Source organism: Anomalospiza imberbis, chromosome 27, assembly GCF_031753505.1.
Source record: "Anomalospiza imberbis isolate Cuckoo-Finch-1a 21T00152 chromosome 27, ASM3175350v1, whole genome shotgun sequence".
In the NCBI taxonomy this organism is placed as follows: domain Eukaryota; kingdom Metazoa; phylum Chordata; class Aves; order Passeriformes; family Viduidae; genus Anomalospiza; species Anomalospiza imberbis.
This window is the reverse complement of record NC_089707.1, coordinates 3,773,111-3,891,663: the sequence shown is the minus strand read 5'-3', so window position 1 is coordinate 3,891,663 and position 118,553 is coordinate 3,773,111. Positions and strand designations below refer to the sequence as shown.

Sequence of the window (118,553 nt, the reverse complement as noted above, 5' to 3'; positions counted from 1 at the left end):
TCCAGAGAAGGAAAACAAATTGAAACCAAGGTGGTGGAACCCACCAGAACATTTTACACTTGTTTTGGTGATTTATTAACTGCAGAGTAGATCGGGGAAATTTATGGCATTGTGTCTTTGTGTTGTTGGAGCATCCTGTGTGCATAATTCGGGGTAAGATTAATTCCTGTGTGATAAAGGATTAAAAAAAACCACAGTGAAATCAGGCTTGTGCCCTGGAAATGGTTTCCAGTCTCTGCTAGAACACAGTGAAACAGGATAATGGGAAAAATAACGGGAAATGTGGTTTGCTGTGTAATCACTGGCCTCTGGAGATTTTTTTTTTTGGTGACTCAGCAGACACAGAAATGAAAACTTGAGGTATTTGGCCACTGCCAAGGTCGTGGTTGTTGCTCTTACAGCAGGATTTGAAGTTTCACAATAAATTTGGGGCAAAAAGAAAGAGAATTCCAAGGTGTTTCTGGCATCCTTGGCAGCTGCCTGCGCACAGGGACATGGGCCTGGAATGAGATTAGGGATGGGTAGAATTATTCCAAGTGTTTAATTTCTTTAAGGTGATTGTTTGACTCCGAGTCAGCTCTGCTCTGCTCGGCACTCCCAAAGAGGGGGATTAAAATAAACCAGGGACCTTTTTGGTGTTGTGAATGTTTGGGGTCCATCTCAGCTGTTGTGAGCTGTTGCCCCGATTTTTAAAAGTGTTAAGTGTTCTTTTATAGTTTTTTGAAAGCTTTAAAGTTCTCACAAAACTTCTTTAGCCTTTTGATAATATTTACATGTTTCTACTGGAGTTCTCACACACCGTCCATGTAAATAATGATTGTTTTGCATTCTTCTTTGTGGGAGGAGAGAATTGTTGGACTGTTGGTTTGACCTGTGTGGTTGGAGAGGTGGCAGTTTCACCCTCCAATCCATGGTCACATTTGGAATTCTGTATATTGCAAAATCAGAAATAAAACTGGCTCTTTTTCTCTCTTGAACGCACCAAAGCTCTGTGTGCTCATTTCGTGTCCAACAGCGACAGTGAGCTGAGGTGTGACAGCACCTTTGGCACAGCTCCCGCGTCCCCTGCCCTGGAAAGGCTCGGGGACCACCCAGGACAGAGCCAGAGGCACAGCCAGGGCTGCTGTGGCCACCAGGAGCCCCAGGAGGGGGGCAGCACTGCAGAGCTGCTTTAACCCCGCAGTGACAGCTCTGGGGCTCTGGGAGCCTCCCCTGGAGATGGCAGGGAGCTGAGGCTCTGCTCCATCCCTCCCTGGGGCACTGGGAGGGGAAGCCTGTTGTAGATGTTGGTGAACCCAGTGGGAAGAATGATGCTGTCTGACTTAGTTCAGAAGGCTGAATGATTTCTTTATTATAATTATGCTATGGTACATTAATATACTATATAAAAGAGGATACTAAAACATCTAACTATCATCTCTAACTCCCTCACAACTCGTGACCCTGTTCTCCAGAGCCCAGACACAGGTGGATCCGATTGGCATCAGGCTCAAACAATCCACCACGATCCAACCACGCGATCACCCCAGGTAAACAATTCTCCAAACACATTCCACAAGAGAAAAACAAGGAGCAGAAATAGAAATTGTTTTCTCTTTCACTTCTCTCTGTGCACCTTTATAAAAATTTTGAGAGAGAGAGAAATGTGCTTGCCACAGGCACCAGCCCGGGGCTTTACCAGGGACCCCCAGCTCTGCCTCCCTCCCCTGCAAGGAGCAGACAAAAGCCAAGATCTGATAACAGAGCCTGCTTGGAACAGCTGTCTGCTGACAAGTATAATAAACTGTATTAATGGTGTCATTATTATTCCCTAATTAAAAGCTAATAACTAAGAGTTAATTGCCTTTAAAAGATGAAGCAGCGCCGTGGCAGGGATTTATCTCTGTTTTTCTTTGCTCGCCTGGCTGTGCTGATATTTTCAGGCTAATTAATTGAATCAAATCTTACTGAAAACTAATAATCTCCCTGTGTCGATTCAGCCAATTGAATTAAAAGGTATTTGCTGTGTGCTGGGCTTAAACAACCCCTCACAAATTTATAAATAGATCTCTGTGTGTGTGTTGTCACCTCGGGTCGCGGGGTCAGCAGGACACTGGGCAGAGACCTCGGATGGGGAAATGGACCTCGGATGCCCCTTTCCCCAGCCCTGCTCTGCCCTCACAGGTGTTTTGTGTTTCACACACAGAGCCGGGTGTGAAACTCCCCAAAAAGTGACCCCTGTGCATCCCCCTGCAGCCCCTGACGCTCGTGTGGTGCCAGCTGAAAGGGACCAAATGTTCTCTTTGGAAGTTCACTTTATCGCTGTTAATCTTCCGTGTGGAGTAAATTTTATTAAAGTTCCCCAAAGAGCAAATTGTAAATTCATTAGGGCCCGTTTTGGACTGCACCTTCTCTCATTTTGGGTAAAAAGGAGATTAGAAGTCATCTGGGCTCCGTGATAATTAAAAAGAAGATGCTCAAACATAATTCTTAATTAAACAGCAATGAGATAAGAACTTGTGTAGTCTGCTTTTGGTGTGTTGGAAGGATGCAGAGGTTCCCATTGTAATTATGTGATTTATGATCTTCCACACAAAGATGTAATTAGTTTTTTCTCCCCCCTTTTTAAAATTTAAACATTACTTAGATAAAAAAAAATGTGCAGCAATTTGAATCTGCTTTTTCTGAAGGAACAGTAATTTGGTTTGATTTATCTTTAGGTTTCAACCTAAAAAAATTATTTGTAGCTAAAAGGGGATACCCTAAAATAAGACCCCTCCTGTAAGTCCAAGAGCTCTGAGGGAGGTGGGAAAGGGGGAGTGAAACATTTGAGAACAAGAAATTATGAAAACATTCCTTCCTGCTTCAAAAGGTCACATTTGTGTTTCCAGATGTCACCTGGGGGAAGTGTCCCCCTCTTGTGAGCTGGACCCGTGCAGGGTTTGCTCCTCTGTGCAGCCCTGGGAGCTGCAGGGGGGACCTGGGGGAGCTTTAAGGTCTCCTCCGGCCAAAGCTGGGATTCCACGGGGTTCATCTGTGACTTCAGGCACCCCCGGATTCCTCCCAGTGGCCCCCCAAGCTTCTTCTGCTTGCTGTTCTTCCTTGTTTCCTCCTCCCAGCCCTTTTCCCCTCCCTGCTCTCTGGCCCTCGGTGCAGAAGGGCTGGGCTTGGTTGGGGTGTGCCCCCCGAAATCCCCGGGGTGAGGCCCTGGGGCTGGGGCAGGAAACTCCCCCAGGGCACCCCCAGCATCTCCTCCCCAGCCTCGGAAAATACCAAAACCTGCAGGGCCCACGGTGGGCTTATTTTAGTAATTTGCTTTTTTAATTTTTTTTGGTGGTTTTTGTTGCATTTCTGGCTGAAAATACCAAAACCTTCCCTTCCCTTCCCTTCCCTTCCCTTCCCTTCCCTTCCCTTCCCTTCCCTTCCCTTCCCTTCCCTTCCCTTCCCTTCCCTTCCCTTCCCTTCCCTTCCCTTCCCTTCCCTTCCCTTCCCTTCCCTTCCCTTCCCTTCCCTTCCCTTCCCTTCCCTTCCCTTCCCTTCCCTTCCCTTCCCTTCCCTTCCCTTCCCTTCCCTTCCCTTCCCTTCCCTTCCCTTCCCTTCCCTTCCCTCCCTTCTCTTCTCTTCTCTTCCTAATTTTTTTTTGTGGTTTTTATTGCATTTCTGGCTGAAAATATCAAAACCTGCAGGCCCATGGTGGGTTTATTTTAGTAATTTGCTTTTTTTCCTTTTTTAAAATTTTTTGGTGGTTTTCATTGCATTTCTGGCTGTGTGACTGGGCTGCCACCCCTGGGGGAAGGGTTTGCCCCTCTCCCCCCGAGGCAGCTCCTCCCTGCTGTGTTCTGGAGTGGAGGTGGATGCATTTTGGACTGCCCCATCCTTCTCCTGAGCCTCAGCACACGGGCAGGCACCTCCCAGAATTCCAGAACGGTTTGAGAATTCACCTCCTAGAATTCCAGAATGGTTTGAGAATTCACCTCCTAGAATTCCAGAATGGTTTGAGAATTCACGTCCCAGAATTCCAGAACGGTTTGAGAATTCACCTCCCAGAATTCCAGAATGGTTTGGGTTTGAGAATTCACCTCCCAGAATTCCAGAACGGTTTGAGAATTCACCTCCCAGAATTCCAGAATGGTTTGGGTTTGAGAATTCACCTCCCAGAATTCCAGAATGGTTTGGGTTTGAGAATTCACCTCCCAGAATTCCAGAATGGTTTGGGTTTGAGAATTCACCTCCCAGAATTCCAGAATGGTTTGGGTTTGAGAATTCACCTCCCAGAATTCCAGAACAGTTTGGGTTTGAGAATTCACCTCCCAGAATTCCAGAACGGTTTGAGAATTCACCTCCCAGAATTCCAGAATGGTTTGGGTTTGAGAATTCACGTCCCACAATTCCAGAACGGTTTGAGAATTCACCTCCCAGAATTCCAGAATGGTTTGGGTTTGAGAATTCACGTCCCACAATTTCAGAACGGTTTGAGAATTCACCTGCCAGAATTCCAGAATGGTTTGGGTTTGAGAATTCACCTGCCAGAATTCCAGAATGGTTTGAGAATTCACCTCCCAGAATTCCAGAACAGTTTGGGTTGGAAAGAACCTTAAAGCTCATCTCATCCCAACTCCCTGCCACGGGCAGACACCTTCCACTAGCCCAGGATATTGGAGCCCCACCCAGGGTGAGCCTTTTTCAGAGTGCTTGCTGTCCCAAAAAATATAAAAATACATCCATGTGTTAATAGATGTATAAATTAAAAAAAAAAAAAACGAATATACTAAAAATACTAAATATAAAAATCCGTCTGTGGCATCCCCACCCTGCCATCCTGTTGGTTGTTCCCCTGGGAGAAGGAACCTGACTCGCTGGTGCTCAGCAATTTCCTGAACAACACCTTACATGGCTCAGGCAGAACATTATCTATTTAAATAAAAGAGATTTTTTTTTTTTTTAATCATTTGGACACATTTTTTTTTCCCCTGAGGGGTTTATTATCCTCAGTAAGCCCGGGATAAAGCCCTTGTGTAACCCTTTAATCTGAGGTTGCCATCTGCACTCTGCGTGTGCCCCATGTGGGCACGGCTGGGCACGGGCACACACTGAGCCAGCCCAAGCTCCTTCATCAGAATTTCTCCCTCTCACGGCTGGAAGGAGCTGGCCTTTGGTGTTTGAGGAGATAAAGGCACGGTGGGATTGGCACTTGGGGCTTTGATCCCTGTGCACATTGCAAATCCGTGGTGGATCAGCAGACAATGGCAAACCAGGGAGATTAAAGGTGGGCTGGACGCATCAAATGGTTGGAGAGAATGTGTGGTTATCACACCTTATCACACCTTATCACACCTTATCGCACCTTATCGCACCTTATCACACCTTATCGCACCTTATCACACCTTATCACACCTTATCACACCTTGTGGAAAATGCATATTTTATGATTGGCTTTTCGCAAATATTAAATTGAACACCATATGTATCACGTTCTATTGATTAGAAGTGCTGTATTAACATTTTAATAGTATGGTAAATGTAGTTTTGTAGTTAAAATAGAGCCTATGTATGTGGGTTTTTTTTTTACTAGCTCAAGCAAGAGATGAGATAATGAAGAAACTCTTCACACAGAGATGACAATGATGGGGGCCCATAAAGAATTACTGCCTCCTTATTGGAAAAGACAAACATTCTTCCACCTCTCCGTCTTTATGGAACCACCAGGATTAAGGGGAAGAAGTTGACAAAAACCAGAAAAGTTCTTAATTTGCAAGGAATTTATGCATCATGTATGAGATGTATGAATATGCAACAGGCTACTGCTTTTAAAGGTTATTCCTTTGTTCACAAGGCATGCTTATTGGGCTTAAGTGCCCGAGAGCATCCGGACGTCCGTAATTCTTTGCTTTTTATTGTCTTGTAATTGTCCTAACTCTAAATTTTTCCTACTCTAATTGTACTACTGTATTTATAACTATTTTATTATTATTAAACTTTTAAAATTAAAAAAAAACCCCAAGTGACTGGCGTTTTTCACAACGTTTTCACACAGCAGGGCAACACTGCTGCTCAGGTTTCAGCTACAGCCCCAGGGCACCCCAGGGACAGGGACAGGGACTGGGACTGGGACTGGAAATGGGACTGGGACAGGGACAGGGACTGGGACAGGGACAGGACAGGGACAGGGACAGGGACTGGGACTGGGACAGGACAGGGACAGGGACAGGGACAGGGAACGGGACTGGGACTGGAAATGGGACTGGGACAGGGACAGGGACTGGGACAGGGACAGGACAGGGACAGGGACAGGGACTGGGACAGGGACTGGGACAGGGAATGGGACTGGGACAGGGACAGGGACAGGGACTGGGACTGGGACAGGGAATGGGACTGGGACTGGGACAGGGACTGGGACTGGGACAGGGACAGGACAGGGACAGAGACAGGGACTGGGACAGGGACTGGGACTGGGACAGGGACAGGGACTGGGACTGGGACTGGGACAGGGACTGGGACTGGGACTGGGACTGGGACAGGGACAGGGACTGGGACTGGGACTGGGACAGGGACTGGGACTGGGACAGGGACAGGGACTGGGACTGGGACTGGGACAGGGACAGGGAACGGGACTGGGAATGGGACAGGGACAGGGATAGGGACAGGGACTGGGAATGGGACAGGGACAGGGACAGGGATAGGGACAGGGACAGGGACAGGGACACCTCCCACTGTCCCAAGCTGCTCCAAGCCCCATCCAGCCTGGCCTTGGACATTCCAGGGATCCAGACACAACCCCAGCTGCTCTGGGCACCCTGTGCCAGGGCCTGCCCACCCTCCCAGCCAGGAATTGTCACTTCTCCATCCCTGCTTACGCTGTGGCTTCTCGAGTGCCTGTGGTGATGCTGCAGTGGCAGTGACTGAACTTGTGGTTTCCTCCTTGGGAAATCTGGGAGCAGGCTCCCCGTATTCCCTTCCCAGAGGATGAACTTGTAGCAATAGTAAGACAATTTTCTCGGCACCTCTGAGGGTATTTTCTTTTTCCATTTCAGTTCTACATCTGTTCACTTGCCGACTTGGAATTTGCAACCATCTTATTTAGGAGAAGGAATTGATTTCTCAGTCTGTTACTGCTGTTCTTGGTATAATTAAAGCATATTGCAACGTGAGGAATTTCTCCTGGCCTGGGAACTGCTTTGCCACTTGGGTAATTCTGTAAACCAAGAAAAGCTTTTCCTTTTCCTCTGGAATGTAAATTACAGTTACAGCTACTCTAAAGCCTTTGTTCTGCTGCAGGAGGCTGGGGGCTCTTGGTTTAGGGCTGTGCAGGGGTCTGGGGGCTTTTGCAAATCAATCCCTCAGGGATTTGGCATCCAGGCTGCTGCAGATTCCAGCTGAGGCACAAACTGGTTTTGCCCAGTGTGAAAATAGGAACTGGGACGAGCCTGCTCCCTGCAAGCCCCTGGGAAGGGCTTTGCTGCTCTGAGCTTCATGGGCAGCACCGGGGTGGGGCTGTGGGGTCTGGGTGAGCCTTGGGCAGAGCCTGGGCTGACAGAGACGGATCAAACTGTGAGGAGAATCCCTTCAGGGGTCCCTGGAGATGGACAGGGCTGGGGGCAGCTCTGAATGCTGCCAGGAGTGTTCCTGCCTGGATCTGCTGCTTGGAGCAAGCACTGAGCCATGCCCTGGACACTCCATAAGGAAAACCCCAGCTGGAGGGATGGCTTGGGCTCTGCTCTCATCTCCAAGAAAAGAGGGCTCTGAGATCCCTGGTAAAACCTGCCCATGTCCTAACCCTGCTCCTCTGTGGGGAACTGGATCCACGTGGATCTGCAGCCCTTGGGACAGCCCTGTTCTGGGAAATATTCCCTGCAACGATTTTCTCCTTCCACCCCTGCTCACATCTCTAATAAGCTCGCTGTCAAAGCTGTCATTTGGAGCTCGTGTGAGAATGAAAAGAGAGAGAGAGGGGAAAAGCCCTGGGATCAATAAGGAACAAGAGCCCTCCCCCCTTCCCTGCTGCAAACGGGCATTAATGGGCCATCACTTAGAGTTTAATTAAAACCAAAGTCAGCCCCGTGCCAGGTTTCAGGCTGGCGCTGTCTGGCACAGCAAACCCAGAGAGACTGAGCTCAGAGCAAGAATTCCTGTTTCATTTGCTCTTTGCACTTGGGATGGGCACCAGGGTGCACGTGCACATCCCAGAGCCTGGAATCGTTTGTGTTATCATTTATTTTATCGTTTGTGTTATCATTTATTTTATCGTTTGTGTTATCATTTATTTTATCGTTTGTGTTATCATTTATTTTATCGTTTGTTTTATCATTTGTTAATGCCTACATCAGGCTGTCACATTCAAAATCTGTAACTGGGAGGTAATTCCAGCAGTTTCTCCTGGGACTGCTCTCTGTGAGCCTCACCCTTGCTGGGCATTGCCCAGGCTCCCCAGGGAATGGTCCCAGCCCTGAGGCTGCCAGAGCTCCAGGAGCTCTCAGGGATGCTCAGGGTGGGATTGTTGGGGGCTCTGTGCAGGGATAGGGGCTGCACTGGATGATCCCTGTGGGTCCCTTCCAATCCAAGATATTCCATGATTCTCTGAAAAGATTTCATCCTGTATTTGCTTCCCTAACTGGCTTCCTGTGGAGTCGGTTGGGATTTTTTGAAAGATTGACTTAGTTCCCAGCTGCTCTTCCAATTCTCTTTGCCACTCACCTTCCTGTGCTCCACGTGGAATTTATTTCAGTTCTGTGAGGGGTTTGCATTTCAACCTGGGGGATGGTCATGCCAGCTCAGAAAAGGATGGAAGCAAAATGAGAGCCTGGAGAGCAGTGATGGGGATGATTATCATCACAGAGAGACAGGAACAGCAGTGCTGGGAGTGCAGGGGAGCAGGGGAAGGCTGAGAAACAGAGCTCAGAAGAAGAGTCAGTTTTTCCTTTCTACTCTTCAATGATAACATAAAGCGAGCATCAAAAATCCCCTCCCTGATGTGAGGCTGGTGAGGTGCCTGTCCCGTGTCTCGTGGCTGAGCTGTGGAGCCACTCGTGCTACAAATTTCCTTTGAGTGCAGATTATGAAGTCAGAACTCGTTACTATTCCCAGACTGCCTGGAGGGACACAGGCACACGAGATGTGGTTATAAACCAGGAGATTTCTGGGTTTTATTCCTCTCTCTTTTTTCCTGTGCCATCAGGGTTGTTGCTGTTTGATGTGCGCTTGGCTCCCTCCCCGCTCCATCTCTCACATGGAGTAACAACATTTTGGAGGTGCTGTCATCCCCTGGGATCTCAGCTCACCTGATGCTCATCATGGCTGTGAACTTGCTAATTAATTTTTTGTTCTTCTCTCTAAGCTGGAGTCAAGCTGCTGCTGCTGGTGTCAGTGTAGGAGGGCGAGGGGGAGCTGTGGAAGGGAGGGAAGGATCCCACATCCCAGATCAACTCTCCCACCACTCTGCAAACCCCCTGTCCTCACCAGCCTCTCCCTGCCATGCTCCTGTCTGGACTAAGGTGGGTGAGATGAGAAGCTCAGGCTGGAGGAGCCAGGCTTGGGAAAGCCTTAGGCTTGGCTTAGGGTCTGGATCAGTGGGACAAGGGGTTTTCAGCAGCTCAGAGGACCCCAGAATGGCTTGGGCTGGAAGGACCTTAAAGCCCACCCAGTGCCACCCCTACCATGGCAGGGACGCCTTCCACTGTCCCAGGGTGCTCTGACTTGTCCTTGGGCACTGCCAGGGATCCAGGGGCAGCCACAGCCCCTTCCAGGCTGTGCCTGGGCTGGAGCTCAGCTTTGGCATCCCCCCATGTCTCTGCAGGTGACACCAGCGTGGCACCTGGGCCGTGGCTCTGCATCCTCATCCCTCCGGGCTCCACGGGAGCAGGGACAGGGGTCTGAGCCCTGTGCCACCCCAGGGACACAGGGGCAGGGGGCAGAACCTTCCTGGTGGATCCTGGCACTGCCTGAGCTCCCCCACTCCTCATCACTGGACCAGCACCAACCTCGTGCCTGTGCTGCTGCACTTTTGGGCCCAAAGCTCCCCAGATGAGCAGTTTCCTTCTTTGCAGCCACACTTTTGGCTGGTACAGGTGCCTATTTGAGCAGGAGCAGAGGGAGAGCAACTCTCCCCTAGCCCTGGGCAGCAGCAGGATGGATCTGGGAGGCCCTGCCCCTCCCACACACACAGGGCTGCAGCACGTTCAGACAATCTTCCTTTAATACAAAGTCAATATATCTACATACACCGTGGTATGAAAACCACTTACTGTTTCAGTTTGAAATAACAGTGTGAAAGCAACAGCACTTTGCTCTCATACAAAGAAAAAACCTCCCCCCTCCCCCCAACTTGTCCAGTAAGATTTTGCTGCAACATACTTAGAAATTTGGGCAACTTTCACACAAAGAAGTAAAATCTCGAAGAAGCCTTTCAGTCGGTTCTTTTTTTTTTTCTTTTTCTTTTTTTTTTTTTTTTCAGTTAAAGACAGGAAATGGGTTGTGTGGGGGGTTCTGGGCAGCACTTGATGGCCATGATTACCCCTTCTAGAAAAATAAAAAAAAGGAGAGGGCAGAGGTGAGCAGAATTTGGGGCAGGGTGGCTTTTCTCAGATATCCTGTGCTCTGTGCACGGCTGCAGGAAAACTCCTGGGCACTGGAGGCACAACCAGCACAGAGACAGGCCAGGCTGGTACCTGCAACACACCTGGGATGTTAAAAACACCTGATGGGTGTCAAGGCTCCAAAATCACATCTCTGTCTCCAGTCAGCAAAAGCCACTGGTGTTGTTGAATCTCCCGGTTCAGCCCTGGCCCTGTATGGCCACAGCTGAAGGGGAGGGAATTGGCACTGCCACCACCCCTCCACCTGCTGCTCCCCCACCCTTCCAGGGACGTGGGATATGTCTGTGATATAAAACAAGAGAACCCAAAAAAACAAAAAAACAAACAAACAAAAAAAAATCCAGAAAGGACATTTTGTTCTTACATGAGCAAGTTAAACCTTTTAAATGGTAGAAAAGCAATATGTAGAAGTAGCAATTTGCACTGCATTTTTATATATCACAGCCATTACACGTAACATTTCTACAGTGAAAAAATAGACTGTCTTTGAACATAATATGAACAAATAAGCAAATTTTTCTTTTAAATTCATTGACTGATATTCTTTGTCTTTAAAAAAAAAAAAAAGGAAAAAATACACTATTTAAAAAAAAGGTAATGTCACTTGTTACAGTTACATCGATACTTTAAAGAAAGCCACTCACAGTATTTGCCATTGGATGCACCTTCCTGGATCTTTCCCAGTTCTTTTACAGCTGGGGCATGTTGGGGACAGTGGGACGTGGGAGATGTGCAAGGAGTGCCGTGGTGCTGGGCCAGTCCTGAGAGGAGCTCTGAGAGCTGCTGAGTTCAGAGGCGAGGGGCTGGCACCAGGAACCAGCTGGGTTTTGGAAATCAATTTCTGCAGGTGTTTCTGGGGCTCCTGGCAGGGAGATGCTGCTGGCAGGAGCAGGGGGACGCAGCTGCTCACGGCAGCAGTGGGGTGTGGATGTGCAAAGAGCCTGGGGAAGGGGCTGCCTTTCTTCCCAGGGTGTCCCACCCTGCTCCAAGGAAAGCCTGATGTGCTGGGAAGGGGCCCAGACCCAGCAGTCAGAGACCCCAGCCCAAGCAAGGGGAGGGGCTACCCCCCACAGCCAGCTCTGGGGGTTGTAACTCTCGCTCTTTCTCTATCCTTTTAAATATCCTAAAAAATAAATTTTGGAATTAGAAGAAATGAGGAATGTTCCAAGTATTCAAAATGTGAGCTATAAAACCTCTGGCGTGGCAGGGGCATCCCGTGAATGCTGTTTGCAAGGTGCCTGCAAGCCCAGAATCATCCCAATGCTGATACTGAGGTTATTAAGACTCCAGCTAGAAGAACTCCTGACCCTAAGTTTGCCTAAGTGTTGAGATTTAGCTCCTTTTCTTTCACAGAACACCTTCAATTCTGCAAGTGACTTCCTTTAAAGACTGCCAACTACATTAGTAAATAAACTGAACTCTAATGATGTAACCAAAGTCGGTTTTTCCTTCCCTTCTCCAGCAGAAACAGTTCCCAAGGTGTGTTGTAGCTTTTGGATCAGTTTCCCCGCGTCCATCCGTCCTCCCCAGCGAACACCTCCTGAGGTTCCAGAGCAGTTCCGAGCAGCCCTCCCGAGCTGCCCCTGCCAGGGCCAGGTCACAACATGGAGATCCCCAAGGGGTGTTCCTTCCAATCCTCCCCCCTGCTCCCGATGCACTGTCCAGATGAAAAGGTTCTTCTTCTGAGTCAGTTTTGTAAGTTCAAGCGCTCCTCCTGGGTCAGAAGGGGCCTTCCAGGACTGAAGTGGTTGGTAGAGTCTGCACAACGATGGCTTTTTATGTTGCATAGTGATCAAAACTTCCCAGATACTCCAGAGCTGCCTGGTAACAGAACTGGTATTCATCCTGCCAACAGCAAAGAGAAGCAGCCTCAGAGGTGGGAACGGGCTCCTCAGGATCCCTGTCCTGCTTTCCAGAGAGCACAAAGCTGAGCAGGAACCTCTGTGATTCTCGAGGAGCTGAGAACTCCAGGGAGAGGGAAGTTCCAGCTCTCCCCTTTATGCCTGTGTCTCTCAGGTACTGAACATCCCTCCCTCTCCTGTCAGCCCCACAGCCAGATTCTTGTTTTTGGGTAAGAATCGAGGCTCCAGACTGGGATGGAATCTTTAAGAGACTTTCTAACAATAGGAATTTTTTTTTTTTAATTCATTTTGTATTTCTTAGGTGAAGTCAGCAGTGCAGCCCGGGCTTGCTGAGTGACCTCAGGTGAGGGTTTGGTAATGCCAGGGCTGGGAGCAACCTGGGCCAGTGAAGGGAGTGAAACAAGAGGGGCCTGAGGTCCCTCCCAACCCAACCCAACCCAACCCAACCCAACCCAACCCAACCCAACCCATTTTATGATTCCTGGGACAGGTGGGGGACCCCCCTCACCTCTGTTTGCACCATTGCAGGTCGTTGTGTTCGCAGCATCTTCACTGTCTGGAAAATATCTACAACCCCCTCGTAGCGCATCCGCTCCAGGACGATGCTCAGGGTGATGAACACTCCGGTCCTGCCCACGCCAGCACTGCAGGAAGGGGAGGAAATAATCAGGGAATTGTGTGCTACAATGTCCAAATGCTCCTGTAAATGCTGCTTGGGGTGGGGTTGAGCTGTGCCCTGTGAACACGTTGGAAGTGGAGAGCCTGGGTCATTCCTTCAGGAGAGATACCCAGAAATAACCCAAGTGCCAGAGTGTGACCCAAAAAATGTCTGAGAAAGGGAAATTGAAAAAGTTAAAAGCTTTGGGTAGTGGTAAACAGCGTTCAGTGGGAAAATTATTCCTACTCCTTCCTGAAAATGAATAATTTTAGTAAGAATGGATCATCCTGTCCTGTCTGTGGCTAAGGAGGTACAATTCTTGCTAGCAGCAAACACAGCCCAGCAGTGCTGGAGGTGTAAATTGGGCTGAGACTGGTAAAAAATATTTCTAATTCTGCAGGTCAAATATTATAGATATTCTACAGATAGGCTGTATGTGACACTGTGGCTCCCATCTCCTTCAGAAATATTTCATACCTCTCCTCTAAATATAAAGGGTCAAAAGCCTTGTGGGCAGTGGCAGGGCTGAAGGGAGATGATTTTGGCTGGCAGAGACAAGTGTTTGGCACCAACACCCCTGAGAAATCTCCCTGAAAATATGGTGTAGAAAGGGGGGATATCTGGATTTTAATTCCTTCTGCTCTCCCACATCCCATCTGGATGAGGTGTGTCCATGTGCCTACCTGCAGTGGACAGAGATGGGGCCATCCTGGCCAAACTGCTCCTTGGTCTTGTGCACCTGCCCAATGAAGTCGATGAATCCTTCTCCTGATTTTGGCACACCTTGTTCTGGCCAGTCAGTGAACTGGAACTGACGAACAGTTCGTGACTGACCATCCTGGGGGACAAAACAGGAATAGTTCAACACCTGTGTTTGTGACAACAAACTGAAAAGGCAAAAAACTCCCCTATTTTTGCTGCTAGTTTGTTAAAGGGCATGAAAAGTTGAGGCAGCTCAGTGCTGTAGTGAAGTGCACAGGTATTTATTATCCAGCCCCACCATGATGAAGCTGCTTGTGTTGCAGTTGACGTTCCTGGAGTCAGGCTGTCAGCACAGATCCATATCCTGGCAGGTGCTGAAAGCTCTGACCACTGCAGACAGCACAGATGGAGTCTTCAGCAAAGGAACGTTCAAGGTGAGGTGTTGGCCCCTCTAATCAATCTTCACAAAGAATTGCCACAGTGTCAGAATTACAGCTGACAGGAAGATAAATCTTGTTCTACGAGGACTGATGAGGCATCCTCCTCCTCAACCTTGCAAATTGAATTATCAGGTTCTGGAATACTTTGGCAACCTCAAAAGCTGTGCTGCGAGAGGGAGGGTTATGTTTGCTACAGAAATTTGAGAAGGTATTGAAATGTTCCTTTAGATGAGAAACCTGACATTGAATCGAAGATTATTGGAGTGAATTTGTCCCTTTGAACATGACTGACAGTGGCTCCTCTCCCAGCCATAGAAGTGCTCATTCTCTGAAGGGTGCAGAGAAACCTTTGCAAGATTTTTATCAGCTTTATTCTGCTTTCACCTCAAATAAGCTGCAGCTAAACCCCAAAGCCAGGCCCATCTCTAACAAAGCAACTCAAGGCAGTGAGAGAGGTTTGAAACGACTTTCAATTTGTAAGAATAAATATTCCAGTACAATCTCTGTGTGCGTGCTCTGTTCCTCATCCCAACTGAGCTCTTGGGCACATGGACTCCAAACCTCCCTGGTCAGCCCCTTCCACTACCTGACCACAATTTCCATGAAGAAATTCCTGCTGATGTCCAACCTGAACCTCCCCTGGCACAGCTCGAGGCTGTTTTGTCTTGTCCTGTGAGCAGAGCCTGACCCCCACCTTATTCTGTGCAGGGGCTGGACTCGATGATCCTTGTGGGTCCCTTCCTAGCAGGATATTCTACGAGCTCTCCTCCACTGATAACCCCAGAGAAAGTGTGGACACCTCAGCCAAGCCCCCCAAACCCTGTGCCTTCTGCCAGCCCCTTTCCTCCTGGTTTGAACTGCCCCATCCCAGCACCTACCCTGGCATCCGTGACCTTGAACTCCCTCAGGATGTACTGGGGCATGTTGTACTCAGCCATGGGGTCCACGACGAAGTACTGGTACCGTGCCGAGCGCTCCGCGGGCCAGTACTGATGGCACTTTTCCTGCCCAGGGCAAAGAGGTCCCGTTAGTCCCTGTCCCTGTCCTGCAGGATTCCCCTCCCAGCCCCTCCTCAGCCCCACTCACCCGCCCCATCTCGCGAAGCTTCGTCAGCATCACGACGATGGTGGAGTTGTTTTCCCAGAGCATCCTCCAGAAATCCTCGGTGGTCTCTGCCAGAGGCCCTTGCGTGGCTATGTAGGCTCTCTGCTGCCTGGGGAACCCAAAGCAAGGAGGGGTCAGGGGGGGAAGAACTGCGTGGGCAGCAGCTTTGGGAAAGGCATGGAAAGGCTGGAGAGTGGGAGAGCAAATGGAAATGCTGGGGAAGGACCAGAACTGCACAGGGTCTAAAGGGGTCAGGATGTCTTTGGTGCCAGTGGTCAAAAAAAAAAAAAAAGTGCCAGAGGTGAAGCTCTCCTTAAATATCACTTCCAAGGAGTAAATCCAGCCTCCAGGCACGGAGCTGCCCTAATCCCAGTGCCACAGCCGTGGCCAGCACTGCTGGTCCTGGGCAGGAGGAAAAGCTGCACATGGAATTGCTTTGTTCCCTCCAAACCCGCCCATGGAGGGCTGCAGCTCCCAGGTCTGGAGTTTCCTGGGGGAAGCTTTGGGGATTGCAATGCCCCCAAATCACAAAGGTAGTAAAAAGGCCAATCCATATTTAGAAACTTTCCAACAGCAAAATCCACCCCTGGCTGACCCTCCGTGTTCAGGACCCGCAGCTGAGGAAGGGCTGCACTGCTTTAGAGGATCATTGAATAATAATTTAATCTTTTAATAATTTAATCATCATAGAGGTAATTTAAGACCAGCAGGGGGGAAAAGCCTTCTCAGCAGGCTGGAGGTGGGTGTGGGGTGGGGTCTGGGAGGCGATGGGCCAGCACAGGCTGCCCGTGCAGAGCCAGGGGCCGTGCAGGGCCGTACCTGTAGCCGTCGATGAAGCTGGCGTTGATGTAGTCGGAGCCCTCGACGCCGCGGATGGGCTGCAGGCACACCCGGGTGGTCTCGTAGGGCATGATGTTCACCAGGCGGTTCTTGAACTTGTTGCAGGGCAGGTTGGCGCTGATGAAGCGCGAGGTGTGGGCCTTGGAGTTGGCGAGGCGCTGCGGGCAGGGGACAACTCAGCTGGAGGCTTCTCCTGACCCTGTGCCAGCCCCTTAACCTGTTGTGCCCCTCTGTGTGCCCTCCTGGGGCTTGTTTTTCGGGGTGGGGCACAGAGACCGAGGCCTTTCCCTAAGCAAAACTTTCAGAAAATAGTGCTACCACTAAAAAAGTTAAAAACCCCTTCAATTTAAGAGCAAATTCAGTCTGGATCTGGAATGACCAGACAAGCAGCTTGTGGTGCCAGGCAGGTCTCCCCTGGGAACCGCGTAACTCAGCAATGTAAGTACCCCCCACACAGAAGCAGCAAGGTCCCACCAGCCTGATGAAGGCTCTGTGTGACCACCAAACCCTGCCACGCCATCCCAGCGCCCAGCCTTACCTTGAACTCCAGCTCCATGCCCGTGACGTGCTCCCTGGCCTCGATCTGGGCCAGTTTCTGGATGTAGCTGTAGAGGTTCCGAGCCGGGACCTCGGTGTTGCCGCAGGCCACGGCCTCGAGCAAGGCATCGTGGATGAAGCTGTACTGGTCCTCTGTCTGCACCATGTAGTTGCGCTGGGACCTCATGAGGGTGACGTGCCCGTAAATGTCCACGGTCTTCTCGTGCTTGATTCTCTCCAGCATGGCGTCAATCACGATGAAGCAGCCGGTGCGTCCCACGCCCGCGCTGGGGACGAGGGGACAGGGGGGTGATGGACTGTCCTTCCACTGGGCAGGTGTCTACTGCCCCTCCACACTGCTCTGTCCCCGCTCTGCTCTGTCCTGTCCCCCCTTCACACTGCTCTGTCCCCCTCCACACTGCTCTGTCCTGTGTCCCCTCCACACTCCTCTGTCCACCCCCCACCACTCTGTCCCCCCTCCACACTGCTCTGTCACCCCTCCACACTGCTCTGTCCCCTCTCCACACCGCTCTGTCACCCCTCCACACTGCTCTGTCCCCCCTCCACACTGCTCTGTCCCCTCTCCACACTGCTCTGTCCCCTCTCCACACCACTCTGTCCCCCCTCCACACTGCTCTGTCCCCTCTCCACACTCCTCTGTCCCCCTCCACACTGCTCTGTCCCCTCTCCACACTGCTCTGTCCCCTCTCCACACTGCTCTGTCCCCCTCCACACTGCTCTGTCCCCTCTCCACACTGCTCTGTCCCCTCTCCACACTGCTCTGTCCCCCTCCACACTGCTCTGTCCCCTCTCCACACTGCTCTGTCCCCTCTCCACACTGCTCTGTCCCCTCTCCACACTGCTCTGTCCCCCTCCACACTCCTCTGTCCGCCTCCACACTGCTCTGTCCCCCTCCACACTGCTCTGTCCCCTCTCCACACTGCTCTGTCCCCTCTCCACACTGCTCTGTCCCCTCCACACTGCTCTGTCCCCCTCCACACTGCTCTGTTCCCTCTCCACACTGCTCTGTCCCCTCTCCACACTGCTCTGTCCCCCTCCACACTGCTCTGTCCCCTCTCCACACTGCTCTGTCCCCTCTCCACACCGCTCTGTCCCCTCTCCACACTCCTCTGTCCCTCTCCACACTGCTCTGTCCCCCTCCACACTGCTCTGTCCCCTGTCCACACTCCTCTGTCCCCTCCACACCACTCTGTCCCCCCTCCACACTGCTCTGTCCCCTCTCCACACTGCTCTGTCCCCCTCCACACTCCTCTGTCCCCTCCACACCGCTCTGTCCCCCTCCACACCACTCTGTCCCCTCTCCACACTGCTCTGTCCCCCCCCACACCGCTCTGTGGCTCCAACAAGGGGCTGGTAGGATCTGAAGGCTGAAAAAGCCTGTTTGATCTCTCAGATCCCAGCAGCTGCAAAACCGCTGATGTTGTAATGAGTAATGTGCGTCACCTCTCTCCCTCAATGTTTTTGTGCATCAGGTAACATCAGACCTGTGTGTAATGGCATTTGTGCCTCAGCAGGGCTCTGTGCTCTCTTGTGCCACTGCTAATAAAGGGTTTTCTTTACCATTCCAGTGCTGTTCCTTTTTTCCTCGAGCCCTCTTGATCTCTGTTAATTAGACTGCCTAACACCTGAACCAAGCAGGTGACTGCAGCTTTGGCAAGAATTTAGCAGCTGATCTGGGAGCTGGTTGTGAGCTGACAGCTCTTTATTCATTTTCTGAGGTGCACAATAATTGCCATCTGCAAGGGTAGTGATAAGTTGCCCACTCACAAAGACTGTTTAAATGGCATCCTCCAGCAGAGGCAGGATTAGCTTCCCCAGAAGCTTGTACAATTCAGATCTTCCCCCAGTGCCCAGGAACCCGCAGGCTCCTCCACACCCTCCTGAGGAACACAGGGATTTATCTGCATTGAGGCTTCAAGGATTCCTCACTGGGTCGTAAATTGAATTAGGGAATGTTACCTGCCTTCAGCCTGGCATTATCAGGAAGGCTGCAGCACTCAGAAACCCTCTGTCAATCACTGTCAGCTCTGCCTTGGGCAGCTGAGGCAGCTCTGCCTCCCAAACACCTCCAACACCCTCTGAGGTTGCACCTGATCCTCCTCCTTTCTCAGTGTGACCAGAGACAACCCCAACACACAGAACCAGACACTGGTACAGCACCAGGCACTTCCACTGCTTAACAAGATCACCAAATCCCAGAACGGCTTGGTTTCAAAGGGACCCTAAAGCTCTTCCTGTCCCACTCCCTGCCATGGGCAGGGACACCCTCCACTACAGCAGGTTGCTCCAAGCCCTCTCCAGCCTGGCCTGGAGCCCTCAATCCAAGTGATTTGGCACAAATTACATCCCTCATCATCTCAGGAAATGCTGTGGTCAATGGAATCCCCAGGTTTCCTTCTCAGATGCTGCCTGGGAATCCACCTCTGGCTAAGAGCTGTCCCTGTCCCCCAGGTAAATCCACACCCTCCTGAATTTCCTCTCTCACAGGCGGCCCCGTGCCAGGGGAAGGGAAGCTGTACCTGCAGTGCACCACGATGGGCCCAGCGTCCGGGGGGTTGCAGGTTTTGACCCGTCTCAGGAAGGCCAGGAAGGGGGTGGGGTACTCGGGCACGCCGTGGTCTGGCCATGCCGTGAACTGGAACTGCCGCACCTCGCGCTTCTCGCTGGAGCCGTTCTGCAGCACAGGAGCACGGGGGTCAGGGGACACCAGCACCCCAAACCTGCCTGTGCTGCGTGTGCAGCCCTGCATTTATTGCCCCACTGTATACAGGGAAGGGCAGGAGGTGCTTCAGAAGGATTCTGCTTGTTAATAATGTCCGTAATGCTTATTGTTATTTTAATTTTATTAAAGTCGAATCGCAGGGTGGTTTGTGTTGAAGGGGACATTAAAGCTCATCCAGTGCCACCCCTGCCATGCAGAGGGAATGTCAGCAGGGAAATACAGGGCTCTTGGGAGTGGGAATGAAGGTTTGGAACTGCCACGAGCCAAAGTGGTCACATCAAAGATCTTTTAGAATGTTGCAGCCTGAGACCCCTTTTTAACGAGCATGCAGGTGAAAATAGTTCAGGTCATGTGAGCCCTTCCATCCACTGTTCTGAGTTTTTCCCCTAAGAGAAATCCTTGAGTATTCCTGCAGTTCACCAGGAATGTTCCAGCCCATCTCCAGGGAAAACAGGAGCAGGAGCCAGCTCACCTTGTGAAGGGAGAACGTGCGGAGGCAGAACGTGGCCAGTTCAATGGTGTCCAGCAAGGTCACTTGGATCATTCCGTAGGTGTCTGTGCCTCGGCCTGGCCAGTACTGGTCACACTTTATCTGCAAGACAGGAGGGATGGCTCAGTGCTGGGACAAACCCTTCACTGGTGGGGATGCTCATTCCCAAACTGCCTCCCCAAACAGGGGAAGCTGGACCGGTGGCAAAGGCAAGGGGAGCTGCATGAAATGTCTTTGCAGAGCACCAGGACAGGGACAAACCCATCAGAAAAAGCTCCTACTGACTAAGCACAGACTTTGATGCTACATCAATCCCACACACAACAGACTGGAATGATCCTGAAGATTAGCGGGAATGCACTGGGGCTTGTTAAACAAGAGAACTGAATGTGAAACTTGCCACATGATTAACTCCAAGACAGACATGCAGTGGGATCCAGCAGCCTCTTCTCCTGAAGCTGCCAAGGAGGCTGCAGCTTTCCAGGGTGAATGGTTTGTGTTTTTAAAAGCAATGAATCACTGAACTTTCAGGGTGCTGGCAGAGCAGGCAGAAATCCCCCCCTGGCTGCACATCAAAGGGATTTGCTGTTCCCCCGACTCTCCCCTCCAATCCCCCTGGATTATGACTAACCAGTCATCCCTCTCATGCATCTTACCCGTGATTTCTCCTCCAGCTTAGTCATCATGACAATGGTGGCTGAGCGCTGCTCCCACACCATCCTCCAGAAGTCCCCAAAGGTCTCTGGCAGGGGCCCCTGTGTGGCAATGTAGGCGTTCTGCTTCCGGTACCCGTCGATGTAGTTGGCATTGATGTAATCACTGCCCACAATTCCTGTGTCAAATCAGCAAAAATCAGGGAACTGCACGGGACTTCACACAGCTGGAAGCAACGAGGAGATTTTTGCAGGGATGCTGTTAGAGAGAAGCCCCCTGCAGAAACACCAGAGCGTTCCTGGCTTGGTGGGTCAGGATGACCCAGGCTCTTGGCAAGGCTTTCCCAGCACAAGTTCCTGTACTGCAGAGAGACAGTAACTCCGTGCAAAAAGTATTAAAGAAACCAAATATCAGGCCTTGAATCTGTGGTGTTTTTACTCATGTGCTTAACAGAAGCAAAGTCCTGGTGCAGGGCTCCTGCTGCATCAGTGTCCATAAGACAAACCCGAGTCCTTTTCCCAGCCTGCCCCAAGCCCAGGCAGCAAATGCACCTGGTCAATGACTGTGTCTACAGTCTAATCCCAGGCATTGAGCTACAGCTGGACAGAGTAAAGAATAAAGCCAGGCTTGATTTAGCCAATGAAGGCTTTGAAATTACAGGCTTTGACTCGCTGCAAATTGCCCACTGTCATTTTTAAGAGTGGTTTTTTTCCCTACTCGTATGAGTTACAGGCTATTGAGTTCCAGCTGCTCGCCTGGGTCCCTGCTTGAGGGTTTGGGACGAGCAGGAGGCACTGCCAGAGTGAAGAGGTTGATTGGGACATGGCAGGAGAAAGCTGCTCTGAAGTTAAAATGCCCCTGGCAGGCAGCACTGCCCAGGTTCAGCTCCAGAGCCGGCTCCTGGCACGGAGCAGCCGCACTCCGGGCCGGTTTGGCTGCTCCCGAGCACAAACACCTGGCGAGGCTGGCAGGATCTGCAAACCCATGATTAACTCGGTGCAGAGCCCTTCACTCCTGTCTCCAGGGGAGCCAAGGCTGGGGAGCAGCACCAGTGGGGAGTTGGGCTGCAGCAATCGGGGCTGCTGCTGCTGCTTCTGCTGGCAAAGGGCGAGCCCAGAGCAGCCTGCCTGTCCTCAAGGGCACTCGGGAACTTCAGCTGCTGGGAAATGGCTTTTGATTAAATTTCTGGAGGGTTCCCTACCCTTGCTTCCTCCCAGTCTGAAATTTCAGGAGGGAGAGAAGGTGGCTGCCATGGCAGAAGCATGTTCAAGGAGCTTCCAGAATTAATCTCCTCTTCAGGCCCTGGGGTCTGCTCTGTCATTTGAAATGGTGGCCATGAGCTCCTGCAAGGTTTCGCTGTGTGACAGGCCCAGCTTCAGAGAAATCACAGAATTAAAGCCACTGCTTCTTCCTGACCAAGCAGGCAGTGACAGTCTGCATCCTTGACAAATCCAGATTTAAAACAAAGAGAATGCAACAAAACTAATTCCTCCAGCTCCTTTCATCTTCCAGCCTCGAGCATAAAACAGAGCCCGGTAGGAAGGAGCACACCAGCCAAGACACGTCAGAACCTCTCAGATACTTGAAAATTCAACCTTGGCCCATCATCCTTGCACTGTTGGTCCCTCACAGAGCCCTGGGCAGAGCTGGAACTGCTGCCTGCACCCAGCCCCAGATCCAAGACTGTCGCCCTGATTTCTTAGGATTTTCTAAAGCCTTCTGAGTTTACATTCTCGTAGAGAACTTTCTCATGCAACTTTCTGTAAACAACCTATTGTTTTGCATCCTTTCATAGAGGCAGAGAAATTTGATAGACTGGTAGTCTGTCCAGTGTCGTTGGAGAGGTGGCACGTTCACCCTCCAATCCACTGGCACCTTTTGAGAACTATAAATGATTGGAATCAGAAGAAATAAATTAGTCTCTTCATCGTGACCAAAGCTGTGATGCGTCGTTTTTCCTTGTGTCCTCTGGTGACACAAGACCAGCCCAAGTGTCCTTCATTCCCACACTTGTGCTCTTCTCCCCTCCCTTGAATGACAAAGCAACTTTTTAAAGCCTCTGCTTTCCTTGGCTCATACAATATTAATCTCGGAATTAAACCAAGGCAGAACACAGTCAGCTTCACAAGGAGAAACATTTAAAGTCCTCTAATAGCAGACCAGAGCAATCCAGATTTGTGCAGTTTTTTGGCAAATCACCGTGCTCTGATGCTGCCTCAGCTCTCCCCCTTCCCTGTGCCCCTCGGAGCTACCGTGGCACAGGGAGATTATTTTAGCAATTCCCTGGTCTCAAAGGCTTTGGAATTAACCTCTCCATTCACCAGGCAGTTACCAGGACATCCCACATCCTCTCTGCTCTGATGATCAGCTCTTGGCAACGCAAGACTGGCCTTGAACGCTTTATCCACCCAGCACAGCCACATCCCGAGCCCATGAAACTCCAACATTATCTCAGCAGCAGCAACCCAAGCAGGTGCCCTGTTCAACTCCATCTCAAGCCCCTCTTATCCTGGCGTGCACTGGAGCAGCTCTGTCAAGAGCCACAAGTTGTGAAATTTAATGTAAATTTTCAGCCTGAACCATCGCTCACATAAGCAGCTCAGGAAACAGTTTATGACCCGCCAGGCTCGCACTAAACCCTTCTTATCCCGAGCCTTTTAGGGGCCAGGGCTGCAGCAGGGGCTGCATATCAAGTGATCTTTGTGCCTGTACAACTCAGCAGCCAGATCTCTGCTGCTGCTGCCTCTCACATTTGTACAAAATCAGCCCTGGGCTTGCTTCCCACTCCTCCCTGAGCAGCCCCGCTCTGCGTTCCCGGCTGCCCTGTTCTGCTCCCTCTAAAGCACTATGTGGTCTGAATTCTTCCTGTTAGTCAGAGATGTATCAAAAAGGCATCTCCAAGCAAAGGGAAGGCAGTTTCTTGATAAACCAGCCCTTGATATGAGGAATTGCACCTCCAGAGGAATATGTCAGTCACCAGAATTTAACAAATGCCTGGTTTACGGAGGTATCTCCTGCTTGCCAAACTCCCAGGGAGACGTTTAGAGAAGAATACAACTAGAGATGAGAGAAGAGCGTGTGCAGTGTGTTCCCTGCAGGAACTCCATCCCAGCACTGCCTGGAGGAGTGGGGGTGCTCCCTACCTTCGATGGGCAGCAGGATGACCCGGGAGTGGTCGTAGGCGATGACATTCGCATAGCGGTTCTTGGGCTTGTTCACTTCCAGGTTGGAGTGCTCCCAGGTGAACTGCTGGCCAGGGTCGATGGACTGGAGGGATTGGGAAAGGAAACAGGAGAGTCAATGAGGAGAAAAGCAGCAAATGCAGTTCTGAGCACTGGTTCCACGAGCAGGTCTCGCTGAGCAGCGCAGCGATCACAGTTTGCAAGAACACAGCTTTGCTGTGGGAAAGCCCCAGCCCCATGGAACAGCTGATGTCCCATCTCCCTTGGCCCCAAGTGGAATACCCTATCTTAGGGTCATTCCCCCTCTGGACACAGCACCAAAGGTTTCCCAGTGCAATAGGGAGGAAGCCCCACAGGAACCTGGCAGGGACAAGAGTGCATCCCCCAGCACAAAACAGGGGTAAGGACCCTGGCCCTAGGACACTCAATCAACATGGATTTTTCCTAGAAGGGCTGAAGGAATAAACAATGAAATGCACTGGAGAGAAAAAATCCCCTCTGCCCGTCCTAGTGATTTATGCCAGGTTTGGTGGTCGGGTTTTTTTTCCCTCTCTAAAGTCCAGCTGTCCCAGATATGGAAATTAGGTTAATTACGTTTACCTCTAAATCCTCAGCCAGAGAATTAAATAAAACAAGGGCTTAATTCCTTCATCATTTTGCAGAGCCCTTGGGGTTTGCCTCAATTGGAGGCTTGGCAGGAATGTGCTGAGCTGTGTTTGCTGCTGCTTGCTCTGCCTCTGACTGCCACCCTTTAGGGACAGGGTCCCAGATCCCAGATCCACCCCTCTGAGCCAGCCCTTGCCCAGCCCTGCTGCCCTCCCTGCCCGTGCCCACCCCAGAGCTCCCGGGGCACAGCTGGTACAAAACCATCCACAGAACAGCTGGGAGCTCCAGCACTCTGGCTGCGGAGAATTCCTAACTAATGGGTATTTATACTATTGTAATGTGTCTGTTTGCTCTCCATCCCTCTAATCATGCCTCGCCTTCACTTCATTAGCGATGTTTGTTCAGCTCTGGCTCTCCCTCTGGAGGAGGTTGGGCTGGCTCAGAGCCAGGGCACTCGGGATGTGGCATTATGCAGATCAGCCTCTGGAATCTGGATGGAGCACAGAACGAGCTGCTGCTGCTCCCTCGACCCAGCGTGGGAGGACAGACCCAAGCAGAGCAAAATGTGCCTTTTCCAAGGTGTGACCCCTGCTCAGGGTGCCTGGTGATACCCAGGAGTCAGGGCAGGGAGAAAGCATCCCTTTGTTTGGAAGACATCCCCTCACTCCCTGCCTGCAAACAGACACAGGCAGTCTAGACTCGCTATTAGGCTAAAAATGTCAGGGAATTTGATGTCTTTCAACAACAAAACCAAGAGTGGAGAGAGGCTTTTTACAAGGGCATGGAATGATAGGACAAGGGGCTTTAAACTGACAGAGGTTTTAGGTTGGATATAAGGAAGAAATTCCTGCCTGTGAGGGTGGGCAGGCCCTGGCACAGGGTGCCCAGAGCAGCTGTGGCTGCCCCTGGATCCCTGGCAGTGCCCAAGGCCAGGCTGGATGGGGCTTGGGGCACCCTGGGCCTGTGGAAGGTCTCTGAGGATGGCAGGGTGGCACTGGATGGGCTTTAAGGTGCTTCCAACCCAGACCAGTCTGGGACTGGGTAACAAACACTACCAGGATAGGGAAAATGTGCACAAACCCCTCAGACATGACAAGGAAGCACAAATCACCCTGTTTTCCCATCTTTAGCTCCATGGCTGCTGATGGCATCTGCTGTGGAGCACTCCCTGCTCATCTCACCCAAGCTCAGCTGTAAAAACTGGGTGTCACAGCCTTGGTCTCCTCTGTGTCCAGCAGCAAGTCATGGGTACCCCAAGGTCAGGTTCCATCCCATCCAGCAGTCACCTTCCAGGACTGCACCCCTTCTCTGAGGGAGCTCAGCCTCTGCTGACCCAACAGGAGCAGCTCATGGACCAACCTCTTTCTTTTTATGAACTAGAATTGAACCCAGCAAAGCTCTCAGCAAGTACTTAATTTCCAATACATAAATAGCTTTTAAATTGCAGCTAACCAGGTCTTTAAAATGAAGCTGTTCATTTGGATGAAGTCCTGTCTGAATTCTCTAATTCCTGGCTCTGCAAACCCATGCACAGCACTCACTCTTGCTCATACCTCATACTCTTGGGATAATTTCAGGTTATCATTAGCTTTGAGATGCTCTGTGTGTTCAGCCAGCTCGGAAACGGGGATGGGTGGGTGGCTGAGCATACCTAAAAGACAAGACAGCAGGAAAAGGATTGCATTTAATAATAACTAAAATTCACAACCGTTGCGCATTTTATAAGAAAGAAGGAACAAGAAAAGAAAATAAATTACAATGTAAGATCTGCAATGAAAGTAGGGAGGTTAGAAGAGAAGAATTCAGGGCTCGAAATTGTGTCCTTGGAAGTAAAAAATAAAAATCAAGGAAAAAAAAAATAACAGTAAAATGAGAGTGTTCCCGTGATGGCCCCATTTTCAATGTGGAGATCAGAGCAAAACAAAAAGGAAAATCCGAAGAGCAGATGCGTGTTAGCGATTCCAAAGTGGACTTGGAATGAGCAAACGCTGCCAGAGGAACCTACGCAGCAAATGGCACAGCACCCGCCAGGATCAGGAACCAGCTCCAACAGAAAGGGAGGCAAGGGCAGGATCCAGCCAACCATGGAGATGTGGGCAGGAGATGGGAATATGCAGATGGGGGGAAGCAGGGGAGGCTTTTCAGGAACTGGACTTGATGATCTTTAAGGTCTTTTCCGACCTCAGGGATTCTCTGGGTTGTTTTTTGCACAACGTTGCCTCTGGAAGTTCTCGGTCTGCTCATGGACACTGAGCTCTGACCTCCACCACTCCCAGAGCGCAGCCAGGCCTGGAAGCACCCAACAGGCTCCTCTTCCCACTCCTGGCTGGTGGGTGATGTTCCTTCTGCAGCACAGCCCTCCCTCCCACCGCCGTGGGCCGGGCCGTACCGGCCCCATCCAGGCTCTGCTGGGAACGTTGGCACCTTTTGGGACAGGCAGGAGATCCTCCTCAGGCAGGGGGATTGTGGCTGATGCCCCTGAGCTGGTTCAGCTGCTGCCCCTGCAATCCCCCCCAGCATTTTGGTGTGCTGGTGTTGAGGCAGCCAGAGCTGCCAGGGAACTCACTGGAGCCATACTGGGACATCCCACGGGGTCGGACTGGTCCGACTGGGGCACATCTCAGCCACCACCGGGGTGAGCAGCCGTGGCTGACTCAGTTCTCAGCCTGGGATTTGCACATCCTGCTCTGAAAGGGGCAGCTGGAGCTCTGGGAAGAGCAGGGGCCCTTCCCTGCCCACAGTCCCTCAAAGGCTACGCTGCAAACCCAGGAGGAAAAGCGCTCCGTGCTTTGCTCATCTGCATCGGATTATGTTTTTCCAAAGGCTTCCCATGCTGTCTGCCAGCCTCTCCAGAGGCTTGGAGAGCAGCATTCTGAGAAGCCCTGGGCAGTGCCCCCGATGAGAAGGACAGGAGTGGAGAAGAGATGGAAGCCAGGGAGAATTTCGAGCCCCGTGGGTGTTTGGTGGGTGACAAAGCAGCGGTGTGGCAGCAGCATGGTCAGATACTCTGAAAACTCAGCACAGAGATGGCAAAGCAAGCATGACATCCTCAGTTTTACAGTGATTTGGGAGAGGTGCTGCTTCCCCCAGGCCTGGGCATGGGATGAGTCTGCCAACCCTGGACAGGTTTCTCCTAAGCTCACCACACATCTATTTTCAGCACAAGGAAATATGGCTGAAAATAGATGAAGAGGGGAAATATAGCAAAAAAAGCTCACAAAAATAACCCTGAAGTATCCTGGGGGCTGTGCTGGCTCCATTCCAGCCTGCTGGGATCAGGGCAGGAAACCTCTCTTGGTTTATGGAGGAAAAACTTCCATTTAGTCTCTTGTGGTCCTGTCCCATCACACCTGGAGGAGGGTTATTTCTCCACCTGGATGGAGGGGGGCTGCCATCCACCCCAGCACCAGAAGCAGACTGGGGTGTTGGGAGGAGCTGGTCCTCTCTCAGTGTGGGATGGGGAGGCCACCCTGGCTGAGATGTTCCAGATCAGACCAAACCAGTTTAACACCACCAACACTTGATGGACATGTAGGTTAAAAGGAGAAAATAAACAATCTGAAACCCTAGTGATACCAAGTAAGAAAAACCCCAGATCCTCCTTGGCTCAAAAGTCATGGAGCAACATGAGCAACAACCTCTGAGCCAGTGGGCTGCATGGGAAAAGCCCACTGTGACAATCTGGAATGAGGACTCACCTTGCCCTTGAAGGCATTTCACAAGTTTCCTTCATAACAGCTCCAGGAAAAACCCAGAGTGTGACCAGCAGCTGTGCCCTTTGCTGGGGGTCACCCTGCTTCCCCTCCAACCCTCCCTGCACAGAGCCTGGCTGGGAGCACATGGCAACTCGCCTTGTTCTGCTGCTGTTAAGGACAGGAACTCCTCATGGGATCATTTTCTAGGGCTCTTTGGAATAAAAGAACCTCTGCAGCAATAAACAGTCCCCTGGTCAAAATGCCAAGTGCATGGGGTTTCCAATAGGATCCAGGAGTTTGCTGTGAGACGAGGCAGAAGTGGCACTGCCCCGGCTCAGCTGCTCCTCTCTCCTTTAATTCAGGAACTCATTTGGGCTATGAAGGGCTGAGTTCAGCCAGGAAAATACCCACAACCCCTCTGTTACACTGAGGGGGTTGAGGGGACAATTGTGACATATTCCATACCAAAGAGACCAATATCTGGATTAAACTATTCAGGGAAATTTCCCAGCCCTTGCATCTCTGAGCACAGGCAGCATCTGTGACTCTTCATGTTTGTCAGCTGAAACCTCACATCCTTCCCTGCCCAGTATTAAAAAAAAAAAAAAAAAAATCCAAGCCCATACCACCCAGCAAGGCTGGGATCTTGGCTCCTAATGGGATGAAATCTTTTCGAGCCAGTCTCATCTAACATTTCAATCACTTGAATCTCTCTAATCTTATCACAAAAGACTTGATTCTCTGTGCACCAGCCAAGTCGCCAGAAACGTCACCCTAACATCTGCTCCGTGGGCCAGAGCCCACTTATCCTGCAAAATCACTGGGGCTGGAGGCACTCCTGTGAAATCTGGGGTGGCCCCTGGTCTTTGTGCTCCCGGAACAGCTGGGTGCCAAGGAGCAGGCACCTGCCACAGCTGGGAAATGGCCTTTTCCCCATCTGAATGAAAAGGTGCCTGTGTGGCTCTTTCAGAGGGGGTCAGCAGCTGCAGCTCCAGTTTCTCTTTCCCTGCATCACAAACACCAAAGCACAACCCACCAGTGACACCAGTGCACGAGAACAGGGGACACTGAGGACACTGAGCGATGGAACATCTTCCACAGGGGGGAAAGGCAGCCCTGGATCCTCCTGGGACAGCGAGGGGTGGACGGGAACCCAGCTGCTCCCCGGGCTCTGAGCTGCCCCCGTGTCCTCCACAGGGCTCTAACGGGAAACTGTAAAACTGGAAGCACAGTTCAGACACACAGATGGCACAGAAAAGGGATGAGATGGGCAAACACCGCAGGAACACGGAGAATTCGGCAGAAAATCAAAAAATAGTAACAGGAACGGAACAAGAATTGGAAAGGAAAGTGATAGAAGAGGAAAATAATAATGGGGGGAAAAATGAAACCAACAGGAACAAAAACACACAGGAACTAACTTTCCAAGTCAAACTCAGGGTCACTGAGAGGGCTGCTCAGACCAGAATCTGCAGAAAACAGTAAAAAATAAATAAATAAAAGATACACTTTTGTAAAAATTTCATGCTAATAAAAAAAACAAAAAACAACATAAATCTAAAGAGGAAAAGAAAGGTATTTTTGGTGCTGATTAGGACAGGATATCTAAGATGTGCTGTGCTTTCCCCTCTCTGAGCTGCACATTCCCATTCCCATGTCCCTCCTCTGTTTCACTGCTGGGGACACGATGGAGATTCTACTTGGGGTCACCTGTCTGGAGAGGAGCCTACAGGTCCCTTCTGAACCACAATATATTGAATTTAAATGCCTTTAACTCAGAGAGCACCTGTGGACTCTTCCCCTGCAAACGGCACCACAACCTCTCCATCACCACCAACACACTCCAAGCCCATTTTTCCATCCGTTTCCATTTTCACCCAATGTTTCCAAACTTCTGTGGGAGGCAGGTGATCAGCTCCCCCAAATACTTTAAAACCTTTTAGTGCTTAACAAATGATAGAGCAGAGTAACACCAGGTAGGTCAACTCCGGCCAGATAGATTTGGTAAAGAAAGCATCTGCTAAAGCCAGACTGGACACAGGCAGTGTCTTTTGGGATCTGCAGAGCCTTAATGCAGGTCTTGATGTCTCAGCTCCCCTTTCCAAACCTCCCAGAGCCAGAATTCAGAGGTACAGCATGATCAAAGCAGTGGGGTCAACAGAAGACTGACTCCACTGATCCCATTACCTGATGGAAGCACCCTCAGCTGACTCTGCTGTCCTGTGGGACACACAGAAAATCCCACTCAGGGAAACCCATGAACCAGCACATCCAGCTGCTTCTTGGCACCACGACCAAGCTGGAAGGCCACAACCTTTTATTTTTATCTCAGCACAGTCTTTTCATCTGAGGGAGTGCAGCTCCTTCTCCTGGGTCTCCCACCTCCCTCCACCTGGAGCACGCACAGAATGCTTCCAAAGGAAGCACCCAGACAAGGGCAAACTGCTGCTGAGCTGCAGCTGGGAGCACTCAAAAGATCTCCCACACCTTCAGACTCTCCTGCAAGAGCAGCACTAAGATTTAGGGACCTACCTGTGCTGTCCCTGGAGGAAACCTGCTGCCATCCCTCAGCTGAGCATTGTTCCTAAGCCTGGGCTGATCCCAACAGGTGCTTCCTACCTCATTTTGATAAGAGCCCCTCAGCTCAGCCCTGCCTTTGTGATTCCCCTGCTCTCTGTCCCTACTCCCAGCCCCACCCTAAGGAAACTTGACAGTGCTAAGGACAGGACTGGGATGGGAAGGGGAAACAGGAGCTACAGAAACATTACTAACGAGCACAAACAGCAAAAAAAAAAAAAAAAACCAAACCAAACAAACTGAAAACAACAGCCAGCCCCCAAAAAGCACAATAAATTCCCTTCCAAATCCTCAAGCACCAGGAACTTGGAGGCAGAGGTGTGGACAGGCACTGGGTCAGCATGGCCACGTGCCCATCTGTGTGAGGACGTGCCAGGTGTGTCGGTGGTGCTGCAGAGGTGCCATGCAGGCAGCTGGGACATGCATGGACACGGGGACAGGAGGGAGGTGTGTGCAGGAGGGAGGTGCACAGAGCCTCTGCCCAGCTGCTGGCCCAGCCCTGGCAGTGCCCAAGGCCAGGCTGGACAAAGCTTAGAGCAACCTGGGGTAGTGGAAGGTGCCCTGCCCATGGCAGGGGGTGGAACTGAGTGGGCTTTAAGGTGCTCCCAACCCAAACCAGTCTGGGATTCCATCACAGCATCTGCACCAAGCGAGGAGACGCTGCCTCACCTGCACCAAGCAACCAGCTCCTTTCCCCTTGCACAGCCCACGGGGCAGGCCTGGCTCCCAGCAGGAGTGGTTTGGCACCAGAAAGCACCAGTTCCAGGTGTGGCTGGAGCACTGGGTGCTGGGCAGCCTGCCACACTCCATCTCCCCACCCAGGAGCTCCTAGCTGGGGCACAGGGCAGCACTGGTGCTCTGGCACGTCTGGCACAGCCATGGCACTTACAGCTCAGCCCAAAATGCACCAATTTCTCTGGAAATCCAGGACAACCCTTCTTCTGCCTCGCCAGCACTGGGCACAGCCTGTGCAAGGTCCTTGAGGATGCCAGCAAAGGCTTCTTTCAGCATCCCCACTTAGCACAGATAAGGCTGGGGCTCCTTGGCTGTGCCCAAGGGCAGCACTGGGTCTCCAGGCAGAGCCTCAGCAGCTGCAGGCAGGCAGGGAGGGCTCAGGGAAGGGGCAGGTGCCCCTTCCTGCCTTCCCAGCGGGACAGGCTGGTCAGCAGCCGGTTACCTGGGGTCTGGAAGTTGATTCGCCTCATTTCCACGGGGTCCTTGGGGTGGTGGGGGGCAATCTCAGCATTGTTCAGGAGGCACTTGGTCCGTGGCTCTGAGTCTTTCCGTTTGCTTCACAACAAAGCCAAAAACCAACAAAAGAGACCAGAAAGAAAAAGCAGCTTAGCTTTTGGGCCTTGTGGGCTCAGCAACTTCTCAGCTACTCATGTTCAGGCACGAGCAAAGCTCCCACAGAAAATCAAGGGTGTGAGTACATAGAATGCATCAGAAAAGGGATGAGGTTTGGAAGGCTTGCCAGTGCTATGTTTTAGGGGTTGACAATGGCCTGGGAGCCCCTCAGCAGCTTTCAGGTAAGTCTGGAAGTTCCCCCCTTCGCCCAGCAGCAGCACAGACTGGCAGCCAGGAGCAGCTGAGGTGCTGTGAACTCATACCTCACCCTCCCTGCTCACAGCAGCCTCCACTGAACTCTGCAGAGCAAAAAATGTTCTAACTCTGGCCAAGCCATTTCCAGCCTGAGAGAACCAGAGCCAGCAGAATCGTTTGGAAAAGTACAGAATCTCCTGCCCGTGACCTTGCATGTCGAGCTCTGATATTGCTGTTGGCTTGTTCAGGAGCTCTCAGAGCAGCCCTGCTGCAGACTGAGAAGTCAGAGCAGCAGTTTTCAATCTTTTTTGAACTGCAGAACCCTAAAAATCTGGGTTCAACAAACAGTGTAGACACATCCTCTCCCAGCACAGCTGTGCCTGCTGAGATCCACCTCTCCTTGCCAGGTGCCAGAGCCCTCTCCAACCCGCCAGCTGAGCTGCACATGGAAGTGCTTCCTAATATATTTTCCTCCAAATGGGTTAGGTTAGCTCAGGCAGCTGAAAAAGTCTTTGCTGACCTGGCTCATTCTCCTTGAAGAGAATTTAGAAGCAAAGCCCAGTGCTGACCTAAAGATGTGATAACTTCTTGCAGAGAAACCGTGATGAGCTGCTGGGAGCTGAACTTCTCCAGAGAGCAGAGAACGTGGCCCCCACCCCGAGGCTTGGAAAGGTGGTCCCAGCCCTTCCAGCGAGGGGCTGTGGAGTCCTCACCTCTCCTGCTCAGGGTGCACAGAAGCCTCCAATAAATTGCCTGCAGCAGCAATGGCAATCACTTAGGCAGAGAGGAGGTTATTCAGGACATTTTTAGCTGTCTCTTGATGTCATTAATAGCCAGAAAAAGTGGTCTGAGCCCTGCCAGCACGGCATGGGGCAGCATTTTGGAATGACACCACTTTGCAGTTTGGGAGCGGTTTATTTTTGCCGCAGTTCTGAAGCTGCTGTTAACAGTTCATGGACTGAACCCATCAGTTACGTCCAGTGAAAGCTCTTCCAGTCTTGGAAATGGCTGGGGAAAAGTCTCATTTCTGCAGTCATAAACAGACTCTGTCAGAAGCCCTTGGCTGAGGGGCAGGAGCAGCTTCTGCCATGGGACAAGGAAGCTCAGCTGGTGAGAATCCTGCTTGCAGCGTGCCATGGCTCAGGGACAGCCCGTGTGGAGCAGCCAGACATGCAGAAACCCACTTTCACCTCTGACTGCCACACAAATGAGAGCTTCTCTGCTCCATTAACCCAGCACTTTATGAGCCATTTACTGTCACTGCTGCTCAACCTGAGAAAGGGCCGTTTTATTTAGGAATGGACAAACAGGAGAAAACTGGGCTTGCTTTGCTTTTTCTGCCCCAATTCAAACATAGTCCCAGCTAGTCTGACACGGGGCTTCTGGGACGACAGATCTAGAGGTGGGAACTGCACCAACAAAGCCCCAGCACCACACAGCAAACACTGCTTAACACACAGCAAGCAAGAACCTGAATAAACGGCAAATCTGGTGCTCTTACCTGTCTGGTTTGCTGTCCAGGAAAGCAGCAAGTGGAGAGAAGACAAGACAAATGTTCAGGTTAGAAAGGACTTGCAGAGGGAAGGAGAAGAATTTGCTCAGCTCTAACCCTGGCAGCAGAGGTGGGACCAGCAAAGATCACCCAGGCAGAGGGACACCAACCAGGACCCTGAGCCCCTGCCCCAGAGCAGCCTCACATGCTGGGATGCAGAGGCCACACTCCTGTGCATAAGGGAACACACCTGTGCAGGTCAAAGGTGGAGCAGGGTTTGGAGAGCTCCCCCCACCCTGGGAATGAGCTGTCCCAGCTAAGGACATCTCTGCTGGCCATTGCCACCTTTATTTACTTTGCTCAGCCCCTGCTTCCCCTCCTGTCCCCCTCCCTTGCCCTGTGTGTGTGCTCAGGGGACCCTCAGCTCTCATCCACACACCACGGGCTGCTCAGAAAGCCAAGGGAGAGGGAGACACAGCCAGGGGATTTCCCTTCTCTCTCCTGAAGGCTCACACCCTGCTCCTGTCTCCCAGCTCCAGCAGAAAACCAGTCTGAGAGCAGTGGAGGTCTCTGCTGCCCCACAGCTCAGGGGTGCCTCCCCTGCATCCCCCCACTGCCCACAGGCACAGGGAGCAGGGAAAGGGGCTGAGGCTGTGAGCAGCAAGGCTGACTCCTGACACACTCACTGCCCAAGGGAGTGTCTGTGGGACAAGCACAGCTTTCCTGGGAGTGCCATGGGGCAGAATCTGCAGCAGCAAATCCCTGCAACCCCCTGCTGAACCCTCCTGTGCTGGGCAGACTCTCCCATCCCAGCCTTTGTGCCTCAGGGCTCTGCTCTCCAGTGCCCAAGGAAGGATTTCCCCTCAGCTGAGCAGGACAGAAATCCTCTTTAGGGCCCTGGGGACACTCAGAACCATCTCAGGAGTGGGCAGGGAGCAGCTCTTACTTTTTGTAGAGCAGGATGGCGATGACGATGCAGATGATGAAGACCACGGCCAGGACGGGCCCGATGACCCAGATGAGCCCCTCCTCACCATCAATGATGGGCTGGGGGTCAGGGTTGTCCAGCTGGATGGGGTCAGAGAAGGGACTGGCAGCATAGGTCTGGAAGACAGGGAACAGGGTGGAACACAGCTCAGAGATGGGATGGGGGCTGAAGAGTGGGCAAGAGCACGATATCCCACAGGAGGAACTGCTGGAGAGGATGTGAGCTCTCTGCAGCACAACCCAAATGGTGACAGGAAAAATGCCCTCTTCAGCCTAGAGAAAATGCCCTGCTCCTGGGCATCCACATGAGGGGCATCTTCCACTTCCAACGCTCCAGTGAGACAGAGCACGGAAAGATCACACTCATGTGAAGCTGTAGCCTGCCCTGTGTCTGTCTCACCCCTTCTCATGCTTTTAGAGATCCAGCTGCTTCTGTTCCACCACTGCCACAAACACTTAAACACTTTTTCCAAGCTCTCACGTAACCATCTGGATTTTGACAGTCAGAGGGGATTACAGAGCAAGAGGGAAGGGATTAAAACAAAAATTAATGCTTGGTCTGGTGACTGGAAAAAAACAAACCTGACAAATAAATGCAAAGTAGTAAAACACTGTGTGTGTCCTCTGCTGCCTCTGCACTGAGCTGGGTTCTAGAGGAGCATCAGAGGCACATTCAAACCCTTCAGAGTTCTGACTAAGGATGAATTCTCACCCTACACAGGAACTCAGAAACTGAACAGCACAGAGAACTGGCATGGCCTGGTTTGGGAGAGCAGCCAGGGACAGGACAAGAACAGGGTCCTTGAACTCCATCAGCTCTGAGCAGGCTGGAATGCTGCTCCACACTCAGGAGCTGATCCTGACGCTGGATCCAGGCAACAGGGAGTGAGTCTGCAGCACCTTGTTCTAAAGCAGAAATTACCTCAAGCTGCAGTAATCCGATTGAGAAACCCATTCAGCAGCGTGTCAGCCTAATCCTTTAATATCAAATACACAAGTAAATATTTATTGGGGAAAAAAAACTCTGAAAACCCTTAATTTCCAATAGCTCCCTGCTACAATTCCATAGGGGGATTTAAAACCAACAAAGTATTAGGCTGTTTCCCATTGTGTGTGAGGGAGGAGGCAGGTAAATATTAAAATAGTTGTTTTCATAAAGCCAAATACAGCCCCGGTGAAAACAGCAGAGATGCTGAATTGGTAGAGAGAACTTGTAGTTTTCCATAAGAAAATGCTCCCATCTGTGCTTGGAGAGGAACTTAGCAATGCCCAGAGTGTGACATGCTCTTGGAGCAGGATGTCTGGGGTCATTGCTCTGAGGAGTTAAAGAACAGCCTTTAAAGGAAATTACTGTTCAGAAAGGGGTCTGACCCAGGGCTCTCTGAACTCTTGTGCTGTCCTGAGAGGACAGTTCAGTGTTCCTCCCCATTCTGGACTCCAGTCTGGAGCCACAAGTGTACAAGGTCTGTCCACAAAGACTGGGACAATCACAGCTCCTCTTGTCCTTGCTTCTTGGAAGAGACAAATACAGGCACAAGCACAAGCAGTTCATCAAGTACAAGAGCCACATCCAAAAGCTCCACAGCTGGAAAGAAAAACCCCTCAAGGATGCCAGGAGGGCAGCAGGGCTGTGGCAGCTCCCTGGTCCACGCCCAGGGAGCAGAGAGGGCCGGGGGAAGCAGGCAGCACTTACAGCCTCGGGTTCCTGCAGCACAGCCAGGATGAAGAGCACATATTTCTGCCCTGGCTCCAGGGCTCTGTTCTCGAAGTTGTCGTAGTGTTTCATGTCCCCCAGGATGAAGTGGGAGGGCAGGGAGCGGAAGCGGGCAGCGATGTAGGGCTTGGGGAAGTCCAGCTGCCGGGAATGCCGCAGGCTCCGGCGCCGCAGCCTGGCGATGTCCTGGATGAGCTGCAGGAAGCAGAGGAACACCCTGAGACCCTGGGAAAGGAGCAGCAAGGAAAGCCAAGCCAGCCCTCCCAGACTGGCCGCTCCTTGGCTGCCCTGAACGAGGAGCACAGGTACCCCAAATCCCCCTCCCAGCCCTCAGGTCCCCATCCCATTCCAGCTGTTCTCTCTCCCCCTGAGCTGAGTCCAGTTTCACCTACACTCACCTCCTCCAGGTCCATCTCCTCAGGGCTGCCCAGGGGGTTGAGGAACTGTCCTCCCCGGGACTTCCTCAGAGGCACCACCACAATGTAGAAAGCTCTAAATGTTGGGAATGATAAGAAGAAACAGAAGGAATTAGCCATGGAAGAAGGGAGCGCACACACTGATGTGAGTTTGCCCAAACTGCCCCACTGGCTCAAGCCCCTTATTTTTCATTCAGCACAGTTGCTGCTCCTGGAAAGAGCTGGATTCAGTGGCAGCCCCATGTCTCCTTGTGTACTCCCTTCACACTTCTCTGGCTTTCCCTGTTAGTTGTTGAAGTGCCTCCAAAAGGCAACAGTCAGGAAGGCTGGAAATGCAGGGATCACCCTCACTGCCCCTGGGGGTTTGTGGTGGTCTCCAGCCATCAGGGCTGACCCCAAAAACACGAACTGAGCACCCCACCCCTGCAGTTAAACAGAAACCTACTGGACAGGCACAGAGCTCTTCACGTCGGGGAGAATCACCACCACATTGCCATCAGCATCAGGCTTGTGGGTCACCTCTGGCTTCTTGGACAACATGTCAGCAGCGGTCCAGGCTGCGACGTTCTGCTGCAGCCCCCCCATGCTGTTGCCCTGGTTCATCAGCACGAAGTTGTAGAAGGTGCGGGGCCTCAGGTGGGTGATGAGTTTCTTGGTGGTCCGTCCGTCCACGTCGACGTGCAGCCCGTTGTACTGGATCTGTGGGAGGGGAGGAGGTTGTTCCCTGAGCAAGGCTGGTGCTGCTCCAGCTCCTTCCTGCCCATCCCTTCGGTTTGCAGGGAACACGGAGCACCCAGCCCTGCAGAGCTGGGGCACACACGAGAAAAAAACTCCTGCACTCCACTTGCCTTGTATGGGGTAGGAGAGTTGTAATTCTCAGGGAACTCCCAGCTCAGAAGGACAGAAGTCTTTGTCACCATCTTCACCTTGAAGTTTTTGGGTAAAACTGCAGAGAAAAAAGTGAGGAGGAAGGGGAGAAAGGAGAAGAAAAGGCAGCAGAGGGAAGGAAGAGCAGGAAAGAAAAGGAAGAGAATGTCAAGTGCTGGAAGAGGGGTCTGCCAGGCTGGGTCTGGCTGCGGCTGCAGGAACTGAAGGGATTGCTCCCTCCTCCACTGTGCTGGAGTTTTGCCAAGGTCCATCTCCCAGTGCTCCCTGTCCCCATGCCTAAGCCCAGGAGGGCACGTGGCTTTGCCCCCACACTCTGGGCCTGGGTGGCTGCTGCAGGAACGAGGTGCTGCCTGGCTGAGCATGCTCAGGTGAAGAAAAACCCATCCCAGGTCACGGCTTGAGGGTTTGTTTGTTGGTTTTTTTTTTAATTTTTTGCTCTTTTCTTTTGTCTGCTTGCAAAAGCTGAAGAAAATGCTCTTCCCACCTGTACAGCGACTGGCCCCCCCCTTCAGGTGCCAGTGACAGAAGGTGTCCGGACTTAACTTAGAAGAAAGTGGTAAAAGGGACTTACCTGGCACAAGGCAGAGAGGAGCGGAGGGACTGAGTGTGACACCAGAGTGCTTTGCATTTACTCACGAGCCTGGCTGAGCCTGGCCTGACCTCTCCAGCTCTCTTGCCTCCCGGCACCAGCCCCGGATACAAGGGGAGAGAGGGAGGAGAAACCGGTGAGTCCTACCTTGGTCCAGCTGGAACGTCCGATACTGGACGGTCGGGCTGTAGGGCCCGGGGCCTTTACTGGTGTGAGCACGGATTTTAACGTCATAGGCGGTGTTGGGTTTGAGGCCGTTGAGGGTGTACGAGTTCTCTGGGGAGGGGGGCAGGTCTTTTTCCAGCAGGTTCCCGGGAGAACCGGCTTCCCGGTAGGCCACGGTGTATTTGACGATGGCTCCGTTCCTCTCGGCCAGCACGGGGGGCAGCCAGCCAAACTGCACCGACATGGACGTGACGTTGCTCGCCTCCAGGATTTGGGGGTAACCCTTGGGGATGTCTTCGGGGGTGGTGAGTTCCTGCACAGCTTCCTCCCCAAAGCCAGCCCGGCTTTTCACGGCCAGCTTGAACACGTACGTGGCGCCCTTGTGGATGCTGGGAGCGATGTACTTATCCTCCAGCGCTGAGAATTCCAAGGTGGCTAGAGGGTCCACGTCCTTGCGGCCAAACTGGAGCCGGTAGCCCAACACCTGGCCCTCCGCGTCCAGCGGGGGCTCCCATTTCACCAGGAGAGTGTTCTCCTCTGTCTGGTGCACAGACAGGATGGGCTTTCCTGGGACTAGGAGAGAAGAGAGACACCTTCAGCCATGGCTGGGGCAGGGGAGAGGAGCTGCAGAAATTCTTCAGCTGCAGCAACAGGCTCCTCAAGTCAGCAGCGATGTTCCAGCTCGGCTCCATGGAACCCAAACTGCTGCCACCCTGTACAGGTGGATGGGCCCTAAACAGTTTGGGAAATGAGGAGCACTGCCAACATGTCAGCCGTGAGCTGCTGACACATTCCTAAATTTATTCCCTTTGTTCAGGATGGAAAGATGCGCACAGCTCCTCCCCTGTCCCTGGACCACTCACCCTCCCACTGCTGGGAAGAACAGACTCAGGAGTCCTGTCTCCCAGCCTCCTGCCCCAATTGCTTCCCAGGGCAAGGAAAAAGAAACCTGGAGTCCCCAAAAGTCCCAACCTCCCCACCTCTCTCCATTACACAGCCCAACTCATGCAGAAAGAGACTGGAACAGATTGGCCCAGGCTGGGGAGTCCAGAGCAGCTGAGAGTGAAGCAATGAAGGATGGAAGGAAGTCTGGGCAGCCCCAGGTCCTGAGCAGCAGGCACAGGGCCAGCTCACACGGCTGGCAGGCAGCTCATCATCTGCTTGGGTACAGAAGGAAGCACAGGCAGAGGAACCAAAGCCCAAAATGTGTGTGAGGCAGAGGGCAGGGAGAGCTGCTGCTCGCCCTGTGCTGCTCCTCTCCTCTGGAGGAAGGGAACTCACAGTGCTGGTGCATTTTCAGTGAGCCCCTCCTCACCTGTCAGTGAGGACACACATCTGGGGGTTCTGGGGAGCTCAGCAGTGCCATGTCTCTGCCTAATGAGCCCTGGCACTGGCTGACTGCTAAGCAAGCCCACAGCTACAGTTAAATGACACGTGCAGGCCCAGAGATCCCCGAAGCCAGAGAAAGCAGAGCGTTAATTCCAGCAGCTCACGCGTCATTGACACTCAGCTCCACTATTAGAGATCTAATTTCCTTCTCTCCGCCTTGGTATTTCTCCTGGTTGGACAGGAGGAGAGAAAATGGAGTTGGGAGATGTCCCAGCCCACTCCCACAGCATGAGCCTGACCCAAGGGGTGAGGGCTGGAATGCTGGAGTGTGGCTGAGGGAGCAGGGCAGGATCTCTGGATGCTGCCCAGGGGGGATCACAGGATGCTGTGCCAGGGATCCTGAAAGGGTCACACTGGGGAACCTCTGCCTGCTGCCTCCACTGACACCTCAGTGGGGATGAGGGGCTGTCTCTGAAACAAATGCTGCATTCCTTCCAAACTGCCAAAGAATGGCAGGGACGGTGCTGGGAGAGCCAGCCTCCTCCCTTGGGAATGCCTAAGGAACACATTAAAGAGAAAAAGAATGCCATTACCTTTATGTTTCAGTTTTTATCACAAACGTTACTGTAATCAGCTGAGCTTGGAAGTATTACATCTGCACAACAAATATTGTTTGGAATAAAGGTGAGAAGAAAGTTCAGAGAGGGGGAAGTGTTTTATTTTGCAATTGGTTTGGACAGTAAAGGAGAAAATTAGATGTATTACTGTATTTAAATTCAGCCCCCAGCCCTGAATGATAAAGAAAGAAATCTCTCCTCTCAGAAGGTGTATTGACTCAACACTGCAAAGAAGGTAAGAATGTTACAGAGCCATTTGAAAGATTTTTTTTTAAATAGCTATTTCAAGTCAGGGGAAATTGAGTTTTGGGTAATAGCTGCTGTGCTGGAGAAAACATCCCTCTGTGACTGATCACCTGCACTGCAAATCCTAATGGGAAGAGATGAGGGAGGGTGACAAGGGAGAGTGACAAGGGAGCCAGGCAGAGAGAAAGGCTCCAGGAGAAGAAAACAGAAAGAGTGGAGAGCCTTGGGAAGAAGGGAAGCAGAGAAGCAGGGAGTTAGTGAGGAGAAACATGGGCAGAACTGCAGGGGAAGGAGAAGAGGGAGAGTGAAGGAAAAGGCTTTGGCTGGTATGAGCAGGCAGAGCCCAGACATGGGAGCCAGGAAAGGTCAATACTGTCACAGCTTCTCCCTCCAGCAGTCCTGAACACAGAGGATGTGCATCCAGACACGGTACCAGAAGAGAAGAGTGGGCAGGACAAGCACCACTGTCTGCATGCTGCTCTTCAGGTCTTTAAAAGTCACCACCGTGACAGCAGACCTCTCCTGTCCCCAGTGTACCTGCGTGGGCCACCTGCAAAGCTGCAGTCTCTCCAGTCAGACCAGGAAGAGTCACTTTCCTTCTGGTGCACTGGAATTTACAGCCCAAGAGATTACAAGGGACAAATTCATCCTCTCTTGTCTTTCTGGGTGTGCCTGGGCTTTCTGAAGTACTGGACAGAAAACTGTGCCATTTGGTGAGGGCTGCACGTGAGGAATGAAGGGGTTTCTGCCTTACTAAATCTAATTTTGCCTTTGGGGCAGCCTGCCTCTCACTGCAAGTCTGTCCTTTGAGAAGGGAGTGGGATGAAAGAAGGTGAGTCTGGAGAAGCTCCTTGGCTTTAGGGAATGGGTGAATCCCACAGGCTGAGGAAAAGGCTCTCACCTGCACCCTTGGTGGTGACCACTTTGGGTTTGCTGCGAGCACCATCTCCCTTCATGGTGTAGGCGGCCACGGTGATGGAATAGGCGGTCTCTGGCTGGAGCCCAGCAATGATCATTTCCTGTTTGCCAGATGCCAAAGGGAAATCATGTCAATATTCAGGCCCACACCCAAGAGCAGCTCCCTCCTCCTTGCAGGAGTCTCAGCCCTTTTCCAGCATGCAGGAACACCAAATCCAAGGGCAGGAGACACTCTAGGGCTTCTGTGAAAGTGGCGGAAAGGGAGAGCCCCGTTCCCCTGGTGAGGCACTCACAGCTCTGCAAACACAGCCTGGCTCTGCAGGGCCCTGTGCAAGGCATCCTCCTCTAGATCTGCCTCTCACACATTCCCTGTCTTCACACAAACCACTTCAGCATCCAAATGCTGTCGCTCCCTTCAAAGCTTTCCTCTCTACTGTGCGGCCTCAGAGGAGGCTCAGAGGTTTCAGGGAGATTACATTTTTTTTTACCATTAGCCCTCTCTTCTCTCCTCAAGAGATATTTTTAATGCTTTCATAATATTAAAGGGATTGCTGGAATGCAAAGTGCAAGACTACACATTCCGCTCACGCTAAAGCTCCCTGCTAAATCCCACCCCTCCTTCCCCATCCTCTATCAGCCTCCCCACACCTGGCTCCCAGGAGCTTTTGTTGAAACACTGGCCTCAAGAACGGCCCTTCCCCAGGAGGGATCCAGCCTTTCAAAGGGCTGTGTTGGAAAAGGAACACCCGTGCTAAATCAAACAGGATGACAGCACATGCAGCAGGGTTTTCCCCGAGGCCCCAGAAAGGAGGGAGATGGGAATGTTGTGCATGTTTTATGGCTTTCCCCTCTCCTCACCCCTTTGTGCATTCAATATTAAATCTCAGGGCAGCACTTGGGAAGAATTTGTTAGTCCTGAAAATAATTATTTCCCCTGATGGTGAGCTGGGAGTGGAACAGCAGAACTTTGGAACAGTGGGATTTTGATGAGTGACTTTGGAGGCTGTCAGCTGCAGGGACAGGTCTGGCTTCTGGAAATCAAGAAAACTGTTCTGCTCTCACACCTGCCACTGCATTTTAATAAGATTTTAGGAAAGGGGCTTTCCCTCCCTGAGACTCATTCTCCATCCCTCAAAGAGAGGCCACTCACTTGTGCAGGGCACTTGGCAATCCTCAGGAGACACAAACACCACCAGTTTAGTTGTGTGTTATCTCAGAACCCTGTCATTCCAAGAAGAAAATGCTTTCTCCTACTTCTTGGTAGCTGTAGGATTTTGGAAAACATTTATCATTTTAGCACAAATAGCAAATGCCAAACAGCCAAGCTGATTTTAAGGTATTTCAAAAGCAAAAGCACCAATAATTATTCAGTGCTTTGCATCAATGAGTTTCTAAGAATCTCGGCCCTTTGAGAGTACAAAGCATTTGTTCATGCCGTGATAGCTCAGGACTCATGGATTCTGTACTCCCAGTGCTTCCCAGGCTATCTTTTACAGACACAGAGGTGTTACAAAGCAGCCCATCTGAGCTCCCTGGTCTGGTGGAAGGTGTCCCTGCCCCCGGCTGGGAAAGGAACAAAATGGCCTTCAAGGTCCCTTCCAATCCAAACTACTTTAGGATTCTCATATGTTCAAAGCAGTCCCAAATTCAATATGCCATCTGCTTCCCCATGGAGGAGCAGCAGACCCATCTTTCCTTCAGAGCCAAAGGGAAAACCCTGTGGGATTGCTGCGTGCTGACAAACGACACGATCACAGAGGGGCACAGAGCAGTGACAGGGAGGGGACAATGCATGGGAACACCATAAACAGGCTCTAAAACAGGCACACTTGCACTGCCAAAAAAAAAAAAAAAAGGAAAAGGAAAATATCACACCACAACAGGAAGTAGGAGAAGGGAAGAGGCAGGACCAGCATGGGAGGATTTTTATGTTTTTACTTACGTATTCAGCAGTGTCATCTGTTTCCCACTGGGCAGAGAACAAGAGAGGTTTGGCACATGAGAATACAAGAGGGGAAAGAAGGGAAAGACAGAGACACAGCATGAGGAAGGAGTCCCTGAGCAAGCAGCCACACAAGGTCAGAAGTTACCAGGCAAGCATGAGGGAAGAAGTAGAGTGGGAGAAATTAGTAGATTCCACTGTGGCCTTGGCCTGAATTAAAAGACTTCCCAGACACAACAAGGATGAATGGATGGATGGATATTTATCTCAGTGCTGGGACAGCAGTTCATACTCTTCCACAGCAACATTATCTGGGAGCACAAACGAACTGCAGAGTGACAACCACACCTTGTCACAGGTCCCCATATGGACCTTCTGCAGGGTTACACTGCCCAGGGCAGCTGCATCACCCACCCCTCACAGCCTCGGGGGCTCGGACAGGTGAGCCTGTTGCTGCAGGCCCCCAGCTGGGTAATAATTAGCACTGACTCCATGATTGTAGGAGGCTGATCAATTGCTTTATTATTATATCATCTTATAGTATATTCTACTATACTTACACTGTATTACAGTAGCAAGAGCTCTCACTAACTAACTAACTAGAAAACCCGCGACTCTCTCCTGAGAGTCCCGACACAGTGTGGATCCAACTGGTCATTGAATCCAAACACCACCACCAGAATCCAATCAAGCAATCACCTCGGGTAAACAATCTCCAAACCACATTCCACACGGGCGCAACAACGAGCAGAGACAAGAATTCTTTTGATTCTCTTCTCTCACAGCTTCTCTCAGGGAAAAAATCCTTAGATGGAAGGGTTCCTACTCTCTGTGGCCAGAGAGCTGCTGCCACAGTGAGCCCTTACCTGGGCGTCTGCCAGCATGATGTCCTTGATGTGGGGCAGCCCCCTGGCCTCGCCGTTCTCCATGCGCACATAGTGCACCTGGTAGCCGCGGATCTGGCCGTGCTGGCGGCTCGGCACCGGCGAGCGCCAGAACACCTGGATGGCCGAGGAGTTGAGCACCTCCACCTCCACCTTCCGCGGCGGAGCGCTGGGCACTGCGGGGAGGCAAGCGAGGGGCTCCAGTCACTTGGGGTTCTGGTTGGAGCCCGTCCCTGCTCCTCTGGGATGTGCACATACTGGATCTGAGCTATGGGAGGAGGGGGAGACCTGAACGCCTGAATATCTCATCACCTGTCACCGGTCTCTCAGTTCTGTGGGGTTGTGAAGTTCTGTGGGACCTGATCTGCATGGCCTGGACACAGGGATGGTGTCACTGTTTTGTAAGAAATGACACAGAGTCATCGGAAGGCTGAGTGGCATAAAGCACACCTCTTCACTTTGGACAGCTCCTTTTATACACTGTTTTGATCCAGGAAGATTGGTCATTTAATCAATATATTTCACCTGACTGACTAATTAACAAGATGCCCATTTATAAACAATCTTATGAGAATAACAAAAAAAGATATTAGGAAAACAACACCTGCAGGTTGTTTTTAATAATAAGCTATCATTGTTTATCTCCATCTCCCTAAAGTCTTCCAGGCCAGTTCTGGGAAAACTTATCTAGTTTTCTCACTCTCTGACTGGGCTGTCACACCCACAGGATGGGGACAGCCCCATCTCATCAGCCAGCTAGCCTTCCACAGGCTCCTTTGTGCCCAGTTTGCTCAGATGGAAGGAACCATCATAGCTCCAGATCTACTTCTGAGGGCAAAAACAATTTCCAGCGAGCCAGAAAAGCCCTGGTCCTGCCTGTGGGAGGTGAGGGTGGAGAGGATCAGGGAGGGCTTGTCCTTGGAGCTCCCTCATCTCTCTGGCAGGACAGGGGGTTGGTGGCTACAACCACTGTGGAATCTCAGGACAGAAAACAAGAGATGTCTTGGATGGAATTTGGGCTGAATGTTTGGAAATCCTATTCCTACTCCTACTCATATTCCTACTCCTACTACTACTAATCACACAGGGCATGGCAACCTCATCTACCAGGAAATCACACTTTCTGAGAAAGGTACCCTATGTTACATTTGGATGTGGGCAGAGGCTCAGGGAAACAGGACCAACACTGGGGACAAACCTGTTGCTTTTTAAAACTTCTTTTTATTTGGAATAGGTGAAGAACACCTGAAAATTTTGATTTCCATATGTTATTTACTTGACCTATATTTTTTGAGGTCCTCACATTGAGGGTGCTCCTCTCCCTTCATGCACCCATTCATGCTTTTCCTTGGTTTTATTTTACTGTAGAAATACCAGGAGAATTCAAGTCTCTGAGTGGGGCCACTGAACTGGTGTCACTCAAGATTTTTGAGACTTTAACAGATTCCTCGTTTTTATGACTGACAAAAGCTCTGATTTAAGGAGGAGGCAGTAACAATGAATGCAGTAACAAGGAATGTGTGGGAAGAACTCTTTAAGATTTTAAAACATGTGCTCTCAGGCACAGGGTGGGACTCTTTGGGCTGTCCCATGCAGGACCAGGAGCCGGACTTGGCTGATCCTTGTGGGTCCCTTCCAGCTCAGGATATACAGTGACTCGAGTTCTGGCAGCAAAGGTTTCCTCAGAGCAAAGGCTTTTAGTGCCTTGGCTGCTCCTGGCTCAGTGAGAGCATCTTTTCAGGGGGAGTGGTGCAGTCAAAATTCAGAGATATTAAGAAAGCCCCCATACATCCAGGGCAGGAGAACCCTACAGACCCCAGTGCTCAGAGGGCTTGGGGTGATGGCACCAGAGGACGCCGGGTGATGGGGTGATGGCACCAGAGGATGCCACACAACTCGGACCTTGGATCCCCCTCCAGCTCTGGCCTGGCACCATTCAAGAGCCACAGAAAGAGCCTGGCTGTGTCCCCCCAGCACGGCAACAACCCCCTCCAAGGCCAGGATCCCCCCGGGAGAACCCAAAAAAGCTCACTCACCATCTTCATCCGTGCGCACGATGACCGGCGAGCTCTCCGGGCCCGGCCCCACCTCCGTGTGAGCCACCACGGTGACGCGGTACTCGGTCCACTTCTCCAGGGACTCCAGCAGGATCTGACTGGTGGTTGGGGGGATATCATTCACCTCCTTTAGCTCCGTGTCCTCCGAGTCCAGCGCTCGATAGTGGACGCTGTAGCCGGCCAGGACGCCGTTCTGGCTCTCGGCCGGAGGCGGCCGCCAACTTACCAGAATGGCGGTGGAGCGGGTGCTGACACATTTTACATCTTGAGGGGGGGCAGACGGTTCTACGAGGGGGGAAAATTCAGGAGCGGGAAAGGGAAAGAAGGGAGAGGGGAAGGGGGGAAAAAAAAACAAAAGATGGGAAAGATAAAAGAAAAAAAAAAAGGAAAATGATAACAAAAAAATCTAAAATAAAACGTACAAAAGTTTGGTTTAGGAAGATAAAATTAAAAGAGAAGAGAGCTTTTTGTTGTTGTCTTTTTTTTTTTTTTTCCGAAATGAAGAGGTTTTAAAAAAAAAAAAAAAGCCAACAGAAATTAAATGGGGCATCAAAACTGAAATGGTGTAAAGCAAAGGACTAAACCAGCAAGCGGGCCAGCCAAGAGGGGTCCTGCTGCTTCCGCTAAGCTGGCACCAGCTAAACACCCAGCTGCACCCTATAAAAGCCCTTTCCTTTGGCTCCCTGTTTTACAGCAGCCTGGCAAATCCTGCTCTGGCTGGGAAAGCACTTTCCAACCTCAGTCTCTGGGATCTTGAATTTCTTTGAAGGGATCTATGAAAATTAAGTAAGAAAAGCAAATCTTTTGCCAGGAGGCTTAAATTTAAGAGTCTGTACCTCCAGATGGAAGTGATTAGTTGTCCCCAGACTGGAGGAGGCCAAATCCCACAGTGGGAATGCCCAGGACACTGCCAAGCCATGGTGTTTAAAGAGGAGGGTTTTGAGAAAGCACTTGCAGAAGGAGGGAGGCAGTGGGTTTGGTGAGGTATTCAGGTATCCAGGGGATTTTCCAAAGCAGCAGCAGGTCTAATTGCCACTGCACTCTCTGCCTGAACTACTCCAGGGTGTTTCTGCACATCCTGGGAGAAAACCTTGGGAAGTGTGGCCCTACCCAGGCACCTTCTCAGGGTGGCAGCAGACACCTGTCCAAAGGTGACCAAGGTGGAACCTACAGCTCTCCCTTAAAGCTCCTCTGGTTTCATGCCCTGCCCTGGGCAGGAACAGCTTCCACCATCCAGGTGGCTCCTTCCTGGCCCTGAACACTTCCAGGGACTAGACCACATTTCTGCCAGTCACTAAGGACAGCTGATCAGCCTAGGGAAGCAGAATGTGATACATTCTCAAGGCAAAACAATAAATCCAGTATCACCCAACTGCAATAAAGAGCTTTTAACTCTCTGCAGGCAGGGCAGGAAACTGGGGTGAACTCACAAGCCCCCCAAGTATCACCTGCAAGAAGCAGTAGATCAGTGCTGGTCACTGCTTCTCATTCCTCTGATGCTTTTTAATCAATAGAAAGCTCTTTCAGTGAGGAATGATTGTTTTCAAACCTCTTACTCCCATTCTTGAGTCAAACCCAGATGTTTAGGCCCAGTTTGCCTTGAGGACTCTGCTAAATCCAGTCACACTTAGCCCAGTTGGCACTGGAGTGAGAGCCACACACTTCCCAGGAGCCTCCAGGAGACAGAGGGAAGTGGCTTTTCAAAAAGGGCAGAGATGATCCCTCCACTGCTGTCTGAGCACCCTGCCCAGTAGGACATTTTGGGTGTTTTCCTTCTATTTTTATGCACTATTGCTGTCTTTAACCTGGTAGAATGACCTCCTTCTCCCCAGCACTCCCAGTGAGGAGGCTGACAAGCCCTGGCCATGGCTGGCCACGCAAAACAACACAGAAGATGTCAAATGAACCAAACCAAAAAGAACAAACTGGAAAATAAAACATAAACCAAGCCAATAATTTGAAACAAAAAGAAAAAAAAAACACCAGAAAGGAAATCATAATAATAAAATAATACTGATATAAAAAGTGACTCCTTCCAGAACATTCCCAGTCTGTTTACCTACCTTCCACGCTTCAACTGCTAACTTATAAGACTTTCTTACAAGAGAACAAGAGGAACTGAGCTACGAGGCCAGACCAAGCTCCTGGTGGGTTTCTGCACATGACTGGCTTTTAAAATGCCACTCTGCTCATGATGAGTCCCCCCAAGTCCTCCCCCACCAGCAGAACCCCAGCTATTGCAGAAATGGCAATTTTGGACCCCAATCTGTTCTCTTTTGCTAAATTGTCAGCACAAAGAGCAGGACAGCACATTCCCAGCGACAGATCTCCTTCCCTCTGGCTCCCTCCATCTGCTGTGATTGCTGCACCACTCTCCAGGACAGAGGTGCACTGCTCATCCCATGTCCCAGAACCAGCTCAAGGATGGTTTCAAGGTATGGAGGGACAGACTCAGCCCTCTCCCATTGCTGCCATGGTGCCATTCCCTTCGTTTTTTTTTGTCCTCATCAGAGGCTGGGCATATTAAAATCCACCTTTCCTGCTTAGTTCCAGCCAAAGCCACCACAGCTGAGAAACCCACTGCAGAGAGGGTCTGACCTGACCTACCCTTCATCCTGCACCTCATTCTGAAAGCCCCAGGAAGCAGAGCTCAGCTCCAGCTGGCACTGGGGTCACTGTCTGCGCTGCCACGCTCGCTCACTCACCCTCTACGCTCCAGCACAGGGACCTACTGAGAGGCCCTGGGGTGAGGCCTCCTTTTGGGATGGTTTTGCACTTTCTCTGGTCAAAAAGGCAGGGTGGGAGGTGGGTGATGGGGGAGAGGGCCCAGGTCCTGCCCGGCCCCCTCCCCGTCACCCCTGGACTGCAGCAGCGGAGGAGAACAGCCAGGGGTGCTGGCTGGCCACGCTGGACACGCCTCTGGGAGCTCATGGCACTGTTTCCTTCACAATCCAGCCCAACCTGTGTGACCCTGGGGACGCTGGGGACAGCGCCAGGAGCCGGGAGCCGCGGCAGGAGCCCAGTGCCACCAACCCCACCGGGGCTGCGAGCTCAGCTCTGCAACCAGCCCTTCCCTGGGTGGGGAGCCGGGCACAGGCAGGAGCCCCCAGCCAGGAGAGCTCTGCCTTGGCCTGCTGGCTGGTTCCACCAGCGTTTTGGGACCCCTCCCCACCCTCCCAGGGCTCCAGGACATCCGGGAGTGTCTGCAGAGCCACCAGCGGTGAGCCTGCAGCCACAGGGTGGACTGTATTTGTGAATCTGCTTGAGACCAGCCAGTACTCACCTGAGCTGCACCTTTTACATGCTTTAAAGTTGACTGTCCAAGCCACAAGAATGACCCTTACTGACCTTGCACAATATCATGTTTTTTAACCCTTTAGGTACCATAGACTTTGGGTATTTCATTCACTTCATGTACTGTGAGGAGGGGGACAGGAGGGAGAGCGGAGCTGCGTGGGGGGAAATCCTTCCTTGGGCAGGAACAGAGGGTGAGAAAGCCCCATTGTTCCTCTACACCTGCACATGCAGCCTCACAGCACCCACCCTGCCACCCCTGCCTGCTGACCATGCTTTGCCCTCTGGAATTTCCGAGTGGGAGAGTTGCCAGGGAGCCTGGGAAGGTCACGGCTAACCAGAAAGGGCAAACCAGCTTCTCCCAGCCATGAGAGTCTGTCAGTTTTACAAGCTATGTCTCTGGTACTTGAAGAGTTAAAACCCAGCTACTTCAAGAAGAAAAAGATACTTTACCTTTAGTTTAATGGATTTTACTTTGGTTATGATGCTCAGGAGGAGCCACCCTGGCAGGGAGGTGCAGGGAGGGGCTGCCACATGCGGGTGGGTGCTGGGAGGGGACAGCAGGAGCAGCGGGAGGAGCAGGGAGAGGCTTTGTCATTCCAGAGACAAGATGCCATCGTGGCGTGACATCGCCCAGCGAGGGACAGGGACAGCAGGGAGCTGGCTCATCGGGTGCAGGGCATGCAGGCAGGCAAGCAGAGAGCAGAAGAGAGAAGAAAGAAGAGGCATGGAGCAGGCCAAGGAGGAGCTGAACGGAAAAGGAGCTGAGGAGGGAAGACACAAAAGCCTGTCCCGAGCCAGAAGGTCTGTGAGCCGAAGGATGTCACCCGGACCAGGGAGAATTGACTCGTTCCTCCAACAGCCAGCCAGGAAAAAATGTTTCACCGTGTTACAGGACACTGACAGCTCCCAGCTGATGTTCTTAAGAGCATTAAGTTAATGAGACTCTCCCTATGAAAGCTGAGCTACAGAGAGAGAAACCCATCCATGTTCTGGGCAGATGCCAAGTTAGAAAAAGCCCCAAAGCCTTCCCTTTTCCCAGATCCCCTTTTCCTCAAATTTTCTCTAAGGCCTACTGCCACCAGCTCCCACACCCCTCTTCCAGCTTGTTTTATTGAACCAGAAAAGCACAAATCCCAGACCATCTTTGCCTCCCATCCCCACAGGTCTCAAGGAGAGAAACCCCTTGGAAAACAGAAGCAGAGTGTAAGTTTAACACTTGTTTTTCACGTGCTTTCAGTTCATTTCCCCCACCCCACAGAGATGCTCCATCTGACAGTACCACACTGGGATCAGAACCAGCAGATGTGCAGCAGAGTCAGGAAAGGATTTTCCTATGAAACGTAGAGAGAGTATGGAGAAAAAGAAAAGAAAGAAAAAAGGGGAAAAACATTTGAAGGAAAGAAAAACCAAAAAATCTTTGAATGGAGTGGAGGCCTGAGAAAGCCCCAGTAAGGAATTGTGTCTATGCAGAAACAGACTCCCCTTTCTTCCCACTCCTCAGGGGACAGAAAGAGAAGGAGACAGGGAAAGGGAGAGACAGCAGGATGTGACAATTAAAAAGCCCAGCCGAGAGCCTGCTGCTCCCCCTTGTTAGGGACTCTGAGGGATGGGAGCAGGGCTCTCCCTCCTCACACTGGTGACCAGAGCCACTTCTGAGTTAGTTCTGCTCCCGGCTACTCCAAACTGCAGCGGAGTGATTTAGTAGAGATGAGAGGAGACAGAAAACACAAAGAACAGCTGCCACAGCCACTCATGCAGTGAAAAAACACCTCATTTAAAAGCAAAGATCTGTGAAAAGCCCAGGTTGAAATATTGCCATCCAGGGTTATTGTCCCCAGGGCAACAGCGAAGGGAGACAATCCATTAAACTAAAACCAGCACGTTTTGAGTTGCATACACTCCATCCTGGTGTCATCAATATCCCCCTCCTGGCCTCCACAGGGCTCCTCTCTCCTGCTCTGCTGGAGCCCAAGCGGGACCATTCCCAGAGCTCCAGGCCTTCCTCCCCTTGGCTGTGGAGGTGCTCATGGAAAAGAGCATGGGGACTGCTTGCCCCAAAGGCTGGGGAAGGTCGGGCCAGTGAACAATCACCTTCCCTTCTCCTCTCCCTCCCGCTTCCCCACCGTCTCCCTGCTCCACTGCTTGTGTCCCTTCCTGACAGCGGCTGGGCCTGTGTGGGACGGGCTGTGGCTGCCATCCCCTGAGCATGCTCAGCACCACGGCCAGCGTGGCCACCACCGAGCCCTCACTGCTGCCACCCCGAGTGGACGGTGCTGCCCGGCCCCCCAGACCCCAGCTCTGCTCCTGGCTCACGTCTCAACTAGCTGGACCGGTGAAGGGAGAGGGGAGCAGGTCCCAAAGGTGTCCCCCCCTCCCCGGAGCGAAACGCCAACCCCCAGCTCCGTACCCCTGTGCCCACCATCTCTGGCTCCCTGACCGTGGTCCCCTCAGAGAAGGGTGGGAAAGGAGAGACACCTACTAGACTGCAAGGTGCGCTCTCGGACCTCCGGGGTGAAGGCCCCCAGCCCCAGGGCCGAGCGGGCGGCCAGCCGGAAGACATACTCAGTGTTGGGCTTCAGGCCTTCCACCGTGAACGAGGTCGTGGGCTCGAAGTTCTTCAGCACCTGGGATGGGCAAGGGCGGGGAAGAAAAAAATAAACCCAAACAACAGGCAGCAGAGGTGAGGCCTGCCCAGAGACACCTGCCCTGCTCCCCTCGCTCCGACACCGCAGGGAACGGCGGGGCCGGGGAGCTCCTCAGCCCCAACCCTGCTCCAGTCTGGACTCACCTCCTTGCTGTGGTCTCCCTCCTTGTAGAGGAGCTCGTACTTCACTATGATCTCCTGGCGTGGGGGGCTCCACGACAGCACAATGCTCGTCTCGGTCTTGGCTTCTGCTCGGAAGTTCATCGGCTGCCCGGGAACTGGCACGGAGAGGGAGCCGACGGGGCAGAGGAGGCAAGATGAGAAACAGGAGAAACCACATTAACTTGGCTAATTAGGAGGCTCTTGCCCTGTTTTCTTCAAAGCCTGTGTGGGAAGAGCACGTCAGCAGCAAAATGCCACACTGCAGCGTGGGCAGGTCCTGCCTCTAAAGCTGTGGAGTTACATCCCACTGCAGAACTCCAGCCTGTCCAGAGTTGCTGGAGATGGAAGAATCCCAGTGGATCATATTCCTCTTTCTCAGCAGTGCAGAATACAACCCTTCCCATCAATCCCAGTATTACAAGATTCTGGAAGTAGGAAGCCCATGAGCAGCCCATTGAGGACACAGGGTTTCCTCCCATACCCCAGGCCAAAAATGTGCTGGGTGACAGCCTGTGAGAAAACACTTGTGTTTGCAGCTCAACACATAAGGCTCATTCCCCACTCATCTCTGACAAAGTAGTTCCTGGGTACTTTAGGGAGAGTTAACGTGTCCACCACTACCTGGGCAGTTTTACATCTGTTAAAGACATTTAGAATCATGGAATGGTTTGGGTTGGAAGAGACCATAAAGCTCATCCAGTTCCATGGGCAGGGACACCTTCCACTATCCCAGGTTGCTCCAAGCCCTGCCCAACCTGGCCTTGGACACTTCCAGGGATCCAGGTGCAGCCACAGCTGCTCTGGGCACCCTGTGCCAGGGCCTCCCCACTCTCCAAGTAAACAATTCCTTCCCAACATCGCATCTAAACCTCCAAATCTAACCAGCAGCTCTCCTTCCCACAGCCCAGGCCAGCGACACAGGTGCTCACCTCCTTGCTGTGTCTTAACCTGGATGGGGTCGGACAGGGGCCCGTCCCCCACGGAGGTGAAGGCCAGCACTCGCACGGTGTAGGTCTCATCCTCGAGGAGGCTGCCCACGGTGGTCAGCAGGCTGTCATCCACGTTGTGCTTCTGCCAGTTGCTGACGGGCTGGTCGGGCTCCATGGTGTAGTAGACTCGGTACCCTCGGATCTGCCCGTTGGGCTCCACCGGTTCCTCCCACTGGATGATCATGGTGGTGCTGCTCAGCATCCGGCCCTGCACGTTGCGGGGGGCACTGGCAGGAGCTTGCTCCCCAGTGCGGGTGACCACCGACTCACTGGGAGGCCCCTGCCCGATGCTGTTGACTGCGGAGACCCAGATCTCGTACTCGGAGTTGGGGCTGAGCCCCCCGATGCTGTAGCGCGTGGTGGTGATGTCCTCCTTGATCTGGTATGGTCCATCCTGGCTCTTTGACTTGTACTCAATGACATAGTAGGACACGGGGTCTGGATTTCCAGAGTCCCAGGTGATGGTGATACTCGTTGCTGTTGTCTCTGTCACCACTGGCGTCCCAGGAGCCTTGGGAAGTGCTGAGAATCAGGAAGAACAGGCATTTAAAAAAACCCACAGATGCTGAAATGACACCTAATTGGTCTGGTTAGGGCTGCAGGAGGCAGAGGCACAGCACCAATCCTGGCAGCTCAGGAAAGTGCTGCTGGAATATGAGGAACCTAGTTATCCACTCTATTATCCTCCTTAAACTGCTCCATCAAAGGCAAAGTGTTCAGCTAAACATCTGGAATCATTAGCACAGGCTTCAGCTGCACATCCGCCCTCCCGGGGCAGGGAGGGAGAGCAGCTCCTTCCCAACACGTGCTCACAGCTCTGCTGAGCCTTCACGAGCAAGGAATGGCACAGGGCAGGCTCTGCTCTCCAGAACAAAGCTCCAGAAATGTTTGGAGGGCTTCCCCTCAAGCCACAAACTGTGTTAATCCCCATCTTCCCTCTCCCTCAGCCAGGGAGTCCCCCATGAGCCTGCTGGGGACTGCAAGCTGCTCAACACTTTAACTGCACCTGATACATGTTCTCACTTCACCTGTTCTCAAGCTTCGTGTGCTGTCCTCACTGCACACTTCAGACCCTTTTCAACCTTCCTTTTCAACTTCTTATCATGGAATCCCAGAATGTTTGGGGTTGAAAGGGGCGTTAAAGCCCATCCAGTGGAACCCCTGCCATGGGCAGGGACACCTTCCACTGGCCCAAGTGGCTCCAAGCCCTGTCCAACCTGGCCTTGAAGCCTAAATTCTCTAGACCTGATCACAGTGAAGCTTGAACTTCTCCTTTCACCTTCTGCCCAGGAGAGATGCAGGTGCTCACACACAGGAACAGTGCAGGGAACATGATCCAAACTAAATTACAAGAGACAGGGGCTACCAGCAGAGTGAGATTCCCCATGTGAGGAGATGGGATAGCTGGAAGCAGAAGCAATCTGCCCTACACTGCAGCTTTTTAGATTAAGAGGGTGAGACAGGGTAAAAGGGAAGGAGGGAAGGGAAGGAGGGAAGGAAGGAGGGAAGGAAGGAGGGAAGGAAGGAGGGAAGGAAGGAAGGAAGGAAGGAAGGAAGGAGGGAAGGAAGGAAGGAGGGAAGGAAGGAAGGAAGGAAGGAAGGAAGGAAGGAAGGAAGGAAGGAAGGAAGGAAGGAAGGAAGGAAGGAAGGAAGGAAGGAAGGAAGGAAGGAAGGAAGGAAGGAAGGAAGGAAGGAAGGAAGGAAGGAAGGAAGGAAGGAAGGAAGGAAGGAAGGAAGGAAGGAAGGAAGGAAGGAAGGAAGGAAGGAAGGAAGGAAGGAAGGAAGGAAGGAAGGAAGGAAGGAAGGAAGGAAGGAAGGAAGGAAGGAAGGAAGGAAGGAAGGAAGGAAGGAAGGAAGGAAGGAAGGAAGGAAATACTCAGGAAAATAAAGAGGACCTGGCACGAGAGCCCCACTGCTTGTGCAGAAGCTCAGAACGGGTGTCACGCCAAGATTCTCTAGTCCCTACTCACTTCTCCTGTCAGAACTTCCTCAGACAGATCACTGATACAAAAGGATTGTTTTTTCTTATCCCTCCCTTTCTCCCAAGTGTTTCTCCTCTCCCCCACCCATGGATCTTTTCCCACCCCACCTCTCCCAGGTCCCTCATGGGCAACACCAGCACTTGGAGCAGACACCAGCTCACACAGAGCTCTACACTCACCCAACCTCAGGGGTTCCTGCTTGGGTTTAATACTCCCCTGCTGAGGACAGAATAGATTGAAGATGGCACCCGTGCTCCTCTTGGGAATCACTAGCTGGAAGCTGGGCTTATTCCCCATCTTGCTGAGGCAACAATGGCCACTAAGATGCTGGAACTAAGCTCTACTGCAAGGGTGCACATGCCAGAGATCCTCAGGGCCTTGGCTGAATCTCAGGCCTTGGAACAGGATGGCATGCAGGCTCCAAGCCATCCAAGGCTCCTTGCACAGTGCCCAGCCAGCCTCATATGTCAGGACAGACACAGCATGCAGGGATTTGAGCCACAGTTTTCTTCATAACAATGAGTTCAGGTGTCCTAAAGCGAGGGAAGATCTCCAGCCACCAGCTTGCTTGCCCTCCACTGTGGGTTTCCCTTTGTGTGGGATCCCCAAGGACATGCAGAGATCCCAGCACGGGGCACTCATGGTGAACAGGTCTGTCCTGCTGCTTGTGCTCACAGAGCTCCACGTGTACACACAGGTAAGGACAGGGACTGACACTCCTGCAGCCAGGTGCTCACGATACAGCCACAGTGTCCCTGGCCATGCACACACTTCCCACTCCTGCAGGAGCACCTGGACATGCAGAACTGTGTCCCTGTGCATGGACACACATCCCAGTCATGCAGGAGAACCAGGACACGTAGAACTGTCCCAATCCATGCACACACATCCCACTTGTGCAGGAGCACCAGGACATGCAGGACTGTGTCCTTATCCATGAACACACATCCCACTCGTGCAGGGGCACCAGGACATGCAGAACTGTCCCTGTCCATGCACACACACATCCCATTCATGCAGGACACCTGGACATGCAGGACTGTCCCTGTCCATGCACACACATCCCACTCGTGCAGGGGCACCAGGACATGCAGAACTGTGTCTGTATCCATGGACACACATCCCACTCATGCAGGACATCTGGACATGCAGAACTGTGTCCCTATGCATGGACACACCCATCCCATTTGTGCAGGAGCACCAGGACATGCAGAACTGTGTCCCTATGCATGGACACACCCATCCCATTTGTGCAGGAGCACCAGGACATGCAGAACTGTGTCCCTATGCATGGACACACCCATCCCATTTGTGCAGGAGCACCAGGACATGCAGGACTGTCCCTATCCATGACACACATCCCATTTGTGCAGGACACCTGGACATGCAGGACCGTGTCCCCTGTGGCAGGTCAGGCAGTCACAGGCTCTCCCCGTGCAGACACACGATGACACAGGCACAAACCATGGGACATTCCCACTCTGCTACACGTCCCACCATCGCTCCCATGCACGAGCAGGACACGTGCCCAGGCATCCCCTGCACTCATGCTCGGACACTCAGCTCTGGCCGTGCCCGCACACCTGCCTGGCACGTGCCCACTCCCACACGTGCACTCAGGACCCCGCTCCCACTCCCTTACATTTCACCGTGATCTGGGCAACGGCTTCTATGACTCCCAGGCTGGACATGGCCACGCAGGTGTAGTTGGCAGAGTCCTTGACATCCGTGAGCTCCAGGACGTTCCTGCCCACGGGCATGTCATCCTCGGGCGTCAGGTCCTCTGCTCCCTGCATCCACTTCACGTAGGGCATGGGAGACCCCACGGCCACGCAGGTGATGTTGACGTTGCCCCCGGGCATGATTTCATGGCTGACAGGGAGGATGGAGAAGCGAGGGGCCACACGGCGAACTGTGGACGAGACGCACAGAGGTAACAAAAAAACAAAACGGAAAACCAAAGCAAAACAAACGAACGAACAGAAAACAAAGAGGGAAAAGAAAAAGAAAAAAATAAGAAAAAAAAAAAAGGAAAGGAAAGAAAAAGAAAGGAGAAAAAGAAAAAGAGTAAAAGATAATTTAAATATAGATGGGGTTTGTCATAGTTTGTTTTCTTCCTTCATTAAAAACGAAACAAAAAAACAAAGAAATTAAAAAATCAAAAACCAAAAACCAAAAAAATGAACTCCAAATAAATTCGTACTTCACAAACAATATATAGAATATAGACATAAAAGCGATATTTCATAGCAACAGGGTTCCATTGATCAAGATTAGACCCATCACAGCACAGATAAATACACAAAAATTTATTAGCAATTTCTCATCTTTACTGGCAAGAGCTGGCATGGCGAGAGCCCAAACTTCTCCTCCGCGGCCGCTGGGGCCCCCAGCTCCCCGCTCCACACTCCGGGAACCTGCTCCTCCCTCTCCCAGTGGGGTCTGAGTCCCGGGTCCCCTTCTCCCGAGGAGGAGAGAAGGTCTCCTCCATCCACCACCACCCGGCGTGGTCCAGGTGCCCCCTCCAGAGAGGGGCCCTCTCCCACCCGGGGCTGCTGCAGACATGGGGTGGGGGCCCAGGAGAAGGTTGGGATGGAGATGGAAACTTCTCAATGTTTTGCCTTGTTGGACCCAGAGAATTCAACAAAGAGAGAAGTATCACATCCCCCAAATGCCAGACGCTCCACTTGAGAAGTGAAAAGCAAAAGGATAAACGAGGGAGGAGAGGGAGTCCCCGGAGTGGGACAGAATTTGGTCGGTGTCTGCGTGTGAGAAGCGTCCAGGGGAACACAGCCCCCCTGGAGCGAGAGAGAGTGTGGAAAAGATGAGAAACTCTAATGAAATTTTTGTGGTTTTCGGGTATAGAAACCCTAACGAAGCCTCTTTAAGATCTGACACGGTTCCATCGATAGATGCAGCTCTCAGAGTCACAAACATCATGCAAAATAGGTAAAAAAGAGAGAGAGAGAAAGAGAGAAAGAGAGAGGAAAATGCAGAGAAATATAATTTCTGGGCAGCAGCAAATGCCCACATGGATACTGGATAGGAAGTGAGCGACAGAGAAAGGAAGGAAGACCAGGAGAAGGAGAACAAGAAGGGAAGGGAGAAAGAAGAGAGAGAGAGAGAGGGAGGGGAGGGGGAAACCCACTTTAATGCTGCATACTTTTTCTAGCTGATGTGACTCAATGTGGTGGCTCACATTGTCACATCTCAGCCCTGGCGGAATAATAAATAGAATAGAATTAATAAGAAAAACAAGGTAATGAAACTTTTAACGTTGAGAAAACAGTGACATGTTCTGTGCATCTCCTTAGCAGAGAGGTGGATGCAGCTTCCAGACCTTACACAGGAAGAACATGGACGCAAAGGGGAGGCTGTGGTTTCCTTGGCTCCATTTTCTGAGCTGCCTGGGCTGGCTGGAGGGATGCTGGGTGCCCTTCCTTAGCGGGGGAAAGCAGGGGAACGGACAAAGGAGAACGTGTGTGGATCAGAGTGGGCCTAGGGAGGGGGCTGAGGGCAGGGTCCCCTCCCACAAGAAAGACAAAAGGATACAGGACTTGGGGAAAATGCAGGAACTGCAGCAGCTGGAGGCTAGCAGGGGTGCAAGATTCTTCTAGCTCCAGGGACAGCCATGCAGGAACTGCCACAGGCAGGGTGGGTGAGGGGCAGGAGGGTCTGGAGTGCTGGAAGGCTGAGAACTCCCTGTTCCTGCTGTCTGTTCCCAGGTAACCTCTGCACAACCTCTCCAAAGCTTGGTGGCTTTGCCTCATGCCAAAGCAAAGCAAAGGACAGGAGGGCTGAGCCTGCCATTGTCCCTCCCAGTGCCTTCAGATGTCCCCTGGAACTGTCTTGGTGCTTGCTAGTATTTATCTTCCAGCTTTGTGGATCTTTTCCAAGGGGAAAGGCACTGCCAGGAGAGGTAGAGGTTTGCTGTTTAGTGGGGCTTTGGCAAACAAAAGCCAACTGCAGCCCCTGCAAGGTGACAAGGGACATTGTCACAACAAGGTCTGCTCTCCCCATCGGGCTGTCAGACCCTTTTCTGTGAGAACCAGTAGCCAGGAACCAGCACTGGGAGGCAAGGAAGAGAAGACTTCCAGATTGGTGGCATTGGGAGCTCAGAGGTGGCAAAGGGGAATTCCTGCATGCACAGATTTGCAGAGACAACGGGGGCACGCCCTCAGCTGGGAGAAGGATGGGGATGTGGAGGGAGGGGCTGCAAGCTCACCTGGCCACTGACACTAGAAGATGATTTTCTACCTGCAGAAAGGTGTAGGGGGATACCATGGTGTTTTTTCCATCTCAGGCACCAGCACTGGCTCAAAGGATCAGGAACCTGCTCCTTGCTCCCTCCTGCCACTAGGGAGAACACTCATCCCTAGCCATGAGGGTGCACCCCTGTTTCCTACTCCATCCTGCTTCCCACTGCTTCCAGAAGTACCACACTTCAGAAAATGGAGCCAGGTGGAAACCACACCTGTCACAGTCTGAGACAAGATGGAGAGAACTCGGAAAGAAACAAGTGGGGTCAACATGCAGACAGATCTGGGGTGGGGATGGCTCTTCTGAGGGGGGGCTGGTATGTGACCTTCCAGAGAGGGGAGGCAAGGTGGGAAAGGTGAGGAGGAATGGGGAGACACATCCGGACAAGATCCGGTCAGCAAACAGCATCAACAGCAACAAACAACGGCAGGTGGGATGCAAACACTGAGTTGTCATGGGAACAGAACAAGACAATTAATCCAAACCGAAGCTAATCGCAAAGAAATGAAACCCAACTGAAAAGGAAAGGGAAAAAAAAAAAAAAACAAAGAAAAGAAAAAGAAAGAACAAACCAGAATTTAATAACTGAAAAGCATCATCTGATGTAGGGCGGAGTGCTGAGAATCGGAGTCTGAAGGGAACCGACTGTTCCTGGCTGTGGCTTGGGGCAGGGCAGGAGAAATCCACTCACAAAACACAAGCTCAGGGGCTGCGCAGAGCACGTTCCCAGAAAGCTGCAGAGCAGCCCTGCCCTCCTCCTGACAGCTCCCAGCCCTGGGGTCGCAGGGATCCTTACTTTGGGCTGGTTTAGTGGTGTTTGTCACCCTCCAAGGGAAGCACCCAGCACCTCTGGATGCCAGCCCTCAGCACCACCCGTTCCACAAGGAGGGAGAATTTGGAATAGGGCTGATATGAGCCCAAAACAGGCAGCAGCACTTCCTTGGTGCATCCTGGTTTAAAAAAAACTAGATTCTCCTGTGTGCACAGATATACCAACATCCACACACTGATCTAGGATGGGAAAAGAACTCCAATTAAATGTTGGGGACCTCAGAGAGTCCCCTAGATACAGCCCTGTGATGGCTTAGGGCTGTGACAACCACAACAGGCACAGGGTTCATCTCTGGCTACCCAGAGCCATCAGGCCGCTGCTTATTTTAATTGCTGTAACATTTGCATTTGGCTGGAGACAGGGAATTTGTCAAGCTGAGAATCTCTGGGTCAGCCTTTAGGTCAAGGCCCAGGAGGAGGAGAGTCGTGGTGGAAAGGAAGCTGGAAATGGAATCAAGACCAATTTCAGCTCTGGGTCCAGCTCCACAGCAGCTGAAGGTGAGGAATTTCACAAGAAAAAAATTGGGTGAAAAGATCCCTTCCATTTTGCTATCCAACACTTTCAAAGGATTGGGAAGAACAGAACTGCCCTCTTCTCTGGAAAGGAAACATTGGGATGGGGCAGTCAGGCCTCTGCTTATAGACACTTGTCTAATAATACTTTCCCCAGTTTCTGGTGCAAGAAGGACCTTCCCTGAGTTCCAGGGGTGTTTGGTTTCCAGGACAGCTTTGCCAGACCCCGCATGCGTACACAGATGTGCATGCTCCATGTGCAACAGCTCCCGACAGACACACACAAGCAGGCACACACAAACAGACATTGTCCACGGCCAAAAAACTCTCAGGAGCCTTTTTTCAAACAAGGATACAGCTTGTTATGGATAGAACCAGATTCCAGGACTAGAGCTGGATGTTTGGGATGCAATTAAATTATTTCAATGCAGAGAAGCCATTTCAGAGGCACAGGAAAATTTCTTAAGTGCAGTTAGTTATGAGTCTGTTTAATCATTGGATAAGCATTTCACACTGCAAATCTGCACCCCAAATTGTGCTTTTTTTTAGAAACAGAACAGATCCATAACCTTTCACACCCTTGGGAAGCCAATTGGTTTTGTTGCTGCTCACGGAGGCAGAGGTTGACCCAGTTTGTGTTCTGTGAGTGGCATTTTTGGCTTTTTTGGACCCAATCAGCACGGCTCAGGTTCCCCACCACCACTTGGGGTCCACAAGGTGAGAGGTGTTTTTGCAAGATTTACAGACCTGATTGGAAGAGACACTGGGAGATCCGGGGTTGACTTTTGCAACACCAGAATCCATCCTTAAAATGTGTTTCCATGATGCTGCTAATGAGAGAAACCTGAGGACCAACCAGTTTGTGCTGAGGAACACCACCAGCTGCTCTTTTAAAGCCCCTTCCAGATTCCCTCAGAGAGAAAAAATGTTGGAGGAGGAGCGAGGTGGGTAAAAAGAGAATGTCCTGGACAAGAACCTGTCACTTCAAACCCCGATTCACATTAAACCAACTCAAAGAGAAATGCATCTTATACCTTAAAGAAGAAATTAATCGTAAAAAAGGAAACAAAAGAAAGTGAAGTGACTGGTTGAAAGCACCAAACAAAACCAAATGGTATTAAACATTTTGACACTCAGCAAGCTGCTGCTCCAAATGAGGTGAGAAGGCGGACATTATTGGCCATTTTGGCGAGACAGGAGTCATTCCGTCTTGCTCCAAAATGAGGAGGGGTAGGGGAAAGGGTGCCAAAATAATGTGCAGCCTCTACATTATTAGTGAAGCTTAGATTACACCTGTCCTCCCCTCCCAAATGTGGTCTGGCCCTGCCCCTGCGTGTCCGTGCAGCCGCCTCTGCCTCTCCCTCTCCCGTTCCAATTCCAGGCTCATTCCCCTGGGGTGAGACCTTTTGGGGTTTGGATTTCCGACCTCCGCCCCTCCACAGGACGAGAAGCTTCCCTCTTCCTGCCCATCTCCTTCCTCATTTCCTTCACAGTAAATAAAACAAATACGTAAATAGGTAGATAAATAAAGAATGAGACCAAGGCTTGGATTTGGTCTGGAGGAAATCCATTACCTTCCCAATAATTGTTACTTTTCACTTAAAAAACCACATTAGCTGAGCAACAGGCTGGCTGAACATCTCTGGTCTTTTGCAATTATTTATTTTTTTTCCTGTTGTTTTTTTTTACACGATTGAACAGAAAATAATCAGAATCCAATTGTTTTTCACGCAGCTCTGTAATTTTAAACACAGACTTGACTGTTTTAGTTTTTGTTATTTTAATTTGACAAGGTGTAATCTAATTTTTTCCCCTAAAACAAAGAGAACAGCGATGCAAAAGGTGTAAGAGACACAGGCAGGCAGAGATTTCGAGATCAGTACAGCACAGTGTTCCTGCAAAGTGCCCTCTATAGAGAGATAGTCATGTATATACATAGATATATACACAGTTTGGATTTTTTTTGGTCTTTTTTTTTTTTTTTTGGGGGGTGGCTTTTTGTATCCATTTCCATTTCCCGATACCCTTGAGAAATCCTTCTGCAGAAACACAGTTAAGTTTTTGTTTGCTTTGTTTGGTTTGGAACTAGAATTTCAGAGCTGAGGACACCCCAAACACGGACAGGGCGCTCCCCCACCCACAGAAGTGCTAAAATAACCCTTTAAAATCATCCCAGAACTCTCCATCCCTCAATTTTAGCACCTGGAAACTGGGCACTGCAGAGGCAGCTGTACAACCCAGTGGTGGTTCTGCCTCCCTCCTTCTCCATTAAAGAATTTATCAATCTAGTCTAAAAAGGTATTAAAATTCCTACAGTTTAAAATACCAATGACTGTTTTGACCTTGTGGCTATTTGTTAAATCTCTAGTGCATGTGGAATTATTTCCTTCAACCTCTAAATGGGATTGAAAGGGAAAAGCTCAGCAATGGTTCCACCTGGAACCAACTAACAGCTCTGGTCTGATGGTCAAATTACTCATGTGCCAAACTTAACCCAGGCTACAGGCTAAATTATTGCTTAAATTAGTCACATTTTAATCTATTTTCAAGCTTTATTTCCTGAGGTGCTCAGCACACTATCCCTGCCCTTTCTGTGGGTTTTATTTTAATTGATTTCCACTAGTTCAGCTCTTACATGCTTTGCCCTGGCCTGGTTTCATCTTTGGTCTCTCAATGAGCTGAGGTTTTCCAGAGAGCCTTGCGAGTTCCCGGGAATGTTCTCAGCAGGGCCTGGGCTGCAGAACCTGGCTCGGGGTGACAAAGCTTGTGCTGATGGTGACAAGCAGCAGAGGCAGGGCATGAGCAGGCACTGGGCTGCTTTAAATGCCTGCTGAGCCATTTACAGCTCCCTGGGCTGGAAAAGAGCAGAGCCAAAAGAAGCTGGAGCAGAGAGCAGGAAGGATTATCCCTGCAGCATCCCAACTGCTGCCTTTTGTACCTCCTGACACGGCCCCACTGTGTGAAAAAGGGGAAAATTCTTAATTCTGCTAAATTCAACCACGACAACGTGTCCTGTACCAGCAGCAGCAGCTCTGGGGGATCTGAAGCACAGCCCACACAGCTCATCCCTCCTTCCCTCTGGGACACGGAGGAGCACAGGGACACGAGGTCCTTACACACAGGGCTTCATCCCAGCCAGCAGCTGGATTTTGGGATCAAACCAGAGCAATCGAGGTGGCTGCCTGCAGCTTCCAAAATTAAGAGGAGAGCTGCAAAGTGCTGCATTTCCAGGGGGCAAACCAGCTCTGGCCACAGGTCCTGGCTGAGGGGACACGTGCCCTTGCTGGGGTAATGGTTGAGCCCCCTGATCACAGACAAAAACACCACAGAGTGCTTTGGGCTGGAAACAACCTCAAAGCCCATCCAGTGCCACCCCTGCCATGGGCAGGGACACCTTCCACTGTCCCAGGCTGCTCCAAGCCCCGTCCAACCTGGCCCTGGACACTTCCAGGGATGGGGCAGCCTCTCAAACACCACCATGGGCAGACAGCTCTTCATTTGCAGGATTTTGAACACATCCTTTCCTGCAATCGTTATGGGCCACAAGTTTGATGACACTTGTGTCCCTAGGGATAAAGAGAAGCATCCAAGGAGACTTTTGAAAGCCAGGTGAGCTGCATGGCTCCCAGAAAAACCAGGATTCCCACCAAGGTACTGGCTTGCCCCCAGAACTGCATCCATCTTTTCACCAACCACAGGCGAACCCTGGACAGGTGGCTCAGCCTAAACTGCCACACACCTGGGCTGAGGGCAGAGATCACCTCAACTGCTTCTGACCTGCTTTTGTGGTCTCCAGAAAGAAGCTTCTGCCTCTGACCTCGGGCATCCCCTGTTAGCACTCTGTTATTTTGGACCCTGGCATGATCTGACCTGTAATAACACACGAGGCAAACCCTCCACCAATAATTTCAAGACCATGCCCATGGTTTGGGTTGGAAGGACCTTAAAGCCCATCCTGTTCTCACAGGACACCTTCCACTAGACCAGGTTGCTCACAAAACCTCTTCTAGGCAGGTATCAAGTCTCTATTTCCTCACCCAGTGTCATTCCAGCCTATCATGATTACATCCCATTTAGCTTTAGTTTATTGTTGTTGATATCATTATCATTACTTTTATTTTTATTGGCTCTTAAGGAAGAATTTAATCTTCAAGCCTTCTCAGATCACAAGAGATTCTTAGCAGCAGCAGTGCAGTTTGGCCATGTTAGAAATACTTTATAAAAGAGAAAATAAACAAATAAAAAATAATGGTGTATAAATCCCTTTTTAATTGCACCTAAATCCTGAAACTCAAACTCCTAGTCATGAAGGAAAATCCTGTAATTAGGAGTGATTATCACCTTTTAGTCCTAGGCAGGAGGGAGGTGGGATGGGAAAACCTCATTTCAAATGCTATTCCTTTTTTTTTGTTTGTTTGTTTTTAATAGAAGAAGCTTTTTTTTTTTTTTTCATTTCTTTAGATTTTTTTTTTTTTTGCCTTTAAAAAAAGCCTTGGGACTGAGGGATGTTTTTTGGCTATTGTTGGCATCCAAGTCAGAAGAGCCACAGCTGGTCTCTTCCCAGAGAATTATCAAGAGCGCAGCATTTGGGAGTGGTACCCTGGTACCTACGGGGAGGGAGGAGACTCGGAAGGGGAGGGGAGAATACCAGCACTGAGGGTCCGAGCACTGAAATCTCAGCATTTTAAGAAAAAAGAGAAGGACAGACAGAGAGAAAGAGAGAGAGATAGAAAGAGAGAGACAGATACTGTGTCAATACTGCACTGGATTTCTCAAAAATCACACAGCTTTAATACCTGTGCCCTAGGAAAGCCACTCCTTTGGTAGCTGATTGAGAGGTGAGGACTGGCGGGCAGAGGGAAAGGCATAGCCAGGGAAAGGGCTGGCATTCAGTTCTGCACAGGGGAAGCACCAAGCACCACTGGTACCACTGACACACTGCAAACCCCCTGTTCACTCTCCCATGTGCTTCACCCGCTTGGGATGCACACATGGGAGGCAACAGGAGCTTCTGGGGGATAAACAGGGAGATGAGAAGAGGGAAAAGAGGCATTTTCAGCTCCAATGTCACTGGCCAGATTGCTGGTTGCTGTTTGCAATAACTGCAGCTGCCAGATGTGCCCCAGCACTCTTGCAGTGCCTGCACAGCTGCACTTCTCCTCCCACGCTCCTTTAGGAAGGAGGCTCTGCCTCCGCTGTGCCTGGCTGGGTTTTGAGGTGCCTGCACCAGGCAGCAATGGATAAATCCCAGGAAGGGAGCAGGACAATGGGGAGAGGCAGAGCCAGGAGGCAGCTGCCCGGCTGCCCTTCCCTCCCAGGACGAGGTGTCACCTCCTCCACGGGATTCTGCCAGGCTCTGCCTGGAGCTGGGGCTCTACCTTGCCACGGGCTCTCCATGCACTCTTGGGTGCTCCAGGAGAGAACAGCGTGGGATTTGGGATCAGCAGGAAGCTCTCTGTCAGTGCCACGCTGGGCTGACAGCCCCTGCTCCTGGTGTTACTGGAGGGAACTGGGCAGTGACCAGTGAGCGAGCTCCCATGGCTGGGGAAGCCCCCGGAGCGGGGTCAGGGCTTTTCTTTGTGTGCAGGAGGTGGAACAAGAGCCACACCTCAAGAAATAAATAAGCAAAATCATGACCCAGGGTCTGCTCTAACTCTTGGAATGACCCCCTGGGTTCTCACCATCTTTTCCACTTCCCAGATCCCTCCCTCCCCCAAAACAAAGGCTTGTCCCAAATAGCAGGGCTTCCATGGACAGGCGTTAGAGCTGTGTGACTCCTTTCCTCCTGGGGGGATTGAGGAGTTCAGTTACCACCGGGTGGGCAGGAACACTGGCTTCTCACAATGCGTTTGGAATAAACTACAGCACAGCATAACCAATCAAAACAGAAACAGGAAATCAAGAGAAAGCAAAAAACCCAACAGAACCAAAAATTTGGAAAGTAAGAGTAAATCCACTTCAAAGAAACCAGAATTGTATAACGAAAAGAAACGATACATATTTATATACCGAAAAAATAATTCATAATTAATTTAAAAAGTGGCATGCAAAGAAGATTGTTACATTCTCCTATCATGCATCAGGCCCAATGTCCAAACGGCAAGGTAACCATGACGACAAAAAAGTGCAAGAACTCAGCAACATTACCAAAGGATGCATAGAGAGGCCCACAATGCAACTCAACTCATCTCCATGAGACCCGGGAATGCGCGGGTCTCGCTCATCTTAAAGATTTCTTGCTTTTTCTCTTTTCATTTTTTAAATTTTTTTTTTCATTTTTTTTTTCTCTTACGAATGTAAAAATGTGGGTAAAGAAAGTAAAAAAGAAAAAAACCACACCAACCTTCTCGTAGCTCTGAGGGATGTTAAGGGGGTTTGATGCGGAACACAATGACATGAGGAGAAGAGAAAAATAGGGGAAACACAGAGAGAGTAAAAAAAGGCCTTCTCAAGGCTGTCAGCTGCAAATTGATTGATTTTTTTTTTCTCTTAACCAAAATAAAAAGAAAGGAAAAAAAATGAAGATAGTAACGACCCTCTTTCCTGCCTTCCTAACGCTCCCCCTCCCATCCCTTTAAGCCCAACCAAGCTCCGCAGGGAGGCCAGGCTGGGAGCAATCCTAGCTCAGAATCAGCCCCCACAGGGGTGCTGAGGCCAGGCAGGATTCTCCCTCCCTGCAGTCCTTCTGCTCCTCGGAGAAGGGGAGCCGAGTCCCCCGGGCAGAGCGGCCCCGCACGGAGCAGCCCGGCCGGGCGCCGCTCCCCGCGCTCCCCCCAGCCCCACACCCAGCCCTGCTCACTCTGACTCCACCACGGGACTGAATAAGGAAAACAGAAATAATTAGAAGAAGGGAAAAGAAAAGCAAAACCAAACCAAACCATTTCCTTGCAATGTTCAAACTTACAACTCCTATCCCAGGTGGTCTATAGAGACAAGCATGTTATGGGAGAAACAAGTCAATTGGAAACACAAGAGTGCTCGGGACTCTTTTAAAACAAAAAAACGGGAAGAAAAATGTGCATGAACTCTCCCTCCCACCAAAGCAAATCCATTTCAGAAATTTGTTACCTTTCCACGATATTAACACACAAGAAACAAGGAATTAAACAGCATGAAAAACACCCAAACCACAGGCCGAGCTGGCACACGCTGTGTTCTGCACTCTCTCGGCAGGTTAGTGCTGGTTTGCAGGCAGGCCCAGGTACACACGGGCTAACTGGGGGAGGAACAGGGCTATCACCTGGAGCCCTCTCATCCAGGTGTGGAGACAACACCGTGTTACAACCTTTGTCTCCCGGGTAGTTTCCGAGTGGCCAGAAAAGTAGAGGAAATTTATAAACAAAACAATAATGAAAAATCCCCACATTTTTCCTGTTTCTTTTCTTTTTAGCTTTGTTTTTTTTTTTTTTTTTTTTTAAGAACCCAAACCATTCCAGCTAAGCTGTCTGCAATGGATTCAGCCCTGAATTAGTATTGGTTCCAGATTGACACTCCCAAAAGCAAAGTTTCGGGGCCCAGGCGACAGGGCAAATTTCAAACGCAATTTTCCAGCTGGCCACAAAAGGCTATTTAAAATTTGAGCTTGGAAACATTAAATTATTAAAAGCCTTCTCTCCATGTGCATGTGATATAGTGAGCGTGAGACACGAGAGAGAGAGAAAGAGAGAGAGAAAGGAGTGCACACAGGAGCATGGCTCTGCATTGGACTGCAGATTAACGTGAGTGTAGGTGGGAGGCGCCTCCTCTGTCGATGGGATGGAAATGGGAACAGTTTGCTGGGATGTAACTTTTCTTTTTTCCTCCCAACGGTATTTTTATTTTTCTTTTTTTTTCTTTCTTTTTTTTTTTTTTTTTTTTTTTTTTTTTTATGGAGAAGGACCAGCCCTGCTCTCTCATTACCAAAAGGATTGGTTTTTTTTTTTTTTTTTTTTTTTTTTTTTTTTTGCTGTGGAAAGATGTTAAACCAAAGCTACACACAGAATATTACAGGTCAGAGAGATCAAAGTAAGAGAAAGCAGAGAGGCTGTTGGCCCATGGGGTGGGAGAACATCGAGGGGACATCGAGCAGAAGCCAATCCCCTGTCATCTGTTCCCCTGCTGCGGGGTGAAGGGGGCTGTCACTGAGGCAGGGATGGCTGCTGGTGTCCCCAGCTCTGTGCCCAGCGTTTGTGCCCAAGGAACCAGGGACAAATTACTGCTGGCAGAGGGAAAAGCAGCTGGGACTGAGGGCAGCAGTGCCAATGCATCCTCCTGCTGCAATGTGGGGGGGATCCAGGGACACAGAGGGGTCCTCCCCTCCTCTCACAGCCACAGCAGCAGAACTGAAACCCCCCTGCTTCCAGAGAGCAGGGCTCCTTTGGGAGAAAGGGCAATTCCGGCCTCTCTGCCCCTCTCCTTTGGGAGAAAGGGCAATTCTGGCCTCTCTGCCCCTCTCCTTTGGGAGAAAGGGCAATTCTGGCCTCTCTGCCCCTCTCCCTTGGGAGAAAGGGCAATTCTGGCCTCTCTGCCCCTCTCCTTTGGGAGAAAGGGCAATTCTGGCCTCTCTGCCCCTCTCCTTTGGGAGAAAGGGCAATTCTGGCCTCTCTGCCCCTCTCCTTTGGGAGAAAGGGCAATTCTGGCCTCTCTGCAGCCGAAGGGATTCACTCCTCTGCGGGCTCTGCAGGCTGATTTTGGGGCGCGCTCTTTTGGCTCACGCTTAACTCGGCCGTGGGCGAGCCAGCCCTGCCCTGTGGCCCCACAAGGATGCGGGGAGCAATGGGGAAGCCCCGAGCTCCACTCAGCTCGGGAGGGATGGGATGGGCCCGGGAGGAGGAGGCTGAGTGCCGGTGAGCCGCTGTGCTCCCTACCTCTCACGTAAAGGTTAGCGGGGGACGAGTAGCGCACCCCGGCGCTGTTGCTGGCCACGCACTCGTACTTGCCCTGGTCCGTCTCCTCGCTGCTCTCGATCTGCAGCCCACCTGTGAGGGGAGAAGAGACGGCAGCACAGACACATCGTCACGGCTCTGCTGGCTCTGCAGGCAGGGCAGCAGCCCTGGTTTTGCTGGTTCCTCCCAGCCCGGGCTCACGCACACCGGGAGAGGAGCACGGAGCCCCTGTGGACCCGCTGTGGCTGGACACGGAGCCGAGACGGTGAGAAAATGTAATCCCCCCTCTGTAGTCAGTGTTGCTCTTTGTCCTGAACTCATCAGCAAAGGCACCAAGTTTTTGTGGCTTCTGCAATGCAGGCGTTCTGCACCAGAACTCCCGAAATCAGCCTCAATAATCCATATTACTGTGATCCCCAGAAATCCATCAGCAGGCAGTTGACTTTCCCTTGCTCAATTTGAAGCAGTGACCATAAAAGTGAAAGGCTTTGTCACCCACTGCCTGAGGAATTTCTATCACTGCTGCCTTTGTTTTGTGCCCAGTACCTGCTCCTCAGGAAGCCTACAGGAGATAAGAGCCCCTGTGAAAAGCACCTTGCTGGTAGTAAATATTCCCCAGGGAAAACCCTGTAAATACTGCACTGGAACTTCAAAATTGCCTGCATGGTTTACATCATCTGGGCCAAAAGGATTAAGATTTTTCTTAAACTTGTATATTATTGCAGGCTACAAGAATATACCCAGAGCCCAAACTAAAGATTCCTGTCAGCAAATATGCAGAGAGATGCAGCATGGAACTACATGGAAGAAAATTGCCTCATTTACCTCAGAAGGCTTCATCCCTGCAAAACTCCAGTTAAAATACATACTACATAAATAATTCAACAGGCTCTCAAATGTTTTATGTATTAGGAGTACATGATTATACTACAGATATGGACAGAGCTCACATGTGGTAAGACTCTTAACTCCCATCTCTGGAAAAAAACCCCACCTAAATATGAAAACCAAACAATTCCAGCTCAGTGTAATAGTATTGATAAAATCTTAAGTGAGAGGAGTGCAAATGAGATCATTGTTGGTTGCAGATACAGCCTTTTCAGGAAGGAAAAAGCAGTGTATTCACAGAGGAGGACACAGAGCTCACGTTCTTCTGCGTGTGCGTGGGTGGGAACGATGCTGGTGGGGGGACGTGGGGCTGGGAGAGGATTTGGGACAAGGCTGGGGTGTGAGTGCAATTCCCCACAGCATCCCCTGTGCCTGGGAGCTCCCAAAGGCAGAGCAGAGGGAATTAAACCCCCAAAAAACCCCACCCAGGCCAGTAAACCAAACAAAATCCATTCCAAAAGAATCTGCGGGTATTTCAGCACAACAGGAGTTAAAACCCAAAACTGGCTGGAGCTTCCCACCGAGCACCCAGCTGAGCATATTTCATATGGAATTACAGCTCCAGCTCTGCTGTTGGAGAGCTCCACTTGGGTGGAAAGCTGCTGGTGAGTTTTCCCAGAAATTTCTTTTAATTTGGACAAATCTGTGGGTTGTTGCCATTGGTTCCAGATACATTTTCTGTGCTGCTCATGAGCAACACTGGTTTGAGAGTACCCAGGGGAGATGAAGCCTCACTCCAGAGCAGGAAGGGAACCAAGGACTGCAGTGGGCAGCTTTCCCTGGGGAACAGGGACTCACCCCTCCCTCCCCGCCCACTCCTCACCCCTGCTGGTCAAGGCAATGGCAGAAATGAGGCTGCAGAGAGGGTGAGGAGTGTTCAGCACTTGTCAGGAGCCAACAGACATGATGTGTGAAAACGTAAATCTCACCTACAGCACCTCCTGTTGCTTTTACCAGCAGAGAATTATGGAATTTTAAATGTGCCAGTGGAGATAAAACCAAAGCAGGGTCTTCCAAGGGGTGCACACCCAATTCCTCCTGCCTTTCAGCTTGAGGTCAATCTTTGACTCCATTAAAGAGACAGTGCAGAAGCTACTTACCATGGATCTTTCCCAGAGAAACCTAAGGGTAAGAGAGTGAGGAGGAAGTGGAAAGAGGCTTTGGAGCCAAACAAATGAGTATGCTGAGATGGTAAGTGCTGAAGATCTGCCTGAGCAAAGGACTGGAAAACTCATCAGCATCAGCAGCTCGGGAGCACTTTGCACCAATCAAGAGGAAGTCCTAAGTATTTACCAAGCTCTGATAGCATTTAATGCTCAAGATAAACTTCAGTCCTTCATAGTCCTGGAGAGATTAGCTCTTAAAACTCTGCCATAAATCTGAGGCAGCACAGCCGGAGACGTTATTAGAATAACAGTATCAGTATTACCAAGTGCACCCAGCAAACAAAAAAGGACATTATAACCATAGATAAAATAAAGACAGGTATAAAAAAGAAATATCCAGAGGTGAAGCAGGACAAGAAAACATAACAACAACACGAATCTGTATTGGGCACAGGGCAATGAAACGGGATCTGTGTGGAGAGAAGTGTTTGGAGAGTGGGTGAGTGAGTGAGCTGGGGGTGTCTTACCTCGGATCGGTGTACCTTCTGCAAAGAAAACAAAGAAAATGAGTGAAATGACTGCAAAACCCCAAACACCTGCACTGCCTGTGGGAAAAGGACCTGAGTCAAGGAAGACAGTTCCCAGTAGGAAACTTCTTGGTCTATCTCAAATTACAGGACACTGAAGAGGGCTTGGGATACTTTAGTGGGGTGTCCTTTTCAGCAGCCCAATCCAGCTGGCTGTTTGCAGAGCCTCTGTGGCTCTTGGCTTCAAAAGGCATGAGACTGGCTCCATTTTGTTGTAGGAATGTAAAGAAACCCCTCAGGCTCTCAGCTAACATCACTGTTTGCTACTCACTGAACACATGATGACCCTGCATTTACCTTCCCCACTCCTGGGGACATCAGGGCTGTGTTAGCCCAGGCAGGGACAGGGACACGTGGGCACCTTGCACCACATTAAGCTGCAGGTTTGATCCCACCTCGGCTAGCAAATCCCCAGCTCCAAACTTGAGCTCTTGGCACAGATGTGTGAGCTCAGTGCATGTCCTGCTCAGGACCTCTGGCCATCCCTCAGGGCTCTGCACAGGGACTGGGGCAGATCTGGGCACTGAAGAGGTGACAGGGCTACCTGGTGCCTCCTGCAGTGGCTCTGGAGCCACCCTGCTGCCAGCGAGGAGGGGCTGTGTGGAGAGAAGAGCCCTGCTACACTTGCCTGCTGGCTGCCTCTCCCTTGGGTTATTTTATTCCAAGCCCCTCCTGTCGTCTCTCAGTGCCCAGCCTCGGGCAGGGCTCCCAGGTGGGAGTCAGGGGTAAAACCCCTGTCCCCCATCTGACCTCCTGGGGTTGCTACCAAACCATCTTCCTTTGAAAACATGGCAGGTCCTTTTGCTCACAGTGGCATTGAAAACTTATCAAAGAAGGGGGTTTACTTGGTGGGTTTTTACCCCAATCCTGAGAACAGGGCAGATCCCGCAGTGCCAAGTTTTGCCTCTCCCCAGGGAGAGATGCTCGAGCTCCTCTGCAGTGGTGACACTGCTGCCACTCTGCAGCACTCCCAGCCAGGGCTGTAGAGCACCTTAAATGACAAATACCAGCCTCTCACCCTCTCCTTTCCCCTGGGGAGGAACGGCAAGTTATGATCCTGCTTTACACACGGGGAAAACTGAGGTAGAGGTGAAGCAACTTGCCCAAGGTCATGGAGGGAAGACTGGCAGAGGCAAGAACAGGAGTCAAAGCCTCCCCCGTGCCAATCTTCTGCCTTAATCACCAAAAACCCCTTCCCTCCTTATCCTTCAGCCCTGCTCATCCTTCTGCTGCGGTTCAATCCTCCATTCTCAGGATAGAAGGTAAAAATATAGAGATACTAAGTAGAGTTCACCTTTATTTTCCAAAGGAGCTAAGGGAACAGAGGCATTATAGTGTTAGGGATTAGACTCTAGTTAGACTCAGCTTCTAGTTATGAGGTTAGGTTATTAGCTAGAGAAAAGTTAGCATCTAGTTAGGGTTAGGAACTAGCTAAGGTTAATGAAGCAGGTTGTTAGCTCTCAGGACAAAGGTTGGAGAGACAGCGCTTGGAAGAGGTGGGGGAGCATGGACTTGGGCAGATCCCCACCCAGGAGGTGGCAGGAAGGTTTAAAAAGCAAGAGAGAGAGAGAGAGAAAGCAGCGAAAGGTTACAGATCAATTCAGTGGAAATAAAAACAGCCTCTGATACATCCTTCTGTCTCAAAATTGGAGTGAAAATCTGCCATCTGTGGCACCAATATGGAACAAGGCTAATGGGAAGAGGGTAGAGAAGGGGAAGAGATCCCAACATCACCCATGGCTCAAAAGCTTCTCTGGCCTTTGCTAAGCCTGGCAGTTTCCTGCAAAAGTTCACTCTAATTGACAGCAGAAACATGCTGGAAGTTAGAGCTGTGCAAGCCCAGACACAGCATTAGCATTGCCTCTTGTGTCACTGCAGGCTGTCACTCCCTGCTCCCCTGAGCACCAGCACTGCCCCTGGAAAGGGGCTGCCAGCAGCTCTGGGGACAGCCTGGCCTGGGGACAGGGCTCTGGGAGAGCAGGCAGTGCCACCCTGGGCTCCCCAGCGCCAACTCTGGCACACAGGGAGGGGCAGGACAGCTTTGGGATGATGCCCCACACCAGAATTTGAGTCAAATGAGCTCGAGCAGCACTTTGGGTGGGGCACAGACACAGATGGGAGATTTTCACTGTTGGAGTTTCACATCTAACCAGCTCCATGTTCAACACAGGGGCAGCAGGAGGGTACTGGAAGAGGATATGCGCTGGATGAATTATCTGAGGAACTCTGACAGGTCCTGGAGGGTTTGATACGGGTCCTGGAGGGTTTGATATGGGTCGTGGGGATGCAGTCAATACCTGGCTTGCCTGGTATCCTATACAGGGCATGAGCATGTGCACGAGGCTGCCAGGGTCTAGGGCACAGTGAGGGCACCAGCCCTGCAGGAGGGCTACAGGGGGAAGAGCTCACACTGCATGCTGACTTTTGGAGTGAAAAGCTGGTTTGGAGATGCTACGTGCAGACTTTTCCCACTGCCTTGCACAGCCTCCCTGGATCTCCAGATCTGCCTATTTAGGGCAAATTTTGAGGCTGTATGAGCCCAGATGGCCAGCCTGGGGTTTAGCAGCAGAGGCAAAAAGGCAGCTTAAAGGCCTTGCCTCTGGATTATAAAGGCCCAAGATGGTGCCAGGCAGAATTCCCTGTGCAGGTGTCCCCCTCTGTCACTGAGGATGGGGTCTGCTCTCCCACCATCCCTTGCCCTGCTTTCCCACATGCCCAGCTGCCCACGGATTCTCTGAGCCTGGGGAAGAGGAGAGGAGAGGAGGACAGCCACCATCGCCATGGCAATGACAGAAAACACATCCCCACCTTCTGTCAGGCCACGTGTGGGAACATGTGTGTGCTGGGCTGCTCTCCCCAGGGCTGCAGCAGCTTTCTGCTCCAGACAAGCAGGCAACCACCGGGGTCTCTGCAGCTCTGCAAGGCTGATGCTGGTTGGCAGCTGCAGCCCCACATCCCTGGGACAAAGGGGAGCAAAGGGGACTTGGCAGGGACAGGGACAGGAGCTCTGGGGCAGGTCCTGCCTTCCTGGGGCTGCAGAAGGGCTGGAGGGGGCTCTTCCCTTCCCTCAACCCGTTCCCCTCAGCCACCAGCCTGTGATTTACAGCTTCAGTTTGGAAATGCTGCACCCCCTGTTCTCCCTCCTCCAAATGCCAATAACCCCGTTAGATGTGAAACTCCAAGACCTCCTGCAGGTGTGAACACAATTATCACAGTTCCAGGGTACAAGCTATTGTGTAATTGGGGAATTCCAGGACAACTGTTGCTAAGATACAAAAAAAAAAAAATCTATGCAATGTTAGGAGGTTCATATTTAGCTGTTATCTCTTTATACAGATAAATTAATTAGAATTATTATTACTATTCTTTTTTTTTTTTTTTTTTGTAGCCTGCAATACCCCTGCAGAAATTAATTTAGAGGGCAGAACATCCCTACTGAAAGAGTTAGTAGAAGAAATGCAGAGCATGCCTCTCAAGAAGCTGTTACAAAGGAATTAGTTTAAAGGGCAAGGGTTACAAATCTGCACATGAGCAGGTTTGGGGTTTTTTGGTTTGATTTAAAATGTTTTTTAATTGAACAAACTTACCAAAAGTCTCTGAATGTTAAATAAAAAGTGAAAAAAAAAAAGAAAAGAAAAGCTTGTTATAGCCAGTTATTTAGAAAACAGAAGACACACACAACACACAAAAGGTTTTAGTGTTTGAGTGCTGAGGAAGGTGGCTGGCTGAAGGCTGCCTCCCTTGTCCCCCCTAGATGGCAGCTGAGCAGAGGACATTGGCTTTGCCTTCTGCTTCAAATGTCCCAAGATAAGCAGAAATATCCATTTTCCAAGGCCACTTAAACTCTAGTCCAACCTGGATCTCCAAGGCTGAGATGTTCATGATGTCTAAGAGAAGCAGGAGCCCAGACAGAGCTTCTTCCCATTCTCCTCTGACTGACAACTGAGCTTTGCACCCCAAGCATTAAAACATTTCAAACTGCTTGGAAATTTCATCTGGAGATGGAAAGGGGAAGCAGAAACATCCGCTAGAGAAAAACCTCTGTGGTTAATGATGTATCACCCATGTCTTGATTAGAGTGAAGGCCCACATTCCAAATGGCTTCCTGGGATGGTGGGAATATAATGACCACGGTCTCAGAGGTCTGTTTGTATTGTCAGCCAAACATTCGGATTTAGCACAAATGAGAACCAAACCCGATCCCACAGATCTCCTTGTCTGACATTTCACTTGCTCCTTTTAATGAGCTCATTTGTTTATTTGCCACTAACTCATAATTGATAAAAATTCAGTTCTTCACAGCCCCCGTCCTCCAGCAGCGTGGCTGTTATCCTGATGGCTTCATGTCCAGGGGGAATCTGGGTGTGTGTCCTGTCCTGCTGCTCCCTCAGGGAGCCACACACAGCTCAGTCCTCAGAGGGAACAGTCACTAAATCCCAGACTGGTTTGGGTTGGAAGGAACCATAAAGCCCATCCAATTCCACCCCTGCCGTGGCAGGGACTCCTTCCACTGCCCCAGACTGCTCCAAATCCCGTCCAGCCTGGCCTTGGACAATTCCAGGGATCCGGAGACAGCCACAGCTGCTCTGGGCACCCCGTGCCAGGGCCTGCCCACCCTCCCAGGGAGAACTCTTTCCTAAATCTTCCTAAAGCTGTTAGCACGGAGTGATTTAGCTGCAGAGCTGCTCCTCCCTGGTCGCAGAGGATCTGTCCAACACCCTGCACTGGCTGTGCCTGGGCACCCCGAGGATCGTGGCCCGAGTCCCACTGGTGGGTGACAGACCCTGAAGGCCATCAGCAGTGTCCTGGAGCACCCCCAGTGCCCTGATGTGTGCCACCCTTCTGGCGGCAGAGTTTGTTTTCTGGAAAGATGAGTATATTAAATTAAGATCTGACTTCAGCAGCCCGAGCAGGTCTCGCCTCACTCACAATCCCACACTCGAATCTGCCTCGGCCTTGACTCCCTTCCACAGACACAAGTGCTGACACAGTGCATATTAACGACCCTAATGTTAATATTTTGCACTTCTGCAGGCCTTTTTTTTGCAGAACATGCAAGGTTTGGAGGGCCATGAAAGCAGATGAAATTGGAGAACTGGGAAGTCCTGACTGCCCAAGGATCTGCACTCCCTGACATACAGGCAACAGGTTTGTGCCCTGAGGACTACAGGGATGCTTCAGGGTTTCACCAGTTTACTAATTTAAAGCAGCTGTAAATGAGATTAAATCTCAGCAGGTATCTTCTATTTATCAGAAGGGTCAAGGGTTCGCTCTAAGGTTAATAAATTCAATGGAATAAAAAGGCAGCACTCAGGTGGCTTCAAGGAAAACACCAGATCAAACCGAGCTAAAGAGTAAAGGCATTCTAGCAAGATGATGAATGTATTAAAAATAATCTGCCTGTGCATTACTCACACTTCAGATCACGGTCACAGAGCATGATATAATTCTAGTTTACCTCTCATTATTTATGCTGAGTGATTTTTTTTATTTGCATTTGCCTCAGCTGTTATGATAAAACAGGGAGGTCAATCTCATCTGCGTTCGTGGGATTCAACAAGGCATTCTAATTCAACAAAGCAGTTTAAGGATCTGCTTGTAACTTTGCTTCACTGAACAAGGAGGCATTTATGCAGGTGTTTAAAAGCTACATTAAACTGGAGCTGTGCTGAAGCTTTTCCACCAGTGGCCCACAGAACTTTGTGCAGAATCTCTGCCAAAGCGAGCAAGAGAAAAACCAGGTGTTTCCATGCCTTGCTGTGCAGATCCAGCAGGACAGAGTCAGAACTGATTTCTCCAGGGCCAGCAGAGAACTGGGCAGGAGCAGCTAGTTATCACTTCACTAGAGAAGTTGTGAAATGTCTAATATGAACAAATCAACTCCAGTTGCCTCACCAAAGCCTCTGCTTTCCCTCTGCCTACAACAATGCCTTTCTTTTGCCAAAGAATACTTAAAAATGAACCATGGACACCTTTCCTCTAGGCTGGGTCAAAGCAGTCAGCCCCAGCAGTTTGTGAAAAGGATCATTTCTTGGGTTAGTTTTTGTTAAAAGGTAGAACTTGCAAAACTTGTTTCCTTTTTGCAGCTATCAGTGGAAGTGTTTTATCAGTAGTACTCAAAAATAAGTCCACCTATGCCCTCCTTGCACACACTCTCACACAGAAAACTGGCAGATTTAACAAGTACAAAAACAGCTCCTGAAACGTGAATATTAAGAGATGTCACGTTGCCACACACACACAAAACAGCAAACAGAAAACAAACAAGAGAGACAGATGGACAAGCAGATGGGGAAAGATGGAAAACTGACAAGAGCCACGGAGCTGGGGTACATCTGTTGGTGGAGATGGACTCCATGGGCAGAGGCACCGAGGGGTCACTCCAGAACATTCCCAAGTGCTCTCCAGTGATGGCTGCAGGGACGTGATGCTGGGGACATCCTGCAGGAGCTGTTCTTCAACACCAGCTCTGAGAGGCTCCGTTCACACCATCGTGTTTGACAGCAAGAGGCTGCCTGAGCCATGGACCCGACACCAGGTGTGTGTGGCCTAAAAAGCCGTGTCTGCCAGAGTATTTCTTTCTTTCCTTGCCAGTTCTTGCTCTGAGGAGCAAACCCTCAGCCCCATCCAGGCTCCAGTTTCCCCTGAGCTCAAGAGTACCATGACCCAGGGAACTCATCTGGATGGGTACCAGCTTCCCTGCTGTCATTCCCTTCATGCCAACTGGGCAGCAGAGAAGTCCAGGAGGCTTCGAAGTGGAATATCCAACCGCTCTTGGTGTAAAAACCAAAAAACTCAAATGCCCCAATCCACAGCAGCGGGGCCTGCATCTACCAGCCCTCTCCTCTGCTTCAGGACCCTCTGAGCAGTCTCCTCCTCATTTGCTCTCAACTCATCCAGTTTCAGCCCCAGAGCTTACCTGATCTCAGCTGTTTTATTCTGCCGTTGCTGGCGCTGGGGTCGACGGGCAGGAAATCCTTGAACCAGGTGATCTCGGGGTCGGGGTTCCCGCTGGCCGCGCAGAGCATCGTGGCCGTCCGCGTCCGCTCCACCACCTTCAGCTGCGGCCCCATGTCAATGTTGGGGAAGCCAGGAGGCAACTGGTCCTCTGGGGGGGGTGGGTAGAGAGCAAAGGGAAGGGCTTCAACAGGTGTCAGGGTTCAGTGGAACACCCCAAGGAAAGCATCAGGCAGGCACCGCCCTGTGCAGTGCAAGTTCAACTGAATGCTCCAAGATGGAAAACGCGTGACGCAATAAAATTTACCAGCTTGTCCGTTTTGTGGGGTTATTTCAGTGTCCCACAGGATTCTACATTTAAGTGAAGTCTTTTAAAACCCTTTGGGGAATAGCAGAATAGAATTAGAGAATCATTAAGGTCAGAAAAGACCTCTCAGATCCCCACTTGCCCACTAAACCCAGTTCCTCCAATGCCACGTCAAGTCATTTTTTGAACACATCCAGGGATGGTGACTCCACCAGGCAGCCTGTTCTATGTTTATTCATATCTGTGTTCTATGTTCATTCACTCTTTCAGTGAATAAATGTTTCCTGATATCCAACCTGAACAATTTGAAGCAACTTGAGGCCATTTCCCCTTGTGCCATCACTTGTTACCTGGGAACACAGACCAACCCACACCTGGCTGCACCCTCTTGTGAGGGAGCTGCAGGGAGTGAGAAGGTCCCTCCTGAGGCCCCTTTCCTCCAGGCTGAGCTCCCCCAGCTCCCTCTCCTGCTCCTCACAGGATTTGTGTTGGAGTCACCGTGTCAGAGTTTCTCCAGGTGCTGCCAGGAAGCTCTGCCAGGTCAGGGGCTGGCACTGGCAGGATGGCAGAGCAGAGGCTGTGCAGGGATCCCTGCACTGCACACAACACTCTGAGCAGCCACAGGTAACAGGAACCTTCCCCTCCAAACCTCACCGTGCAGAACACACTGCACAAGAGAAATAATGGAAGAGCCCACGTGGAAAGGGCTGTCAAAGACAGTGGGACTGGGAGAGAAAGGAGAGGAAAATCTCCTCCTTCAACTGCAGTGGCCAGAGGGGACACACACAACAACAGTATGCCAAGTGCTGTCAGCCAGGGTGTGATTTTTAGGCTTATTAATTCCAAGTGCTGCTGCCCTCCAAGAAGAGTGGCACCAGCACCCAGCAGAGAGGCTCAACTGAGCTTCAACTGAGCCTCCTGCTCCTCTCAGTGCTGCTTTTGCCTTCACTAATGAGGGTGAGGAGGGCAACCCCAACAATGCTGACTAATTTGTGGTAACTCCTATGAAACCCCAGTGTTTCCCCAGTAATACATGACACAGCCCCTCACTCCTGGAATGGGGAGAGCTGTCTCATGCTGCCACAGCTCAGGAATGTGCATTTTGAACATGTTTAGGGGAGGGCAGCTTGGAAGGAGGATGCCAGCAGCAGGGTGAGATTTGGGAGGGATTCTCTGTCATCTCCAATGAGCCATGTCAGGGAATCACAGCCTTGGGAGTCTGTGGCATGGAATCCATCCCAAAACAGGTGAGGGAACAGAAGGGAAATAATGCAGGGAATTAAAAAAAGGTGGGATTCTTAAAAAATGAACATCCATCACAACCAGCCCCCCACTGACACTGATGGGAGCTCTCACAGTGGCACTGAGATGGGGCTGGGCTTGGCTGGGAACAATCCTGCCAACTGCAAACACACCCAGAGCTTGCTTCCTAAGGCTGGCCCATGATGGATAAGGAGGAACAGAGCCAAACACAAATGGCACAACCCAGAGACAGCAGGGCAAGGGACAACCCCGTGGCCTTGCTGTGGAGGGTGCTTTTTCATGGAATCCCAGAGTGGTTTAGGCTGAAAGGGACCTCAGAACCCATCCAGTGCCACCCCTGCCATGGCAGGGACACCTTCCACTGTGCCAGGCTGCTCCAAGCCCTGCCCAGCCTGGCCTTGGGCACTGCCAGGGATCCAGGGGCAGCCACAGCTGCTCTGGGCACCCTGTGCCAGGGACTGCCCACCCTCCCAGGGAGGAATTTCTTCCTGGTATCTAATCTAAACCATCATTCTTTCAGTTTAAAGCCATTTTGGTGCATCTGAAGCACCTCTAAACCAGAATTTTGTATCATAAATTGGGCTGTTCACACACATCTGTAACTAGGGACTGGCCCAGCCCTCTGAGCTCCCCGGGCTGTGCTGGGGTACTGCAGGACCCCTCCAGACCGTGTGTTCCTGCAGCCCCCCAGCCCCCCAACAGCGATGTCAGGCCAGCACAGGGGCTCTTGGAATTGCTGTGCCTGTGCACAGCGTTCAGCCAGGCTTTAATGGTCCTCCCTCCCCTCCTGTCTCTCAGCAGCCGTGGGAGGGTGAGGAGCTGCAGCCGCATTGGCTGCAGATGACATCACTATTGATCCCTGCTTTTATCCTGCTCCCTGGTGATGCTGCTCCACCTGCCTCCAGCCCCTGCCCCTTCCTTCCATGAGCCAATTCATCCACAGAGGGAAGAACCTGTGCCTGGCAGAGTGTGTGTGCACATGTGTGTGTGTGTGAGTGTGTGCTGGGGGAGGCCGGGTACAACCATTATTACCGAGTGTTTCTAATTAAACAAAAACGTTAATCTTGCAGCACAATGTGCAGAATTCCTCTGAGTTTAATTAAAACAACTGCGACTAGAGGCGTGATCAGATTTGAGGATCAGATGAGCAGAGGAAGCATCTCTGAACATCACAGACTGCTCCGACTCAAGTGCTCAGATTTCCTTCCTGTCAGGGAAGTAAAACTCCCCCAGCCCCTAACAGCTGGGTTCCCTGTAACAATGCAGTTACAACCTCATTGCAATCCCCACAAGACATGCACACACGTGCCCTGCCACCCTCCCCATCCATCCCCAAACACCCCCAGTCCTGTCCCCGAATACACAAGGAATGGTTCTGGTTGTGAATTCTCTTCCTGAAAGCAGCTCAGGCAACTGCAGGAACAAAAGAACCAGACACAAGCTGGAGATGCTTCAAGGGCACATCTGGGCAGCTGCTGCTGCTGCTGGAGTCGAGCTGGCTCGTGCAGGCAAAGCTTTTCCTGAGGAGCAGCTGCCATATGAAGGGAGCATCCCAACACCTTGCTCACCCCTGACTTAGACCCAGCTCTTCACAACCCCCCACCCCGAGCTGGTGAAACACCTCAACGCCTCACTGAGCAAAGGAGGGTGAGAAAGAGCAGGGGAGGAGGGATGGAGAGAGGCAGGGGAAGAGAGAGGAGCACTTCAGCTGTCATTTATAACAAACCCCACCCGGGGACACGTTCTGTGCCTGGACCCAGCTCAGGCTGCCACACACAGCGAGGCTCCCCAGCCCCAGCCAGGGGACAGGGCTGCTCTGTCCCCTTGTCACTCTGGAAGGTGGCAGCTCTGGGTTTAGCTAATTAGCTGTGCTGGAAATGAGGATGATTAAGGAAAATAAAGCGGGTGTTGCTGCTGCTCTTTTTCCCGCAGGGTGTACACAGTTGTTTAATAATTTAGAGGAGGAGGGTGTGAGTGTGAGCAGTCATGCCATGGAGTCGGTGCAGAAAGCCATGAGGATGCTGTGAAGGGAAGAGGAGGAGGGATTTTTCACTCTTCTCTAGAGATCTGGATGCTGGCTGGTCTCTACAGTCGACTGTCCTCATTCAGGGTGTAAGAAGCAGGAATACAGAGATGGAGCAGCTCGAGTGACACAAGTTTTTATCAGGATCAAAATCAAAATCCAGTACTCTTGAACTCGTCCCTGCTCCTTTTGTTATGTTTATGATCACTAGAGCTGCCCTGTCCCCAGGTATCCTGGCACTATGTGCCTTGTGAATTACATCAACAAGTTATTTCCACCCATGTGTCTGTACCTGTGTCTCAGTTCTCTGTTACTGCCCAGCCAAAGACAATTTTAATGCAGGGAGGAGTCTCAGTAATGTGCTCTGTCTGTTGATTCCATTTCTTTGGAGCTCAAAGTTCCACTATGAAAACAGTAATAGCCTAACAATGTTGTTAAAATTTGTGGGCTCACAGGCAGTAAATGCACCCTTAGATATGTGTGCTGCACCCCAAAAACAGTGCAGGTAATGCCTGTGTTCCCTCCTCTAACGTGTCCCCAAGTACCCTCCTTCTACAGGCATCTCAGTTAAAATTACTTTGATGTTATTCAGGAGCTACAGAATTAATCTGCTGTCAATGTCACCCAATTTTCAGGTCACTAAAAGAAAAGCAAAACAAGTCAAGTTTGAAGAAAGACTGCCAGGAATTTTCCAAATGGCAAGGTAACATTTCAGAGGGAGCAGCTCCCCTTTCCCATGTGCCCCCATGGGACTCTCTGCTGAGCATCCAGAGCTGCTTCTTGTTTACCTTTTGTGATTTAAAGCCAACAATTACAAAAAAAAAAAAAAAAACAAACAAAAAAAAAAAAAACCAACAAACCACAGGGATCTTGCTAGAACTTTACACATTCCCACACCAGATGTGCTCTTGGAGGAGGAAATGTGTGAGGGAGATTTCAGGATGGAATTGTTAAAGAATTGTCTGAATACTTCATGAAAGGAAACCAAGAGGGAAACACTAAAAGCTGTGAAAGTCTGTCCATAGCAGCCCCAGTGACACTCGAGGAGGGAGTCCCACAGACCTGATGTGTCCCACAGCCCCTTCTCCCCCCATGCTCTGGAGTGCAGCAATCCCAGGAACAGCCAGCACTGCCCAGGATGCAGAGAGGGGTGGCTCAGGGCACATCCAAATTCTGCTCCCTTACACTGAACTGGACTAATCACTGGTTTTTGTGCTGCATTTACTAATGACTCACAAGAATAACCCCACAGAACTCCCTCCATCAGCTTCCACAGAGCAAAGAATGGAGCCAGCCTGGTCCTTGCTTGAAACCCAGCCAGTGCCTCCCATAGCTGAGGTCCCTGTCCCCTGAGCCCACTCAGCTCTGACAACACAGGAAAGCCTTCACAGCCTCTCTCAGGCCACTAAAGACGTGGAGGGAAAGGATAATCTGCATACAGGAAGTAATAATAATCATCATCATATAGGCAGAGATGATAGAGATAGAAATGTAGACACAGATGGAATCCCAGGGTGGTTTGGGACAGAAGGGACCGCACAGCCCATCTCATCCCACCCCTGCCATGGCAGGAACACCTCCCACTGTCCCAGGCTGCTCCAAGCCCTGTCCAGCCTGGCCTGGGACACTGCCAGGGATGGGGAGTCCACAACCTCTCTGTCTGCATCTGTCCCAAGAGATACAGATATAGATATTTATATCTTTCTTGAGAGTGGGCAGCTTAGAGAATCAACGCCAACTGGGGGCTGGCATGCCTGTGCCAACGACCTTCCTTCCTGCCTAAGTTCCAACGAAAAACAACAGCAGCTGGAGTCAAAAACAACTGGAAAATGCTTCCCAAATCCGCTTTCTTTCTTTTTCTCGGAGCTCTGCAGGAGTCAGGTTTGCAGGCACTGTGTCTAGCCAGCTGTGGAAAGAACAGCCAGTTTCCACAGCCCTACCAAAGTGGGATCCCTGGAGAAGCAGAGCAGGAAGGACAAGCAAGCCAGCAGAGCTGCTGTGAAGGGACTGCGTGAGTTGAACGGTGTCCATCACAGCTCTGCTTCTCAGAAGCTCCCCAAGGTTTCCTCTCCTGCAGTTTCCTGTTTTCTAGTGAAGGCATGTGGGTTTCTACCAAGGTCTGATCCAGGAGTAATCATGTGCATAAGCAAGAGGGGTTTATGCTCAATCCCTTCAGCAGCTGCATCTAGTAGGGAAGAATGTCCTGTTTTCTCTTCTGAAAAGAGGGAATATTTTCTGTCTTGTTTGCTGTTAGGAGACTGCACTGGTGTTGAGGAAATGCTGCAATGCTGGTGCAGGAAGGTACCCACAAGTATGTCTGGGATCACAGCAGCACAGGCAACAGGCTGCACAGCTACCCCAGAGCCCCCCCTGGTACAGTTTGCAGCAGCTGGGCTCAGGTTTCCACTCTCCTGAGTGTGCCAAGGTAACAGGTTCTGCAAATGACAGCTCCCATCCATCTCCAGGCTGTGGAGCAGCCGTGGAGCAGCCCCCTCTCTCTGCTCAGCATCAGTTCTGCAAGTGAGAGCAGAGACAGAGAGGAGGAGGCTGAGCAGGGAGAGAAAAGACAAACAGGAGAGTGGGTGAGTGCAGAAGAGGGGAGGAACAGGAGAGGAGTAGATGCCAACATGCTCACTTTGTCATTGTGCAGATCAGTGCATTTGGCTCGGTGCTTTTAACTTTCCCAGCACTTAAAAACGCAGATAAAGAGGAGACAAACTCTGCTGCGTGAGAGCTAAGGAGTGATGGAGGATGGAGTAACTCCAGCTGAGAGAGAAGGGGGGGATATGCTACAAAATCTGCTTCCCTGATGCTCTTCAAAATTGCCTTGGCCCATCCTGCAGGTAATTCCTGCTCCCTCAAGCTCCATGAACAGGTACCCCCAGTGCTCCAGGAGACTCCAAACCAGGTCCCATCAGGCAAACAGAGCAGGGGAGCTGTGAGAGCAGAGCCACAGTCAGAATGCCCTGGTGGGCTCAGCAAAGGGTGGAATTAGTCAGCAGTGGGCAGATGCAGCCTCTGTGCTGTCAGCTGTCTCTGGCTGACGTGGAGGATGCTGATCCCAGAAGGAAGAGCTGCACAAAGACACGTACAAAGAGCCCTGGTCCCTCAGGACAGTCCCTGAGCTCAGCTCATTCCTACTTCAGTCTCTACAGCCTCCTGATAGGAGGTTGTGGCCAGGTGGGATCAGGCTCTGCACCCAGGCAGCCAGAGAGAGGAGCAGGAAACGGCCTCAGGGGAGGCTCAGGTTGGACGTCAGGAGGAATTTCTCCATGGAAGGGGTGATCAGGCCTTGGAAGGGGCTGCTCAGGGAGGTTTGGAGTGCCCAAGGAACAATTGGGCATGGGCCTCAGTGCTCTGGGTGGGGGACAAGGTGGGGATGGGTCAAAGGTTGGACTTGGTGACCTTGGAGGTCTTTCCAACCTTGATGATTCAGAGATACAATGATCCCACCCACTGCAGCTCACTGTTGGTGGGCAGTGCAATAAAACCACTGAAGGAGCTGGAAGAGAACCTTCCCCTGCCACTGCTTGTAGCTAAATTCAAGGGGTACAAGCTTTGAATATGACTGCAGGGGCCCTTCTCCCAGACTGTCACAGCTCCAAAGGAATTCATGGGAATAAGTGTGAAGAATAAGGCTCCCACCCTCTGGGATAACCACAGTTAGACACACTCCTGTCACACTGCACTGTTCCAAGCTCCTGACAGCTCCATCCCACCACGTTCCTCCAACAGAAGGTTAAATGCCATGCCAGGCACAGGAGCTGCACACACATCTAAGTCACCTACACAAATCTGTCAGGCATGACTGGACCACGGGCCCCCACGCTCCCAGGCAGCCAAAATCCTGACAGCACAGAGCCCACAGCAGGGATATTCCCAGCTGAAATGAGAGGCTGGGGACTTTGCCTTGTGCCCTTCATGCCTGGTGTGAATTCCCTGCTGCACTTTGGGGGGTCACACACCAATTCTGCTCTGCACTATGAAGGACATGCTTGATGCCTGTTCTAACAAAAGGATTTGAGCTGCTCCTGGAGGGAACTCTGGAACTGCTGAAGGAAAAACAACTGGCCCATAGGCAGAGCTACCCCTTGGCCCTGTGGGGCTCCTGCCTGGAGCTCCTAGAATTGTTGTTAGTCTTGTTCACTGCAGAGAGAAGGGCTTTTACTGCTGCTGCTACTGAAATGCCCATGGCTTCATCCACAGCCAAGCTAAATTCCCCTTGGGAGCTCTCAGGCAGTTATCCACCACCCCATTCCCGCCAGGATCACCTGCACTGCCCTGTGGTCTGAGCAGAGAACGTCACTGATGGGTGCTCCAAACCCTAAAATGGGTCAGTTTTAGCACCCAGCCTCGCTCAGCACTTCACACAGCGATTTTAGGGATCTCCAGGGCAATAACAGCAAACATCCAGAGGCATCCAGAGCAACAGCATATTGTTCCCTCCCCCACATCCAGTTCAGGGAGCATATTTCAAACAGATGACATGAGGGAGGTATCCATGTAAACATCCTCTGTAACAGGGACAAGTGGGAAAAAGAACCAGAACAAAATGGAGAATGGAATTGTTTTCTTGGAGAGTGCACAGAGCCAAGGACCTCTGGGAAAAGGGGAGAAACCCAGAAAGGCACAACAGGAAAGGAAAGACGTTTGTACTGCTACCAAAAGTGTGAAAGCCCATGCAGATCCATAACCACCTCAACCCCAGCCCATGAAGTGATTCCTCAGTGAAGGTTTTCCCGGAGCCACATTTCTGTGTGTAAAATGGGGAGCTCCTGGTGCTGTTCCTAAATCTGGGGAAGGAATTTTTGGAGGGGAGGAAGATCATAAGAGTCATAGGATAATTCAGGTTGGAAGGAACCCCAGCACATCATCAGTCAAACCTCCTGAAGTGGCCCAGTTTTAGCTCTGTTTCTTACACAGCAGTTTTATATCTCTCTGAGGTAAGAACAGCAAACAGATCTGATGGGTCAGAACAAACCAAACCAAACCAAACCCAGGAGGATTTTGTACCTTAGCCACGGATTTTTGACAGCCTTCCCACCCAGCTGGGCCAGGTTCTTTACCTCGGAGGACGGTGAGCTTGGCGTGGACAGTGACCTCCCCATGAGGGTTCTGAGCAACACATTCGTAAATGTTCTCGTCCCGGGGGGTCCGCAGGGGCTGGATCCTCAAAACAGCACCTGCACTTTCATCAAACTCAATGGTCTGGGGGACAGAGGCAAAGAGACACACACATGGTCAGTGTCCTTGGGTTGCTGCTTGTGAAGAGACCCCAGAAGCACACACACACCCACTGCAAAGCCTCCAGCAGCTGCCCCTCGGCCCCTACACGTCACCAACACGGTCAGCCTGGCTCTCCAGCGAGCTCCAGGTGACAGAGCTGTCACAGCCAAACCCTGCCAGTGACCACTGCCCCACCAAACCCCCAGTGTGCATCTCAAAGGCTCTGAAAGAACAAGCCACGGTGATGGGGTGTGGGGTGGGTGTTCAGAGCACAACTGGGGTGAAGGAGGACGAAACAGACCAAAGGAAAACAAAATAAAAATGGACCCCCGCCTTGTTCCTCCATCTGCAGGGGCAGCTGACACCACAAAGCTCCTCTGAGCACACAGCTGCCTGGCAGGGCTGAGTCCCACAGCAAATTCCACAGGATGACCTCCCAGTCCTTGCTCCTCTGCTCTCATTTCTATCTAAACAATGCCAATTGCTTGGGTCTGGTTGCCAACAACTGCAATGTTTACTCCAGACTGTCCCAGGATTAAAATGCTGAGCCACACATGGTACATTTACAGAGCTGAGGTACCACCAGCTTAGCTGGGGTTTCTTAGGAAAGCAGAAAGTTGTATTATATCCCAGGAAGGGGAAAAACCCAACAAAACAAAATAAAAATCTTCAATAACATAATTGAGCCAAGTTCTCTCTTGCTTTGGAACAAACCCAGCTGTTGACATGGCCAAGAGCTTGCATTTCTCTCCTCCTGCTGCTAAAACTCCTCCCCTTCCAAATTTCCCTTTATTATCAGGTCTGAGCGTGGCCAAAGAGGAGCAGGGGCTGCTTTGTGTCAGTCTCCCTCTTCACAGAGACACCTGATTTCGAGGACATCTCTTACCTCGAACCTCTGAGAGTTCACTTTCTTCCCTTTCTTGTTCCAGGTGACCCTTGGCTTTGGGTCTCCAGTGGCTTGGCACACAAAGGAGGCCACCCCTCCCGACACACCAATTTGGTCCACAGGCTTTTTAATGAACACAGGAGGACCTGGAGGACAAAAAGGAAATGCCATCAGTGGCAGTCACAAAGGCAAACTCTAATAAACACAGTTTGTACTTAATTGTAGTGTTGTTGCTGCAATTCTTAATGATCCCAGTTGAAATTAAACCTCTTGGCCTTTTTCAGAACAGCCTTTACCTCCACTTTACATATAAAGTAGCTCCAGCAGAAAATTATTAAGGGCCTGATCCTACAAAGAAGATTTCAATGTTGCAAAACCTCTTTTACTCCTGAAAAGTGGACTTTTAAATTGTTTTGTACAGGGGAAATTGCCCTTGCAAAACCCATCTAATGAGCATCACCAAAAGCTGGTAGAGCTGAAAACAACACTTAGAAACAGTGAATTGCACTTCCCAGCTCCTTGGAGATGACCAAAACACCAAGGAATGGGGGAGATTTATAGGAACATAGCCAGGGAAGGGGAGAAGGTGGGAGAAGGATCATGAAACAGATGGAGCAGGAGTCAGCACACAGACATCCTGAGGACAATGGTGTGAAAGAGGCCGATGCCAGTGGCTTCAGGATGTGAAATCCCCTTGGTTGTGGCACCTCTGCTTTCACCTGCAGGTCCTCACAGGTACATTCGCACAGACCAGGCAAGTGATCCCTCAGAACAGGCAATTTGATGGGCAGAACAGGCAATCTGATCACCAGAGCTGTGATCAGGTCAGAACCACCCCGCTGTCGAAGCCCAGAGCAGAGCCCAGCCTGCTCCTGCAGCTCCCCTTCCCCTCTGCTCAGCAAGAGACTGCCAAGAAAGACATGGAATTCATTCTGCTCCAGGAGGGAGACACGATCTCCTTCAAACTCCTCTCAGAGCCAGCAGCAATGCCTGAATACACACTCAGGCTGTGTTTGAGCCAGCCCAGGCCCGAAGAACAACACCTGAGGCCAGAGTACCTCTCCCTCAGCCCCTCCACTGGTTTCCACCAACACCCCACTGCCTTCAAAGCACCTCTGCAAGGATGGCAGAGGCTGGGATGGGCTCTCTGACCAAGGGAGGTGTCAAGGGGCTGCTCATGAGAAGGCCAGCAGCATTTGTGCAGAGCCCATATTGCCCCCACCCTCTGGGAATCCTCCTCCCGTGCTCTAACCTGTTCTCCTCGAACGGTTTCCTCTCATCTAGTTAGTTTAAAATTTATTGAAATATTTAAATCACAAGGCCACAGCTGTGTTCAAATAAAATCACTCAGATCATAAAGTTGCCGTCTGTTTTCTTGAGAAAAGCAGAGCACGTGACTCTGAAATGTGTGTATTTACCCGTTCATACTCAAGAGGCTATAAAATAAGATGCAAACAGCCTCCCACAGGGCTCGACAGGAGGCCAAATGGCAGCTGGGGAGAAGCCCCCAGGGTCTTTTAGGGGTCGAAAGACAAAAGGAAGCCTTCTCCCCTTCCCTGCCTGGCATGGCCAGCAGTATATAAATAAAAGGCACTGAGCAAGCTCATGTGATGCAATCAAGCATTTGTTTCCATGCTGGAGGTAAATACAATTTGCTGGAGCTGTTTACGTCCCACCGAATGCTGTGTGTACAAAGCAGCGCATTTATAAATATCCAAATCTATATTTAGAGGTCAGAGTCTTCTTTGCAATGTTACAGCTAAAGGTTATCAAGCAAGTCCCACTGGAGGAACTGGCACTGGGGGATCTGTCTTCCATCTGAGAAAGGTAAAACCCAAACTTTGCTCCAGGCTAAGATATAAATGCTCACTCTGCCCCTGACTTCCTTCCTGCCCTCACCTCCGCTCGATATCTGAAGAGTTTGCAGAAGTCAATTCTGAAGGAACAGCTAAAAACATCCAGGGCTTTTAAGAACACTTTATTGATGCAAGTTCATTTCCTAAAATAAAAGCCCCTAATAAACCTTAATGTCACGTATACATTTAAATGGGTGCAGGCTGCATGATGAGAGCTCAGACGAGGAGAAAAACAAGGTTCTATTTCCATCCTGAAGAAAGGGATGGTGCTCCAAAACCCACTGAATTTGGAGTCATTGCTCAGCATCCCTTTTTGGGATCCTGTGTTGCCTCAGTGTGGGGTGATGGGGGAGCTGAGCTGTCTGTGCATGGAACTTTTCCTGAGCTCCTGCAATTCCCAGCTGCCGACAAGGGACTCACCGTTAGACACAAGGAGCCAAACAAAAATCCCTACCACCCAACCTGTTAGATTTCACTACTCACTTGAAAAATGGCTGAGAATCAGAGCTAAATTGTTCATTTGAAAATTGCCCAAGCCTCTGGGCTGCAGATTTCATTCCTCCCTCCTCCTGCTCTCCACCTCTGCAGCCCCAGTCACTGCAGCATTTGTCTCCAGCCCACGCTGAGCACTGAGCAGCCCTCTGCTCTCAGGGAGGAGAGAGACAGGGCCACCACAGGCACAGTGCTGGTGACCCAGTGGGCTGATGATCCAAGGTGCTGGGAATCCAGGATGTTGGTGATCCAAAGCTAGGGCCAATGCCCCCCGTGCTGTGGGGCTGCCTCAGATCTGCCGTGCCAAGCCCAGCTCAAAGGGAAACACAAGGTGAGAGCTCAGCCTCCAGCTCTGCAAAGGGCTCTGGGAGCCTCCAGAGGCAGGGACAAGGTGCCATGTGAAACCCTATCAGCCCACTCGGAGGTGTTTGTCCTCGTCTGCCAAGACTGCAGGACCATGGCTTTAAATAAATAAATAAAAACCAAAGAAACACATTTTCCAGACAACATACTGACAGTCCAGGGGATTTTATATCACTTCACCAACCTTCCCTCACGGATAGCTGAGAACAAGCCAGGTCTGGAAAGGCTGAGTCTGAGTTCCACCAGTCCAACGGTCACAGAGATAATTTTCCCCCTTTCTCTGCTTGCAAAGTAGAAAAACCCACTTTCTGTGCAGTATCAAAATAGGAACGGAAAAATCTGGAGCTTAAAAGAATTTTCCTACTACAAGAGGCTTCCTGCGGGGTCTGGGTCTCCAGAGGGAAGGTTGAAAAGAGTGGATGGCTGCTGTGTACCTGTGATCCTGCTCCACAGCTTAATGGAAAGCCATCAAGTCAAACCCAAGCTCTCACTCCTGCCCACGCACTTCCCAAAAGGAACAAGCACCACGCTGGAGAGCTGCCATGGGCTGCAGGGAGCAGAGAGAGATCCCTCCTGGCTCCTGTGTCTTGGGCTCCATGGGGACAGAGATCCCTCCTGGTTCCTGTGCCCTGGGCTCCATGGGGACAGAGATCCCTCCTGGCTCCTGTGTCCTGGGCTCCATGGGGACAGAGATCCCTCCTGGTTCCTGTGCCCTGGGCTCCACATGGAACAGGGAGATCCCTCCTGGTTCCTGGGCTCTATGGAGAACAGGGAGATCCCTCCTGGTTCCTGTGTCCTGGGCTCCATGGGGACAGAGATCCCTCCTGGTTCCTGTGTCCTGGGCTCCATGGGGACAGAGATCCCTCCTGGTTCCTGTGCCCTGAGCTCCACTGGCACATGGGGACAGAGATCCCTCCGGGTTCCTGTGCCCTGGGCTCCATGGGGAACAGGGAGATCCCTCCTGGTTCCTGTGCCCTGGGCTCTACAGGGACAGAGATCCCTCCTGGTTCCTGTGCCCTGGGCTCTACAGGGACAGAGATCCCTCCTGGTTCCTGTGCCCTGAGCTCCATGGGGACAGAGAGATCCCTCCTGGTTCCTGTGCCCTGAGCTCCATGGGGAACAGGGAGATCCCTCCTGGTTCCTGGGCTCTATGGAGAACAGGGAGATCCCTCCTGGTTCCTGTGCCCTGGGCTCCACAGGGACAGAGAGCTCCCTCCTGGTTCCTGTGCCCTGAGCTCCACCAGCACACACATGTCCGGGCCTTGGCCTCACTCCGGCCACCCCTGACCACTCCTGCCCCAGCCCAGCTCTCGCCCTCCCGTCCCCACACGTGGATCAGCTCCTGTGGGATTCCTTTCCCAAACCACAGCCCGGGGAACCACGGGCGGCACCTGCTCCAAAGGGACACAGCACTCCGGGATTTTGGGATTCGGGTGAGAAGGGTGGGGGTCTCCTCCTCACCCCACAGCCCACGGGTGAGGGCTGCACAGCCAGGCAGTTCTTCACCAAACACAAAGATTCTGCTGCCTCCCCTCCCCTCTCCTCCTTCCCTCCTCCATGTGACACCAAAGCAGGAAAAGTTATTCACACACAGTCATGTAAAAACCACCCAACATCTCCCTGCTAAGGATACACGGGTGACACAACAGGCTGAGAGCTTTGCAGCAGGGAAGCTGGAGAGATGCAGGAGTGGGGAGAAGGAGGGGACATCTCAGCCTTTAAAGCCAGTGTCCCTCAGGAAGGGCTGCCACGGTGAATAGGCGGTGATGGACGAGCACAAGGGAGACAGCCCGGCCACCATATGTCTGTCTGAAACATCAAAAACCAGAGACAGGGAGAGGGATGGAGAACCCAGAGGTGGTTTGAGGGGTAGAAGAGAGGCAGGAGAACAAATGAGCTTCACATATCTGAGCTGACAGCTGATGGGAGCAGGGGGAGAGGAAGGAAGAGCCAGTTATGGAGGTGCACCACGTCCCTGCCCTGCCCTCCCCACGCCTGGACGGAGCTGGCCGCTCTCCTGTGGCACCACGGGTGGGTTATGGAGGCAACAGGACCCTGGGCAGGAGTTGAGGCTTCCTGACACACCACAGGACAGCAGCAGCTTTCTCCACAGCACCCCAGAACTGCTGCTCCCCCCTGAGCTCCACCTGCCAGCTTTGGGGTGGTCCGAGGCAGAAAGCTGCTCCCACATGGATGGGGACATGTCCCCTTCCACTCACTCTCCTCCTGGTGCTACAGGTGTCAAGGAACGGGCTGGAGGATGGTCCCTGAGCATCAGTGTGTGTCACACGGTCCCTCTGTCCCCCAGGCTCTCCCTGCGGGGGCTGCAGAGGTGCCTCTGCATCCCCCTGACCCCCATTCCAGCTCTCTCCCCTCATCTCCAGCCCCACAGCAGGGAGCTGGCGCTGACTGCAGATGACAAACCTCACCTGTGTGCTTCACGCGCCCCCTGCTCCTGCCACCCCCAGGAAAGCACCTCAACAATGGGCTGCCAGCAAAGGCAAACCCACTTGTTTTCCACCTGGCCTCAGCAGAGAGCAGCAGGAGCCTGCCTGAAAGGGCCCCTCGCCCACAGCAGCAGCAATCCAGAGAGACAAAAGAAAGGCGGCCACAAACAGGTATTTTAGACGGGTTTTTTCCCATTTTTGGAGCCCCGGTGCCTGCTGGCAGCTCTGTGGAAGCCCACGCGCCCGTCCCGCCGACCCACACAAAGCTCCAGCTCCTCCCTGGCTGGTGACTAACCCTCATTATCCCAGCCAGGGGAAGGAGCAGGCTCTCCACTGGCCCCCAGAGTGCCACAGGAGCTGAAGCTGCAGCAGGAAGGCCATTTTCCTGCTGCTCGGCCGCTTGGCGAGCTCCCCTGCCCAGGAGCACAGCCGTCCTGCTGCTCGTCGTCCCCGTTCCACCTCCAACCAACGGCCCCGTGGTGCTGAGCCCGACGTTCCCCATGGAGCTGCCCACCTGGGAGAGTGTCCGTGCGACAGGAGAGCCGGAGACAACTTCTATCCTCGCCCAAAAACATTCAGCAGAAGGAAATTCACCATTTTGTGCACACACACACACACACACACAGAGCCACAGACGTGCAGCTCCACCTTTGAGAACAAAGGTTTAAAGATGAGACCATGAAGCCACTCATGGGTAATGTTATTTTGCTTTTAGTCGCACAACCCAGCGTGCTCTTCCAGGCTCCAGATCATTCCCATAATTGGGATTCTGGCTCTGGTGCAAACTCGGCTGACCTTGGGCTCGCCCTTCCCGCACCTCCACACGTCTCTGGCTGCCACACGTCGTGGGGAGGTGACAACCCTCATCTCTCACACCTGCCTGTCTGTCCTGGTCTAGACACCACACGCAGCTTGGAGCAGGGGACGGTCTGGGAACAGACCTGCTCGACACTCAGCACCCCGGGTGGCACCGAGCACAGCTGCAGCCTTGGATGACTGAGAGAAAAACAAAATACCCACAAAAACCTCACCAGAGAGAGCTCGGAGACCTTCCCCCAAGAGGTGCTTCTTGGGGGAAGAAGATAAAAATTGAAATTTTTCTGGGCTTTCCCAATAACCAAGTCATGTCAGCTGGAATGAGACATCTCTCCCTGTTATTTCTCACCTCCTGCTAATTTCCAGAGCAACCTGGAGTAAATTGGATGGCCTCCTCACTGCTGTGCACAGGATTAAACCCCCTTTTCTCCTCCTCTTCCTCCTCCCTCTTCCCTATGGTTTCTGGGCTGGAGCTTCCTGCTGTTCTAGTGGAACTCCATCTCCCTTTCCCACAACTGCTGATGGGCTCCCAGTTGGAGAATGAGCCCAAAGTACTCCAGAGCCCCAGCCCTGGGCAGTTGTGCTTTCAACTCCTGTCCAGGAAGGAGGGGCTGGAGTCCAGCCATGCTCCCAGGGTTTGTCTGCTGCTTCAGGGAGCAGTTTTACACACAGGTGCTGCTGTGGTCTGCCTGTACATGGGGATCTGGAGCTCGGGGACGGGAGAGTGGAGCAGCGAGGGACAGCCAGAGGAGCAGCTCTGTCACCCCAGGGGACAGGGAGATGAAAGGGGGAGCAGAAGGTAGGAAGGGTGGGAGAATCAGTGGGAATGAGAAGACATCAGCAGGGAAAATGGCACAGAGTGGGATTCTTGGGGCTGACGTGTGCTGGGCCAGGAGTTGGACTTTGATGATCCTTGTGGGCCCCTTCCAAGTCAGGCTATTCCACGATTCTGTGCAAGAGAACTGGAACAAGCTGGAGAGGAGGGAGGTGTTCAGAGCCAGAGCAAGGAAGTGAAGATTAGATGGAGGAGACAAACCACAGAGCAGATGAAAACAAGAGAGAGCAGCCAAATTTGAGACAGATGGAGAGTGGGGAGCAAGGATGCGCTGTTTGGAATGGGTCTGTGCTCCACAGCAGTGGCGTTAGGGAGCGGGGGAGCTGCAGACAGGGGTACAGAGCTCCAGAAATCACATTTTTTCTTCAGGACAAGTGAGAAAGCTGCAAACTGGGAGAAGGACTAGGGAGGAGTCTCTATGGAGACACTCCACAGGATTGAGGACACCCCTTGGAGAGGTCTTGCAGAGACTCTGGACCTCATGAAATCCAGGGTTTTACTGACAGATTTTGCACTTTTTCTTTCTGAGGGCTGTTTCTCAGTGCCTCACAAATAAAATTAAAATGAGGGTTTTCTGACAGAACAAACAAATAGGGAGTGAATTATATTCCATTTCCCCGTCAATAACTTCTCCCCAGCCCAGTTGTCTTATCATCATAAAAAGTCCATTAAGCAGTAATTGGGGAGGCAGGAGAAGGCAGGGCTGGTCCAGGGAACAGGAGCACGCTCGCTCCCCAACTGGCCTTTTCTGGGAAGGCAGACAGGATAATTATAGGCTTCAGATGGAGACTTCCTCTTACTGTCAGCAGCTCTTGGCTCCCTTCAGGGAGATGGGACTGGCAAGGTTGGGCAGAGGAGGGTAAAAAAAGAAGATTGAGGATGTTTTTTTAGAAGTGAAATGCTTCCACCTGGCTATTCCCCTGCTGCTGAGCCACCAAAGCCCTTACCTGACTCAGAAAAGCTGGGTTACCACAGGATGCAGCCTGTTCCCCTGCAGGCAGGGGGAATGTCACCTGGAAGATCACCCCCTCTCCTTTCCTGCAAGGCCCCAGAGGAGGAAGGACAGCAGTGAAGGATGGCACCAGCACGGGAGTTAACACACGCAGAAAATGGGTGAGGAAGATGAAGACTTAGTTTAATACACCTTTCCTACACAAGTCCAACAGCCCCAACCCCTGTGCCAGCTCCACCCTCTCCCCTCGGCCAGGCTGAGGCAGCACATGCCATCCTCACCATGAGGATGGTAATTTGGGGATCTGGCACATCCATACAGCCTTCAAGCTCCTGTTTGCAGTGCACTGGGATCCAGACCCTTTGGAAGGGAGGGACGAGCCTGCAGCACTGAGGCAGGAGGAGACTGAGGCGACCAAAAATCTGTTCCCAGTTCTGACATGCAAGGTGAGAAAAACCACGTTATCCTGCCTGCTGGAGGGGAAGCATAATCCTTCTTTCTGGTCTGTTTAAAGTGCTGGTTTTCAGGGATGGGGCCGTTCCTTATCACATGGGAGCAGCAGCTGGGATGAAGTCATCCCGTTCTGACAGGACCCCTCCAGGCTACCATTGCACATGCATGGAAAGGATCCACCTCTCTCTGTGGCAAAAAGGATGAGTCCCAGCTGCAGTGACTGGCACCCTGATAGAGCCCAGGAGAACATTCTTCCAGCTGTGATTTACGCAAAGGGTCAGGCACGTGCAGTGATACACGCACAGGATGCAAACTGCTGGGTGGGACAGGACAGGGAGCTGTGTGGCTGTTCCACTAAGATCCTCCTCCCATGCCTCAGCTTCCCCACCTCCCTTCCCTCACCCATCCCACTGGGGAGCACAGCAGGTGCCCCAGCTGCTGATCTCTACTTCCACCCTCTCCTGGCACCGACCAACCCGAGGGCTGAGGAGTGGGAATGCAGGTGGACCTCTGGCCAGGATCCTCCTTCACCTGCTGGCACACCAGGAGAAAGTTGCTGCTTGTGAGCAGCAGGAGCTGAAGGAGATGAGCACTGCTGTAATGGAGGATGGCAGCCCGGGATTCGTGGAACTCACAGAATCACCAGGTTGGAAGAGACCTTAAAGATCATTGAGTCCAACCCAGCGCCAGCACCTCAACTGAACCCTGGCACCCAGTGCCACATCCAGGCTTTGTTTAAACACACCCAGGGCTGGTGACTCCACCACCTCCCCGGGCAGCCATTCCAGAACTTGATCACCCTTTCTGTGAAAAACTTCTTCCTAATATCCAACCCAAACTTCCCTTAATCAGGAAGCTCCAGCAAGCACAGGAGCACAGCAACGTGGCCAGCCAGGACCCTGGGGGTACACGGGTGCTTTCCATCAGCTGGAACAGCATCTCATCCCAGATCTGTCCACACGTCCCATAACAAGGCATAACAACCCAGAGCAGAGCCAGAGACCCAAGGAGCTGTCCTAGCAACTTAATGAGGGCCCCTCGTCCATCAGTGACAGCAATTCCAGGTTGTTAGCAAGCAGAAGATTGAGGCAGGGAGCTCTGCCTGCCCTTGCCAGATCGCTAAGACAGCTTCTCCTCCAGCCATGTCATCAATATTGGCATCCTGGAGCAGCCTGATTCACCACCCACCTAGAAAAGACCCAGCTAAAAAGGATTTGGCTCTTTGCTCAACCTCCACTGTTCTGAGTCACTAAAGAACCAGAGTCCACAGGGGATACCAGAACATGAAAAAACATTTCCTACGGGACAAGCCTGCAAGAGGCAAAAGCTTAACAAGCCCAGATCCAGCTCCCAGGGGGCAATGCCATCTTAATCCAGCCCAGCTGTGGTCCTGTGCCACTGCAAAGTGACAGCAGAGTCAGCAGCAAGGGGAAAACAAACTGCTACAAGCTCCTGCAGCTCGTGGTCCTGCCGAGGGAGCGCAGAGCCAGACCCCAAGGATGGGATCAAGGATGAGATCAGCTCCATGCCCTGGTCAGTGAGACCCCACAGGGCTCTGCACACTGCAAACACCCAGCCAGACCCCAAGGATGGGATCAAGGATGAGATCAGCTCCACGCCCTGGTCTTTGAGACCCCACAGGGCTCTGCACACTGCAAACACCCAGCAAGACCCCAAGGATGGAATCAAGGATGAGATCAGCTCCACGCCCTGGTCAGTGAGACCCCACAGGGCTCTGCACACTGCAAACACCCAGCAAGACCCCAAGGATGGGATCAAGGATGAGATCAGCTCCACGCCCTGGTCAGTGAGACCCCACAGAGCTCTGCACACTGCAAACACCCAGCAAGACCCCAAGGATGGGATCAAGGATGAGATCAGCTCCATGCCCTGGTCAGTGAGACCCCACAGGGCTCTGCACACTGCAAACACCCAGCCAGACCCCAAGGATGGGATCAAGGATGAGATCAGCTCCATGCCCTGGTCTTTGAGACCCCACAGGGCTCTGCACACTGCAAACACCCAGCCAGACCCCAAGGATGGGATCAAGGATGGGATCAGCTCCACGCCCTGGTCAGTGAGACCCCACAGGGCTCTGCACACTGCAAACACCCAGCCAGACCCCAAGGATGGGATCAAGGATGAGATCAGCTCCACACCCTGGTCAGTGAGACCCCACAGGGCTCTGCACACTGCAAACACCCAGCAAGACTCCAAGGATGGGATCAAGGATGAGATCAGCTCCACACCCTGGTCAGTGAGACCCCACAGGGCTCTGCACACTGCAAACACCCAGGGAAATGCAGCCCTGCATCACCAGCTCAGCAGGGGCTGCATGCACGAGATGGTGACCCCAGCCAAGATCGGGCAGCTCACACGGGCACGTGGGGATCTTTTGAGGATGAAAGGCACACCAGGCAAATAAAATATGTCTGATAAAGCTCTGCTCTCTTACTCTGTAAATAAAAGCTGCATTACTTCCACTTACTGCTTCTTTCCTTCAGGCAAGAGAAGGAGGCTCTGTCTCCAGGAACAGGTGCAATTCTTAGAGCCCAAAATTCGGGGTGTTTTCAAAAGATCATTACACCATTCTTATCTGACCTCTGGTGAGAGACTTCAGCCCTTATTTTCCATGGAACAAAAGGAGATTGTGGATATACAAGCTTGAAACACCTGGCTGTAAACAGTCTATTATGAGCCTGCACTGCTTATTGAAACTGGGATGTCTAGGAACTTGGGACAGGAGATCTCAAAAATGAGAAACCAAGACCTACTAAGGCCATGACTAACGAATGAGCACAACCTCCAACGGTGGTGAATTTCAACTCTTACCACACGAATCATCACAATTTCTGTCTCTGGACCACACTACTCATCATTGAGATTTGTAGTGGGAACATCAACACAAAAGAATCCAAAAAAAGGAGACTTCAACAACAGTGCTGAGAACTGACAGCAGTGGAAGCCTGATGAATTCAGCTTTGGGACACTTGAGACCCAGTGAGCCAGAAAAACAGTGCAAGATGTGAATGAGAGAGAAATAGAAACATGGAAAAGCAGAAGCTATGCCTTAAATTCTTCTATCAAAGACAGTAATTGAAGGTGAGCTTTCCTGGAGTAGGACAGTCCCTGTTCATGTTTGACACCTGTCAAGGGATGGCTTCTTGCCAGAAGGCTGTCCTGCAGCCCTTCCAGACACCAGGAAGAAGATGCCTCTCCCTTTCATTGCCTCAAGTGGCAGCTACTGGAATTAATCACAATTAGCAGATCCTAGAAGAAAAGGGGTGTATCATAGTACTGATACAGAAAAGAACCCCCACAAACGCCCTCAAAAGCAAGCAGATCCTCCCCAAACAGACAGACAAAGGAAAATGAGAGCTGGAGGATCTTCCTGGCTCCCTGGGAGATCACTGGAGCCAGTCTCAAGGTGATCTTTAAGAGCTGAACTGAAAAAAACCTTACACCATCTTTTCAGAAATTCATCCAAACAAATCAAAGTCCAGGCTAAAGATTTGTAAGTGTCGGCACTCCTAGCAGCATGCTCAGACTAATTTATGAATAAATCCATGGATTCCAACAGAGGTGAGGGAGGATGAGGACACAGTCAAATTAATTTGACTTTGTTAATTAAAAAAACCACCAAGTTTCATCACCCCACCACTCTTTAGAGGTTGTGTAAGAGTGGGGGGAGCTATGCTCATTAATTATGCAAAAAATGCAAAACTATCATCCTCTGAATGAGTTTAAAAAAAGGAGAAACCCTTTCAGAATGGGGAGAAATTACTCCCCAAGGCAGCTGAAATTTCTCTTGCAACTTCAAAGGACAATAAATTATTCAAATCACTCGCGCCACTCGCACGCTCTCTCACTCTCTCCCCTTCTCAATTTTATGCTCCTGAGTCAATTAAAGATTTGGAGGACTCGGAGAAACTTTGTAGAATGCTAAACCAGTTGCAGCTCCTTCTATTTATTTATTTTTTTTTCTTCTTTAAAGCTTTGCTTTTCCTCTCGGCCTCAAAAGGAAACAGAAATGACTCCGTGCGTTGCAGATGAAACGAGCGGCGCTGGTTTCCACCACGCTTGCATGGAATGTTTCATGTCTGCAACCACCAGGATGGGACATGCTCAGGGTTCTCTATGCAACGATTTCTGTGAAAACAGGTCAGCCCAGAGTCCCTCCTGTCAACGCTTTAAATCATTCATCCCAGTATCCCCTTTCAAAGTCAAAGCAGCAGACATCCAAAATATATTTATACTGCTCTCTCCTGGCGCTCCTCGGGCCTGGGCGAGCTGTGATCGCTGCCACATCCCGCAGCTCTCGCTGTCCCTGGGCTCTGCTGCCAAACCCCACAGGGCTGCTCAGGGTCTGCAGGAGCACAACCCAGGCTGCCGTAACCAAACCAGGGCTGGGGCTGATCAGACTGGATAACAACACGCTCAAAAAAGCAAATCGAGGCAAGCAAAAGGAGGGTTGGGAAGGTGCAGTCACAGAGTGAGGATGATCCCGACTCCCTGGCCTGCAGCCCGTACCCTGGTTACCTCCTTGCTCACAGCAGATGGTGAAAAACGTGACTATTTTCATGAACTTTAACAATCCCCAAAAAATTAAAGGCAGCTGCAGTGCACAGAACATCACAGCTTTCTAAGGTGGGAACTGGGACCAATTATGTTGCCAGAGAACATCCTTGACTGGAGGGGAAGAGTGGCACAGAGTAAATAAAACTGTTCTTGGGAGATTGTGTCTCACAGGCCAGCTCGAGCCCAGATTCCATCCCACGCATGGAGGAACGACATTCCTCTGGTCGGGCGTCCTTGAAAAACACTCTGCTTGCCTTCTAAGAATAATATTGGGCTTGCCAGGCCACAAAAAGGAGGAATCCCTCACAGATTCCCTTTAGTGACCCAGGAGATTCATACTGAGTTGGCCTTGAAAAGACACAAGCACAGAGAGCCTGCCAGACAGAAGAAAAGCCAACGTGACCCAGGGCCCGGGGGAGACTCTGGAAAGATCCCGTCCTTCCTGGCAGCAAGGGCAAGAAGTGCTGGTGTGAAAAGGACAACCAAGGGGAAGAGTCATAAAGGAAGAAGTCTTGGCTTCTTGGCAAAGCCTGACACAGAGGAACAGCCTCAGTTTTGGCATCCAGGTATGAAGACAGACATTTCCTCCATCCCAATCCTCTGCAGGTGACATTTTCACACAAGCCACTTGTTTACACAACAAACAGATGCTCTTTTCCCCTAACTTAACCATCTAATGAAGCTGAGCAGAAAGAGCCTCTGGCTGGGAAAAGATCCTTCACCAGGAGACACCCATGGCTGGGTCCCAAACACCGTGGCTGCTGCTGTCCCCAGGTGCTCCTCAGCAGAGATTAATCTAACCAGCACTCCCAGCATGGGGCACAGCTGAGACCTGGGAAGTGACAGCCCCCTCTGCCCCCAAGGAAGCTCTTTCAACATATGATTTATTTCCTCTCTGGGTCCTACAGAAGACACAAACTTTCCAATTTGAGTTATCTTAAAAAAAAAAAAAGGAAAAAAGAAAAAGAGATACATCACTTGATCCAGTCAGGCAAGGTTTAATTTAATCAGGCACTTAAACAAGGTGACATAGAAGCTTAATTCAGTGTCCTTGAGTGAGACAACAACCAGTCCAGAACCCTGAGCAAGATCACAGCTGGCACACGGAGAAGGCAGCAAAGGAAAGAGCAGTGCAGCAACAAGGACAGGGATGTGTCCCCTGCCTGCAAAGGCAACTGGTGCACGGGGAACAGGAGCAGCAGGTGGATCTGGGCAGGGAAGCAGTGATCTCTACCCTTCCAGGATTCAGCTGCTGTCTCCTCTCTCAGACTCCACTCACTGCAGGGACAATGTGCAACTGCAACTGAAAACTCCACCGCGCTCCTCCACAAAACCTCGTCCATGCTCCCACCTTAAATTCGTAAATTCTGCTCCCACTCCAGCCCACCCCCAAGGGGGAAAAGCCTTTCTGCAGCATCTCCCTGGCTCCTCAGCCCCTGCAGGTTCCCTGTCCCCAAACAATCAGGGTCTGTGACCCAACCTGTGGGACAGCTCAGCCTCACCACACTGAGACACCTTTCCTCTCTTGGGGCAGCACTGCTGGGCTGTCCTGGATCCACCTCCAACACTTCAAACCAGAGCAGCTTTCCCCCACCATGGAGAGATTTCCTCCCCACTGATGTCAACTTAACGTGGCTATCAAGTCCTAAGATGGAGCCTCCTCGATTTTTACTCCCATCTTACCTGACAACTGCTGTCTTGGCCAACAGCAGATCAAAGCCTGGGCCTCCAGAGCTACAAGCTGTGAGCTGTGCAGCAGGGGCTAATCCTGTTGGGAGGGGCTGTTCAGGAGAGGAGGCAGAAACACCTGTAAGTGGTGGGATCTTGTGGCAGCACATTTCTCTCAGGATTTTTCATAGAGGTGCACAGAGAGAAAGAAAGAGAAAACGATTTCTATTTCTGCTCCTTGTTTTTCCCATGTGGAATGTGCTTGGAGAATTGTTTACCTGGGGTGATTGCTTGGTTGGATTCTGGTGAGGATGGTTTAAGCCTGATGGCCAATCCAACCCACCTGTGGTTGGACTCTCAAGAACAGGGTCACAAGTTGTTAGTAGTTAGATATGATAGAGAAAGTAGATATGTAGTTTTAGTATCTTCCTTTATATAGTATATTAATGTATTATAGCATAGTTATAATAAAGAAATCATTCAGCCTTCTGAACTGAAGTCAGACATCATTTCTTCCCACTGGGTTCACCTGCATTTTACAATAGGATCAGGATCTCAGTGAGCCAAGCCGTGCTGCCAACCACCAGCTCCTGCCCCTGCTGGCACAGAGCCCACACCTTCCATGCCACACACCTTCAACAAGGCACCAGCTCCCCGAAACACAGCCTGAAAGGCACCTAGAGGAGCCCCACTGCCATCCCATCACAGGCTTTCCATCATCTCCCTGAGTCCCACGTGGTGCCAACCTGGCTGCTGTCTCTGCTGGCCCCAGGGATGCTCACGGAGCATGAGAGCCTCCCCCCCACCTTCACCTCCCATGAATTACTGCGTTCTGCAAATTAATGATGGAGCAAGGGCAATTAAAAGGGAAGAAAGCCAGGGTAATGCATCATAAAAGGGGCTTTATTCTTTTATTTTGTCAATTGCAATTTAGATTTAATTATTTATGGTAATACTTCAGAGTGCGCTAGTAAGGGTTCTATACCGTGATTTATAAAAGGAAGGAAATGTAAGTAATAAGTAATGTTCCCTGCCCTTAAATCTTTGCTGGGGTGGAGAGAGCCACGCACCAGCCTTCTGTGTATGCAAAGTGCCAATTAGCAAAGTGCTATTGTAAAACACAAAGGTTTAATCAATGAGAAAAATCCACTAGAAAACAGCGAGCATGCTGATTCCAGTCAGAAAAATGGCCACATTTCCATGCAGTAAATGGCTTTTTATGTGCAACTGAGGAGCACTTGGAGCAGGCACGTGGCTCCTTCGGGTGGCAGAGGAGGGCAGGGGGACCTGACCGCTGCCCTTGGCCAAAAGCAGCTGTGCCCTGCACACCTGGGCAGGAACAGCTCCAGCTGCAAGAGGCTGGCTCTGTGCACACACAGAATGGGGTGTTTTTGTTTTAGGGTGCTCACCACAGAGGCTTTATGGCTCAGGCTGGGTATGTGAACAGGAAACAGCAAGGCTTGGTGCTGTGCCCAGGTCCATCAGCAATTTGGGAGCTATTCCTCTCCCAGGACTCATCTCCAGGCCTCATCTGTCTCTGCTGCCTGGTTTCCTCTCAGCTCCAAGGGGCACATTTGGCTGTGCAGCTCCTGGGGAGGCCTCCCCTAATTTCCTGCAGCCATGCCAATTCATGGTACTCACACAAACAGCAGAATCCTTAAGAAAAGTCTAATACTTTCCATTTAATGCCACCACTGAAAATAATCATGGAATTAGTAATTTCCAGTTCCATGGCTGCCTTTGACCATATGGAAGAAACAAAGAAAATGTCCATATTCAACCAAAGAAAAAAGAGAAAGAACATGTCTGTGTCACACCTTTCAATTATTGTTCTCTTCAGCTTCCCAAGGAGGAACAGCAGGCAGAAAGTAGTGTGGTGCTTTGGATTTTTAATTTAAATGGCAGTTTCCTTTAAATAGAATGCTCCTGCCACAGAAAGATTTAAATCACTGACTGAGATCAATTAGCCTCGGAAACAAGGGAAGTATTTTAATGGTCCTTTGATTGCAGAGGCCACAGCTCCTCCAGAGCTGCACTGGGAGAGGAGGCGAGTCCAGCTCAGCCCAGGCTCTGCTGCACTGGGATCTGCTCCCTGCGAAGCTGGGAGGTGATGTCCTCCAAAAGCCACAATCCCAGGGGTTTCCCATCTCCAGCGTGGGCTTCCCATCGCAGGAGGGGCAGCAGCACCGTGTGCCCGGGGGGCTGCAGGGGCTGGGATGAATTAGGGCAGCAAACGGGGTCAGCAACGTGGCCAAATGGAAGCTGGCCAAGGGATTACGGGAATGTGACAGAGCCCGGGGCCATCTGACGGGAGAGGACATTGTCAGATTGGTGACAGCTCCTCACACAGGCTCTGCAGCTGTGACAGACAAAGCTGTTTGCTGTTTGCAGGGCTCAGTGGGGAGCAGCACGCCCGGCTCGGGTGCTGCTGGCCGGAATGGGATCGCCCAGGATTTAGGAGCCCCTCCAAAGCCAGGAACCATCAACTGACTGCCCACTCATCCTCACCAGGCTGAGAGCAACAGCTCTCAGCTGGCACCAGGGAGCATCCCCACGGGCACAGGGCAGGGAGGTGCTGGCATGCTCCACAGGTCATGAGAAGAGACAACACCTGGCCCAACATCTGCACAGCAAGCAGGTAAGAGCAGCCCCGTCCCAGCAACCTGCAAAGTTCCTGCACGGACATCTGTGAGCAGCCAGAGGGGAAAAAAGCACAAACCCTCACAGTTCAGGATCCAAGGACACTGCAGAACTACAGGAGAGAGAAACTTGGCTGCAAGCAGCAAGGTGTCTGCAGAGCAGTGACAGATTTCAGCAGGGCTCAGGCCACAGCGCTGGTGCATTCTGTGTCTGACCAGCACCAACCCTTCCTGAGGGCACATTTCCCCCAAAAGGGCTCCATAGCAGTCAGACAGCACATGGGATCTCCCAGCTCTGCCGGAATCTCTGAGCAAACCTCACCCCAAAGATGAGGGACAGACAAGATGTTCGTTCTTTCCCAGGAAAATGAAAACCACAAGAGAACTGAGGTCACACAGCTGTGATTTGGAGAAGCCTTGATTCTGCCATGTCCCTCTCAGCACTCAGCACACAGGCCTTGTTGTACACTCAAAATTCAAATGGACTCCAATTTTCACAGGCACTCAGGTACCACGGGGATGAATCAGGGCTCTCCTTATACAGAGAGGCTGCAGAGCTGCAGAACACCTGAGCTCTCCCTCCATGCCTGCAGAGCTTTGCAAACTGATTTTGCCAGGCGTTGTTACAGGAAACCAGTGGCAAGAACAAGACCCTGGAGCCCTGACTCCAGATTTCCACTGATTCCCCACTCCTGACTCCACTGCACAAAGAGCCAGGAATGGAGATTCCCAGTGCCCACTTTCACAAGCCAACAAAGCCACCCTGAGCCCACAAAGCAGCACCCACTGACTCTGGGTGCTCATAAAGACCCTGCATAGCATCAGCTCCAAAGGATAAATCCTTGGGCAAAAGGCTCGTGGCAGCTCCCTGCCAGACTCTGCAGTGCTGCTGCCACTCCAGAAAGCTCGGGCTGAAGCTGTGGGGCTCCTTCTGGACACCAGTGGTACCATCTGAGGTGCAGACTGACCCACAGCCAACACTTCACCCTACTGCGAGCCTCCCGGAGCCCAGCTCACTTGCCAGGCTTATGAAACGAAAAAGAATAAAACACAACACTGTCCTTCTGCACGTGAGTGTTTCTCTCTGCAAAGAGGGATTAAGCATGAACCCAGCAAAACTCAGAGAGAGGCAAAGGCAAACACATCCCCGCTTGCCTACTGCAGAGAGGACAGAGAGAACTGCTCCTAAAACATCTCCCAGCAACAAAAGGTCGCAGATCCATTCAATCCCCATCGTCGTAATAAACCCTGATAACGAAGTGATTACGTGAAAAGCTGGCAAGGGCTACGCTGACCAGAGCAGCCCTCTCACCAGCTTCAAGCAGCTTTGCTGGGGAGGAAAAAAAACTCATAATTCAATCAGCTTGGAAAAGTCTATTCCCCACCGATCCCAAGCGATCAGCCTTCATGTCGAAGGAACATTACATTCAAGTCGCTGAAGATTTTCACTTCTTTTTTTTTTTTTCTTTCCCCTTTTCATTCTTTAAAGCAGGAATTGAAAGGCAGCAAAGATAAAAACTGTGTTGAACTGGAACTGGTTCACTCAGGGGAAGGAGAAACATAATACTCTTTCTTGAAATGCTGTTTGGAATCCAGCCCAAGAAAGTAACCCGACAATGGTCACCAGTGTCTGACAGATCCTGAAAGGCAGGAGCAGGAGAGGACAATATGGGCGAGCTGGGTGGAGATGGGGTTAGGAGAAGGTGGGGTAAGGCTCTGGCAAGAGCTGTCAGGCAGCTTCCCTCCTTCTCTCCAGCTCTGTGGTAGCCTTGGGGGCAACCTGAAACTCAAAGCAGGCTGTGAGGACCCAGCTGCCCTGTGTCCCTCCGAGGCGGGGCAGGGAACAATAGGAAGGCACTGGTGGAAAGTTAAGGACGTGGGGAAATGAAACACTCAATCAGCTATTGAGCTTCACTTCTTCAACGATGAAAAGGAGAAGGGTGAAAAAAGGAGCAGGGGGACAGCAGAGTCACTCACTTTCAGCAAGGCAGTCCACCAGCAGCACGGAGAGGACGTTCACGAGGGAGACCAGCGAAGACATTCCAGGGCTGGGAAGGATCCTCATCCTCTGCAAAGGCCTTCGGCCCCAGCCGGGAAGGCTCCGGCTCAGCGGGAACTGCAGCGTCTGCCCAGCCTTGTCAGCACCTGTGGAGCACAAAGGGACAGCTCTGAGGGGCAGGCAGGGTGCAGGGGATGAGCAGAGCCCGAGCGGACACGGCAGCGCACGGTCCCTGCAGGGACACAGGGCACCTTCCCCAGGGTGGCACTGAGGGGTGGCACTGAGCACCCGCCCGGGTCCACGGGGTGAGCCCAGCCCCACGGGCAGAGCCCAGCTCTGTGGGGTGAGCCCAGCTCCATGGGGTGAGCCCAGCTCCACAGGGTAAGCTCAGCTCCACAGGGAGAGCCCAGCTCCTTGGGCAGAACCCAGCTCCATGGGGTGAGCCCAGCCCCATGGGCAGATCCCAGCTCCACGGGCAGATCCCAGCTCCACAGGGAGAGCCCAGCTCCATGGGCAGATCCCAGCTCCATGGGCAGATCCCAGCTCCATGGGCAGATCCCAGCCCCACGGGCAGATCCCAGCTCCACGGGCAGATCCCAGCTCCATGGGCAGATCCCAGCTTCATGGGCAGATCCCAGCCCCACGGGCAGATCCCAGCTTCATGGGCAGATCCCAGCCCCACGGGCAGATCCCAGCTCCACGGGCAGATCCCAGCTCCATGGGCAGATCCCAGCCCCACGGGCAGATCCCAGCTCCATGGGCAGAGCCCAGCCCCACGGGGTGAGCCCAGCTCCATGGGCAGATCCCAGCTCCACGGGCAGATCCCAGCTCCACGGGCAGATCCCAGCCCCACGGGGTGAGCCCAGCTCCACGGACAGATCCCAGCTCCATGGGGTGAGCCCAGCCCCATGGGCAGATCCCAGCCCCATGGGCAGATCCCAGCCCCACGGGCAGATCCCAGCTCCATGGGCAGAGCCCAGCTCCATGGGCAGATCCCAGCCCCAGACTGAAGTTTAACCCATTGGGTTCTCTCCCTCCCCAGCACAGGAGAGGCTGAGCAGCACTGAGCAGTGAGGTGGGAAGGGATCTGACCCAACAGGGCCCAAGGACCCTCTGAAAGGGCAGTTTTTCCACAAAAGCACAGCAAGAAGTAGCAAAGCTGAAGCCTCACACATGAAAAACCCAGCAAGGAAACAAATCCCCCCAAGAGGGCAGATGAAACAGGAGATGCCTTTGCTGGGTCCCCTTTGTCTGCTGAGGATCTGTGTGGTTTGGGGAGGGATCCTCCTGCCCAGGCAGGCTTTGATCCCCCAACACAGCAGCCCTGACCCTGAGCCAGGGGTCACTGTGGGTGTCCCAGAGCCCCTCTTGCACAGGAAACACACACTGGAAAGGCTCCAGCAAGGCTGGGGTTGCAGCAGCTACTCTGCATGCCTGAGAGCCTCTACCCCACTTGATGCCTCAATTTCCCCACTTGCACCACACAGAGGAACTGTGTTACCGAGCTAAACAAAACTGGAAGAGAGAATACCTGGAGCAGGGGGTGCCATAGCTGATCCTGACGGATCAAGCAAACGCAGCCTCCACAGGAGGTGGGAGAGATTTTCTCCTGACCAGTTCTGCCCTGGACGTGGCAGAACGTGGCAGCAGGACAGAAGCAGCAGATCAGCAGGGGCTGTGGCAGGGGAGATCCAGCTCAGCACCAGCCTGCTCCCCTCACCCTGCCAGCACATTTCCATGGAGACAACTCCTGGCTCCAAACAGAGCGCCCTGCTTACAGCTTTATCCTGATCCCTGTGCAAAGCTGGAATGGCATTAAGGCAGCTGAATTCTTAGCCACCACCCCAGTCCTGTGTGTCAATACTGGTAAACGCTTCCCTCACTCACAGAGGTGAGATTTGCCCCAGAAGGGCTGAAATTAGAGTAAAAGCTGCAGCAACAACCTCCTCATGGGGTCGGCAGCTCAGAGGTTTCCCATCAGCCAGACTGAGCACCGGGATAATGGGCCAGAGCTGTGGAAGGATGCTCTCAGATCTGACAGATTCCTTCCTGCTATCGTTACTCCAATTAGAAATCAAACCCAGGGTTTATCACCTTTTGGAGGAAAGCCAGGTAGGAGATATTGTACAATGATCAAAGGCTTTGGAAGGACTAAGGGGATAGTGAGGCTGTTTAAGCTTTCTGACACACATCAGGGTGGGAGGCTGTCGGGACAGGCAGTGTGAAGGGGCATTTTAATCTTTTTCTGTCCCATTAACTCTCCAAGGCTGAACTGTGCTGAATTAAAAGAAAAGCCAGGATAAACAAGAAGTCCCCATATGTACTCATCCCTAAAGAACAACTTTTCAGAGAGAAGCTTTGGACTTGCACTTTGAGGATTACAAAGCCTCTGCTGTGTGCTCTGTGCTAGCCCAGATCCACCGTGCTTCAGTGCCCGCTCACGAAAAACGAGCATAAATACTGAAACAAAAAAGAGAAACAAACCTGAGTCCTATCACTGGGAATCTCTTCAAATGTTTGTTCTAGACACACTTAGAGAAACACAGAGAGGCTGCAGCCAGCCCTAGCTCGGGATTCGCAGGGTTCCAGGGCGCAGAACAACACATTGGGGTTTCTTTTGTTGCTGTCAGGGGTGAGCAGAGGGTGGGAACATCGTGAATAGCTGTGATGGGAACTGTTAATTAAACTGGGGATGTGGCATCGATGCCAGCCCAGCAAATGGAGCTGTGTTGCAGCTCCCTGGCTCTCCCTTCTTCCTCCTTCAGTCACGCAGCTCCCCGCTCCCACCAGCAAGGCTGGCGTCGGAGACAGCAAGAATGCACCCAACTATTTTAGGTGCCTATATTAAAATAAAATCCAACAAACCACGCTGGCTCAGCCACCATTTCAGAAACTCTTATTTTTCTTTATCAGAGCAGTGGATATACTGCCAGTGCCAAAAATGCCACCAAACATCTCCTTGAGCCTCGTGTGCTCCCCAGACACGGCACCAGCGATCTTCCACAGCTGAGAGCAGCCAAGAGCTTGCCCTGCTCCTTGCAGAACATCCCCAAAGTCCCCCAGGATGGAGCTGAAGGCAGGGAACTGAATGTCAGGGAAATGTTGTGCCTCCTCCACACCCAGCATGGCTTTTCCTGCCATATAACAGGCTCTGATGGAGAAGGTCTGGAAAAGGGGATACAACAACAGCTCCAAGATTAGAGGAGGAGATGCCAGAGGGTGACACTTCCGCTCCGGTGCTAATGTGCTTCCCGAGCCCTTGACAGAGACAGAAAGTGCTGGCAGAGATATTAGGACATGTCAGCTTCAATCCAGCAACTCATCCTTCAGAGCAGGTACATGACTGCTGTCCCCCCCGGATATGGGATTTTCAGGACAGCAGGATGTGCACCCACCTGGCTCCCCTGCGGATGTGGAGGACAGGCTGGGGCAGGGCTTGCTCTGCTTCCTTGGCAGGGCCCTGGCAATAGGAACAGACTCATCCCCTGCACGATTCCTGCCTCCAGTGCAGGGGATGAGTCTGTTCTGAGTTCAGCTGGAACCCAGCTGCCACACAAGGAGGCTGAAATCCAGTGGGAATTGTTCTGATGAAAGCTCAAATCCCAAGGGCTCTGCCACCCATCCTCTCCCCTCCTCAGGGCACAGCTTACCTCGTCTGTGCTCTCTGGAGCAGGTTTGCTCACCCCTGCCTGTGTCTGAGCACCCAGCCAAGCTCCTGTCTGTGCTCTCTTACCTTGTCTGTGCTCTCTGGAGCAGGTTTGCTCACCCCTGCCTGTGTCTGAGCACCCAGCCAAGCTCCTGGCACCAGCCAAGCCAACATAATGGCACTTTTCCTGTGCTGCTCCACGGACCTGCAAACCCTCACTAAATTCTCTGGCACAGGATCCCCTGCAACACAAGCAAACCACCTAATAGACCTCAATCCTTGCTAAAGAATGCAATTAAGTGAAGCCGTGGCCCCCAGTGGGGTCAGATTTGTGCTAGATACGGTCACATTTCAGGAATAAGATTAATTCTTACAGTAAAAGAGCTCCTGTAAGACATTCATTCTTGTGTGCTGCCTAATCTCCAGCTCTAAGCAAGGCCATGTGTGCAGCTTGTAAGCACCGAGCACGGGGTCCTGGAGAGCATTATTAAAAATAATAAAACTGAGAAGTGTTTGCAAGGAGCAGCTTCCCAGTGCAGCTCCTGCAGCTGGGACTGAGCCAGGGACCCAGGGGAGCGAGGCACAGAGGGTGAAATGCTCTGAAGCACCTACATTTCTTAAGAGCTTAAGTTCCCCTGGGAGTCAAAGGGACTTAACCTAAGCTGCTAAGATGCTTTTGAAGATTTTTCCCCCCAGCAACTCCCATTTCAGAGGGTGCTGGACACCTAACTCCCTTAAGCTGCTTTGGGTATCGAGGGGATGCAGGAGGAGGGGTTTGGCTACCTTGGTCCTCACTGCTTAAAGAGGGAAATGCTGCTAAAAGCCAGTGACTGCACAGTGACAGGCACTGGGATGGGTCAGAACTGTGCAAGGATTTTCACAGAAACACAGAAAGCTTTGGCTTGCAAGGGACATTAAAGATCATGTTGTTCCAACCTGTCAATGACAGGGACACCTTCCTCTAGACCAGGCTACTCAGAGCCCCATCCTGCATGGCCTTGAACACTCCCAGGGACGGGGCATCCACAGCCTCTCCGGGCAACATTTTGCCATATGTTACTTGTTCTTAGCCCCCACGGAGCTGGTAATTGAAACATTTGCTCTGCGTTTGAAAAAAAAAATCCAGGAGGGAGGAACCATGTATTCATTTCAGATTCATTACAATATGACAACTTGGAAAAATAAATCACCAAAAAAAAAGCACTTGGGCTTCTTTTGTGTTTCACCTGCCTGTGAAAAGGAGAAGGGCGATTTTAAAGAAATTCTCTGCAAAAAGTTCCACTAGGATCTAGGAGATGATTAAACATCTTCATTTTCAGCAGCTGCTGTGTGAGAATTGCTCCCATTAGACACATCAATGGAAGCAAACACCTTGCAGGCAGAGGGCTGCACTGAGGGCTCTTCCTTCCAGCAGCACCAGCTTCGTTTGTGCTGCGTATTAACAGAGGTCAGTGGGTCACTTCATTTCCTCCCAGCAACCTCTTTAAAGAGAGAAAGAAAAGCTTTTAGCAAAACCACCAGCTCATTTGTTACCTCCCCTGAGGAGGGCAGAGATGAAATTTGAATTCACTACCCCACAATTCCAGCTTGCTCCTCTCCAACACCCTGGCCTTGGCAAGCCCAGCCTCACCAGGGCTGGGACAGGGACCTGGCCCAGGAGCCCACCTGGGCACCTTCCCCGTTGGTGCTGGGGAACTGTGGGAACCCAGCACATCCCCCTGGCTGCCCTGGCTGGCTCCAGACCCTGGCACCAAGTCAAAAACACCCGTGGCTTCCATTTTAGCCCGTGGAAAAAGCTGCCAACTTTGTGTGAGGAATTACAAGCCACAAGGGTTTGAGTAGTGTGGTAGTTGGATTAACACAGGGTGAAAAAGGAGAATTTTGGGGCTTTTTAGAATGGGGTTCAGGGGACAAGATGGAGGGATTTGGGTGTGTCCTGACCTCCTTCTCCTTCTCCTTGCCCTCCATGTGTTGCTGTGATGGTGACACTTTTCTGTTGGTTTAAGGTACAGACACACTGCCCAACAGAAATGACAGACATTGGTACGTTACTGTAAACGTGGCACACGGAGTTTTGGTATAAAATGTGAACACCGCCCTGAGGGCAGACAGAATGCCATGGCCGACCTGCTGGACAGAGCTCAGCAGGGCAGAGAGAGAATGTTCTGGATAAGGGAAATAAACAACCTGGAGAAGCCGACCCTGCGCATCCAGACTCCTCCTTTGGCTGCTCGGGCTGGGAAACGAGGACTTTTACACTCTCGGGGTCACCTCGACACCCGGACCCCGAGAAGGAACGAGGAGATGCCAACGTGCAGAGCTGGCTCTGGAGCCCTGCACAGCCCACACCATGGACTTACAGGATGGTTTGGGCTGGAAAGGACCTCAGAGATGCCCTCCATCCACCCCCCTTGCCACAGGCAGGGGTGCCACTCACTGGGTCAGGGTACCCAGGGCCCATCCAGCCTGGCCTGGAACACTTCCAGGGATGGGGCAGCCACACTCAGCTTGCTTTAGGTGCCAGGCTCCAGCGGCTGTGCAGATCTCATAAGAGATCCTGATCCTGCCCAAAAAAAAAAAAAGGAGGTTGTGGAGCATTTCCAAGTCAGTGCCTTCCACCCCAGAGCTGCTGGACACAGTTTCTCCTCTGGGCTTGAATGCAGCTCCCCAAGCCACTCCTGAAGGCAGGCCAGGGGTTTGGCAAACACAATTAGAGCAGGCAGCAGAGATCCTTCAGAGTGAAGCATGGCTGTTTATCTATCACAGAGTTACTTAGATCTTAAAAAAATATTTACAAGAAAGAGGCAGAGTATTATCTTCCATGGGGAAACAAACACAGATGGAGGAAAAAAAAAAAAAGCTTTGATCAGGACTGTCTCGGTCCTATTCGCTGCTTTTCATCCCCACATCTCCAAGTGCTTTAATATGACAGCATTATCCCTTTTTACAATGTGGGAAACCAGAGGAAGCTGCACACTAAGACAGCTCGCTGTGTTTGCACGTACACACACACACACACACAGACACAGAGCCTTTCTCTCTCTCTCTCTCTTTTTTTTCCCCTGTGGCATTTCTGGTCCTCCCATGTGAGTGAAGCACTGTCCCCAAGCAAGGGGCACAAGGGGCATTTTGGGGCACAGCCCCCGTGTGGGTGTTCCAAGAGATGCTGCTCCCTGCGCGGGGGTGTGATGGCACAGCGAGGGTTAAGCTGTGGTCACTGCAGCAGAAACGAGCCAGGAGAGCTCGGGGTTGGGCTGGGATGGTCAGGAGGAATTAATTTCCCCCCGCAGTGACAGCTGTGACAGGCAGTGATGTGTCAGGAGCGTTCAGCAGGTGCAGCCCAGCACGGACAGGGCACGGGGGCAGCGCCACAGCCGGGGGGGACCAGCACGAGGAGGAGGAGGAGGAGGAGGAAGGACAGCTCCTTCCTCCTTGGCCTGGCTGCACCCCGCTAAGGGGGCCCATCCACACCCTGGGGGCTGTGGCCACAGCCCAGGGAGGACCCCAAAGGACCCCCCTGCTCAAAGTGGAGACGGAGGCAACACCAGAAATCCCAGGAGCATCCTCCTGGACCAGTGCAGAGCAGGAGATGTGGCTTCTCAGCAGGGCTGGGCTCTCCTCCAGGATGCACAAAGGGAAGGATCTGACCCAGGACCCCACTCCCCCTCCCCTTGCTCCCACACAAACACTCTCCATCCTTCAGCATTTCCCAGCAAACCATCCCAATCTCTGCCGAGCGCCCGACGGCATCAGAAACCGTCAACTAAATTGCCTTGTGGCTCGGGGTAATACTTCACGTTTCTTTTTCCCTGCCTCTGAGCTTTATTTATTTATTTAGGAAGTCATTCATCATTAGGCCCAGCTCAGCTGCCTGGCAGACTGGGAGCTCCTTGGGGCTGCATCCCGTCTCCGCGCTCGCCACGCGTGCGCTCCGCCAGCGCCGGTAAATAACCGCCCGCCAGCCACGTCCTGCAGCACCCCCGGCTCTGCCAGGGCCACCAACACCATCTTCTGACAGAAAACAGTGCTAAAACCACCAGCAGCCCCCTCCCAAAGCGCCTGCACCCCAAGCCTGGTACCTGGGCTGATGGGTGACACTGGGTTACTGCACACAGCAGGGGGGGAAAAAAGATAAAATCTCAACAAAGAGCCCAAAGAGCTGCTTTTGCTGCCCACACCAACAAAAGTCCAACAGATTTTCTCATGTCTGGAGTCCAAGCTAAGGAAAAGCCTTTTTCTGAGATCAAATGCAGGTTCTGATCAGCTCCACATTCCTGGGGAGGAAAGACTGCCTGGCCTCACATCTCTGCGTGCCCAACTAAGGACATATGAGAAAACCACTCAACAATGAGGAACTGGTGCTTTCCTGGCTTGCAGCATGGCACGAAGATGACCTGTACCAGGAAGAGCCCATCCAGATGGCTTCAGTCCCTCTGACCAGGCCAATCCCTCCAGCTTTGGCTTTCTGCTCCCTTGACACAGAAATTTGGATGCTGCTGCATCTTGTGACCTTCTCCAGCCTCCGAAGCGCTCTGCCAGGTCTGCACAGGGACTCCCTTTGTGTTCAGCAGCAGGGAATGGCAGCCCCCTCCTCCACCCCAAAATTCCTGGGCAAGCAGGGAGGAAAAGCCCATTCCTGGGGCTGGCACTGCTGCTCCTCACCGATGGGAGCTCACCTGCTGATAGACACCTGCCTGGCCTTCCTCCAGCTCCTCAGCTCTCCTGCAGCCCTCTGGGGACTGGTTTCTCAAAAAATAGGTGGTTCTTACCAAAAAGTCTTGTGCAAACCATCCCCTGAGGACAAGCAGTGGGTTCCCAGCCCCAGCAGGCAGGCCAGGAGCACGGGAGGCCAGTCCCTGCCCCACAGAGATCCCTGCTCCAGTGTGCAGAGTGTGGCAACCTGCTCCCCTCCTGCTGGTGGCCAAGCAGAGCATCTCCCACCAGCCTGCAGGCCAAGGAGAAGGAAAAAAAAAGAGATGAAAAATCGAAAGGAAGAAAAAAAACCATTCAAGAAAGTTAATTAGGAACATGAGGGTGCTTTATCAGTTCCGGCTGTGAGTGCTGGATGGGTGTAGGATGTCACCAGCCCCTGCCAAGAACGACCTTCTCATTACCGGGATCGCTGATCGATTGCCTCCTTTTGTTGTCTCCATCAGCTCCTGCTCCTCCTCTGAGCACACCCGGGCAGCCTCGGGGCACCTGGGCAGTGCCACCTGGGCAGAGCCACCTGGGCAACGTGGTGGCAATGGCACCTGGGCAATGGGGTGGCAGGGGCACCCTCCTGCTGCTCCAGGGAGGGGAGCACCGACAGCCCCAGCTGCATCCAGATTTTGTACAGCTCATTTTGGTCCCCAAGTAGAAACAGTCCCCAGCAATAGGAGTTATGAGTGAAATAACCCCAAAAATCCCCAAACTACACACAGGCACACACCTCACACCGAAAGCAAAATATAAAACTCTCTCTAAAGGCAACAACCTGGAAGATTTAACCTGCCACGGGCAAGGAACCTGCTCCCTCCCAGCCCACCGAACCCAGAGAGGCTTCCATGGAGGGTGACAAAGTTGGCCTGGATTTACACTAAGACAGAGGAAAAGTTAACTGCTTAGCATCTTTAGGGTCTCCCACACCTGAAATGTAGAAGGACTGTCCCTGCTCTCATGAATTCCAGCCCAGGAACACCCCCACCCCACATACAGACAAGCCAAGAGCCTTGGGAAACACAAAAGAAAAGAAATAAATTTCCTTTTTACGGCCTGTAGACCTCATAGCCACTCTTGTCTGCGCATCCCTGGGCACCAGGCTGGGAGATGCCATGGGATTGCTGCAGTGCACTCTGCTCATCAGCGACAAACAAATGACAGGAAATAAAAGTAGTGAAGCAAACACGCAAAGTTTCTCCTAATTGCTATTTGATGCTAAATGAAAATCGTTGTGGCAACAGCACAGCTGATGAGCTGTTTGCTTTCCTCACACCCCATGGAAGAGGCAGAACTGTGCTCCAGTGAGGAGGGGATAGAAGAGCTGGGAGGGTGAGTGGCAGCCACAAAACCACCCCAGCAAATCCTCCTGCAGGCGAGGACGGGCTGCTGAGCTGCAGTAAGAAGGATAAAGAGGCTTGTCTTTCTTTGTCCCTGGCTTCATCACCACGGCTTGCATCTTGCTGATTAGTGACCAGCAAGGAAAGCTAATCAAGGTTATTAGGAAGTGTTGTCTTCCCTGGCTGTGGCAGCTGCCTGCTCGGGAGGACACGGGGCAAGGTGGCTCCCACAGCCACAGGCCCAGCAATGCCTCCAGCTGCCTTCTGTCCACCCCAGGATCAACAGTGCTGCCATCAAGCCCCACTCAGAGGGCACCCCTTGGGCACTGAGATGTCATTCCTGGGCCTCCCCTCTGGAGCTCACCCTGCCTTCTCCTCCAGCATTCATTCCCTCCCCACATGCCAGGCGCTCCAGCCCTGCCAGCCAACACAGGGGGTTAAATTCCATAAAGAGGATTTGGTTTTGAGCTTGCAAGACAGAAGATGAGCAAATCCCTTCCCTTGCTCTGGCAGGAATCCTGTGTCTCAGACCCACCAGCCAG

The 118,553-nt window shown here is 51.6% G+C and overlaps 1 protein-coding gene across 1 annotated transcript; it reads right to left on the bottom strand.

Annotated features, from left to right (window-relative positions):
- Positions 1-10,150: 10,150 nt before the first annotated feature.
- Positions 10,151-110,670, bottom strand: PTPRS (protein tyrosine phosphatase receptor type S). The gene is made up of 36 exons (XM_068173750.1): positions 110,652-110,670; positions 108,306-108,473; positions 89,230-89,375; positions 88,184-88,325; positions 79,487-79,675; positions 69,969-70,079; positions 67,466-67,477; positions 57,161-57,430; positions 53,477-54,058; positions 52,530-52,663; positions 52,221-52,365; positions 46,424-46,729; positions 44,370-44,563; positions 43,504-43,530; positions 41,545-41,662; positions 38,434-39,024; positions 37,658-37,755; positions 37,255-37,508; positions 36,792-36,885; positions 36,373-36,588; positions 34,639-34,796; positions 33,702-33,713; positions 31,836-31,948; positions 29,503-29,550; positions 25,940-26,037; positions 23,742-23,865; positions 20,601-20,776; positions 19,927-20,046; positions 19,252-19,406; positions 16,713-16,998; positions 16,154-16,332; positions 15,317-15,443; positions 15,109-15,234; positions 13,772-13,926; positions 12,939-13,074; positions 10,151-12,413 (listed from the first exon to the last, which is right to left on the bottom strand). The coding sequence occupies exons 1-36, from the start codon at positions 110,653-110,655 to the stop codon at positions 12,345-12,347; spliced, it is 5,883 nt and encodes a 1,960-aa protein (XP_068029851.1). The 5' UTR covers positions 110,656-110,670; the 3' UTR covers positions 10,151-12,344.
- Positions 110,671-118,553: the final 7,883 nt, after the last annotated feature.

Bases quoted from the DNA above. Each gene is read 5' to 3' on its own strand.
- PTPRS (XM_068173750.1), bottom strand. The intron at 26,038-29,502 runs GTTAGTTCCTGT...CTTGTCTTTTAG, and splicing joins CCCTGAGTTTGACTTGGAAA to GTATGCTCAGCCACCCACCC. The intron at 12,414-12,938 runs GTGAGGGGGGTC...TGCTGTTGGCAG, and splicing joins CTGCAATGGTGCAAACAGAG to GATGAATACCAGTTCTGTTA.